Genomic DNA, 144179 nt, shown 5'->3' on the forward strand with positions numbered 1-144179 from the left:
TATTGTAGGCCAAACACCAACGCTCGGGGGGCTCGAACTCACACCTCATGTGGAGCCTAAAGAAGAAGAAAAAAACTCATACACTCCTCCCCGCCAACACAAGCATGTCATCCAAACTGAGATCTCAAGGAGGACAAAGCTTGGGGTCAAACATGAATGGCCATCTCCTATGATTCCCAAGCTACATGGCATGGCCAATTTAAATGGTGAGTCTGATCTCTCTATACTCAATTTTAAAAAGAGGAAAAGATTTGAGTGTTGAGAGAAGAATAATACTTGAGCAGCCAAATGGCTTCACCCAATTTGCCCGAATAACGTTCTCTTGTGTTATTCTTTTGTACATTTTCTCCAGTACCCTTCTCCTCATTTTCTCTTTCTTTCCTGTCTCTTTCTAGCTCTTTCTGTCCTATCCTCTGCTTTGCCAGAAAAGGCTATGTTTATATATATTATATGTGAAAAAGGGCAATGGAAGTTCTTTGCCCGAATGGGCTTGTCATATTTATATTATATATATATATATATAGTATATTATATTATAATTTTGAGAAAAGACAACAAAGAAAATATAAAAAATTAAAAATCTGGCTTGCTTTTAATTTGTTTTAATTTGCCCGAAAAGGGCTCTCTCTCCTCTTGCTTTTAAAAATCTGGGTACCCTTTTTCACCTTGCCCGAGTGGGCATTTCTGTTGCCCGACTAAGGGCTTTCTTTTTGTTGTCTTGGTTCACCCAAAAAGGCTTTGTCTTTTTGTTCTTTATGTTTTACTGTTTTAGTAGCCTGGCAAGTCTTTCTTTTTATTTGTTTTTATTTCCTCTTGCCCGAAATGGCTGTGTTTTTATTTCTTACTTTCTTGCTGGGGGGCTTTATTCCTCTATTTCTTTGTTTCTTTTCGGGTTAGATGATGTACAGAAAAATAACAAAAAATATAAAGAGTTGGACAGTTTGTGAGTAGTCATTTTCACCTTTCTTTCCATTTTTCTCTTATCCAATGGATGTATTTAGCCCGAACCCAAGAGTTGAAATTAGAAAACCATCCAGTGGCTATACCCAAATTCGTGGAAAGAAGAGCTTCATAAACAGCCAAAATTATGGCTTTCCTGCTGAAAAGCATGTCAGTTTGTTTCTCAATGGCTATTGCAAATGGAGTATGAATATCTTGCCCGACTAGCCTATCTTACCCAAGGAGTGGTTGCCCGATGAAGCTGTAACCTTGCTCGACAGACATGTCATTTTCTCCGTTGGTTTTTATATCATCGTCGTTGCCCGATGGATTGCTAGAAGTTGCAGCCAATCCTGCTTTATTTGTCCTCAAATCATTGGAAGACTTTTACCACCTAGAAGGGCCCAGATGGGCTCAGTTATTCATCAAAGGCTTCTTCAGTACAAGTCTATAAAGCTCTTCAGTTCACGTTCACAAAGACAACGTTGTCCTAACGTGGGAATGATAGCGAGGTATGCCAGATGCAACAATGGTTGGTCCAAGTTTGACACAGGATCAAGAAATCAGTAGATTGTAAGAAGTGCAATCGTTTTTCTCATAATACCCCTTGTGGAACACTACAAGTACACATGGAGGATCTTCCGTAAAAAGAAAAGGGATCAGACATTGAAAGTGGTTTGTCTGCTGAGGTTTATAGTCGCCGACAAATATCTGTTGTTGGTGATAATGTGCCTCCATCGTTTACTTCATCTGCTGGGCTTCCCATCTGAGATTCTTAGTGAGGTACAACAAGAAGTTTTCTCGGCTCCAACTCCAATTCAAGATCAGTCTTAGCCAATTGTTTTTCAAAATACAGATATAGCAGCCATTGCTAAAACTGGTTCCATGAAGACCTTGGAGTATTTACTTCCAGGATTTAGCCATCCCCATTACGGCGTTCCCATCAATTTCTCTATCAAGGTTGGAGAGTCGGAAAACACACGGTTTGATGGTCGTGAGCGAGGGAAGTACACCAGAGACCAGATCCTACAACTTAGAGAGATGGTTGTGCTCCCTGATGAAATTGTAAAAGTGAAACAAGAAGTTAAAGCTGATGAAGATCAGAGCTGGGGTCGTACAAAAACCAACCCGCCAACTTAATCTCCAACTCTATCTCTAGCCCAAAATCGATTATTCGGAGCCCGACAGTCGAGAGTGACATGGCATTTCTGCACCAGTCCCTGTCTTTAGAGAAGAACAATCTTGGAATACTCTTCGGGAGAATAAAGGGTCTGGTAATCGGTTTGGGTACAGACAGCAAGATGTAAATTAGGCTTAATTGGTGAGGACAGAACCAAGGGGGAAGGCTTGCTCTTATTTTAATCAAAACTGAGGTGCCATGGTCAGCTAAATGGGGTACTCTATTTGATAAGGACCACGTGGAAGACTGTGAAAAGGATTCTGAAAAAGCTGACTTTGAAGGAGTTTTAAAGCATTACGTCGGCTGATATTTTAAAGGGGTACTGCCTTATTCTTTTTTTTTTAATTTCTTTCTTCCTCTCTCTCTCCCTTTCCTTTTCCCTTTCTTTCTCTTTTGTTTCTTCCGTCCCCTTTTTGCCCGAAAGGGCACTCCTCTCTTTCTCCATTTTTCTTGTTTTTATTGTATCTCTCTTTCTTCTATTTTGCCCAAAAGGGCTCTATATTTATCAATATTATATGTCTTTTTATTATACTATATGTAGAGGAAAGAAAAGTCACTCAAGGTGGCTGTCACTATCTTTCCTTTTCTTTCTCTCATTTCCCTTTCTTTTCCTTTCTTCCTTTCTCTTTCCTTCACTTTGCCCGAAAGGGCACCTCCCTCTTTCTTCATTTTTCTTTTTTATTATTTCTCTTCTCTCTCTCTCTCTCTCTCTCTCTCTCTTTCTTCTTGTCTCCTTGTTTCTCTTTCTTCCATTTTGCCCGAAATGGGCTATATATATATGTATTATATTATATTATATTATATTACATATGAAAAGGGGCAAAAAGAAAAAGAACAATAAAAATAATAGTTGCCCAAGTTTATTTATCTCATATCCCTCTTTTCTAGTTTGCCCGACTTCGGGCATTTTTCTGGTTTATCATCTCTGTAATGAATAAAGGTGCTCCCATGTTTTTTAGTATCAACAAGAAGGAACACAAGCCAGACAACCTTTTTTCCAATGCTAGTTACATTGCCAATTGCCTTGCTCATCTTGCCAAGTTTATCAACGACAGAAGGACCAAAGAGGTAGACGTGCCTCTTCCTTTCTAGCAGCACTGGAGCCACCAAGGCTTTTGGGAAGTCATAGCAAACAAAGTTACCATTTGTGATCAAGTGTTCTTCATGCTCAAATGTCTCTTATGCCTGCTATATCATCAATCTTCTGGAGGAGCTTATTGGAGTTGTAAGTTTCACAAACTTTGCTCAAATTTGTAAAACTTGGGAGGCACTGTTTGCACTCAAAATATACCCGTTTTTACTTATTTGGGCAATTTGGGTAAAATGTGGCATTTGGAGGATTAATGAGCAAGAAGACTAACTTTGAAGATATTTAGCTATCAAGTGGAGGGGTTTGACACTATAATATTGTTTCTCCCATTTGTTTGGGTGGTGGAGGTTTGTCAAGCCTTTGTTTAATCAACAAATTGCATACTTGTAAATGGGTTGGTAGGCAACATACGGATGTAGATGTAGAGAACATGTGAAAGAAGCCAACTTACTTTTTTTTAAATGTTAGTTTATTACAAGTGAGAAGACATGTGATGAAAGCATGTGGTAGAAATGCAAGTTCCCCTTTTAATATTATTTCTCCATGCAAGTTGGCAAGTGAAATACAAACTGCCCAAGTTTCTTTCGGGCAGATGCAGTGTCTTCAGCAGGGGTTTCCTCCAGATCTCTATATAAATGAGCACAAGCACAAGGATTATGGACACTTAATCAAACAAACAAATACAAGCACAAACTCTGCTCAAAGCCAGATTTGCCTTCAAAAGAAGCTGTAGTCAGCCCAAGCCTTTATCCCTTTCGGGATCAGCCCTCACAAAAGCCATCTTTTGTCTAGTTTATTAGCTCTGCTGCTCACTTGCAGTATCGATTTCCTTTGTAGTTTTCATGTACAACTCATCTTCAGTCATTTAATTTACAAGCAATCTACAATATTAGTCATTCACTTTCCTTTGTCATTTACATATTGTTCTATCTCTCCATATAAGTAAAGTCCTTATTTTTAAGGCAAAGAAAGAACCTTGATTTGAGCAACTCCCACTTAAATGGCACAATCTCTTGATTTGAAGTCAAAAGGCACAATCTCAGTCATTCAAATCTCGTCTACTAACGCCATCTAGTAGTGGCACGCCCGCACCCACCAATCTCGTATGTGAAGTAAATTCTGGCTTGTCCGCAAGGCACCATGGCGGATTTAGGGAGCAAACACCCCACAACCTTTTATCTTAGCTTCTTCGCTTCATTTGTTCAGTTACAAAATTCTGATCTCCGTACATCGATCAACCTCCTCTCCCAATTCGAGCACTGCTTCTCTATTCTTTCTAATGCTTCGTCTTCGTTTCAGATCAGCTTGCTCTGACTCAGCCACTCCCGTTGGTTCAGAACCACCACCACCACCGTTGCGTACCAGAAGGACGGAGGAGATACGTTTTTTATTGAAGAAAGCATTTCATGGACGCCCCTCAGTGTATTCGATAAGGTTTCTCAAGCTCTCTACAACGCCGGCCTCGGCTAACTGTCTCTGGTTCAAGTGCCAAGTTCAATCCTAACCCTAATTTTTTCTTTCATCTCTCAATTTTCTCCATCCGAGCAATGAAAAATTGAACTATGTTTTCAGATTATTGATCCCAATTTGTGAAATCGCTTCAAAGTTTGAATTTTTTATTATGTGTTTTTGGGATTTTAGGCTGCTAGCATATGGTCTATACTTTCAGGGAAGGATTGTTGCAGCTGAAACTGAATCATCACGTTCAGGGATGGATGTTGTTTTGATCAGGGATTCCCCTCATTGGGTTTTCATTGCAGTTTGGATTTACAGCAAATGCAATTCCGGTTCCTAAAGCTCAAAGAGAAGGTCTGCAAAGGTACGTTTACAGCTATATATGTTGTGTTCGTTTCGAGTATGTGATTGGGCTTTTGTCTTTCTTCCATTTCAGTCATCCGTTTTCCTTTCAATTTTCACGAATAAGAAAATTTAGATGTTAAATTTTTCAGTGCACAGGTTCATATGTAATCCCTCCTATCTGTAATGGAAGTTTGTAGGGTTTATGCTTCAGTTTATAGTGATGGAAATAAAGTTGTTGCGATGAACACCTCTCTCACTCTCTGAAGCCAGAACGGAGTGAAACGGTAATTCTCCGCGCCTTCTCCTTTTCCATTGAAGAGTTTGAATACTTACTTTTCCTACATTTTTCTCATTGAATTTTCTTCAAGTGTATTTATTCAAATGGGTTTGACACATTTACCAGACACATGGAATTAGAAAGAAGACTAAACTTTGGACTGTGTGGCACAATAGCCAATAGACAAAAGGGAATAGATTGGATTAGTTGGATTCATTTTTTACTACCTCACTGCAGAGATTATCACTTCCCTCCCCAACTTTTTACTGATCTATGTCCACTTCGTCTAATTTTTTAAATGCCTTAATCTCTTGAATGCTTCTTCTTTGCTTTTTCGTCCATTTTCGGTTTTTAACACATTTTGTAATTGTGAAACAGGTATTGGATTGATTTTAGCGAGTGGGTTTTTTTGTTAACGTGGATCAGATTCGGACCTTTGTGTCGATCGAAGTCATTGCTGGTGGGTTAGCCGAGGTATGATTGCTAGCTTTCTGTCTTGGTGCAATTCAAAATGTTTTCAGTTGTTATATAGACTTAAGATTTAGTAAGTACTTGCCGAAAGTCATGGGATTTCGAAATATCAATGTCTTGGTTGCTTATTAGCTTAAACATCTAATCTAAGAACCAAGGTAGTCTTTTTTTCATTGCCTCACTACATACAATGTGTTGATGATTTAGACAACAGAGTTGTGTGACAGGATCTGTGCGTGCAACCTCATTGGTTAGGCAGGCCTTGGTGTTTGCTGTTTTGGGGAATGTTTAATCCATTGCCAGTGGTGCACTACTTTGTGATACCATGGATGAGCAGGAAAGTAAATACAAGAGTTTGATTGCATAATTACACGGAAAAATAAGTTTATATAATTTTAACTATTCTGAAGTGAATCTTCTACTGGTCCGGTTCAATGTTGTCCCAGTTTACATGGGACAATGCAACACTTATATGACACTTTTCTTATTGGCTGTATATGGATCATCGTTGACTTATGGATTAATATGCTTATGCATATGTATACACATGTTTTGATTCCTGTTAAACTTTGTTTGTATTATTTTTGTGTTTGGCTTTGATAGTAGCTTTGAAAACATTCATATTTATCCATAGGACCTTGAGGGAGGGTGATCCAATTTTCAGAGAAGAACTAAGTTTTTCTCAGAGAGGACGAATTCTGCAGCTTTTTAATTTCAAAGACAATTCTAGCCCCATTGGTGAATTTCAAATGCCTTAATCTCTTGAATTCTTTCACCTCTTTGGCATGTCAATTGTCATTATTAGCTATTAGATGAAGGACTTGAAATTATGACGTTCATTTTGAACTCAAAATTGAAGAAAATCAAACACATTTGTAACTTCTACACATGTTATATTATGCAACATATACATGCAAATATATTCTAACCCTTGCACTATGTTGTTGCCCGTACAAAAAAAGAAAAAAGACTAATGTGTTGCTTGTTGGAAATTATATATTATAATTAATATTATAATATTTAATTTTTGTATGAATGAAAAATAAGAGTCATGTGTCATAGTTGAATTCAAATTCATAAGTTGTATCTGTTCGTTGAAACTTTAGACAACAGTCATATTGTTTCAAAAAGGGTGGCTTGAGTTCTATATAAAATCAAGCATCCACCTGTCTAATAGAATGAAGAGAAGAGTTTTTTCCAATGTCTTAGTAGAAATCCGAGTCGTGTCTTGAGAGTACAAAATATATGAAGTTCGCCAGAGTCCGAAGATTGAAGTGCTTTGACTTCGGATTATAGATTGTTGAATCCTGGGAGACGGACGCCTACCGAACTACAAGCACAAGAGTAGGGGCGAAATTCTGTCTTTAGATTGTTGGAGCAATATTAGAAAATATGAAAATCATAAAGAAAATCACAACATCAATAGTAAATATGAAAATCATAAAAACAACTAGAGATAAAGTTAGAAAAACTGACAAACTTTGAAGATTGAGACTTGCATAAATGCAATGTTTGATGCAGTTAATCCCTATTTGGCAGATGCGTGAAGGCTTCAAGGACATAGTGAATTATCTCAGAGTTTTAAGTGAGTTAATATGACCTTTGAGTTGTACAGGATAGTTCCGTATAAATGGAAACTATGTCTAATGGAAACCACAATACTGGGTTTGCCATAAATCGGGAATGGTCCAGACTAAAAGCCAAGTCCTTTGAGAACAATAAGACACCAAAAGTGTGGGGGTCTTTTCTAAATTTGCAGAAAGACGTTATGTTGCTTATTTAGTAAGCAATGGCAACCAATGCGTGTGTTTTATCAATGGTTACTCATGGTAAGAAAGCTTTTGTGATAACAAAAGAAGATACTGTATTCAAATTAAATCTTTGAACTCATTTTAGATGAGTTATTATCGTCTTGAAAAGACTATGACTGGATTAAAAGTGTGGGGGTTTTTATGAAAGAAATGACAAGACACTAAAAGTGTGGGAGCATTTTGCAAAATGCATTAGACCCAATATGGCTTTATAATAAGCAAGCGTGGGCTTGGATATTCTCATGTTAGTCATGTATGAAACCAAAGCCAATTCCCTTGAGAAGAATTACACACTGGAAGTTTGGGAATACCTTGCAATGATAAGAGTTTTGATTTCTCTTGTTACTAGTCATAGCGAGGAAGAGTCAAATTTCTTAACCATTGTGGCTTTGGAAAAGTGGTTTCTTATTGGAAATCAACTAGGCTAGGATTGGGTTTTAGTGCTTAATATCACCATGTTGTAGTATGGTCAGTTTACGCACACACTGAAAAGATGTGTCGGTTAAAGCCACATGAATTGCAGGTGTAATGGATTAATACCAGTTAATGAAAGAGTTCCTTTTACAGAAAGGAGATGTGCCGAAATAGAGAAGTTTGGCATTTGAAATATGCCAAATGCCATTGGATTTTTCTAATAAAAGGAATGTAATGGTTTGTTTGATTCTAATCAGACACATCCATGAAGGTTTTCTTTATGAAAAAATAGAATAAAAATGTTGATTTGAATCGGTATATCTCACAAGCGATGCGTAGTTTGCATTCTAAATGCAGACACGTTGTGAAAAGAGCAAACTTTGTATGGATCATTTGGTCCAAATGAATGAGCGGGTTTCAGAAGTTGTGTCTCTCTTCCATTGGTATAGATATAAGTGTAACCGCTCGTCTGAATAAGTTATCAACTGCTTGGAGACACCATTCACCAAACTGGTAATCTATAACCATAGTGGGTCAGTTGGCAAGTTGTATATATCAAGGTGAATTTGATATGTGAGTGGTTTCATGGTGATCTACAAGTGTCATGGAAAATTGCCAATTGTGAAATGAATCTTGTGTTATTCTCACATGATTAATTCAACGTAATGATATGAGGAGCTGTGTTATTACGAGACAAAAATCTCTGCGGTATGTATTTCGAATATGCAAAAGAGGCTTTGCCCCGTGTGTGTGTGATTTCATGTGAAGTATGGTTTTTGTGTTCGCAAAGCACTTAAATTAAGAAACTTAGATTCGTTTCTTTTTGACAATCAGTTTTAGATATATTGATTTAGTAGATGAATGAATTGCCATTTGCTTTGATTAAAAAGCTACACTGTTGCTTACATTTGATGGGTTTTGCATACTGTTGAATATACGTATCTCTTACAATAGTTTGGATTGGTGTTTTAACATAGTTTTGAATGGTAATTTCGCCATAATACATTCATTTGGACAATGGATCATGTTGTTTTGCATGTCAAACGGTTTGGAACTCAATAACTGTTAAGGTTTTATCATTTCCGAAATGAAAATGTCATAAAGCATGATGATATATTGAAAAACTATAGTGTTGAACTGTATTTGGTCTGTGTACATATTCATCTTGTATACGCATGGGGAGTTGTTGCTTTAATCTAACAGTTCCTTTTTATTTTTTGCGTGCCCTTATTTTCTGGGAACGAATTACCTGTTTCAAAGCCTCATGTGTGCAACACTAAGACAACTGAAATGGGATGAGAATGGTGTGAAATTAGTATGACAGTTAGATGCATACCTTGATTTGTTGCATTCATATGTGTGGAGTCCGGAAATGAATCATTGGGTGTTCTGTAAAATATATATGGTATATGTAGAACTCCATCACAATTGACCAGTTGGAGATTCTAGATAAAAGAGAAATCGATGAGACCGCGGCTTGACGGTTCTATATTCATTTGAGTCAAGAATTTTGGGGCATTTAGAACCAAGTGGCCGTTAATATGCAACTAATTGACAAATGAATAGTTTCTGTAAGGTGGTGGAACTAAAAGGTGGAATCTGCCATATGAGATTCCAAGGAAAAAGCATGCCATTTGAAGTGCTGCTTTTGGCAGTGAAAGAGTACGACCTTTCCAACTAGTATATGATGCAACACTTAACTTTCTGGAAGATTTCTTGAGAAGCATTTAGTTTATGTGTTTTGCTTCTTTGCCGAGGAGAGTGATGCATTTGCCATGTCAGTCATGGAGAAAATGAATATTATTGAGTGTTATTCAAAATGATCTCAATATAGAGAAATAATCTTGAAAATGTGGGGGTCTTTCACAAAGGAAAAGACAACACTAAAAATCTGCGGGGCATTTCGCATAATTGTATTAGACATGCATGATGATACTTATTAAGTAAGCATATAAATGGACATGGACATTGGGTCATGTATGTTAGTCATAGTGTGGAAAGGATGAAAGCCAAGAAGTGCTTTTTCCATAATGGCTAGTGAGGCATGAAGGCCTAAGAAGATAGATATGTAAGGTCTATCTTAGTTGTTCCTTACTTCTTAAAGTGGAAAATGTGATCGATTTAATGATAGCATTACAAGAAACTACAATTATGAAAGAATTGTGGGGGTTGGTTAAAAGTAATTTGCTGATTGAACGACATTTAAGATGTCATTTCCTGTAATGAGTAATTGTTTAAGGTATGGTAAGGTTAGAGACCTTCTTACAACTACCTTAAATGTGGGGGAGTATGCCCAAGTATTAGCAAATTACTAACTAAAGTCCCAACATGTACGGTTGAGGACTTGACGTTGTAAATCAACTACTCTTGTATGAAATATAATTTCATAAGATGGATTGTATACACCATTAAAAATAGTCAACCTAGTAGTGGATCCAATTATTAAAGGTTAGACTAGAGAGTAAGTTGATCATCGAGAGGAATGAGGCTAAAGCCAACATAACTAATGAATCAGCCGAGCGGAAACCTAATTTAGTTGATTGGAGATCCCATGGTCTAAGTTCAATAGGCAAACTGGTTGGGCATGATTCAAAGAAGTTAACACACTATATACCTCATTCCTATGATGGAAGAAGTGTGTTGTCTGCAGAAGTTTTAGGGTGTATATTTATACTTAATGACGGTGATATCTTATAAATAAGAGGAATAGAGCAGACTATTCTTAATCATTGGTCACCTATGTGAGAGTAGAAGTGGATCGCTTCTATGAGTATGAGATGGCTAAATTCTCTAAAGCTTTCATGAATCCGGGATTTGTTCAAGACCAAAATGAACACAATCGTATGAACCGGAATATATTAGGATTAGTGATGTGTGTTGCTTATTGTCTCGGTTTACTACTGCGGTGAACAGTTCAAGATTCTATATTCATTGCGTCTCCAAGTAAATCCGATAAGTATTCACTAGGGTAGGTTCAAGTCCAAAAGACACATCTCCCGATGCATCTCTTGTCCGCCTGTACTCTCAAATTCTTCCTAATTTTTCATTCATGTGGGGGATTGTTGGAAATTATATATTATAATTAATATTATAATATTTAATTTTTGTATGAATGAAAAATAAGAGTCATGTGTCATAGTTGAATTCAAATTCATAAGTTGTATCTGTTCGTTGAAACTTTAGACAACAGTCATATTGTTTCAAAAAGGGTGGCTTGAGTTCTATATAAACTCAAGCATCCCACCTGTCTAATAGAATGAAGAGAAGAGTTTTTTCCAATGTCTTAGTAGAAATCTGAGTCGTGTCTTGAGAGTACAGAATATATGAAGTTCGCCAGAGTTCGAAGATTGAAGTGCTTTGACTTCGGATTATAGATTGTTGAATCCTGGGAGACGGACGCCTACCGAACTACAAGCACAAGAGTATGGGCGAAATTCTGTCTTTAGGACATTGCATTTATGCAAGCCTCAATCTTCAAAGTTTGTCAGTTTTCCTAACTTTATCTCTAGTTGTTTTTATGATTTTCATATTTACTATTGATGTTGTGATTTTCTTTATGATTTTCATATTTTCTAGGGAACTTTAATGAAAAGCACCCGGTACTGTTCACTTTAACGAAAAACCACATTTTTACACTAAAAAGTCAATCCTGGTACTATTCACTTTACCCTTTATTTTGTCCTTATCATTAAAACTCAAAGTTTTCAAGCCATTTTCATTAGTTTTCCTTATTTTCTAATATTGCTCCAACATTGCTCACTATAGTTTAATTAAATTGATGATACACATTTGAGGACATGATTTTTAAGGATAGTATCACTTTCATATGTTAGTTAACTGTCACAATAATTTTTTCCCTTATGTGCTCATTTCCTTTGTCAAATAAATTATTGTGTTTATTTATTTATTTATTTTTATGTAGGAATACAAAAAGTTTTCAACTGGAGTTCAACATATCAAGTATGGAGAGAAATGATAGGAGCAATATAGCACAAGTTGTCATCTTCTTAAATAAACTGTTCTCAATGTTAGGATGTCTTTTTCCTCCGTTTGGGGTTTTGTCCTACCTGGTACGAACAATGTTTCAATTCTATCAAATATTCTCCCTCAACTTCTGTAAACTTTGAATTGCTCTCTGTATTATGTGACATGATGATCGCTTTTCTTTAATGTTTCTAATGTCTCATAAAGAAAGAAGATAATGAAATACAAACAAGTGAAGCAATTCAGGCAGATAAATATGTTTAAAATGTGAGTCGTGCGCAGCACACCGTGATTAAAAAAAGGCATTTCGCAATTATTTTGTGTCAAGGCCTTGAAATTGTATAATTGTACAAGATTATTGTGTTACCGTACGAGGCCTCGACATTACAGGGCCTTGAAATTCTCTCTTTCCCTTTTGGTTTTTGACAGATTGTATTAGATTTATTGTTGTTCGTTTGATGAAGTTCTCGATTCAAGAGCATATATATTTTCAATTTCTACTATTTGGCGTTTGTTGAGTTTTAAGTCTGAGTTGTGATATTTGTGTGTTTCTAAATTTCTTTCAATAGCTTACTTTTAGTTTGCTTTTGTTTGTATATATTTCTTCCGAGCAATTTTTCGAGTTGCATTCATACGAGCTATACGAAAATGATAGTTATTTGAGAAAATTTGGAGAGAAGAGCGTCTTCAATTATTAGTACAACATCTACTATCGTAAAGTAAGCTGACATATTTGAGCTTTCTATTTTTTCCTATTATAGGCTGCATAATGAAAGGGACTGACTGCCTTTGTTGCTAATATTTATGGTGTCGGTGTTGTGGTGTAAACAAAAAAAAATATTTAATTTTCTCTACCAAATACTATGATGAATCCTATGTCAAATGATGTATATAGTTTTGAGATATGTAAAAGATCTATTGTGGTACATATCTGTATTTGACTATTTTGCCTGGTAGGTAACTGTGATCTTCATGCTTATTGTTTTGTGTGGGTTGTTAGAAAATACTCCAAACAGTGAGCAAGTTTTATTCGATATTGAATTTGTTAAAAGAAGAGAACGCATTTTTCTCAATAGAATGCAAATTTCATTCAACTTGGAGAAATACTATTTGACCATTCAGACTTAATTAGTTTGTTTGTAACTTAAAACAACAGTGACACTATTAATATCTAAACCAAATGAACAATGAGCAATGACTTTTTGAGTAATCTGAGGGCTCAGATTACACATTTTAGTTCATCTTTTGGCAATGAGCAATACAGTCCTGCAAGTGACCCCTTTACCACAATAGTGGAAAGGTGCTGACCCCTTGCATGAAGGCATGAGTTCGAATTTCGTTGGTGATTAATATAACAAAATCTATCATTTGACCAAAAAAAAAAAAAAGAGCAATACAATTCGAGGCAGAAACAATGAGAGTTGCTGCACGCACTTCATTTGCGATTTAGGGGAAAGAATCTAATCCCCTTTTGAGAGAGTCTCTCGATTTTGATTACATTTTAAGTTTTTCCCTAAATAGTTGGACGAGGCCATCTTCTTTGGCAATGACATCCTATCTATTTTTAGTCATCACTTAAGAAATATAAGAATATTTAAAGGAAAACATTTTTGGGGCACGTAGCGCCTGTGATGTAAAAATGCCTCTCGCATGCACGTGATCGCGCGCAGAGAGGCTAGTAAAACAATAAAATAATGAAAACTAATCATTACGTACTCTTAGAAAATCTAAAACCCTATGGTTTTGAATAGAATAAAATAATAAAGTCAATTATTATTTCTAGGATCTAGTAATCGTACGGATTTTGAATTGATTAAAATAATTTTAAAATAACATTTTATTCTTTGACTGACCTGTGTTTGATATATTGAGTTAGCCATAACAATTAAAAATAAAAAAAATTACTCAAACAATTAGTATTTTTAAGTTTAAAGAACTAAAACTCCCTATCCTAAAGCCCACCTTAACCTTGTTAGTAACTCCATCATTGGCTGTGCGGATCAGCGGCTTCTCCAATTATGTTAAGTGTAAGATTTAAGTACGAGAGTTTGGGACCTTAATCAATCATTGTCTGTGCGGAACAGCGACTCTTGAGAAAGTTAGGTGTAAGATTTTATCTGAAAAGCAGTTAGGTACCAATGCCCTTAATTTATAGACTGTTGTGTGGACCAACGGCTTCTTCATTAAGGTAGGTTTAAGATTTAAGTATGAGAGTTTGGTACGTCAATTCATTAAACAAGAAAATTATTGTTCAATTATGAAAGTGGATGCCCACATTAGTTTGTTAGTATCTGAAGATTTCAAAAAGGCTAAAGTAATAGCTTGTCATTATATGAAATTTTCAAAAAGAGCGATAACTTCACTTTTGATTTTTATCACGGATGTGACTCTACATAAAAAGCACTTTGTGTGTAATTACAACACACGACTGAAATAAAAGAAGTAAAAACAATAATATCAGTATCTCTCTTTTCTTCTTTCCTACAATCTTTTGTGTTATAGTTATGAAACTGAATAGTGTGATATATTGCATCCGCTTCTCTCCCGTCCCTCGTGAAGGCTATCTCACTAACTTTTCTATTTATAACAAAAATTACATACAGAGTTTTACAAAGGATTTTCCCTTTCGGAAAGCTCCTTGAAAAGCTTAAGATTTTATAAACATACCTTAAAAACACTCTCCAAAGACACGTAACAGGAGAAGAACTAATTTATCAATTACATTATTTGTGAAATTGAACTATATATGCAGCAGGTTGGTAAAGAAAAGCACATGCCTAAGGACGCGTTTACTAATTCGTAATCAGATTGAAGGGAATTGAATTGAGGATGAATCAGATTGAGGAGGAATTGGATTGAATAGGAGTTAGAATTAGATTCTTATTAAAAATGTTTACTAAAACTTTATGGAATCGGAGTAAGAATGACATTTATCTATATAAACTGTTTACTAGTTCACATGAATACGAATATAAACTAATATGATTACTAAAATACCCTTGTTATATTAAATTATTTTTATATGCCGATTAAAAGAAAGTCAAATGATATAAAATAAAATTAAAAAGCAAACTAACCAATTACCAAACCCCAACCTAATTGTTCCTCTCCTTCTCCGCCTTTCTCATCTTTCAACAATTTGAAATTAAAGGTGGGTTTGTGGCCGATGGGCAGTGGTGGTGGTGGCGATGATGTTGAAAGATTAGTTTACAGGGCTGTGATTTCATGTTGGCTTGGTGTGGAGGCTTGGTTTTTGACATTTTGTTCATAAAATACCTAATAAAATTGCAGCAAGGTTCTTCTTGGTTTGTGGTTTGATCTACATTTGTAATTTAATTGTTGTGGAAGATAATGGTGGCTGGGTTTATGTCCTGGGAAAGGCAATGGATGTGCGACGGTGGTGAGGGAGAGGGAGAGGGATAACACTATGGACGAGAGCTTGGGTTTCTTTGGAATTTCCACTTTTATGCGAGGGCACAATGGGTAAGAAAAATGGATTCCTCGCCCCCTCAATTGTCACATCCTGGCCCGAGGCCTCACCACATCCCGGGCTCTACTTCGCCGTAGCACGATATTGTCCGCTTTGGGCCCCGACCATGCCCTCACGGTTTTGTTTCTGGGAACTCACACAAGAACTTCTCAGTGGGTCACCCATCATGGGATTGCTCTCGCACGAACTAGCTTAACTTCGGAGTTCTAATGGAACCCGAAGCCAGTGAGCTCTCAAAAGGCCTCGCGCTAGGTAGAGATGAGAATATACATATAAGGCTTACATGATCCACTCCCATGAGAGATGTGGGATGTCATAATCCATCCCCCTTAAGGGCCCGACGTCCTCGTCGGCACACTTCCGGCCAAGGATTGGCTCTGATACCAAATTGTCACATCTCGGCCTGGGCCCCCACCACATCCCGGACTCGACTCTGCCGTAGCACGATATTGTCCACTTTGGGCCTTTACCACGCCCTCACGATTTTGTTTCTGGGAACTTACACGAGAACTTCCCAATGTGTCACCTATCATGGGATTGCTCTCGTGCGAACTCGTTTAACTTCAGAGTTCCGATAGAACCCGAATCCAGTGAGCTCCCAAAAGGTCTTGTGCTAGGTAGAGATGAGAATATACATATAAGGCTTACATGATCCACTCCCCTGGGCGATGTGGGATGTCACATCAATCCTCCGGAATCCAAATACCATCCCATAGTTAGGAGTCCAATTGCTCCAAATTTCGGAATTGGATTCCAAAATTTGTGTGGGACCCACAAATTTTTTATTCCCTCAGATTTGGTAAACACCGGAGTATTCCGTAATTAGAATTCAATTCTGTTTCTTGATGCCGATTATCCTTACGTAAACGTGCCCTAAGTGCCTAACACACACACACTCCCTGTAATGGTAGGAGAGAAAAGGTCAGAGATTGATTTATAAAAGAGAAAACTTTATTTTAATCCTTAAAAAAGATGAGTTTTAAATTATAACCTTATGTAAGATTAAAATCTAATTTTAATCTATGATACATTTAATCATCTCATTTATTAATTACATTTTGATGTTTTAATTTTTTTTTCTTTCCTATTTTAAATGTATTAATTACATTTAATTTTCATTTTCATTTCAGTCATCATAATAAATTTTGATGTCTCCATTTAGGTAAACTAATTTTTTTATATAATATATTCGAATACAATTTGTATAATCTTTCATTTAGATACATTAATTCATTTGATATATTTCAGTATATCCATCGATACAAATATATAGGTACATTAATTCAATATAATGCATTTCGGTACATAAATTTTGATACACTAATTCAATATAATATATTTTAGTACATACATTTCGGTATTGATATTTAAGTACAGTAATTCAATATAATACATTTTGGTACATACATTTAGGTTCATTATAATATATGTAGGTACAAACATTTCGGTACAGTCATTTATGTACACATATATTTACATATTTATGTGTCACTAATTTCTTTTAATATTTTCTCGTTTATGTTCATTTATAATTGAAAGAACTAATATGTGCATATCAATAAAATTAAAATTTTAATGTGAAGACATTAAATAACAAAAATAGAATATAAATCTTAATAAAAGTACAGAGATTAAATTAAATATGTAATCTAGCATCAAGGTTTTTTTTTTTTTTTTTTTAATTCTAATATTTTGCAAGGACTAATGTTCAAAAACCCCTTCCCCTTATAAAATTAGGCACAGAGATTGTGACATATGCCCTAGCTTCCAATTAGCTAGTATAAATAAAGAACTTTTGTGATTGATTAGTCACCACATTTTCAAGCCAAGCAACCACATAATCCCTCTAATGGAGCAGAGCAAACACCGGAGAGTGATACTCTTCCCCTTGCCTTTTCCTGCATCACATATAAACCCAATGCTGCAACTGGCCAACATTCTACACACCAAAGGCTTCTCCATAACCATTATCCACACCAACTTCAACTCTCATAACTTCAACCCATCAGCCCATCCACACTTCACGTTTATCTCAATCCCTGACGGCTTATCTGAATCCGAGGCGGCCACCAATAACATTCTCCATCTTTTTTCTCTTCTGAATGTCAAATGTGTTGAACAGTTCCGCGAATGCTTGGCTAGCTTGTTATCTGCTGACGCTAACTCAGAGGAGCCTATTGCTTGCTTAATTTCTGATAAACATTCTATAATATACTATTTATTTTTATTATTGTCTAGGTAACAATTTTTGATATTTTCTTTATCTTTATGGTCCGAATTTTTTTTATCCATATATGTAGTTACATAATATAATTTCTACATTCTGTGTTCACCTTCTACCACCAGCAAATTTTGAAGAGGTGTTCATCAATATTTTTGAATATATTGATATACTTTTCAAAATTGTTAGGCCACAGAAGCTACTATACTTGGTCATAGGTGAGAAAGTTTGAATTTTGTTTTTGATCTTGTAGTGTTTAATAAATTCATGAGACTTTTATACGTTGTTTGCTTTCCCTAATCAATTGCAGTACAGTTGAGATATGTGTTATTATATATGTGTTGCACTTAATGATATAAACTAGAAATATTGCATGTAATGGTATAAGTTCTAATTTTTGTTGTAGATGGAGAAGCTAAGAAGACAATTTGAATTGGAAAGCAAACAAGTCCTACAAAAGCAGCAGTCCGAAGTATCATATTCTAATATAATAAAATCAAATAATTAAATAAATAAAATTTAAAAAACACTAATTTAATTATTTCGGTTCGGTTTGGTTCGGTTTCTAGACCACCAAAACCGAACTGAACCAAAAGAGTTCGGTTCGGTTCGGTTTTTTCAATTCGGTTCGATTTTTTCGTTCGGTTCGGTTTTTTCGATTTCGGTTCGGTTCGGTTTTCGGTTTTTTGAACCCACCCCTAATTGCCAAAGGAGATGGCCTCGTCCAACTATTTAGGGAAAAACTTCAAATGTAATCGAAATCGAGAGACTCCCTCAAAAGGGGATTAGATTCTTTCCCCTAAATCACAAATGAAGTGCGTGCAGCAACTCTCATTGTTTCTGCCTCGGACTGTATTGCTCTTTTTTTTTTTTGTCAAATGATAGATTTTGTTAGATTAGTCACCAACAGAATTCAAACTCATGCCTTCATGCAATGGGTCAACACCTTTCCACCATTTTGGTAAAGGGACCACTTGCAGGACACCAAAAGATGAACTAAAATGTGTAATCTGAGCGCTCAGATTACTCAAAAAGTCATTGCTCATTGTTCATTTGGTTTAGATATTAATAGTGTCACTGTTGTTTTAAGTTACAAACAAACTAATTAAGTCTGAGTGGTCAAATAGTATTTCTCCAAGTTGAATGAAATTTGCATTCTATTGAGAAAAATGCGTTCTCTTCTTCTTTTAACAAATTCAATATCGAATAAAACTTGCTCACTGTTTGGAGTATTTTCTAACAACCCACACAAAACAATAAGCATGAAGATCACAGTTACCTACCAGGCAAAATAGTCAAATACAGATATGTACCACAATAGATCTTTTACATATCTCAAAACCATATACATCATTTGACATAGGATTCATCATAGTATTTGGTAGAGAAAATTAATTTTTTTTTTTGTTTACACCACAACACCGACACCATAAATATTAGCAACAAAGGCAGTCAATCCCTTTCATTATGCAGCCTATAATAGGAAAAAATAGAAAGCTCAAATATGTCTGCTTACTTTACAATAGTAGATGTTGTACTAATAATTTAGGACGCTCTTCTCTCCAAATTTTCTCAAATAACTATCATTTTCGTATAGCTCGTATGAATGCAACTCGAAAAATTGCTCGGAAGAAATATATACAAACAAAAGCAAACTAAAAGTAAGCTATTGAAAGAAATTTAGAAACACACAAACATCACAACAACTCAGACTTAAAACTCAACAAACGCCAAATAGTAGAAACTGAATATATATATATGCTCTTGAATCGAGAACTTCATCAAACGAACAACAATCAATCTAATACAATCTGTCAAAAACCAAAAGGGAAAGAGAGAATTTCAAGGCCCTGTAATGTCGAGGCCTCGTACGGTAACACAATAATCTTGTACAATTATACAATTTCAAGGCCTTGACACAAAATAATTGCGAAATGCTTTTTTTTAATCATGGCATGCTGCACGCGACTCACATTTTAAACATATGTATCTGCGTGAATTGCTTCACTTGTTTTGTATTTCATTATTTTCTTTCTTTATGAGACATATTAGAAACATTAAAGAAAAGCGATCATCATGTCACGTAATACAGAGAGCAATTCAAAGTTTACAGAAGTTGAGGGAGAATATTTGATAGAATTGAAACATTGTTCATACCAGGTAGGACAAAACCCCAAACGGAGGAAAAAGACATCCTAACATTGAGAACAATTTATTTAAGAAGATGACAACTTTGGCTATATTGCTCCTATCATTTCTCTCCATACTTGATATGTTGAACTCCAGTTGAAAACTTTTTGTATTCCTACAAAAAAATAAATAAACACAATAATTTATTTGACAAAGGAAATGAGCACATAAGGGAAAAAATTACTGTAACAGTTAACTAACATATGAAAGTGATACTATCCTTAAAAATCATGTCCTCAAATGTGTATCATCAATTTAATTAAACTATAGTGAGCAACACATTAGTCTTTTTTCATTTTTTGTACGGGCAACAACATAGTGCAAGGGTTAGAATATATTTGCATGTATATGTTGCATAATATAACATGTGTAGAAGTTACAAATGTGTTTGTGTTTCTTCAATTTTGAGTTCAAAATGAACGTCATAATTTCAAGTCCTTCATCTAATAGCTAATAATGACAATTGACATGCCAAAGAGGTGAAAGAATTCAAGAGATTAAGGCATTGGAAATGCACCAATGGGGCTGGAATTGTCTTTGAAATTAAAAAGCTGTAGAATTCGTCCTCTCTGAGAAAAACTTAGTTCTTCTCTGAAAATTGGATCACCCTCCCTCAAGGTCCTATGGATAAATATGAATGTTTTCAAAGCTACTATCAATGCCAACCACAAAAATAATACAAACAAAGTTTAACAGGAATCAAAACATATGTATACATCTACATAAGCATATTAATCCATAAGTCAACGATGATCCATATACAGCCGATAAGAAAAGTGTCATAAAGTGTTGCATTGTCCCATGTAAACTGGGACAACATTGAACCGGACCAGTAGAAGATTCACTTCAGAATAGTTAAAATTATATAAACTTATTTTTCCGTGTAATTATGCAATCAAACTCTTGTATTTACTTTCCTGCTCATCCATGGTATCACAAAGTAGTGCACCACTGGCAATGGATTAAACATTGCCCAAAACAGCAAACACCAAGGCCTGTCTAACCAATGAGGTTGCACGCACAGATCCTGTCACACGACTCTGTTGTCTAAATCATCAACACATTGTATGTAGTGAGGCAGTGAAAAAAAGACTACCTTGGTTCTTAGATTAGATGTTTAAGCTAATAAGCAACCAAGACATCGATATTTCGAAATCCCATGACTTTCGGCAAGTACTTACTAAATCTTAAGTCCATATAACAACTGAAAACATTTTGAATTGCACCAAGACAGAAAGCTAGCAACCATACCTCGGCTAACTAACCAGCAATGACTTCGATTGACACAAAGGTCCGAATCTGATCCACGTTAACAAAAAAACCCACTCGCTAAAATCAATCCAATACCTGTTTCACAATTACAAACTGTGTTAAAAACCGAAAATGGACGAAAAAGCAAAGAAGAAGCATTCAAGAGATTAAGGCATTTAAAAAATTAGACGAAGTGGACATAGATCAGAAAAAAGTTGGGGAGGGAAGTGATAATCTCTGCAGTGAGGCAGTAAAAAATGAATCCAACTAATCCAATCTATTCCTTTTTGTCTACTGGCTATTGTGCCACACGGTCCCAAAGTTTAGTCTTCTTTCTAATTCCATGTGTCTGGTAAATGTGTCAAACCCATTTGAATAAATACACTTGAAGAAAATTCAATGAGAAAAACGTAGGAAAAGTAAGTATTCAAACTCTTCAATGGAAAAGGAGAAGGCGCGGAGAATTACCGTTTCACTCCGTTCTGGCTTCAGAGAGTGAGAGAGGTCTTCATCGCAACAACTTTATTTCCATCACTATAAACCAAAGCATAAACCCTACAAACTTCCATTACAGATAGGAGGGATTACATATGAACCTGTGCACTGAAAAATTTAACATCTAAATTTTCTTATTCGTGAAAATTGAAAGGAAAACGGATGACTGAAATGGAAGAAAGACAAAAGCCCGATCACATACTCGAAAGGAACACGACATATATAGCTGTAAACGTACCTTTGCAGACCTTCTCTTTGAGCTTTAGGAACCGGAATTGCATTTACTGTAAATCCAAACTGTAATGAAAACCCAATGAGGGGAATCCCTGATCAAAACAACATCCATCCCTGAACGTGATGATTCAGTTTCAGCTGCAACAATCCTTCCCTGAAAGTATAGACCCTATGCTAGCAGCCTAAAATCCCAAAAACACATAATAAAAAATTCAAAATTTGAAGCGATTTCACAAATTGGGATCAATAATCTGAAAACATAGTTCAATTTTTTATTGCTTGGATGGAGAAAATTGAGAAATTAAAGAAAAAAAGTTAGGTTTAGGATTGAACTTGGCACTTGAACCAGAGACAGTTAGCCGAGGCCGGCGTTGTAAAGAGCTTGAGAAACCTTATCGAATACACTGAGGGGCGTCCACGAAATGCTTTCTTCATTGAAAAACGTATCTCCTCCGTCCTTCCGGTACGCAACGGTGGTGGTGGTTTCGAACCAGCGGGAGTGGCTGAGTCAGAGCAAGCTGATCCGAAAGACGAAGCATTAGAAAGAATAGAGAAGTAGTGCTCGAATTGGGAGAGGAGGTTGATCGATGTACGGAGATCAAAATTTTGTAACTGAACAAATGAAGTGGAGAAGTTATGATAAAAGGTTGTGGGGGGTTTGAAAACTGAACGGAAACTGCTACGCAGAAAACTGAACGTCCTGGTGGTTTTTCAATACATATTTCTGTGTGGTTATTGTTTTTTTACCAGTTTATCCTCATTTTTTGAAATTTTTTGGGTTTGGTTGTGAATACAAAAAAGGGACTTTCTTGGCATTTTGAAATGCTTCACCTATTTGGCCTTCTCCCTTTATATATACTAGCCTCTCCGCATGCACTAACGTGCGTGCGAGAGACATTTTTGCATCACGGACGCTACGTGCCCCTAAAGGTGTATTGTGTTATTTTTTTCCATTGTAATTGTCAAGATATATTTTAAATGTATTGTGCAAAGAGGAACTTTTTTTTTTATCATGCAAGTCCTAAAAAGTTGTCATGTTTTTCGTTTTCACTTTGCGTAAAGTAATGATTTAAATGTTATTCATGTAATTGTCAAACAACATGGGATTTTGGATGCAAGTTCCTACCTAAAGTTCATGAACAATAGTAAGTAGATGTGAATAAAAAAAGAGTATATGAAAACATTAAGTACTTAAATACTGATGTGGCTGCCAAATGTCTGCCATGTGGCAAATAAAAATAATTTTTTAATTTTTTTTAATAAACCTGTCTGCCACTTTTTTTTTTTCTCTCTCTCTCTCTTTCTTCTTCTTCTTCTTCTGGGTTTTTTTTTTTCTTCTTCTTCTTCTTCTTCCTCCTCCTCCTCCTTCTTCTTCTTCCTTCTTCTTCTGGGTTGCAAGGGATTCGATCAATTTTTTTTTTGTTTTTTTTCTTCTTCTTCTTCCTCCTCCTCCTCTTTCTTCTTCTCTTCTTCTTCTTCCTCCTTCTGGTTCGGTCCCTTCTTTTTTTTTTCTTTTTCTTCTTCTTCTTCTCTTCCTCCTCTTTCTTCTTCTCTTCTGGGTTCGGTCCCTTTCTTTTTTTTCTTTTTTCTTCTTCTTCTTCTTTTTCTTCTTCCTCCTGCTCGTCTTTCTTCTTCTCTTCCTCCTCTTTCTTCTTCTCTTCTAGGTTCGGTCCCTTTCTTCTTCTTTTTTCTTCTTCTTCTTCTTCTTCTTCCTCCTCCTCCTCTTTCTTCTTCTCTTCTTCTTCTTCCTGCTTCTTCTTCTGGGTTCGGTCCCTTTCTTCTTCTTTTTTTTTCCTTCCAATTTCAGGTTTTTTAAAAAAAAATATTTTATTTGCCACGTGGCAGACATTTGGTAGCCACATGGCATATATGTGGCAGCTACGTCAGCATTTAATAGATCCATGGATGGAAAATGTAACGGTTGTATGAAATTGAAATAAAATAGTACTTGAGGTATGAAAGTGAAATGTTTTAAAGATGTTGTATAAGATTGCAAATAGACCTCAAACCTGAGGGGTTACTATGTAATTTACCCTAAATTTTAACATATCCAACACAATCATAACATAAATATTCCAACTAGACTTAAAGATAATGAAAATAAACATTTAAAGTTCAACTAGAATTATAACATAAAGTTTTTTTTTAATATTTTGGGTTTAAAGTTTGACTGTAAATAAATTTCTTTTTAGACGATGATGATGGAGTACGACCTTATTCATTCCTCTCTCTCTCTCTCTCTCTCTCTCTCTCTCTCTCTCTCTCTCTCTCTCTATATATATATATATATATATACATGTATTCTTCTTCATCATCATCTATCTATATATATAAAGGGAGAAGACCAGTTTGGTGAAGCATTCAGAAATGCCAAGAATGCCCTCACTTCGTACACAAAAAACCAAAAAATAATTGTCTAAAAAATAGGGTTAAAAACGTAATAATTCTGAATTCTCAACGACATTAATTTACAACCATTGGATAAGATACTCACACTTTAAGTTCATTTTCAGCCTTTAGATCAATTATTCCACAACTGCTAGAAAGACAGAAACCATGTATCGCACGATCAAAGCAGCAACTGCTGCGGTTGACAGACCCGACATGGAACCGCCATTTATCACACGTTCTTGATCCCCACAGAGCATACAAAAGGGAAAATTGGATGATTTTCTCAAACTCATTTTTGTCTTTCGTACAATACACCCTCCTCCACGCCTTTTATGTATGATTTCTTCATCTGAAACTGGCAATCCTGAAAATAAATGTTAGGATTTACACAAATCGGTTAGTATTATCCCTCTTTATTCAATATCCTTTTTTTTGTCCCATCGTCTGCACACTGTTTTTTCTATCTATTCATTCTGTGGTATTTTTCTAGCTATTCATTTTGTGGCCTTAGGTACCTTCCATCACTCTCTCTCTCTCAAACATTGCACTGAGGAAGAATGCGCACTCATTCTTTTAGACTAAAAACCCAGAAATCCTAACTTTCAAGGACGATCCAGTAAGCATTTTCTCTAATACTCACTCTCATATTTTCTGTGCTTTCCTTGGTTTTTTGCTTTTGTTCAAGTTTTTTTATGGGTTTTAAGTTTATTGTAGTCAATTTCGGGTTTTGTGGAGTCGGAAAATCGAAGATTAAGAAGCAGAGAAGGAGATCAGTGAAGAAAAAAAGAGAGAAAGTAAAAGGAAAAAATGTGAGTTATTTTTTATTATTCTCTTTTTCCAAAAAGCAATTTTTGGATATTTTATCATTATTGTTTGGTTGCTAGGAAATTGGGTTACTGAGTAGCAAATAAATTTGATTGTTTTGTGGTTTTTGAGTAGTTGCAGGAAGTAAATTTAATTATATTGTGTCTACTGGAAGGTTGGAAGAACTGATATGCTTATGTATATGTATACATATGTTCTGATTCCTGTTAAACTTTGTATTATTTTTGTGTTTGTCATTGGCAGGTAGCTTTGAAAACATTAGATAAATTGGATAATTTTCTCGAACAATATTATCCTTATCTTGGCCAGATTTTTGAAATGGGTTTTCGCTAGAGATTTTCACTTTCTGCTTCAATCTAGGTACTCTATGCTTAATTGAATTGTTCATCACGACCTTATTTTCATATATATAGTAATTTGGAGTATTTAACTCGATTGCCATTTGAACTATTCGAAATTATTTATATTTACCAGATTTTTTAAATGGGTTTTGGACCAATTTGTAGAAACCTCTCTGTTTTGTGTAATGTACTACTACGATTAGTAGTTTGTTTTTGGGTGGTGAATTTATAAGATTTGGAATCTTTATGGAAGAACAAGGAAAGAAAATCTGCAAAAAAGACAAGATTAGTCAAATTCTCCCACCGTTTCATTTTAAAGATGTTTACAGCTTTAGGAACCTACTTTTCATCCTGAGTTTTCATCCCACCAGAGATTGGCGGCTTCAGCTTCATTGTAGCTGAGACTGGTGGCCCGTTGGTGTCGGGTACGGTTTATTGATACGTAGGAGTTTTACAGGTAGGTTGGTTTTTGTATACCTCTGTGTCGAAAGAATTATGTGTATGTTGTTTGCTGCATATGAATTGATTTCATTGCATTTCAGGCTTCATAACTTGAATCAACTTGGTGAGTTTTATGCTCTTCGTTCGATTATAGTATATTCTTTTACAATGACTTTAAGTATTTACATAGACAGTTTTGCAATCTGATTTTTTTTTTTTTAAGTTTTTGCTAAAGATGCACGATTCAATGTGGATGTGGCCTTACAATTTTTTTATTAGAATATGATATATTTTAATTGTTCTCTTATTGAGTAAAGTTTTGGACGGTTTGGCAATGTGTAATTGAAGTTCTGTTTGTCATTGTATCGATGTTGCAGTTTGCTTACTTGCCAAAGCTTTTAACATGTTTCGGGAGTGATACACATGGAGAATACCAGTGGTTACACATTCCAGGTTTGAGCATTCGCTTGCTGTCTATTTGCCATACATGACGATAAAGAAAGCCAACAAAATTTTCAAGTCATGTTCGCTGATTAGGATTGGATTAGTCTTGGGTTAAGTAGAATTTGATTGAAGAGGCTAGCATTAAGTATTTGTGGATTAATTTTCCCATCGTTAGATTTTTTTGTATGTAGAGAAAGGTTTCTGGCTCTTATATACCTAACTATTAGCCATTTATTCGTATTATTGCTTTGTTCCAAATAAGTAATGCTTTCAATGCCATTTACAGATAATAAACAATTAAATTACAAGCATCTATTTGCATTTTTGGACATATATTATGCACTGAATTTACTATGTCATTTTGGTTTTGGCTTTTACTTTGCCTTACTAAATTACATTAATTTTAGAGCATATTAAGCAACTTTTACCTATCACAATAGTTACGTAAATAGATGAAGACCTATCCAGAAAAACGCACATTTTGACATAAAACCGTGAACATCATTAAGGTATCTTATCCATGAATATTTATTCTATCTATATCCTCATGAACTTAGTTTATCTTTTCCACTTTCTTCATAACACTACATTAGGGGAGCCTCATGTTCCTTATTATCATTAAAAACATATGTGTGATACATGTAATGATCCTTATTATCAATAAGACTTAGATCTTATCCAACAATTATACATTCAAATTCCAGCCAAAAATTGGAATCCCCAATCTAACCAACTCAACATACAGGTCTACAAAAATAGAACAAATTATAGTTTTAATCAACTCATCTTTAACAGATTTTGGTAAAATAAAGTGTTCAAAGAGAATCCAATATGTAGTGAGCTGTATTTTGTGGTATTGTGAGGATAAGATGATATATATGCCTCCGTTTTTTCTCAACAGGAAACTGAGATTGTATGATGCTGTTGAAGATGCCAACATAAATGCAAAGAAAGAAGAGGGACAAATAAAGAATAGAGGGTAAATACATTAGCTCCCTTCGATTCTGTTAGTTGGTACTTTTCTCCTATTTTTCATTTTTTTTTATGGACGAATACATATTCATCATTCCTATATACAATCAGAATAACTATGTATTTCGTGTATTACCATTCTCTTTGCCTGAAATCTTATTTGGATGGTCCTGCTTATGTACGAAGTTCTTTCTTATATGATGAATGATTTCCTAGCCTATTTTGTGTTTCATTGCACTTTAGCGTTAGGTGTAAGAAAACACACAACTTTTTTTTTCTTTCCACCTCAAGTGACAAATTTGTGAACAACCATTAATTGAAAAAAAAAAAAGGCCATTTTCATGGCCTGACCTCAAATGAATTTGTATTAAATTAAAAGCCAAAATTTGCACACCACTTAAATTGGCACAAATTCAGCATTTGTACTTGGCTCCAAGAACCTACTTTGGCCTAATTTTTTAGAAATACCCCGTGTTTTTACATACGCAAAACATCTTAAAGCAAAACCATTTTTAGGGGCGCGTACCAAACATCTTAACAATAGATAAGATCCCAATATATTTTAACTATCACAATAGTTAGGTAAATAGATGAAGACCTATACACGAAATGTAGTATACAAAGAAGTCTTGCTTCATTCCAGCTAATTATGGTGATTCCTAATGGGTAACAACTTTATTAACGATAACCTTTCAATATGCATTTCTCACTTATGAATTAACTCTTTTTATTTGATTTTTAATTTTCTCACAATTGTTTGTAGATTGGCAATGAAAATTTGAAGCGTCAATCAGGAACAAATGGGTGGAAATTGCAGCATTGATGTCAATTTTCTTTTCAAAATAAACAATGACATATAGACTTTATGGGTATTGTGAATAACGTAAATATTGTGAATAACGAGAGTTTGGGACCTTAATCAATCATTGCCTGTGCGGAACAGCGGCTCTTGAGAAAGTTAGGTGTAAGATTTTATTTGAAAAGCAGTTAGGTACCAATGCCCTTAATTTATTTATATACTGTTGTGTGTACCAACGGCTTCTACATTAAGGTAGGTTTAAGATTTAAGTTTGAGAGTTTGGTACGTCAATTCATTAAACAAGAAAATTATTTTTCAATTATGAAAGTGGATGCCCACATTAGTTTGTTAGTATCTGAATATTTCAAAAAGGCTACAGTAATAGCTTTTCATTATATGAAATTTTCAAAAAGAGCGATCACTCCACTTTTTGATTTTTATCACGGATGTGACTCCACGTAAAAAGCATTTTGTGTGTAATTACAACACACGATTGAAATAAAAGAAGTAAAAACAATAATATCAGTATCCCTCTTTTCTTCTTTCCTGCAATCTTTTGTGTTATAGTTATGAAATTAAATAGTGTGATATCTTGCATCCGCTTCTCTCCCGTCCCTCGCGAAGGCTATCTCACTAACTTTTCTATTTATAACAAAAATTACATACAGAGTTTTACAAAGGATTTTCCCTTTCGGAAAGCTCCTTGAAAAGCTTAAGATTTTATAAACATACCTTAAAAACACTCTCCAAAGACACATAACAGGAGAAGAACTAATTTATCAGTTACATTATTTGTGAAATTGAACTATATATGCAGCAGGTTGGTAGAGAAAAGCACAAGCCTTAGGACGCGTTTACTAATCCGTAATCAGATTGAAGGGAATTGAATTGAGGATGAATCAGATTGAGGAGGAATTGGATTGAAGATGAGTTAGAATCAGATTCTTATTAAAAATGTTTACTAAAACTTTCTGGAATCGGAGTAAGAATGACATTTATCTATATAAACTGTTTACTAGTTCACATGAATCGGAATATAAACTAATATGATTACTAAAATACCCTTGTTATATTAAATTATTTTTATATGCCGATTAAAAGAAAGTCAAATGATATAAAATAAAATTAAAAAGCAAACTAACCAATTACCAAACCCCAGCCTAATTGTTCCTCTCCTTCTCCGCCTTTCTCATCTTTCAACAGTTTGAAATTGAAGGTGGGTTTGTGGCCGATGGGCAGTGGTGGTGGTGGCGATGATGTTGAAGGATTAGTTTACAGGGCTGTGATTTCATGTTGGCTTGGTGTGGAGGCTTGGTTTTTGACATTTTGTTCATAAAATACCTAATAAAATTGCAGCAAGGTTCTTCTTGGTTTTTGGTTTGATCTACATTTGTAATTTAATTGTTGTGGAAGATGATGGTGGCCGAGTTTATGTCCTGGGAAAGGCAATGGATGTGCGACGGTGGTGAGGGAGAAGGAGAGGGATAACACTATGGACGAGAGCTTGGGTTTCTTTGGAATTTCCACTTTTATGCGAGGGCACAATGCGTAAGAAAAATGGATTCCTCGCCCCCTCAATTGTCACATCCCAGCCCGAGGCCTCACCACATCCCGGACTCGACTTCGCCGTTGCACAATATTGTCCGTTTTGGGCCCCGACCATGCCCTCACGGTTTTGTTTCTAGGAACTCACACGAGAACTTCCCAGTGGGTCACCCATCATGGGATTGCTCTCGCACGAACTAGCTTAACTTCGAAGTTCTAATGGAACCCGAAGCCAGTGAACTCTCATAAGGCCTCGCGTTAGGTAGAGATGAGAATATACATATAAGGCTTACATGATCCACTCCCCTGAGAGATGTGGGATGTCACAATCCACCCCCCTTAAGAGCCTGACGTTCTCGTCGGCACACTTCCGGCCAAGGATTGGCTCTGATACCAAATTGTCACATCCCGGCCTGGGCCCCTACCACATCTCGGACTCGACTCTGCCGTAGCACGATATTGTCCACTTTGGGCCTTTACCACGCCCTCACGGTTTTGTTTCTGGGAACTCACACGAGAACTTCCCAATGGGTCACCTATCATGGGATTGCTCTCGTGCGAACTCGTTTAACTTCAGAGTTCCGATAGAACCCGAAGCCAGTGAGCTCCCAAAAGGTCTCGTGCTAGGTAGAAATGAGAATATACATATAAAGCTTACATGATCCACTCCCCTGGGCGATGTGGGATGTCACATCATTCCTCTGGAATCCAAATACCATCCCATAGTTAGGAGTCCAATTGCTCCAAATTTCGGAATTGGATTCCAAAATTTGTGTGGGACCCACTAATTGTTTATTCCCTTAGATTTGGTAAACACCGGAGTATTCCGTAATTAGAATTCAATTCTGTTTCTTGATGCCGATTATCCTTACGTAAACGTGCTCTAAGTGCCTAACACACACACACACTCCCTGTAATGGTAGGAGAGAAAAGGTCAGAGATTGATTTATAAAATAGAAAACTTTATTTTAATCCTTAAAAAAGATGAGTTTTAAATTATAACCTTATATAAGATTAAAATCTAATTTTAATCTATGATACATTTAATCATCTCATTTATTAATTACATTTTGATGTTTTATTTCTTTTCTTTTTTTCCTATTTTAAATGTATTAATTACATTTAATTTTCATTTTCATTTCAGTCATCATAATATATTTTGATGTCTCCATTTAGGTAAACTAATTTTTTATATAATATATTCGAATACAATTTGTATAATCTTTCATTTAGATACATTAATTCATTTGATATATTTCAGTATATCCATCGATACAAATATATAGGTTAATTCAATATAATGCATTTCGGTACGTAAATTTTGGTACACTAATTCAATATAATATATTTTAGTACATACATTTTGGTATTGATATTTAAGTACAGTAATTCAATATAATACATTTTGGTACATACATTTAGGTTCATTATATTATATGTAGGTACAAACATTTAGGTACAGTCATTTATGTACACATATATTTACATATTTATGTGTCACTAATTTCTTTTAATATTTTCTCGTTTATGTTCATTTATAATTGAAAGAACTAATATGTGCATATCAATAAAATTAAAATTTTAATGTGAAGACATTAAATAACAAAAATAGAATATAAATCTTAATAAAAGTACAGAGATTAAATTAAATATGTAATCTAGCATCAAGGTTTTTTTTTTTTTTATTCTAATATTTTGCAAGGACTAATGTTCAAAAACCCCTTCCCCTTATAAAATTAGGCACAGAGATTGTGACATATGCCCTAGCTTCCAATTAGCTAGTATAAATAAAGAACTTTTGTGATTGATTAGTCACAACATTTTCAAGCCAAGCAACCACATAATCCCTCTAATGGAGCAGAGCAAACACCGGAGAGTGATACTCTTCCCCTTGCCTTTTCCTGCATCACATATAAACCCAATGCTGCAACTGGCCAACATTCTACACACCAAAGGCTTCTCCATAACCATTATCCACACCAACTTCAACTCTCATAACTTCAACCCATCAGCCCATCCACACTTCACGTTTATCTCAATCCCTGACGGCTTATCTGAATCCGAGGCGGCCACCAATAACATTCTCCATCTTTTTTCTCTTCTGAATGTCAAATGTGTTGAACAGTTCCGCGAATGCTTGGCTAGCTTGTTATCTGCTGACGCTAACTCAGAGGAGCCTATTGCTTGCTTAATTTCTGATGCTATCTTTCACTTCACACAACCTGTTGCTGAGAGCCTCAAGCTCCCAAGGCTTGCACTAGAGACCATGGGTGCCACTTGCACTGCTGTTTATTATGCATTTCCTCTTCTGCGTGAAAGGGGTTACCTTCCCATACAAGGTACAACCCTACAAGCAATTTCATTCTTAACATTGCATATCACTCAATTCGAAAAATTTATGTGTAGCACGGTCACGTGATATTACTAATTCATGTATACTAATGTTGTCTAATGTGACAACTAATATTTAGTTAATTGTTTTCCAAATAGATTATCGACTAGAAGAGCTGGTAAAGGAGCTTCCACCTCTCAAAGTCAAAGACCTTCCGGTGGTTAAAGGGTGCGATGCCGATAAATATTTTGAGTTCATTGTTTACTTGTTAAGTATAACTCAGGCCTCAGATGGACTGATTTTCAATACTTTTGAAGACTTTGAAGAAACTCCACTGGCCAAAATACGCCACGAATATCTACCCAATACTCCAATTTTCCCAATAGGCCCATTTCACAAGTATTCCCCTTCCTCTTCTTCAAATAGCCTATTGTCACAAGACCAAAGTTGCATTTCATGGCTAAACACTCAAGCACCAAAGTCAGTTGTTTATGTGAGTTTTGGGACAGTTGCCAAAATGGAAGAAGCTCAATTTTTGGAGATAGCTTGGGGACTATGCAATAGCAACCAACCCTTCTTGTGGGTGGTTCGACCTGATTTAGTCCATGGATCAAATTGCCTCGAACATTTACTTGGTGGGTTTGTCGAGACTTTGAACGGGAGGGGACACATTGTGAAATGGGCGCCACAAAATGAAGTGTTGGCCCATCCGGCAGTTGGAGCCTTTTGGACCCACAATGGTTGGAATTCTACATTCGAGAGTGTTTGTGAGGGGGTCCCCATGATTTGTACGCCAAGTTTCGCCGATCAAATGGTTCTTGCAAGATATGCGAGTGAAGTTTGGAAGGTCGGGTTGCAGATTGAAGATGGGATTGAGAGAGGTGTGATTGAAAAAGCAATTAGGAAAGTAATGGTGGAGAAGGAAGGGGAAGAGATGAGAGACAGAGCCTTGAAGCTAATGGAGAAGGCAAATCTTTGCCTCAAGCAAGGTGGCTCCTCAAACCAATCTTTGGATGGGTTGGTTAAACACATTTTATCATTCAAACCATTTGGTGTTCCACAAGAATAACATATATAACCTCCCCTTGCTCCGCTCCCAACCGTAGTTGATTCCGACTGCCGTTTTGAGAGACGGACGGTGTTTTCCCGACGTACATCGTCGTTTTCTTGGTGTGTATTGCCAATTTTCTGGTTTTCTTTCTTTCCATCCTTTTTTTCTCCCTATCTTCCAAATCCTGATATCAAGTTTGGCTCCCCTTCGCTGCAAACCCATCCCCCCCCCCCCCCTCTCATGCTTCCCCATATTCATCTCCTCACCCAGCCATAAATTAGACCTGGAAGTGCTTCACCTACTTGACTCTCTAGATCCACACCTCATAGCCCCTTGCCGTACCTGTTTACCGGAAAATTTGGGCGAGGTGTGGTACGATTCGCATCATAACGAGGGTGTTTTACACACCCCCTTTTGCCCTGCCCCTGTTCGTTTGCTTGTCTGGTTTCATGGATCTCTGTGCAGGTGTGGCTATGAAAGGTTGGGATCTCCGTGGTTCAATTTGTTTCGGCATTTCAAGATCTGATTTACGGTTTGGGTGTGTTTTTGGGTATGGGTTCGCGTGGTGCTACACGGCTTTTGCAGGACTCAACTTGGCGTTGTCTCCGCGGCTGCAGTTCCTGTCGGTGCGGCTACAGTCGCTGGTAGCTGTTTGTTGTTGGAGATTAGGGTCCTTTTTTTGTCTGTTGTTGAGTCTTTGCTTGTGTGAGCCTCTTGATATTTTGAGACTTTGAGTTACTGCTCTGCTTTGGCTTGGACATTTTTTTTGTGTGTGTAATTTTCTCTCTTTTTAATGAAATATTAGCATATGAGAGTTGAATATCAGAGTGCGCAACGAATAAAACTACAAAATAATAGAAATATTATTAAACAAACGAGAATGCCAGAATGACTACAAAACCCTAAAATGCTACATTGTGACTAACTTATTTCTGAATAACAAGCATGCTATTTATAATAAACTAATCCTAATCCTAAAAGGTAAGAAACCGAAACCCTAATACTAACGGGTTAAGCCCAGAAAACCAAACATTCAAATAAACCAAAATACAAATATTTTCCAACACCCCCTGTCAAACTCATAGCGGTACACAACATGAGTTTGCTAACAAGCAGATGTGGATGTAAGCCTCCAAATTCCAATGTCGATGCCGATGTCGATAACGATACCAATACCAACTTCCAAACAAACAATAAAAAAATCCAATCAAACAGACCATATATTTCTTTTTGCCCGTGTGGGCCTTCAAACAAAGAACCAACATTTTTTGTCTTTATTCTTTTCTACCTTTTTTTTCTCCTTTTATTTTTTTAATTTTTTTAATTTTTTAAATCCCCCTCTTTTTTCTTATTCCTTTTTCTTTCTCCTTCTTCCTCTTTTTTTCTTCTGTTTCCTTTTTTTTTTTTCTCCCTTTCCTTCTTTCCTCCTGCTGGGCCTTTTTTCAATTCATGCAGCAGCCAAGTCGAGCAAAAGGAAAGGGATTGCAGCAAACAAAACAACTCCAGTGCAAAGTCAAAATGCAGGACTTTATACCGGTTGCGACAGATTCGAATCGTAGAAGTCGATGTGGGTACGACCCGAGTCAAAGTGCAGATCAAGCTATGAGATGTAGGTTCGTGAAGGGTGCAGATGCTCCAGATGCGGTTTAGACTACCAACAATTAATATCGAAATCTAAAAAGAAATAAACTGATACGAGCAAACAGAAGTAGATTAAATCCCGAAGGATCAAACTTACTATGATACCAAGTTGAATATCAGAGTGCGCAACGAACAAGACTACAAAATAATAGAAATATTATTAAACAAACGAGAATGCCGGAATGACTACAAAACCCTAAGAGACTACATTGTGACTAACTTATTTCTCAACTGAATAACAAGCATGTTATTTATAATAAACTAACCATAATCCTAAAAGGTAAGAAACCGAAACCCTAATGCTAACGGGCTAAGCCCATAAAACCAAACATTCAAATAAACCAAAATACAAATATTTTCCAACAATGGGCACACACAAAGTGTGTGAGAATTTTTTTTATTTTTTGTTTTTGAAATAGAAAGAGAGGAAGAGAGTGATAGAGAATGTGGAGGTGTGAATTTTTTTATTTTTATTAGAGATATATTAGGATCACATGTAAGTGATGTTTTGAAGAAAAAAAAACAGTAAAATTGTTGCCTCATATTTCTTATTCATATTTTTTTTTAATTAGATGGTTAAATTGATAATTTTATAGAATTTTAGTTGACAATAAGTGTTTTATTAATTAATATAGATTTGTTTTTTGGCCAAAAAAAGAATAACATATGTTGGGGAAATCCAAGTAGACAGAGCCCAGCTCAATAAGCAAAAAAAAGTGTGCACTCTAACAAACTATGAATATATATGGGATACTTTGGATGCGGTCCCTAGCTATCAATATTCTTTGATTGAAACCTTGTTAGTTTTTAGTTTTTGATTGAGGTCCCTAACATTAATGTAATAATGTAAGTTACTATATTTTTTAAATTAAAAATTAAAAATTGAAAATTGTAATTGTTTATATTAATGAGATTTTAAACAAAACCCATAATTTATGGGATTAAAAATAATAAAATATAAATTATACTCTCTATTATATTGTGTGTGTGTATACATATATGTATGGGTACATTAACCAAAATTAACAAAAAAAGTTATTGTACCAAAATATGGATACATTCTCAAAATCAATGAAAACGAATGTACCCATATAAGTTTAAACATGGATTAAAAAATTTGAATGGATTTTATATTAAAAAAGGGTACATTTTACGTATAACAAATTGATATATATGAGAATGGGTACATTGATGATTAAAAAAATTGAAAAATTATATGAATGGGTACATTTAAGATTAAAAAATTGAGAATCTTTATATATATATATATATATAACTAATAGGTACAAACTTAATTTAATTTAATTTTTTATTATTTTGAAAATGTTTGAATTGAAAATTAATTAGAAGTTTAATAGAGGTGTGAGTATTAAACCCTAAATTAATTACTAATTTTTATATTAAAAAATTATATAATAAACATGTAAATTCATTATCACATTAATGTTAGGGACTTGAATCAAAATTTGAGAACTAATAAGGTCTTAGTCAATGAACAGTAAGAACTAGGGACCGGATACTAATTTTTCCATTTATTTTTTATTTTTGAAAAGCAATAGTTGTAATAAATTAAATTGTTATTTGTTAAAATGTGAAGAAAATTGGTAGGGATCCAACGAACATCACAATGCATTATCAGAATTACATTATGCAAATAGGATCAAGATTTCGTCCACCGTCTTATCTGCGAGTCTAAAAGTCGTGAGCCCGTGATTATGAAAAGAAAAAAAATCAACATCAGTGATCCATTCAGTCTGAAAAAGTTTTATGAGTTGCGTGAGTAAATTTGAGACGGCTGCTCTAGTTTATATAAAAATTTGTCCTAGGTTCGTTTTTTAAAGGATAATACCAACATTCATATGCTATGAAAGGGCATATAAACCCTATGCTGGAACTGGCCAACATTCTCCATTCCAAGGGCTTCTCCGTAGCCATCATCCACACCAACTTCAACTCCCTCAATCCTTCAACCCGAAACCCACACTTCAGCTACCATTCAATCCCTGTTGACTTGACAGAAACCGAGGCCTCCATCAAGGATCTCACCGTTGTTCTTTCTATTCTAAATGCTAAATGTGTTGAGCCTTTCAGAGAATGTTTGGCCGGGTTGTTATCCGATGGCGTTCATTCGGGGAACCCCATTGCATCCTTGATCTCCGACCCTTTCTTTGACTTCACTCGATCGGTTGCGGAGAGCTTTGAACTGCCGACGATCATGTTAAAGACTGGGGGTGCCGCTTCCTTGGCTGTTTATGCTGCATTTCCACTACTCAAGGAAAAGGGTTACCTACCAATATCAGGTAAAATCTCAAGCCAACAAAACCTGTTATTACATGTGTTTTAATTTCATCATTGCACATCTAAATAATATGAGTAGAATGAGGACACTATACCGAGACTAATGTCTCGTTTAGAATTCTTTCTATAAGTAATATTGTTGTTTTTTATTCGTAAGAGATTATAAAATGCTTTTGTTATAAACATGTCAAAAATTTTATTAAAAACTCAAGTGCTTCTTGGCAAAAACTTCGAAGTGATTCTTCTTCTTCTTTAGAAATAACTACAGATCCAAAAATGTTTTGGTAACTACAAAACACTTTTTAACTTGACGGATAGGGGGACTAAATATTTATTCAAAATCTTTTCCATCTAACGTGTATTATACAACGGAATGCATAGGCTCACAGCCTCACAAGCTAAGCAAGACGGTCGTTCTTAGAAATTCAAATGGAGCAGAGCAAAGCCCGGAGAGTGATACTCTCCCACTGCCAGTCCAAGGGCACATAAACCCTATGCTAGAACTGGCCAACATTCTACACACCAAAGGCTTCTCTATAACCATTATCCACACCCGCTTCAACTCTCTCAACCCTTCAACCCTAAACCTACACTTCACCAACCATACAATCCCTGTCGACCTGTCCAAAACCGAGGCCTCCACAAAGAATTTCCCACTTCTTCGTTCTACCCTAAATGCTAAATGTGTCGAACCTTTCAGAGAATGCTTGGCCGTGTTGTTATCCGATGATGTTACTTCGGAGGAGCCTGTCGCTTGCTTGATCTCCGACACTTTCTTTGATTTCACTCGATCAGTTGCCGATATCTTTAAGCTTCCGAGGATCATGTTTAAGGACCGGGGGTGCACTTCCTTCGCTGTTTATGCGGCATTTCCACCGCTCAAGGAAAAGGGTTACGTACCAATACCAGGTACAATCTCAAGCCAACAAAACCCTATTATCAAATGTGTTTTTATCTGATCATTGTTACTAATCCACGTAATATGAGTACACTGAAAACACCATACTGACATTTTCTTTGTGTAAGTAGCATTTCTGTTCGTAAAAGAAAATGCAATTTGTACTTTTATTATAAACATGTCACAAAATTTTATTAAAGAGAAATTAGGTTTTCATCCTTCATTTTGTTACTCAATTGATTAAAATCCTATACCTTTTCAAATTTTTATCAAGGTCCTTGGGTATTAATAACATCATTAATTATTTCAATAATAAAATATTTTTTTATTTATAGATATATTCATTTAATGTTAAAAATGTTACAATTAGTATATTTATATTTATGACTAAATTTTTTATCATATATTTTTAGTTTTGGTTTGTACCCATTTTTAATTTGTAATTCTTTTTTAACTTGTACCAATTTTCTTTTCAATTTTAATTTGTACCCATATATTAATTTCTTTTTGTGCCCATATTTTTTAAAGTTTATTTGTATTTGTACCCATATTTTTTTTATTTGTACTTTTTATTTTGCTAAATGTACCCATGCTAATTATATGTACCCATTCATGTAAAACTTTTTAATCTTAAAATGTACTCATTTTTAAATATACCAATTTGTTATATGTAAAATGTACCTTTTTTTTATATATAAAATCTATTCAGTTTTTTTCTAATCCATTTTTAAACTTATATGGGTACATTCTTTTTTCTTTGATTTTAAAATGTATTCATGTCAAGTTTAATCGAAGAAATTTACTAATGTTATTAAGCCTAATATCTTCTCTTTTTTTTTTGTGATTTTGAAGAATGTACCCATGTTTTGATACAATAATTTTTTTGGTTAATTTTGATGAATGTACCCATGTTTATACACACACACACACAATAGTATGTTTATATTTTAAATTTTTTAATCCCACAAATTATGGTTTTTTTATATTTAAAATCTCATTTATATAAACAACTAAAATTTCTAATTTTTAATTCAAAAAATATAGTAACGTACATAGAAATAAATTATCACATTCATTTCAGGGACCTCGATCAAAAATTAAAAACCAATAAGGTTTTAATCAAAGAATATTCATAACTAAAGACCGCATCCAAAATCTCCCTTTAAAAACCCAAGTGCTTTTTGGAACAAAAACTTCATAGTGATTCTTCTTCTTCTTTAGAAATCACTCTATAGATCCAATCATATTTTTGTTTACCAGAAAACACTTTTAACTATTTTAAAACGTCCTCAAATTGGTACATAAACAACTTATGCCAATTTGGATTAAGCTAAATAGCCAGGTTAGCATGTTTATCCCTTGCTCTCCCTCCTAATATATTAGCATTAGTTTTAGAATATCCATTATCTTGTTAAAAGGAAAACTATGTATGTATTTACTAGAAAACTTATATTTGACAATAACAAGATTCTCGACTAGAAGAGCCAGTGATGGAGCTTCCACTTATCTAAGTTAAAGACCTACCCATGATAGCCAATTGCGACCTTGAGGATTTCAATCAACTGATAACCAACATAGCAAATGAAACCAAGGCTTCTTATGGACTCATTTTCAATACTTTTGAAGATCTTGAAGGACATGCACTTGCCACAATTCGCCAAGAATACTTACCCAATATTCCAATTTTCTCACTGGGTCCATCCCACAAGTGTTGCCCTATAACCTCTTCTTCTTCAAGTAGTTTATTAGCACAAGACCAAAGTTGCATTTCATGGCTAAACACTCAAGCGCCAAAATCCGTTGCCTATGTTAGCTTTGGGAGCGTTGCCAAGATAGATCAAGCTCAATTTTTGGAGATTGCTTGGGGTTTGGCCAATAGTGGCCAACCCTTTTTGTGGGTGGTTCGACCCTGATTAGTTCAAGAGTCGAACTGGATTGCAACGTTACCTGATGGGTTTCTAGAAGCATTGAACAAAAGGGTAAATGTTGTGAAATGGGCTCCACAAAGAGAAGTATTGGCCCACCCAGCAGTTGGAGCCTTTTGGAGTCACTGTGATTGGAATTCTACGTTAGAGAGTATTTGTGAAGGAGTGCCTATGATTTGTATGCCATGTTTCAGTGATCAAATGGTTAATGCAAGATACATGAGCGATGTTTGGAGGGTAGGGTTGCAGTTGGAGCATGGGATTGAGAGAGGTGAGGTTGAAAGAACAATTAGAAGACTAATGGTGGAGGAAGAAGGGGAAGAGATCCAAGACAGAGCCTTAAAGTTGATGGAGGAGGCAAATCTTTGCCTCAAAGAAGATGGCTCTTCATACCAATCTTTAGTTGGCTTGGTTCAACAAGTTTTTTTACATTTTTTTAATAAAGTTGATTGATTGAACGTGAAAAGAGACGTATGGCAGCCAATTGTGTTAAAGATATCATAAATTTAAAATTGCTCCAAACTTGTAATATCTTTACACTTGAGGTCCTAAATTTAATTATAATACTTATAATATTGCTTGTATCATACAAAAACATATTTTCATGATGTATAGGTAAAATATCTGCCAAATATTGCTAATTGTATTATCCATCTTTACAGACATGAAAATATTTCTCTTGTCCATATAGGCAACGTCATATTCAAATTTGTCATTTTCATGTTGGAAAAACTTGTTTTAGACATTATAACTTATCAAGTCAATTGATAAGATAAAATGACATCACATCGTCAGTTCATTTCTACGTAAGTTTGCTACAAGCACATCGACATGCATGTAATCGACGTACCGATGATATAGATAATATGGATTCCCAACTTTTCAATATTTTCTTCATTGCATGAGTTCAAAGGCATGCTCCTGATTTGGATCCAGAAACGCACTAAGTCCATCTGCATTTCCAGATCAATCTTGGATTTAATTTGGTGGATTTCCTTTGGGGAAAAGGTGCAAAAAGGGTTTGCAGATATCTGAAAAAACTAAATATTGTAATCAGACCAGGGGATGAGAGTTAAAATAAAATCTTGAGTGGAACTTGATGGATGGGGGGACTAAATGTTTCTTCAAAAGCTTTCCATCTAACATGTAGTGTATATACGAAATTCATAAGCTCACAAACTAAGTAACAGTCGTTCTTAGAATTTCAAATGGAGCAAAGCAAGGGCCGGAGAGTGATACTCTTCTCACTGCCATTCCAAGGGTACATAAGCCCTATGCTAGAACTGGCCAACATTCTAAACACCAAAGGCTTCTCCATAACCATTATATATCCACACCCGATTCAACTCTCTCAACCTTCAACCCTAAACCCACACTTCGCCTACCGTTCAATCCTTGTCGACTTATCCGAATCCAAGGCCTCCACAAAGAATCCCACTTCTTCGTTCTACCCGAAATGCTAAATGTGTCGAGCCTTTCAAAGAATGTGTTTGGGTTAATATTTGAACTTTGGGGCGAAGGAACAGAAGCCTAACAAGAACCAAGAAGGCATGACTTTGCCCGAAGGCCCAACATCAAACCCATTCGCCCAGCCCAAGGCAAAATGATGATTCCACATTTAATGCAAAGACTAGTGGCTTGAAAGAAGTGACACTTGATGGAAATCAACCTACTCTCAACTCAAAAGCACTTTCTGGATGGCAGAGTACGTAAATTACTGATGAGTCACTACCCCTAAGTTGTTTTCGGGCAGGAACCAAGCTACAAGCAGTTAGGCTAATTCGCCTATAAAAGGAGGAAGAGGGCCCAGAGACAAGGACACTCAACCAATCAAACAAACAAATACACAAACTCTGCTCAAGCCAGATTTGCATACGAAGCTGTAGTCAGCCCCCAACCTCAATCATTTTCAGGATCAGCCCTCACAAAAGCCATCTTTTGTCTAGTTTAATAGCTCTGCTGCTCACCAAGTAGTATTGATTTCTCTTGTAACTTTATTTATCATCCATTCTCCTTTGAAACCCTCAAACCCCTGTAGTGGCAAAGAAAAGAAACGGTGAAAGGTCCAGCCTTACCCGACAAGGTTCAATCTTGCCTAATTCCCTTTATTTTGTCTTTTACTTAATAGATCTAGTGTTGTAATGAATTCCATAGTATGTATTCAAATCATTTTAGGTCTTTTAATGATCCAAAGTTCAGCTTACTCTCGGATCTGGTTTTAATTAAAGGGTTTCACTATCTTAAGAGTGGATCCACTTAATGCCGTGATTAGACCTGAACCTTTGCCCCTTTACCATACAAGATATACAAAAGTCCTTGATCTCAAGGCATAGAAAAGAACCTAATGTGGACTTAACCCATCAACGACAATCCTTAGATAATGAGAAGTTAGAGTAACTTGGGGCACAAGTAATTGACTTAAATCCACTTATTTCACATCTGCCATATTGAGATGGCAGTGGCACGTCTCAGCACTTAAGTTAGTTTTGACTGTGAGCCTCACGACCTATATCTAAGGCCCGACAAAGACACCTTTCAGAATTAACCCTGTCCTTTTCTTGCAGCCTGACGAACAAAGCAAGAACCCGACAGTCAACCAAAGTGCCAACTCCACGGAGAGCTGTGTGCTCGAGCCAGGAATGATCACAGACGATATTCCTGCCCGAACAGAATGCTTGGCCGGATTTTTATCTAAGATATTAATTAGGAGGAGCCGGTCTCTTGCTTGATCTCCGACACTATCTTTGACTTCACTCGATCGGTTGCGGATATTTAAGCTTCTGAGGATCACATTAAGGACCGGGGGTGCCGCTTCCTTCACGGTGCCCCATTTCCACTTCTCAAGTAAAAGGGTTACATCCAATACAAGGTATAGTCTCAAAGCAACAAAACCCTATCATCAAATGTTTCCCTTTTATCTAATCCATAATTGTACAATCTTATAATTTCACAAGTCATAACGTAAGTGAACAATGCTGCTTATAAAATCTTATGGAAGAGCCGAAGAAGTAATATAAACAAGTCGAAATTTCAATTAAAATTAAATGCTTTTTGAAATAACACTTTGAAGCGCTTCTTCTTATTCTTCTTAAAAAGTCGCTTCTAGACCCAAAAAACGCTTTTGATTATCATAAAACACTTTTTGGCTCTAGAAAACCTTAATAACTTCTACAATATAGGTTATGCCAGTTGGATAAGAAAGTGTTTTTGCACCATGCTCAAATTTGAATCCCCACATTTAAAAATTGGAAGTTCGGGTATTTAACCTGGAGTATCCGGGAAAAAGCAGAATATTTGATAGAAGAATAGGAGATCCTTTTGAACAACTTGTTATAATAGGAAAGCCTTATATCTTGAAATTAATTCATCAAGTTGATGATAAAATACATGGACGTTCCAGTGGACACCATGCACTTGCTACACAACAACCCCTTATTAGAGGAAGGGTCAAGTAAAGGGGACAACGGATAGGAGAAATGGAAGTTCGGGCTCTAGAGGGATTTGGTGTAAGTATGTATCGTCTTTTTTTTTCTTAACAAAAGAAAAAGGAGAAAACCACTTGCTAGAAGACTTACATTTTGCTTTTTGAGTATGTGTCGTCTTTTTTTTTTTTTTTGCCTGGCCGTTGGATTCTACATTGGAGGGAGCATTAGTGAGAGCGAAATATAAGAGCAAGTCCACCAGAGGGCTTTTTGCCCAGCACCCAGCCGAAAAAATAGGCCAACCCCCAGTGAATCCCCTCCAGCTGACCCAATTGACTGGCACCCAGCTCATGCCAGTCTCTAGCCCAGTCCAAAATTGACTGAGGTGTGGCCCGGTCCATCTGACGCCAGCGTGGCGTCAGACGGCATTTTAAATTTTTTTTGCACCAGGCGCATGCAGTTGACGCGCGAGTGGCTGATAGGTTGGGCCCGCGGTGCAGGCGCACTGACTTCTCACCAGGGAGGCGACGTGGCACGCTATGTGTCGTTGGATTTCCAACGGCTAGTTTTTCTAGACCGTTGGATTTCCAATGGTAAAAAAAATTTAAATTTTACTTTTAAACTAGACCGTCCGATCACAAATCAACGGTCCACGTTAATTCCCCCAAAAATAAATAAAAAATTAAAAAAAAGGCCCAACGGTAAGATTTATTACCGTTGGCCACGTGGCAGCTCCTTGGCTCTTGGATTTGAAAAATTTTCAAATCCAACGGTCGAGATTAATTAACTACATTAAAATTATTAAAAAATACAGAAAAAATTAAAAAAAAAACAGAAAATTTTTCAAAAAGTTATATTTTTTTTTCTTTAAATACCTAACCCTCATCTTCCACCTTTACACCACATTTCAATATTTTTTACACTTTCTATACTATCTACATTTCAATATTTTCTATACTATCTACATTTCAATACCTAACCCTCATCTTCCACCTTTACACCACATGGCAACCAAGATCCTAGCACCACATATCCTAACTCGAGAGACTTTGTATAATTTTTATGTAATTTCTTATTTTTTTAGAATTTTATTTAATTTCTTATGTAATTTTTATGTTTTTTCTTTTTTTAGGTTTGAACTTTGTTTAATTTCTTATGTAATTTTTATGTTATTTCTTATTTATTTTTAAAACTTTATTTATTTTTATTTAATTTATTATGCAATTTTAATGTAATTATTTATTTATTTTTGTACTTTATTTAAACACATGAAATAAGATTACATAAACTCACCAATTAAACTTAAAAACAAAACACACGACATAGAATTACATAAACTTAAAAAAAAATACAATTTATTCTTCAACCACAAGCCTCATTTTAATTATCTTCGTCTTCATACAATCCCAACTGGTGCTCAATCAAGTCATTTTGGCGGGTTATGTGCCAGTATGGCTCTTGCACATCAGTGTACCGCTGAACGATCAATTCATTGTAACGTCCATCGCGTTCCAACGGCTCGTGTTACACTGGATCTTCGGTCCGGTCAGGAGCACAGTAGATACGTGTTCTTGAGTTGTTCATCGGATCCGGCTCATATTCATCGACGGCATCATAATCATACTCATCTTCAACAATCATGTTGTGGAGAATAATACACGTCATCATGATGGATCGAAGAGCCTCGACATCAAACATTCTAGCTGCAACCTTGATAATTGCCCAACACGTCATCGTGATTGGTTGAAAATTTTATCGAAATCTGGGCTAAATTATTGTAAACCGGAAGTGACACGTGGCGTGTTGGGATTGGTCGAAAATATTATCGGAAATCTATCCACAAAATAGTACGTTCGGATAATGACACGTGGTATGACATGATTGGTTGAAAATCTTATCGAAATCTTGGCTAAATTATTGTAAAACAGAAGTGACACGTGACGTGTCGGGATTGGTTGAAAATCTTAGTAGAAATCTATTCACAAAATAGTACGTTCAGATAATGACACGTGGCGTGACAAGATTCGTTAAAAATCATATCCGAAATTAAAACTATTTTATTTTTTTATTCTTTTAGAAAAAAATTAAAAATATTTTAAATGGGCTGAGTGCCAGCGCATTTTATAGGGGTAGAGATCGTTTGTGCTAGCGCATTTTTTCACTAGGTGCCAGCGCATTTTTTTAGGGGTGGAGATGCATTGGCCTATTATTGTTCATTGGAGTCTGTTATTGTTCACTAGAGTGGATAAATAGGCTGAGTACTGGCACAAAGTCCTTAAGAGTGGAATTGCTCTAAAAGTGATGTTTGGAAGGTTGGAGGTTGGGGGTACAGTTGGAGCAGGGGATTGGGGATTGAAAGATGTGAGGTTGAAGGGACGGTTAGAAAAGTAATGGTGGAGAAAGAAGGAGAAAAGATGAAAGATAAAGCCTGAAGTTGATGGAGAAGACAAACCTTAATTGAAAGATCAATGAAACTACTGAGAAACTACACATATATAATCATAAGTAGTAATCGTAATTGTAATGAATGTGGAAAGAGACATATAGCAGTCGCTTAGCATTTGCACTTGAAGAGAAAGAAAACTAAAAATTAAAAAAATTGCTGCAAAATTGCAAATCAATTGATTAAGAGCATATGCTCTTGTACTCGAATTCTTATGTTCCATTTCCCCTTAATCAAAATTTTGCTTGTATAAGAAACAAAAAACGTAATACGCAAACAAACCAAAACTGATGCAAAGCTCACCCTCCTTCCATTGAAGGGAAACAAACAATCCTGTGATAGTACGACGTCATTTTAAGAGGAAATAAAACCATTCCATAAGATGGACGACAAACACGAAACTCCATGTATTCTATTTTGGCCTTGTTCCAGACGGTGACATCTGGATGTGAGATATGATTCTCGCTTGATGAGGTAGCCCTGTCTAACGGAGGTGGATTGTCTGCTCTCCCATTTTTGTACTCTTCCTATCTATTTCTATTTGTGTGATCACGGTTAAGCCACATCAATATTTTATATTCCTATTATTTTTTGTTTTATTATTTCTATAAAAAATTAATATAAAATGTTGACGTAACTTAACCGTGACCATACATCACAAGAGGGGATGGGTAGAGTATGGAAATGGGAGGGCAGACAATTCACCTTCCTATCTAACCAACATGTGGGTTCAGAAGAAAACGACTTCCCTCGACCCATCAATCATAGAAGGTTGCGTGAGTAAATTCGCAGCTCAACTTACTTATACGTCAATACAAAGCTATTCTCTTATTAATGTAGAACTCATTTTCAATAGGGAGTTTTAACGAAAAGTCCGCGATACTGTTCACTTTAACGAAAAACCATATTTTTATACTAAAAAGTCAATCCTTATACTATTCACTTTACCCATTATTTTGTCCTTATCGTTAAAACTCAAAGTTTTCAAACTATTTTAATCAGTTTTCCATTTTCAATATGTTCACTACGTATGAAATGCCCTTTTCAATTTATTTATAAGGCCATGCAAAGTCTTTTCTCTTAATTTACTTATAAGCTCATGCAAGGTCCATTTTCTCATCAATATGGAACTCATTCTCAACACGCCCTCACACACATGTGAATGAGTTTGTTGAGAATAAGTATCACATTGATGAGATAATGGATCTTGCATAAACTAAATCTATTTAGTTGATTTGATTTATATTTTTAATTTTGATCAATTTAGTCTTTGTGTTTCACTCAGTTAATCAATTTAGGATAAATTACACTGTACCACCTCAGGTTTGGGATCTATTACAATCACATACAACATCTTCAAAACATTTCACTTGCATACCTCACCTACTATTTTATTTCAATATAGTACCTCCATTAAATTTTTCATCCATTGATCCGTTAAGAGCTAACGTGGCTGCCAAATTTATGTCACGTGACAAAAAAAAATAATTTTTTATTCATTTAAAAATAATTAATTAAAAAAAAACCATAACCCATCTTCTTCCCCCAGACCCCCCTCCCTGCAACCTAAACCCCTATCCCACCCCACCCTCACCTCCCCCGCAACCCCCCCCCAACCCTACCCCACCCCCACCTCCCTCACAACCCCCCCAACCTTGCCTCACCCAAAACCCCCAAATCAAAAGGGGAAATTGAATTCCCGAGACGAAATGAGGGAGTTGGGGTTTTGGGAAGGGCAAAGCAAAGGGACTGAGAGAGAGAGAGAGAGAGAGAGAGAAAAAAAAAAAGATAAGTGGATTGAGAAGGAGAAAGCAGCTACAAGACCCAACCCGCCTTCTTCTCCTTGTCTCCGTGGGGGGGGGGGTTGCGGGGGAGGTAAGGATGGGGTGGGGTGGGGGTGGGATAAGGGGTTTAGGTTGCAAGGAAAGAGGGGGTGTCAGGGAAGAAAATGGGTTAGGGTTTTTTTTTATTATTTATTTTTTTAACTTTTCATTAATTAATTAATTTTAAATGAATAAAAAATTATTTTTTTACCACGTGGCACAAATTTGGCTGCCACATGACACAACTGTGACATTGAATTGGAGGGGTCACATTGTCAAATGGGCACCTCAGAAGGAGGTGCTCGCCCATCCAGCAATTGGAGCGTTTTGGACTCATAACGGCTGGAACTCGACACTAGAGAGTGTTTGTGAGGGGGTCCCTATGATTTGTATGCCATGTTTTACTGATCAAATGGTGAATGCAAGATTTGCAAGTGATGGTTGGAAGGTAGGGTTACAGTTAGAGAATGGGATGGAGAGAGGTGAGATTGAAAGAACAATTAGAAAGCTAGGGGTGGAAAAAGAAGGGGAAGAGATCAGAGAAAGAGCCTTGAAGTTAAAGGAGAAAGCTAATCTTTGCTTCAAACAAGGTGGCTCGTCGTACCAATCCTTGGATGGCTTGGTTAAACACATTTGATCGTTAGAATCAGTTGTCTTTCAATCTCAGAGTCATTAATGGAGAGAATTTATCTTGTAACTGGTTCAATGTCATTTTGTATGACATGATGAGAAAAATAAATAAATAAAAATTGATAAAATCAAGAATAACTAGAATCTCTGCAAGGAAACCCTGACTCGGCCTTCGGAGTTGTATGCTAAAAATCAGAGTACACATAACAAACGGATGAACAAACAGATTACAAAACTAGAATATTATGGAAAACGAAAGAATACTCCAAATTCGCCGAAATGGTTACATAACTCGAATGGACAACATTCTGAGTGACTTGTTATTGTATGGGGTTACAAAATATGATATATATATATATATATATATATATATATAATATAACCCTAATAAGCAAGGAAATGAAACCCTAATACTAATGAGTTAGGCCCAAAAAACCAACCATTAAAATAAATCGAATTACTAATATTTTCCAATAAACCCTAATACTCATGGTGGTACACGTCATAAGTTTGCCAATAAACAGATGCGGATGCAAGCTCCGTTAGGCGGACAAGACACAACAAGCTCTGTTAGGCGGACACGACAAGGCAAGACAAGCGAGCAAATAAGTGAACGAACAAACAAGCATGCGAGCAACGAACAACCAAGTAAGCAATTTCCATACTACCAACTCCAATCCTTGCGGGCATCTTCTTCAACCGTCGAAGAAGCGGGTGGATGCAATTCAACAAATGCGGCCTTAGGTGGTGGTTCTTTTAACCCTTTCCGAGCTATCCAAGGACATTGGTTTTTCCAATGCCCTTGTTCTTTGCAGTAGCTACATTGATTATGAGCAATATTTTTACCATGCTACTGGTTTTGAGGTCTAAATGACGTTGCCAAAGCCGATGGGTTCACCAAAGAAAGACTATGCAATTGTACCCGAACTTCTTCGACTTGCAATTCATGAAGCACAGAATCAACGGAGGGAAGTGGAGTCCGGTGTAGGATAGAGCTACAGAGAGTCTCAAACTCACTTCGAAGAGGCATTAGAAATTGAACAAGGCGTTGTTCTTCTCTATGTTTACAATAGAGCTCAACATTGCCAAGTCCGTCAGGTTCTGTCAGTGCAAGCTGGTCCCAAAGACAGGTCATGTCATTATAAAAATCTTAGATACTTTTATCACTTTGCTGGTTGGCATGAATCTCCATCTCTAACTGATAACGCTTAGCAAAATTTGACTTGGTATACAACTTTGCTAAGTGATCCCAAACCTCTTTAGATGTTGAGAACTTGGCAAGTTGCATTCCAATCTTCAAATCAACAGAGATATTAATCCAAGTAATAATCTTTGAATTGTTCATCTCCCAAATAGCAAGCAGGTCAACATGTTTTTCATCTTTGGGGTTATTCGGAGTGGAAACCGTTCCAGATACATAGCCTCACAAACCTTTTCCAATCAAGAAATTCTTCATGACATATGCCAAATACACATAATTATTACCATTCAATCTCACACCAATCGCTTGCAATGAGTTATCCTTAGTTGTCATATTCCGTGAACCAAAAAAAAAAAAAACAAAGACAAGGTGCACAATACCGACAATAGTTTGGTGTAGGTTGTAGACTGATGCAAGCAAATTTGATTATGGGTAGCAGGTTACGGGTTGGGTTCACGGTGGAGTAGCGGAAGTTGGTGGTAGGGTGAAAGTTGGTGGTTCAAGCAGCAGCGATAACGGACGGTGCAAGACAAACGAATCAAACTGAACAAACAAGCTATCAGATGAACAAATAATCTACGAGACAGGTCCTCACGAACCTGCTCTTGATACCAAGTTGAATAGTATACCGGCAAAACACTGTTTATTGATTTTTAAACTAACTAATACAAGCATTACTATATATAGTGAAAACTAAAGCAAAATCCTAATCCTTAAAGGATATAATTAATGATGCAATCTTATTACTAATTTATTTATATATTGTGAAAGAGATTACATTTCTCAATTTCTAACTTCCAATGCATGACTTTGCTAGCTGTTATTCCTAGTAGTACAAGTCAACCTACAAAATACGCATGCATTTATAAAACTAGCTAGGGTTTGGTTAATTTGGTTTGACTCTCGTAGTCTCACGGCAACTATGTTTAATTAGATTAATGAATTTAATTAATATGGATATTTACCAAATTGATCCGGGTATTTTCTAATGTGAAAAATAATGATTGTAAAGATAAACTTACATGTTGAATTGAGTTTGTGAGGGTAGTTGTGACATCACACATCGTCCAGGGGAGTGATCCTTAAATGTATATTCTCATCCCTACCTAGCACGAGGCTTTTTGGGAGCTCACTGGCTTCGGGTTCCGTAGGACTTCGAAGTTAAGCGAGAAGGAGGCCAAAGCCCTTCCATGATGGGTGACCCACTGGGAAGTTGCTCATGAGTTCCCAATAACAAAACCGTGAGGGAATGGTAAGCCCAAAGCGAACAATATTGTGCTACAGTGGTGGAACGGACCCGGGATGTGGTGGACCCGGGCCGGGATGTGACAAATGGTATCAGAGCCAATCCTTAGCCGGAAGTGTGTCGACAAGGACGTCGGGCCCCTAAGGGAGGTGGATTGTGACATCCCACATCGCCCAGGAGAGTAATCCTTAAATGTATATTCTCATCCCTACCTAGCACGAGGTCTTTTGGAAGCTCATTGGCTTCAAGTTCCGTAGGAACTCCGAAGTTAAGCGAGAAGGAGTCCAGAGCACTTCCAGGATGGGTGACCCACTGGGAAATTACTCGTAAGTTCCTAAAAACAAAACCGTGAGGGAATGGTAAGCCCAAAGCGGACAATATTGCACTTCCAGGATGGGTGACCCACTGGGAAATTACTCGTAAGTTCCTAAAAACAAAACCGTGAGGGAATGGTAAGCCCAAAGCGGACAATATTGTGCTACGGTGGTGGAACGGGCCCGGGATATGGTGGACCCGGGCCAGGATGTGACAGTAGTTTAGATAATAAATTACGATTTAAAAAGATATTAATAATTTAATTAAAAATAATACATATCTAAAAAGTATGTTCTGTGCCGAAAAAAAGTTATATAGGCTTCAAATAAAATTTCCCATGCATAAAAAAAAGATGTGACTATTTAATAAGGAGCAGGTATGCATTTTTTCACCTAAGATTCCCCGAAAGATCAAATCGATTGGTGAGTGGAACCTGTCCATATCCGAAAGTTAACCTAATTTATATAAATGTGGTGGCGTAACTTAGTCTCCATAATAATTCAGGTACTGTATTGATTTCTTCGACTCCACTTAAACTGAACAAGTTTGGTTCTCATGCTTAATTGGGACAATCTTCTAGAAGACTGCTTGGACCATCATTCTCACGTACAAGTTGTGCAGGTGAGTTGATTATTGCCGTTTGATAAATGCTAAGAAGACTATTTTATAAGTGAGACTTTTTGTTAACTTACAATTTAACGTCAATTTTCATGTCAACATTATAAAATATTGTGCAAAAAACATGTGGTGACAAAGAGTCCATAAAGAGTTTCACTTTTAAGATAATACATATCTAAAACATTTCTCTTGCCTTTTTTATTTTATGAATCTCATACGCATGAACAATTAGAATCAATTTCAAAATTAATCCTAGCCACACCAAATTAGGTAATTCTATGAAAACTCACATTTCAATGATCCAAACAAAAGTGTTGAACATTACTAGACATCGAATATTACTATATCTTAATGTTTGCTCAAATTAATTACTCAAAACAGTATGAAACAACCAGTTTGTTGAAAATTGAAATACCAACTCCATGAAGTATCAAGTAGGTGTGCAAGCATGTGGTCTAATATCTTAGTGAATAGAGTTAGATTTTTTTCTATATGCGTGCCAAGTTCGAAGCCCCCATCTCCTTAATTATTGTAAGAGAAATGTTAAGGAGACTCTATCAAAAGTAGGACTCTCCATAGACTCTCTGCAACCTCATGTTTATTACACAATATTTTATAATGTTGGCACGAAAATTAACATTAAAACATGAGGTAAAAAATTCCATGTGCGACGTCTATGCTTCTTTAAAGGTGGAATGTTTTGAAGAAATCTCACTCGCGATCAATTTTATTAATTAACTTTAAATCTATCCATTGAGAGAGTTGATTACTTAGGTAAAAAATTGCGCTAGAGCGTTGATTTTAGGTTATAAGTATCAAATTGTGTATACAAACTCGAATTCTATCCAATGGTTGATAGACACCCTAAAACAATCAACCATAGTGATAAGTTCAATCAAAGGTAAAGAAAATTGAAGAAATGAGATTTTGTCATCGAGTCGATTCTTTAAGCAAATCCACATAATAATGATCGTATTATACCTTAAAATTGAAACCGTAAAAAAAAGTGATTCTTTACATGAATATCAATCATTCCCATAAATGATATCAAAGTTAAATAATATTGATTGTGGCTGAGATTTTCTCAAAACCCAAGTTCTTTTACAAAGAAAAAACATTGTGCATAGAGAGAATCTCAAATTGTCAATTTGTACATGTAATTGTAAAATCAAAATTATTGGTTGGTGCATGCTCTAACCTCTAAGTAATGGGATTTAGCATTATCGATATTTAAATCCTTGGCTCTAAGTAATGGGATTTAGCGTCGAGCCGTTAACAACACTGTTAGAGCGAGGCTCACAATAGCTTCATTCATCTGCCCACAAGACGATGCTCTGATACGGCCACAAAAAAACTCTCACAGAGGATAGGTCTTTATTTTTTCTTTATGGCAGCACAGACACATGCTTTGTCCGTTGTACACCAGGTTTTTTCATGTTTTACACCCCATTGCAAGCGTATGAATCCAAATTTATAACATACAACGAACATAAAATCACTTTCTTATTACCTTTTTTTTTTTTTTTGTAACTTATAAACCTAGTTATGGTGAAAAATATACGACCACCATATCAAAATAAAAGCAATATGAATGCAGACGGCAGCATACCACTGCCAAAGTTATACTCAAATCTTCTTAAGAAACTCAATGACATAGGTGTTGAAAGCGGAGCAGATGACGCGGAAACCTTTGAATCCAGATCCCTTAGCCAAGGCCTCAAACTCCTTCTCCGTCCGCTCTTTTCCTCCGGGGTAGTGAGCTAACATGATCACGTCGATATGGACAACTCCCTTGGTGGCAAGGCTGCTGTCTGGAGCTACTGGAAGAATGCACTCAGCAAGAATCACCTTCCCATTGTCAGGGACCGCGGTATAACAGTTCTTCAAAAATTTCAAGCAATGATCGTCACTCCAGTCGTGACATATAAACTGTAAGGTTGAATACATGATTTGAGAGTAGTTCCAAATTATTATGCAACTAAGCTCTTATAAGAAATTGATATTAGCACTACAAAATAGTCATCGACTCTCTTTTTGATAAATAATGACTAACCTTCATGAAAATTGCATCTCCCTTTGGAACACTTACAAACATGTCTCCTCCAACATGCTCCACACCTACATCCAACATCCATAGATCTCATATTCATTAGGGAAAATGATAAATAGTACAAACATAAGCAATATTAGAGGAGGAGAAATCGAACTTGAGAAAGATCGAGGTAAAGGTGAATGCTTTTAAGTTATTGAACTACAAGCATTATCAAAAATGAAGAATATACCAGGATATTGGGGAGCATCTTCTATGACATGAGGCAGGTCGAAGTTAATACCCTTAATCGAGGGGTACTTAGAAACGATCATGTTAGTAATAGCGCCAGTGCCACCGCCAACATCTACGATGGATGTGAGGCCCTCAAAGCCCTTGTAGGTCTCTAGAAGTTTTTTCATGGTAATGGTAGAGTGGGCAGCCATTCCTCTGTTGAAGACCTTGTTGAATCTAGGGTCAGTGCCATAGTACTCAAAAGCAGTCATTCCATAGGCCTTGTTGAATGGAATTCCTCCTTCAAGAACTGCGTCTTTCAAGTGGTACCTGCACAAACCCAAAACAAGCATACATGTCACTCTCACAACCAAAAGCATATACTATGTGTAAAATAACGAAACTACACGTCGTTTGATCAGTCATATGGGCATGGCTCATATGTGACCTACGCCAAGCCACCTATCACATGTTTCAATGCCCGCATAACTCACAAGCATCAAATAATAAGGGATTGTTGACATAATTATTGTATTGATGTGGATTACGTTATTTAGCAAAGCAGTATCCTCTTATATTCGCGTATACAGTTTTGTTCCGACTTTCTTATGAAAATGATGGAGGAGGGGATTTAAATCACCTCTAACAAATTGACCTAACTCACATTCGAGCTTTATAAAAGAATAGAATAATTAAAGTGTTAAACAATGGAGTCATACAAAGGAAAAATGTTAAGATGTAATTAGAATATCCTACATTTTTTTTCTAACTTGTTTAAATTAAACATATGTTCCTTTACAAAATTCGATTGAGATGTTTTGGTCAATTGCCAACTAAGCATTTTTTTAATTTTTTAATATATATCTACTTAAACTAGCTAACAACTAATTTCCTACAATTTAAGAATTTTAAAGTCGTGGCTTTATTAGAATTATTAATTTAACTAATTTCTCAATGTCACTAAAAAAAGAGAAACCTTTTATTTTTGTTATTATATTTAATTAGCCTCTTCTTCTATTTAAAAAATTCATTAATAATTTTAGAAAAATAACTTCATTAATTTGTTAAAATTTTAGAAAGTTATAAAATAATATATTTAAAACTTATAGTACATTTTGCAAATAAACATATTGATTTTTTATGTTTAGATTCTAAATATACTAAGGAACAAAATGTACCATAAAAGCAAATATATCTATATTATAGGTAATCAAACGTATCAATATAATCAATCGTACTTCTGATAAACTTGTAAAAAAAATTTCGACAAAAAAAAAAAACTTGTAAAAAAAATGTTTAATTAAAATTTTAAAATAAATAAATATTTAATCACCAAAATTGAAAAACGAGACTTTTTTATCAAACACCTCAAAGATTAACAAAAACAGAAACGTTTGACATTGAAACACTATGGTATGGTTGGTGAAGTGATGGTTTCCACTCCTAATTTGGTAAGTGGCAATCCTAAAACAAGTGGCCCAGTCATCATCAAACCGTTGTTCGGATCTTGTTCGAGTACGACGCATATGTCGTCCATTTACTAATCTTACCTGAAGATCGAAGAAAGAAAGAAAAATATGTCGTCTGTCAACAAGTTTGGCATCGTCCTCTCGAGTCTTCTGCCTTTCATTAAGATTGGACCAACTACTATTCTAAAATGTTAAGGTTGAATAGCACCGATAATAATACTCACTATTTTATTAGAAGAATTTAAATTTTTAAATCTTGTCTAAAATAAATATAAATTTCAAAACTTAAATTAATAATAAAATAATGAGCAACAGCAAGTCAAATTAAACGGCTTCACAGAAGAATCTTTCGAAAACTGTGACAAGAATGATCTATTTCCAGTGTTGTAGAAATTTTTTATTGTGACAGGAACAAGTGGTACATCACGTGATGAGAAATTTTATTTTTTAAGTTATTAACTTTTTAACACATATATCCTATCATTTATATAATAACACGTAATGTACCATCTCGTGTGCCGATTACACTGAAAAATCTCTCGTCCCCAACAACCAAATTGGGGAGAAATTTTTAATTGTGACGGGAACACAGATGATACATCACGTGTTTTTATGTAAGTGGTGAAAAATTTTGCTTTTTAAGTTATTAACTTTTTAACACATATATTCTACTATTTGTATAGCGACACTTGGTGTACCACATCGTGTACCAATCACATTGAAAAATCTCTTCAAATTGGGCAAAAGTAATACGAACAAAGAAGAAAATAGTTGAGAAAGAGAAACGTTAAGTAGAATGTTTTAACCGTGGAATTACTTACGGAATCTTCGTCATATTATTTTTTGACATAATATTTTATAATATTGATATAAAAAATATCAAAAAATATGAGAGAACGAAGAGTCTATGAAGACTCTCTTTAGCCTTTCCCAAAAAGAAATGTTAAGCACACTCTCCACGGACTCTCTGACAACTTATGTTTTTGGCATAAATTTTATAATATTGGTACGAAAAATGAATACAAATTGAGGTGGTAAAGAGTTTATAGAAAATCTCACTTTGATAGAATCTCTGTGTCATATCTCTTAGTAAAAAGGATAATATTGGGTTGATAAGCTTTTTAGACAAAATTTATAATTGATTTGATGTGTCACCAGTAAAAATAAACATGTTAATCAAGATATCAATAAACACATTATATAGTTTGTTAAGTGAGAAATGTTAAGGCAACTCTCATTGGACTCTTTGTCACCTTATGTTTTTTACAAAATATTTTTATAATGCTGACAGAAAAATTAATGTTAACTGTAAAATGGCAAAGAGTACATGGAAAGTGTCACTTTGAGAGAGTCATTTTAGCATTTCTCTAATAAAATATGTATTAAATAGATAGTATCTATAACATTACTCTACTCTACTAATAAAGGTAATGGTAGGAAGATTAAATTTTTAAACTAAATATTGTAAATTAAATGATATAATTGTGATGATTGAATTATTATTTAAATATTGATTACCGTTATTTGTTATTGATAATATATAATTTAATTTGCAAATTTAGTTTAACAAATTAGTCTCCTTAATAACCCCCTAAAAATATATAGATTACAATCACATACTCAAGGCCCAACTCACAGTAAGTAACATTTTTATGAATTTATTCTGATCAACCTATTTAAAACCCATTATTAATGTTTGTTTACGATCAAATTAGGATGATAAATTAAGAAGAATGGTAATTACCAGCTCTCCATAAAGACCTTGTCCTGACTCATGAGGCAGAGAGGAGCAATGGAAACACCATCCTCGTTCTTTGTCAAGAACTTGCAGACGGGGCCGAGGCCGTACAGCTGCTCGACATTGCCGTCGCGAAGCGTGCGGAGGGAGGAAGTGAGGATGGAGTAGCTGGCCAGGAGGCGCAGCATGCGGTCCAGCATGACGGGGGCGTCAGGGTTCTTGGTCGGCAGCTGCGAAGCTAAGTCCGCCGGAGAAACGAAAGCGCCAGGCCCTGCTCTCGCCATGATCTCGAGGAGGTCGAGCTCAAGGGCTGCCTTGAGCACCATGGGGAGAACAGAGGCGCTGGCTAGCTGCATGGCGAAGAGGTTTGCTTCTTCGTCGGAGACTTGGGTTGGAGTCATCTGAGTCTCTACGGTCGAACCCATTTTTTGGATTTGGTGTTGGAGGGGAGAGAGAGAGGAGGAGAAGGAGGAATGAGGGTAGAAGAAGAGATGGATGTACTAACTGGCAATATATAGGGATTTGTTTGCTCACCCAGCACCTTTGATGTGGTACCAAGGTGTCGACCACCATGCAGGACCCCACATGCCTCCCACATGCCTCCCACATGCCTCCCACAGGTCTTACCTTTTAAGGACTGGTTTAAAAAAAAAAAACTACTTATGTTGTACTGTGCTTGACAATACGATACGAAATTAACAGATGTTTGGATCGACACGATAACGAATCGAGTCGTTATCGGGTAACCTGATAAACACCTGTTAAGATAACGGGTTGGTTCGGGTATACACGTGGGTAACACGATACACAATAAGCAGAATATTAATTTAATAATTTTATAACCCTAAAAAATACTATAATTATATATATATATATAATAATTATATATACTATACTAATTATACCCCCAAAATATTAACTATAATAATTGTAGGGCAAAAGACTGTTTACTACCCTCATGTTTCGTGGTTTTCAACATTTAGTACATCAAATTTTTTTCATCCCAGAGTCATACCTAAAGTGTTAATTTTGGGACAGTTTCATACATCCGTTAGTCAAACTGTTAGTTCTCCCGTTAAGTGATGACGTGGCGCCCATGTGGACAATAATTGGGCGCCGCGTGTCATTAAAAATATTAAAAATATTTATAATAAAAAAAAAAAAAAACCATAATTCCCTTCTTCTTCCCTGCAACCCGCACCCTCCCCAGCTTTTTCTTTCTTATGTTCTTCTTCTTCTTTCTTCTTCTTTTTCTTCTTTCTTCTTCTTCTTCTTCTTTCTTATCTTCAGGATTTAAAAATTTAAAAAAATAATAATAATTCTACCCATCCCGACCCCCCCTCCCTCCTTCTCCCTCCCTTATCTTCAAGATTTAAAAATTTAAAACAAAAAAAATAAAAAATCTGGGCAAACCCATCCCGACCCCCTCCCTCCTTCTCCCTCCCTTCTCTTCCCTGCACCCATCTTCCCCGCACACCCACCCATTCCCCTCCTTCTCCCTCCCTTCTCTCCTCTGCAGTCCACACGAAGCTCTCTCACCCTCCCTCCAATCCCTAACCCTAACATTGATCTGGTATAAAAATTTTAAAATCTGGAATTGCAGGTCGTCGGACTTGATGGGTCCTCAAGGAGCCTTCGATCTCCGCCATAACCACCGTGTCGACGACGCTCGACCTCCTCCCAGTGGCTTCGGAGGGAGGGGTGGGAGGGCTCCGTGTGGATTGTAGAGGAGAGAAGGGAGGGAGAAGGAGGGGAATGGGTGGGTGTGCGGGGATGATGGGTGCAGGGAAGAGAAGGGAGGGAGAAGGAGGGAGGGTGTCGGGATGGGTGAAAGCCCAGATTTTTTTTTTTTTTTAAATTTTTAAATCCTGAAGATAAGAAAGAAGAAGAAGAAGAAGAATAGAAGAAAGAAAAGGAAAAAAAAAACCGAATCTGGGAAGAAGAAGAAGAAAAATCTGGGGAGGGTGCGGGTTGCAGGGAAGAAGAAGGGGATTATGGTTTTTTTTTTTTTTAATATAAATATTTTTTAATGACACGTCACTACTAGAAAATCTAATTTTGCCGACGAATTTTGAGCCAACAAAACTTATTTTGTCGGCAAAAAAGTTTTTACCCGACAATTTTTTTGGTTTGTTGGCTAAATACGAGCACCAAGGTTAAGGTTTTGGTAAGAACTTCTCACGACGACTTAAGGTTATGGCCAACAAATATTTTGTCGGCGAAGATATTGTTAGCCGACAAATTTGATTTTTATTGGGTAAGAATTTGGTGGGAGTTTTCCCGCCTTCTTGAAAATGATTTTTTTTTAAGTGGCGCGTTTTCTTTAATTAAGTGGGCAACAAAAAAATTATTTTGCCGTTTAGATTTTTTTTTGAACAATTGCCGGTTAGAATTAAAATTGGTAATCTTCAAATTCCTAAACCTAATTAATCAAAAAATTAGCGCCGGGCTTCTCCCTCGTTTCTCACATATCTGTTGCTGCCTCGTCTCTCTCGCTCTGTCGTCTTCCGTTCGTGGACTCGAATCTGCGCTCCTATTCTACAAAGTCTTCGATGCCACCTCCTACTCCAACTCTGAAATTACCTTGCAGTCATCACCCTCTAGGCTCTAGATTGGTTTCTCATCCCGATCATCTGGTTAAACACGAAAACCCCAAATCTCCACAAATACCGAATTGTTTCTCTCGCAGCCCACTCCTTTAGCCTCGATCTGCTCCGGCTCACTCTCCTTCGGCCCGTCTATTCAATTCCCAATCACAAACCCGCAACGCGCCAAAGGTATAGCGGTTTAGTTATTTTCTTTTTATTTAATATAATTTTTAATTAACTAGATGCCATTTTGTGTGATATTGGTTTGATATTGATTTCCAATCCATTTACATTTTGAAGGTGCCTTGAATGATTTCTTGTTTTGTGTTTGGTTCTTGTAATGGTTTAATTTGGGTATGTTTGAAAGATTTTTATGGTGCAGGGTCAATGCTTGGTTCTTGTAATTTTTCAAAAGTACCTGTTGAAGGGAATTGAATAGGTTGTCAAACAAGGTTAGAAAATGGCTTCATATTTTTTATTTGCTCGGGTTTGTTAACTGTGATGTTAACGGTAATTTTCATTTGGTGATATGTGTGTTTTCTGAAGTGAGTTAGAGCAAAGAAACCTTCCCAAGTTGTCCAAGAAGCAAGTCTTTTTGGCACCTTGCTTCACATTCAGCAGGTGACCATGTAAATATTACTATGCTAGTATCATTTGGTTATGAACAGTGCAGTTGTTTAAATTTATTGTATGTTGCATTTTAGGATCTTGTCCTGAAGTGCAATTGGACTTGGATTCAATGTCAACACAGAAAATGCGAGACTTGTACATGGAGTTCTTATGCTGAAAACAGTTTTTGTATGGCATCAGTCATCTCTTAATCTTAATTATGTTACATTGACACTACATGTTTTATTGAACTAATCCTCTTTGTTAGATTTTTCATGTTTGTGTAAACTCTAATAAAGCTCTGTAGTTTGTGGTTTAATCAGATGTTTGATATACCTCGATTGGATGAAAATAACTGAGTGCTTTAGTCAGCTATTACATAAGAGGCTAAAGGAGAACCTCTCCGTACTTGAGGGCTGCTAATTAATCCAAGATTTGAACTGCTACTAATTATTATTTTGTAACTTATTGTACCTCCTTTCATTCATTTTGATTTGCATCTTATTAAGGGACTAAAGAAAACCTCTTAATTGGCAGGTGGTTTGAAATGTTCATTACAAGGTTGGATGAACCATTGTCCTGGCCTCTAAGAATCTATGTATGATAAATGTCCGATGCTTAATCAAACTCACTATATGCTTGATACTAATATGATGTTAAGTTTTCATTTTTTATTGTACTACTGTGGTGTTATTGCAGCTCTGCCCCATTTTTTACTATGGTGCTATATCGTCCAAGGTTTAAGGTTGCAATTGATGCTCTTCAGTAAGCCACCTCTTGCATGATGACAAATGCTCACATTTCTGATATTAGCATTAAACGAGAAATATATAATTGCACTCGTAATATAATCTTTTTAAATGTTTGAGTTTGCATATGTGGGGTTATTGAACTTTTGAAGGTAATTTGATCTAAAGCTAGGAATGCTCATTTTCTTGTGTTGTGGAAATAAAGACTCTAATTTTAGAAGTTAGACTCTGAGAAGCTTCCAGTATATTTTTTACGATCTCTATCATTATATCTATCTAGAGGAATGATATTTAGCACATTTGAGAGCTTCTAATCATTATTTCAATCTAACCGTTTACGAAAACTATGACTACCTCAACAGAATCATGGCTAGTCGATGCAGGGAGTTCAAGTTTGAGTTACATGAGAGTTTGGGTCGCCTGAGGAGCCATTAGCCAATCCTACTGCAGAGATGGACGAGAGACCAGGACAAGGGGAGCTTTTGTATGAACAGTTCAGTCCATGACTTTTGATATTTTTTATTTGGTTCATGTGTAACATTCCTTCAATTGTTTTATGATTTCAGTAACGATACTTTTGTATTACACTCTAGATGTACATTCAACATTTATCAATCAGTAAAATATTGTTTCTTAACAATTGTCTATTGTATTTTGATATGCATATGTAAGAGCTGAGCATCAAAGCATTTTTTTTTATAAATTAAATGTCTTCTTGACAAAACCAATTTGTCGGCAGAGAGAAGGTTGTGCCGACGAAATATTCATGGCGACAAACACATTTTGTAGGCTAAAAAGTATTATTCGTCGGCTAAAAAGGCCTATACCGATGAATTATTTGTCGGAAAAGATGGAAATGCCGACAAATAAGATATTGACGGGAAAAGTTGAATCTTAGCCGATGAAATACCAAAATTCGTCGGCAAAACTCTTAGGCGACATGCTTTTCGTGACAAAATTGCCGACAAATTTTTTCCTCGGGAAAGACACTTTGCCTACAAATTTTGACTTTTGCCAACAAACTACTTTTGTCGGTAAAGTCAAATTTTCTAGTAGTGCGTGGCGCCCAATCATTGTCCACATGGGCGCCACGTCATCATTTAACGGGAGAACTAACAGTTTGACTAACGGATGTATGAAACTGTCCCAAAATTAACACTTTAGGTATGACTTTGGGATGAAAAAAATTTGATGTACTAAATGTTGAAAACCACGAAACATGAGGGTAGTAAACAGTCTTTTTCCCATAATTATATATATATATATATAATTTTAAATTAAATTTTATACCCCTAAAAAGTATAATAATTATACGAACATAATAAATAGATTTAAATCTACTTAATAAATAAATAAATATATATATATATATATATATATATATATATATATATATATATATATATATATACCATTGAACTTGATGGGATACGAATTATACGAAACTAATTTCAACGATCCAACCGTCAAACTTGTTTGTATATGCTTCGAGATTGCATCATTAAAAAATTGCAAAAAAAAAACATTCAGAGATCAAGTAACCAAACAAAACTTTTCACAGGTTATAAAACGAAAAATCATGATTTAACTGTTATTTTAACTCGGATTTTGATGATTTTTTACAGCTACACTCCTTGACCTTATATGAATACAATGAATGAATTCGATCTTCAATTTAAAATATTTACACTAGTGGATATCTTATGTTATACTTAATGAAAGTATGAATAAACTCTTAAGTGTTAGTGAATCTATTGTTTTGATGGGATACGCATTCTATGAAACTAGTTTCAACGATCCAACCGTCAAACATGTTTGTATATACTTCGAGATCACATATGCCAAAAATTGCAAAAAAAAAAAAACATTCAGAGATTAAGTAACCAAACGAAAAATCACGATTTAATGGTTATTTTAACTCTGATTTTGATGATTTTTTACAACTACACTCCTTGACCCTATATGAATACAATGAATGAATTCGATCTTCAATTTAAAATATTTACACTAGTGGATACCACAAAATCTTATGTTATACTTAATGAAAGTATAAATAAACTCTTAAATGTTAGTGAATCTATTGTTTTGATGGGATACGCATTCTACAAAACTAGTTTCAATTATCCAACCGTCAAACATGTTTGTATATACTTCGAGATCGCATACGCCAAAAATTACAAAAAACAAACATTCAGAGATCAAGTAAAGGGACAAAACTTTTTTACGGTTATAAAAAGAAAAATCACGATTTAACGGTTATTTTAACTCCGATTTTGATGATTTTTTACAGCTACACTCCTTGACCCTATATGAATATGATGAATAAATTTGATCTTCAATTTAAAATATTTACACTAGTGGATACCACAAAATCTTGTTATACTTAATGAAAGTAGGAATAAACTCCTAAGTGTTAGTGAATCTATTGTTTTTATGGGATACACATTCTACAAAACTAGTTTCAACGATCCAACCGTTAAACATGTTTGTATAAACTTTGAGATCGCATACGCCAAAAATTGTAAAAAACAAACATATAGAGATCAAGTAACGGGACAAAACCTTTCGACGGTTATAAAAAGAAAAATCACGATTTAACGGTTATTTTAACTCCGATTTTGATGATTCTTTACAACTACACTCCTTGATCCTATATGAATACAATGAATGAATTCGATCTTCAATTTAAAATATTTACACTAGTGGATACTAACAAATAGATGGTAAGTATAACATTACTCGTATGTAAACACCATTGTCTTATGCAGTCTAAGTTGTTGGATGGAGAAGCTTAAGATAACTTCAAATTATTGTTGACAGATAATATTGTCATTTTTTATCATGATAATTATCTATTAACAATTTATTGGAATTATCTTGGCATTTTCCTATGTAAGATATTTGAAAAAAAAAGAAGTCAAGGAGCCTGTGAGTTGGCTTTTATTCCATAATCCGGATCAAACCCAAACAAGGAGCCACATTAAGGGCTATCCTAGGCTGTAGCCTAGGTAGCTTTTGTTAGAAAATAAAATTCTACATGTAATTTTTATTGATTTTCGAATGTAGTTCATCATATATTTAGTAACTGATTCAAATTCTTTCGGTTTAATTATATAATACAGTTTACAAACTATCTTTTTTTCTCACATCTTTTTTCTCATCGCTTCTTATACATGTACAAGTTTGAATTTGTTTGAATAACGAAAGTTCTTGGCTCATCTTGTGAAAAATTTCTTAAGCTAGCTGATATTGTAAAAAATATTGTATCAAGTTTCTTTGTTTATAAAGATTTAAATCTTTAAGCTAGCCCACCCGGTGAAAAATTTATAGCTCCGCCCATTGATCACACCAAATGAAAATTCACATTTCAATGATCCAGTGAAAAGGTTGAACATTTCTTGACATCAAATATTACTATATATTAATGTCAATGGGTGCATTTTTATATTAAGAGAAAGATAAAAAAAGATAACGTGAGAGGAAATGATGAAAATAGATGAAAAAAATGATGAGAGAGAATCCTAATTCATTATGCATTGGCTGTGGTTTGAGAAATCGAGGGGGATCACGTCACCGATCACGTCTCATCTAATATTTTGAACATGCAGACGGGCGATCAGATGCAGCTATGGGAACCTAGTCTCTTTTTTTTGGAAGAAAGTTATCTTCTCCAGACACATATAATACAAAAATATTATTATGTATGACTTCTATTTTTTAAAGTGCAATGTTTTGAAAAACCATACACTCGCCAACAATTTTATTAACTTTAATCTTTTTCGTTGAGGGTTGATTACTTAAGTAAAAAAAATAGCATTTTGGATCTTTGACTTTAGGTTATAAGTATCAGATAGTGAATTCAAACTCGAATACTACCCAATTGTTGAAATTCAAACAAAGCTAAAGAAAATTGAAGAAATGAGGTTTTTTCATCGATTCTTTAATCATATTCACATAATAATTATCATATCATACCTTAAAATTGAAACCGTAAAAGCTGATTCTTTACATGAATATCAACCATGGGTCTTGAAATGTCCAAACAATGTCCTTTCTTGGAGTCCCGAGTCCAAAACTTCTTATAATACTCAGTGTAGGTGTAGCCTCTATATATGGCTACATATCCATTCTCTGTGAGAATTTTTGCTGGGCTTATCAGAGCATCGTCTTCAGGGCAGAAGAATGAAGCTACTGAAAGCCTTGCTCTATCAATATGGGTAACGGCTCGATGCCACACACTTTGTAAATCCCATTACTTAGGGCATGCATCATCCAATAATTTTGAATTTACAATTACATTGTAAGCACAACGTTTTTTCTTTTGAACGAACCTACGTTTTGAGAAAATCTCACTCACGATCAATTTAATTTACATTTTGATCTCTATTGACAGGTAAGCTTGGGTGATGAGAAATACATAAGGTCCTGAATATTTTGTGTTCGTGGCAGCACTTACACGTGATCAGTCTACTGTACACCAGATTTCTCATGTTTTAGACCCCATTGGATGGGTATGAATCCAAATTTATGACATACAAGCAACATAAAATCACTTTATTATAACTATTTTTTCGTAACATATGAAAATCTACTTATGGTGAAAATTCCAGATGCGATCACCATATCAGAAACCAAACAATATGGATGGAGATAGCAGCATACCACTGGCAAAGTTATACTCAATTCTTCTTAAGAAACTCAATGACATAGGTGTTGAAAGCGGAGCGGATGACTCGGAAGCCTTGGTATCCAGATCCCTTAGCCAAGGCCTCAAACTCCTTTTCCGTCCTCTCTTTTCCGCCGGGGTTGTGAGCTAACAAGATCACGTCGATATGGACAACTCCCTTGATGGCAAGGCTGCTGTCCGGAGCTACTGGAAGACAGCACATTCAGCAAGAATCACCTTCCCATTGTCGGGTAGCGCGGTATAGCAGTTCTTCAAAATTTCAAATAATACTCGTCACTCCATTCGTGACATATCCACTGTGAGATTGCATACGCAATTTGATAGTAGTTCCAAATATATTAAGAAACTAAGCTTAAGTGTTGAGAATGAGTCACACATTGATAGGAGGAGGGATCTTACACGGGCTTATAAAGGGTTGGGCTACTTCCTATATTGCCAATTGGTTTTATGGTAGAACCTCAACTTTTTTCATGTTATTAGAGCATGTTGTCCCACGGCTAAAGCCTAATAGCCACACACGGCCCACATCACGCTGATGTGTTGTCCACGTGTTAGACTTAAAAATTCGCCACACGTGAGGGGGCGTGTTGAGAATGAGTCTCACATTAATGGGAGGAGGGACATGCGGCCCACGTCATGCCAATGTGTTGTTTACGTGTTAGACTTGAAAATTCACCACATGTGAGAGGACGTGTTGAGAATAAGTCTCACATTAATGGGAGGAGAGACATGACACAGACTTATAAGAGTTTAGACTACTCTCTATATTGCCAATTGATATTATGGTAGAACCTCAACTTTCTTCAATAAGAAATTGATATTACTACAAAATAGTCATCGACTCTCTTTTTGATACATAATAACTCACCTTCACGAAAATTGCATCTCCCTTTAGAACACTTACAAACATGTCTCCTCCAACATGCTCATGTCTCCTCCAACATGCTCTTCACCTATATCAAACATCCATAGATCTCATATTCATCAGGAAAAAGGATAAATAGTACAAACATAAGCAATATTAGAGGAGGAGAAATCAAAGTTGAGAAAGATCGAGGTAAAGGTGAATGTTTTTTTAAGTAATTGTACTACAAACATTATTAGAATTGAAGAACATACCAGAATATTAGGGAGCATCTTCTATGATATGAGGCAAATCGAAATTAATACCCTTAATCGAGGGGTACTTAGAAATGATCATGTTAACGACAGCGTGGGTGCCACCGCCAACATCAACAATGGATGTGAGGCCCTCAAAGCCTTTGGAGATCTCAAAAGTTTCTTCATGGTAAGGGTAGAGTGGTTAGCCATTCCCCGGTTGAAGGCCTTGATGAATCTAGGGTCAGTACCATGGTACTCGAAAGCAGTCATTCCATAGGCCTTGTTGAATAGAATTCCTCCTTCAAGAACTGCAGCTTTCGAGTGGTACATGCATAAACCCAAAACAAGCACACATGTCAGTCTCACAACCAAAGCATACACTATGTGTAAAATGATGAACGACACGTCCTTTGAACAGTCATATGGTCATGGCTCATATGTGACCCGCTTAACTCACAAGCATCAAATGCTATGGAAAGGGATCCTCCCGGATCCCTTCCTCCTAATCCACCAAATCAGAGAATTTGTGCCGTTGAAAATTGATCCAACGGTTGAAGTTATTATAACTTTTAAAGTAGACCTCTGTTTGTAATTGTTTGATCAATTTTCAACGGCATGGATTCTCTGATTTGATGGATTAGGAGGAAGGGATCCGAAGAAGATCCATTTCCAAATGCTATGGGCTTGTTAAAATAATTATTTTATTCATGTGGATTATGTCATTTAGCAAAGTAGTTTCCTTTCTTACACTACAATTTCATTTCTGGCGTTTTTATGAAAATGATGGAGGAAGGGATTTAAATTTCGCCTCTAGCAAATTTACCTAACTCATATCGGCGCCTTATGGAAGAATAGAATAGTTAAAACATAGAGTTAAAGTTCTAAAAAGCGTTAAACGCTAATCAGGCGAGGTCTGGGTGGGCTAAACGAGTGCATTAACATGTCTAAATGCAATTTCTTAATTTTCAAACTTTTTGAGATTAATTGAGAATGATGACTAACTGCTTAGTGTCAAGTCGCATATGAGGCAATGAGAATTTTTAGAACATTCGAAAAATATTATAAGAAAGAAACTTTTTCATAGTGAAACACTGGTGTGGTTGGTGAGGTGGTACTAGCTAAGGGTGGGCACGGGCCGGGCCGGGCTCAATTTTGAAGGGACCGGACCGGACCGAACCTGGGTTCAAAGGAAACGGGCCGAGCCGGGTCGAGAATTAAATTGTCTAATATAGGAACCGAACCTTACCTGGCCCGATTGATACGGGCCGGTTCAGGCCGGGTCCACAGGTCCCTTTTCTTTTTTTTTTTTTTTTTGAAAAAAATAAATAAAATTTGAAGAGATTGCAAAACAACATTAAAGGGTCCTTGATCTAAAAGTGGCTTGTTTACATCAATTGCAATGAAGAAGATCCCCTTATTCCTGCAATGAGGAAGATCCCCTTACATCAATTATGAGTTAAAACTCAAACTCTTTAAGATAAATTTATCATGTAACTGAAGGACATAGGTAATATATTTGCAGTCCTATATACAAGGTTTGAAAATGTACAAATATCAAGTCAAGCTTATGGCTGCGACTCGTTAAGAGTCTGACTCTCGAGCACAAGTAACAATCTGCAGTAGCAAACCAGTTTAATGTGTAATTCATCTGCTACACATTAAGTTAATTAATCTGTGCTTGGGTGTGTGAGTGTCACCCTTCAAATTGATGCAGTATGAGAAAACTAGCTAGGTTTTGTCAATGTTCAAGCTAACAGGACAGCTGCTCCACCAATGGATTAGATGTTATTTTTTGCAGAGGAAATGAAAGGGAAGGACAATAAGCATATCAGAATCAGAGCTTTGAAAATCGCTTTGTAGTGTAATGAGCATATCAGAGCTTTTTAGTGGGAATAATACCATAACCAAAATCTTAAAAAAAGCAAAATGCCAATCGTTCTCTGAAACCCACAAAAATCCATAAGTTTACAGAGACTAAGAAAAATCAAAGAAAGAAGAAGACCCACTGCTAGAACGAGCATTTCAGAGCTCCATAGTAAGTGGGATTTCATATAGCAAGCACATTGAGGCCTATCAGAGGCCTAAACCTGAACAAACAGTACGAAGAAGATGGAGAGAGATACCCACCAGAAGAGAGAGAAACTCAAAACCCAGCAAAGCAAAACAAAACCCAGAATGCAAAATCGCAGAGCGATTAGGGTTTTCTGCTTGCAAGCTATGACTTTTGGGGTCATTTGGAAATAAGAGTATAGCTATATATCTATATCCTACACTGCCTAAATGGTGGCAACAGATCAATCATCAATCCACAATGCAATTCAAATTTTAAGAAAACCCGAAATGGTGGCAACAAGATTCAATCATCAATCTACAAATTCTAAATTAAAACCCCTAAAATCCCTACACCAGATACTCACAATTTCACATTAACAATAAAACCTAATTCAAAATTACCAAAATTTTAGAGGGATGATGGTTGGTAGTGGTACTGGACCACTGGTGGTAGCAGTGTTCCTCGATGGTGGTGTGGTCGCGACGGCGGAGGTGGTGCCGTTGTGTTGGTCGTGACGGCGCTGTGAGAGTCTGAGAGTTAGAGCTCGATGGTGGTTGGGTCGCGACGGCGGAGGTGATGGTGTTGTGTTGGTCCCGACGGCGGTAAGCAGTGAGCACTGTGAGTGTGAGTGAGAGTCTGAGAGTTGGAGTCGATGGAAGGGACATGGAGAGTTTGAGAGTCCGAGAGACTGAGGGTGATTCTGGAACTCGGGAGGCGGAATTGGCTAGGGTTGAAACTAACGATTGGGATTGGATTGAGAGATGATATCTTAAATCTCGTTCGTCCATTGTAATACAAACGAGCCGGTCTGAGTACCTGCGGTTCTTATATTTTTGGAACCGGCCCGAACCTAAAACTTCAAAGGTCCGCCCCGCCCTGTCCCGTTCTGTTTTTACAAAATTAAGACTCGGCCCGTATCCGTCCCGAACCTTGATTACCCGTCCCAACCCGCGATTCCTGTACCCGTTTGCCCACCCCTAGTACCAGCTTTCCACTCATTTTGGTTATGCGGCAATCCTAAAATAGGTGAGCGGTCATCACCAATCCATTATTACGAATCTTGTTCGAGTACGACGTATATGTCGTCTATTTATTATCCTACCTGAAGATCAAAGAAAGAAATATATGTCGACTGTTTATATCCCAATCACTCTAAATAGTCAAAAAGTTAGGCATCGTCCTCTCGAGTCTTCTGCCTTCCGTTAAAACTGAACTAATCATACTGCAAAGTATTTTAGCTCAATCACCTTAAAATGACGATAACAGTCACCACTTTATTACCATTAAATTTCTAAATCTGTTTAATCATAAATATAAATCTCAAAATTTAAACACAAACACACCCACTCAAATTAAACAGCTTCACCGAAGAATCATTCAGAATTTTTAAAACTCGGACAAGAATGATCAATTTCCAATCATGTCCGTCCCCACGACCAAATTGGCCAAAAGTAATGTGAACAAAAGAGACCATGTTAGTAAAGGATAATGCTAGGTAAATTAATTTTTGTGTAATGCTAGAAAAACTAAATATTCAAATTCAATTTAGTAAATTAAATGACATAGAAGTTGATAATTGAATTATCAGTTAAGTGTTAATTAATGTGCGGATAATGTTAGAGAGACTAAATTTGTAAAGAAAATTTACAAACTAGATGATGTATCATCAATATGAATGAACACATTTACCAACGCTTGAGTAATTTAGTTTACAAAATTTTGTCTAAAAATTTAGTCTCTCTATCATTACCCTTAATGTGTTTATTTTTTATTAGTAACACATCATTTAATTTATAAATTTAGTCTATCTAGTATTACTCTTAATTTTTAGACTAATTTTTTAAAGAAATATGAACAAATTTAATGATAACTTACAAATCCAAACTTTCTTATCAAAAATTGCTTCGAGAGATATTTGTTGATTTTTCTCTCGAATTTGTATGGAGCTGTCAATTTCTTTATAAACTAAATTTAGCCAATTACTCCCCCTAAACTTTTATAATTAACAAATTTTTCGTCTGAACTTTAATTTTATAATTGCAAAAAATATTTTTATCCCTAATGTAGACAACATAATTGTTTTTTTTTTCTTCTTCTCTTCCGCTAATTCACTCCGCACACTTTTTGTTTGAATTTTAAAATTTAGGAGAAAATTTTCAATTATAAAAGTTCAGGGAGTAATCGGCTAAAGTTAAAACTTAGGGGGTAATTTGGTCAATTCTAAAAATTTAAGGAAGTAATCAGCAATAAAAAATTGACAGCTCTTTACAAGTTCAGGAAAAAGATCAACCAACACCTCTTTCTTCAATACATGTCATACTCAATGGGCTATAAGTAACGCGAAAGCATTTCACATCATTCGACTATGATATATTGTTCGGTTGGATTTGGAGTGGTAGGTTGGATCTGTATACATCACTTCGAGCATAAGGATTACCTAGTAAAGTAAGAAGAAATACAAGAAGAAGTAAAACTCTTCAATCCAACATGACAAGGGAGAATTGGAAAAAAAAATAGTGAATTGCTCCTCTGAAGTCCTTGTAGCCGGTGATAGAGCATAATTTACAATAAGGTCTTCCTTCTTTATTTATTTCTCTTAATTTCTGGTGTTTGAAAAGATTTAAGTTCAAACTTTTTGTCCATAGTTATTGATCCGGCAAAACAAGTTATGTAATTCAAGCAATTGTGAAATGAAACAAAGAGGCTGGAATGGCATTGGACAAATACACGTGATATTTATAAAAGAGTAATTTGCGTAGAACGCGTTTATCGTTATTGTGATATTTCAATTCAATAATGCAAAACATCTTTAAAATTTTACACATAACATTAAAAAATGTCGTACCCAGTGCACAAGGCTCCCGCTTGGTTCTTTATATACTATCTACCTTTTCGAGCTTTACGAAAATGGACAAGGATTGTATGCCCTTCTTGTTCCCGTGCCCTCCCATGCCCTCATGTTTTGTGTGGTCATGGTTAAGCCACGTCAACATTTTATATTGTTTTTTTTATAAAGATAATAAAACAAAAATGAATAGTAATATAAAATGTTGACGTGGCTTAACCGTGAACACACAAACAGGAGGGCATGGAAGGGTACGAGAACAAGGAGGGCAGACAATCCTTGTCCATTTTCGTAAAGCTCGAAAAGGTAGATAGTATATAAAGAACCATATATTTTCGTCAAGCTCAATAAGGTAGATAGCACATACTAATTGAGATGATGTCATTGTCATGGTATGTGTCATCCTGGCTAATAGATCTATGAAGGAAAATTTAGTATGAACTCGTATAACTTCTATACTCAGCTTAACTTTAAACATGAAATATCTTTATTATTATATTGCATAATTACCATCAAGTATAAAATAAAATTAATAATAAAAAAATTATCAATAAACTCATTCTCAATAATTAAACCCTAATCATTATGTAATCTTTCTCTTATGTTCTATCGTGGAAAAAATCATAAGACGCTCTCATAGAGAAAAACAAGTTTTTTTTTACGGATGAACGGTAATTTTAAAGTTTTGAATCCTCCAACTTTTATCATTGCCGTCATCATACTACCACCACCATCATCCACCAACCCTACCACCACCGTCATCATCTCCAACATTACTTGTCACATCCATGAAACCTACTTGTACTTCTGCTACTACTGTTGCCAAAACAACAAACAGCGGCTGATCAAGATCAACGGCAAGACAGAAGAAGAGGAGGAGGGAAGAGAGATGGCACAGGTTTTCACTAGTACTGCTATCTCTTATATATGATATCAAAACCCTACTTATTGTATGAGTAGTGTTTCTCGGACAAAAGGGGGTTATCCAACTCTTTGGCTCAAGGGGATCAAGCGTATCGGTCCTATTAACTACATTGCAGAAGATGAAGATTGGTACAGAGGAAGGGAAAGAATTGGTAGAGAGAAACAAAAGAGATTGTATTGATTAATTAGAGAAAATGTATACAAAATGAACTTAAGGAAATGATAGCTATACAATTCCTTATATAACCATATAACCTAATTACAATAATACCCTTCTAACTATACTAACCAATCTTATCCTTATGACAACCTACCAACACATTTCAACTAACTATATTCTTCATTACTAAGTAACCATGTCATCACTAATGACTATGGTTAATACTCCCCCCTCAAACTGAACTTGGTGTAGCCAAGTGAAGGTTGAACGAGCTAGAACGTTGAAACTGATTTGGAACTGCAAGACCAAGATGTCTGCAATGCTTCAAGAACACTGCAGAAAACCCCAAACAAATGAATATCATCGGGTGCCAATTACCACCTTTCCCCTTGAAAATTGCGCCACAAGAAAACTCTTCTTCTCTCCACACCCAACTTCTTCTTCTTTGTCGATCACTCCTGCAACGGCTGTTGTATAATGCAAGAAACTATACTTCGATCCACCGATCTTCGAAGTCGAGTGATATAACAACTGTTGGGAATAACAATCTTATCATGGGATCTTGTCATATTTCCCACGATTGCAAGATCAGAAACAACATCATATAATACATTGTTGGCAGGCCATGTTGTGGTGGAAGATTATGCTCACACTGCAGGGGCTGTTGTCGTTCATCAATTCTGCCATGTTGGCTATTTCTCATTTATCGGTGGTGGTTCTGTGATGGCACAGGATGTTCCAAAGTACATGATGGTTGCGGGAGAAAGAGCTGTGCTTTGTGGTCTTGGTCTGAACATACCCAACAAATTTTCGACTATGAACTGAGAAGCCATAGTTGACATTGCCAAGAAACTAAATCTATCAAGGAGAATAACACTCCAAGAAACTAAATCAACCAAGGAGAATGACACTCCAAAACACAACACAAATCTCACACTTCTACTAAAGATACCAAATAAGGAGACTGACACTCCATGAACATAACTTTCTTCCAAGATTCACAGAAAAATACCCAAGGAGAATAAAACTCCAAATCATACTGCAACTTAGGAGAATGAAACTCCAAGATTCATAGAAAGAATGACACTTTCTTCTTTAAATCGACAAGCCAAAGAGAATGATACTAGCAGGAAAGATACAAGAAAAAAAAAAAACTAATACTTGCAGAGATCAACACATCAAGATTCTACCAAAAAAGCTCCAAATCTTCACTTCAATTAAATCTCAAAAGTACATCAAAGGCCACAGCTTCAAGAAATAAGCAACAAACAAAACCAGTAAACGAATTCACCTGATTTACCAAAATCGCACCACCAAATCTCCAAACAACCATACAGCGCCGTTTCAGATCACCAAACACCCAATCTTCAAGCAGCACCCAAACCAGCGGAAGTCTTCACCAGATCATTAGAATCGTAGAAACTCCCACACGTTGTTGATGCAGAAAGAATAACACTTTCTTGTACCCACACGTTCTTGATGCAGAAAGAATGACACTTTCTTGACTACAAAACTTCGTATTTCAACACATCACCATATCCAATACAATATATGCAGATGAACACAAACACCCAAATCAACACATATATCCCAGATCAATCAGAAATATCCCACTTTAACATCTTGAGAATTTAGCAACCCAGAAATCAAAAATTGACTATAATCTTCGAATTAAAGGAATAACAACACCTGAAACAATCACGGAGACACTGAGCAACCCAGAAGAATCCAACACTCTGATTTCGCACCTCTGCAACAACCCTTGAAGACGATAACAGCGGAAAAATCAGGATCGAAAGACTCCGCTCAAATTCTCAAACTTTTATCGAATCCATGGCGCCACGAGGAACAGAGCTCGCCCACGAAGCCTTCGCAGGCGTCCCTCTAGGGTTAGTGGAGAAGGTGTTGGAATTTCTTGCTCAGGAGAGCGATTTCTTCAAGAATGAGACGACGGAGAAGGAGGTCACATCGATCGCGCAAGCCTTGAGAGAGAGGGAGGTCTCAACGAAAATTTATGATCTCTGATCACAACCCAGAACAAAAATTTACCCAGAAACTACAAAACGAACTGAACGATTGCAGAAGCACCAAAGAAATTAACGAAATCTCTAACAGAGTAAAAATAGAAATAGATGAAACTAATGAGAAGTGTAACCACCAGAATCCATGGCGTGAGCCTGGTGGCTCTGATACCATATTAACTACGTTGCAGAAGATGAAGATTGGTACAAAGGAATGGAAAGAATTGGTAGAGAGAAACAAAAGAGATTGTATTGATTGATTAGAGAAAATGTATACAAAATGAACTTAAGGAAATGATAGCTATACAATCCCTTATATAGCTATATAACTTAATTACAATAATACCCTTTTAACTATACTAACCAATCTTATCCTTATGACAACCTACCAACACATTTCAACTAACTATATTCTTCATTACTAAGTAACCATGTCATCATTAATGACTATGGTTAATAGGTCCAACCATTTACTACATCAACCTAGCAAATCCACGCGTACATTGCTTTTTCTAAATTTTTGGCTACCAGCTATTTCACTTTTAGTTATCCCTTTTAATTAAGTAATGAAAGTTTTTTTCTTTAATTAACATGTTCAGATGTTACTCATACCTAATTAGTAGCTAGTCTTGTTGTGTAGCTGTAAACATGTGAGAGCATAATAATTATTGCACTTCGTTCCATTTTGTTTGCATACTGTTGAGTGTTGATAATTAAGAAAACTCTAATAAACCCTAAATCCTAACCCTTAAAGGATATAGAAAATTCTAATATCATTGTCCCACAAGAAAACCATAAAAAAAAAAAAACTAATAACTAATTTTCCAACACTTTCTCCCTCCCTTTCCTCCTCCTTTTTTTTTTCTTTGAGAAATGTAAAAGAGACTAAATGTGTAGATTAAATTTTGTAAATTAAGTGACATGAAAGTTGATGATTGAACTATTACTTAAGTATTGATTAACGTATTTATTTCTTATTGGTGGGTAACACATCATTTAGTTTGCAAGTTTAATCCCTAACATTACTCTTTTTCTTTTTTCTTTTTTTTCTTTCCTCCTTTTTTTCCCCTTTTTTTTTTTTTTTTTTTTTTTTTTTCTTTTCCTTTCGTGGCCTTTTCTTTTCCGTTTACAAGTGCAGCATCAAAGCAACTCCAGTGCAAAACCAGCGGGGTGCAAAGGGTGCAGATGTAGTGCGGGAAATAGTGTGGTGATGCAGCTGGTGAAGTGCATATCAGAGCGGCGACGATGCGGAAGTTCATCAGATTGCAATGGTGGTAGAACGAATTTGGGTACAAGCAGACGGAGAGAGTGGAGGGTGAGGACAAACTCGATCCGAGTTTGTGGTTCTTGGGTTGAGCAGCAGTGGTGGGGCAGCGAATGCAGGCGACAGGCAAATTGATACCAAACAAAAGAAGCAGATTAAATCTAGAAGGATTAAAACCAAGCTGACACCAAGTTGAAAATTTGAGTAGACATAACTAACAGACAAATAAACGACTACAAAGCTAGGATGTTAATGAAAATGAAAAAGGGGTGTGATATCCCACACCCCTTTTACTCCTTACACACCTTTTTAATTTTCAACCGTTAGATCGGATGAATTGAAGAATATCAAAGGACAAAAATCAACAAGGAGTGTGTGAGAAGTAAAAAAAGGTGTGTGGATAGCACATCTTAATGAAAAAATACTACAAATTTCTTTGAGACAGTTATATAAAAAACTAACATAACTCTAGTAGACAAGGAAACGAAATCTTAATGCTAAAATGATAAGTCCAATAAAAAAACATTAAAATACCTAAAACTAATATTTTCCAACAACATTTACATAAATTAGTGCAACATGTACTACAAATTGGTCTGCTTCAAATTAGAACTAGCAAAGCATGTGCATCGTTAAAGTTAACATTGACCCTGCCTCAGTTTAACGATTACCAAGAATAGTTCAAAGTATGGTATCTTTTTTGGTTTTGTTTTTTGGTGAACACAAATTTTATAAACAAAACATGTGCAAAATGCAAAGTATCAACAAAAGCAACAACGAAAAGCTACCCATAGCACTTAAACTAAGCTGATTACATAAAATAATTGACTTTTTCTAATATACATCATCATACATTTTACTAAAAAACAAAAACAAAGAAAAAAAAAAATTAGCTAAGTGAACATTCATACGAGTACTTGAGACACCAACTTTATAAATATTAACTGATGTGACAATATTCAATTATTTCTTGTCTAGTCGCGCTATAAAATTATTTAGTCTTACATAAGAAATTTTTGCATCAATTGACTGAACAAAGCGATGTGATATTAGGTTGGTGTCGCTTAATTATTAATATTACAAATTTTACGGTTTATTTTGTCACAATTCGATTCAGTTTAGCGGTTTTACGATTTTTATGCCCACTTCTAAGTATAATAAGCACGTTGGTAAAGACAAGCAAAAGCCTCATAAACACACTCTCTCTAATATAGGAACAAAGGGCTAGAGAGATTTATAAAATTCGTGCAAAATGTCAAATTTGATATCACACGTGATCTATGAATTTAAACCCTCTCACTTGTATATATTTTGAAGGAAATTCTACTTTCGATTTAAGTCGAAAGCAGTGTTGTAGGGACAAATATATTATATGAGAGATGATTTAACACACTATTTTTGGCCCTTTACTCTCTCTCTCTCTCTCTTTATTTCTGACAATCAAATTGAATAAATCAAGCAAATATATGTTTGACATAATCAAACAATGGTGTGTAGAGAAAAATAAAAAGGTGTGTATCTTTTGTTTTTTACAAAATAGAATAATCTCAACTACTACAGAGAGAGGAAATCGAACACGAGACCTCAAATGCAAGAATAATAATGCTTTTAACAAACTAAACTACACAATACTTGAGTACTTGCTAGAGAGTACCCCAAATACTTACCCTTTGAAGTGGCCCAATGTAAGTAAGACACTTGCTAAAGCTTAAGTTTTATAAATCTTGTAACCAAACAAAGCCAATGTTCTAAAAATCGACCTAGCCAGCTACCTAAGCGCACGGTGGTGAGATTCCGTGGCGATTTTGGGCAAAACGTCAACAAAATCGAGGAGGGTTTAGGTGGTACTAGGTGGTGCAAGGCGGAACCAAAAACTCTGCGAACCCAGAAACCCAGAAGCTTTGTGCAAACCCAAAAACCTAGAAGTTGTGCGCAAACCCAAAGGCTCTCATCTTAGACTTGAAACCCAGAAGCTCTGTGCATCCTCCAAACCCAAAAGCTTCGTACTCCCCATTCATCGATCGCCAGATCAAAAAAAAGACCCAACAATTTATGAAGCCGAAACAGATAGACCCAAATAAAAAGATTCATAACCCAACAATAAAAAATTCAGATAACAATAATTTCGAACCCAATTTTACAAATTTACATAGAAGTAAAGGGGAATTTTCCTGAGAAAATACTTTTTTTTCTTCTCAAACCCAGATCTCAGATTCGATATTTACGAAAAGAACTAATGCACTGCAATTTTTTGTGGGGCTAGCTAGACTATAAGTAGCAGGGTAGAAAAGTCAAAGAAGCAGTTTTTTTAATTTCAAAGAAGCAGTTTTTTTACTTTCTATTTTTTATATTTTAGTTTTAGTATATAGAAGTGAATATGTGATGATATATAGGCTTTAAGCTGATGGGCCCAAATTATTATTAAAGCTCATATTTGATGTACTATTATGCTTTGCATGCTTGCATGCAATCTATATGTCTTATTTTCCCCAATAAACTCAATAGGGTCACTACACTTTATTTACATTTTCTCAATACATTACAACTACAAGTATAGGTTTTTTTAAGTGTAATAGACACTTATTGATATGATATTTTATAAATTACTTAAATCCATCTAGTCTGCTTAGTCCCCTCCTGGCCGTCTAGGTGATAAGTTCTAGTTCACCGTCCGATTAGCACCTAGCGTCTTTTAGAATCTTGAACAAAACTAATGACTCATCCAAACATCCCCATCTTCCTCCCCAGGACCCCAGCGATTTTGTTTTCTGACCATGGCTTGAAGATCGTGATTATGACCACAAACAACATCAGATTTGAGTAAATCAAGGGCGTCCATCGGGGGGGCTGCAAAAAGATAAGATCGGCGGGCAACGACAACGTACATTGCGGGATGTTGTCGATTCGCAGTCGCCGGAGAAATTAGAATCGGAGGTGGTCGCTGGAAAATAAAAGGAATTAGGGTTGTGGTAGTCGGAGAGAAACGGTCAGAGTGGACAGAGAACTGAGGGGTTGACAGTGATGAAGAAGAAGGGTGTTTGTGTGTGAGCATATCTGATGTTTGGGACATGACAGGTGTAAAAATTTAATTGGGCACTTCAAAGAGTCATTTTTTTTTTGTACTCCCGGTGAATATCCAAGTATGGTGATACTAGGGAAACTAAATTTGTAGACTGAATTTTGTAAACTAAATAACGTTAATTTGTTGATGATTAATTTATTACTTAAACGTTGATAAGCATGCTTATTTTTATTGGTGACACATCATTTAATTTACAAATTTAGTATTCAAATTTAGTCTCTCTAGTATTACCCTTTTCTAAGAGAGTTCTCCTCGTAATATTAAATATTGAGTGCTACTAAACCTATCCCATTATTCTATTTCCCACTCACCTTTTAATAAAAATGTCAATGACGTATACATCCTTTTATAAGAAGACTTTTAGACCCCTATTTATATAAGGAAAACTAATGAAAAGGGCTTGAAAACTTTGAGTTTTAATGATAAGGACAAAATAAAGGGTAAAGTGAATAGTACCAGGATTGACTTTTTAGTGTAAAAATATGGTTTTTCGTTAAAGTGAACAGTACCGGGTGCTTTTCGTTAAAGTTCCCATTTATATATGGCTAGCTGACATGTACATGCCGCACCACCATCAGCTACCATAACCGCTTCAATGGAGAAATTTATGGACACCCACGGTCATCCACATAGATTGGCACCAAAATATTATTGGGTTTTAGGGTTTAGGTTGGATGAGATTCATTGAAAACCTAGATGAGGATGGGGTTGGGGGCCGGCTAGAGAAATGATTATAGGTTGGCTATTTAGTTGGAGAAGGATTTGGTTATGGCGTGGAAGGGGGGACAGGTTTCAATGGGTTAGTGGTCTGAGGCATGGTATATCGTGAATGCCCTATCAAAATTTGCAGGCGTAGATGAGGGAAGCTTCAGACAATAGTTTATCATTTCATGGGTTTTGGTGGCTGGGTTTTTGAGTGGATGAGAGGCAAGGATCAGGAGAGAGTATGGTGGTGGATAGGGGAGACAGATATTGATTGTTGAGAGTGTGAAGTTTCAGATTCTCATTAAATGTTAGGTAAACTTTACAAGGCTTTATACACCGAGAGGTCTACATAATATAGGGGTCCTGTAGCAGCTATACAATTAAATGATAACAACTCATCCTAACTGCCTTGTGATGAAATCGCATCCTGACTACCCTTGTCTACACTCTCCCGCAAACTTGACGCCGGAGAAGGGACAAGTTTGGAACACAAGGACTGAAAACGCGTCTTCGACAAGCCTTTCGTAAAAAGATTAGATAGTTGTGAAACGGAAGGAACAAAGTGAACACGGTGAGTCCCTGAAGCAACACGTTCTCGGACGAAATGATAATCCAAATCAATGTGCTTCGTGCAAGCATGAAAGACTGGATTAACAACCATATATGTGGCACTCAAATTGTCACAATGCATCAGTACTAGCTCAAAGACTAGTACACGAAGCTCATGCAAAAGACCCATTATCCAAATAGAATCAGCACGTGCAAAGGCAAGAGCCTAATACTACGCTTTAGCACTAGATCGAGAGACCGTCCATTGTTTGACACTTTCAAAAAATTATCCTTGTATGAAATCCATGGATAAGATAATAAAAGAATGATAAAATGTAAAAAGAGTATCCAACAAGTGCAAAATTTAAAAACACATATATGCCATATAACCATAGTGAAGAGTATTGTAGGATGACACATATACAACAAGCAAAGTTCTAAAAGACGCTAGGGGCTAGTTGGGCGGTAAGTTGGAGCCTAGCGCCTAGGCGGACAAGGCGGATTTGAGTAAATTATTTTATATTATTAATATTTTGGTGAATTTGATAATATGAGATGAAAGTTTAAGGAACTATAAGTTTGTAGTACTTACTAAATATTTTCAAAGATTATAAATATATAGTGAACTTAAAAGAAAAGTCAAAATATGTAGTGTAAATTTGTAGTATGTTGAAAACATTTTTTTAAGTAGGATAATATGCAACAGAAAAGGAAGGTGGGGCGCACCACATGAATATTTAATATATGTTTATGTTAGTTGCATTTCCCAATTCCATTGGAATCAATTTAAAAAACAATTAAACAAAAAGGTTGGGTGGTCTGATGTCTTGTGAATGTGAAGAGAGATAAACTTATTTCTCTTTCTTCTTCCTCTCGTTGAAAGTGGTTTGAAATGCAAAACCAGAACCCATAAAGAGAACTAGCTGATGCGCAAAAAATATCTGAAACGCCCAGACCACCACCTAGGCTATCCAATCACCCGCCTAGGCAGCCTCGACGCTCGCTTAATCTCTTTGCTGATTTTTCTTCCGACTATGTTAATCGCGATGGGTGGCCACCGTGGAACGCCTAGACGGCCGCCTAGGCTGATTTTTAGAACACTGCCTCCGCATGGAATTTTTTCTTTGATAGTTGACGTGGTGTCAATTTGGGACCAAGACCACAATTTGGACAATGATTAAATAGATGAACAAACAAAATCTCCAACAACGTACTCAATACGTCTGGTCACACTTTTTCTAAACCTAATTGGATAAATAGTCCCTAAGATCATAAGGTATTTGAAAGGTAGCTCCTGTGGTATAAAAAAAATTCGGATTTAAACCTTTGTGTTCTAAGTCTGTTAGGATTTATACTCAAAATTGAAACTTCCGTCATTCCTCCATTAGTATCATGCACGTGGGTGTCACATGTGAGTATAAAATGGTCATTTCATCCCCCGATTCATACCATCCATCAAATCCCTCATCATTCCCTTTACTCACTTTGTAATCACGTTTAGATCATTCACCTTCACTCCCTTCCTCTTCCTCCTCTTCTCAGCCACAAAGGGTTGAACCCACGGCCTCCAAAAGCTACTCCAAACCCCCAAATTTTATCCCAAATCCAAAGAAGCCCTGAAATCCCAATTCGGTTTCATGGAATCGGGGTGGCCCGTTGGTCAAACAGCAGTTTGTGAAGAAATCTGAGGTGCCCCGTTATCGTATGTACCAACACAACCACCGCCATTGAGAAGAAAATGCGTCTTGCATAGCGGTTTGGGATATCCATGCAGCTCACAGAAGAAGAGAATCGCAATTCTCAAGCTGAAAAGTAACTGGAATTTGTTCTTCTGGGTCAATTTTTAGGGTTAGAGTTTTTTTTTTTTTTCGATTTCTGCTAAGAAGAGTAAAATGGACAAGGAATGCAAAGCCCTTACTGATCTATGATACATGAATGAGATCAAAATCCCCCAATCATGGCACTTATGAGTAGTGTTAATATTAGTTCATGATAATTATAATAGATTATAATTTTAATAATTGGATTGCAAATTATTTAGTGAATTGAAGGATACTCGGAGATTTGAGCTATTGGGTTTTTGTTTTGTTTAAAAGACTCGGATTGAACTTCTGAAATTAGTTGGGTGAAGAATTTGATAAAAATATGTTTTTCTCTCTCTTAATTTTCAAACTTTGTATTTGATTGAGGATCATCTTAAGGGAAGGAGGGATGAATTACTATTTTATAATTGATGATATATATAAATAATAAATTGAGTTCCCTAATTTTTCAGTTATAGGTGAGGAAAGCAGTGAGCCTGCAACATCATGCACCAGTTCAACTGAAGGTCGAAGGTTGCGTTCTCGTGGCAAAAAGCAAAACCGGGGATGAAATGACCATCTTATCCTCACATGTGACACTCACATGCATGAAACTAACGAAAGAACGACGGAAGTTTCAATTTTGGGTATAAATCCTAACAGACTTAGACCACAAGAGTTTAAATCCGATTTTTTTTTACCACAAAGGTTACCTTCTGAATAACTTATGACCACGAGGACTATTTATCCGATTAGGCCCTTTTTCTATAGAATTCTACATTAAAAACCGCCTACTTCATATAAAACCAAAAAAAGTTGGTCCATATAAAAAATATTAACACGTTGCAGCTATTACCTCCACATGGAATTTTTGCTTTGATAATTGAATGTGTCAATTTGGATGTAACAAAATTGATTAGAGCAGTGTGTTTCACTTTTTATACAAGTTCAAATTTCTCTGTCCAAAGTTTAGACAAATTTAGCGTGATTATCCTATGGTTTGTGATGTGGTGATTTGCATAGTCATTTCCTTGTTTAAAAGCCTTGTCTCTAAGAGCAATTTCACCCCAATATTTAACACGTTGCAGCTATTACCTCCACATGGAATTTTTGCTTTGATAATTGAAGGTGTCAATTTGGGTGTAACAAAATTGATTAGAGCAGTGTGTTTCACTTTTTATACAAGTTCAAATTTCTTTGTCAAAAGTTTAGACAAATTTAGTATGATTATCCTATGGTTTATGATGTGGTGATTTGCATAGTCATTTCCTTGTTTAAAAGCCTTGTCTCTAAGAGCAATTTCACCCCAATATTTAACACGTTGCAGCTGTTACCTCCACATGGAATTTTTTCTTTGATAATTGAAGGTGTCAATTTAGGGTTAACAAAATTGATTAGAGCAATGTGTTTCACTTTTTATACAAGTTCAAATTTCTTTGTCTAAAGTTTAGACAAATTTAGTGTGATTATCCTATGGTTTGTGATGTGGTGATTTTCATAGTCATTTCCTTGTTTAAAAGCCTTGTCTCTAAGAGCAATTTCACCCATGGTTTGTGATGGGGAGAGCAAGAGGCGAACCAAGACCTCCCTCAACCTGGTTCTTCCCGGCCGACCCGACCCGGTTTTCTTGCCCTTCTCCAATGATTTTTCATCAATTTTCAGGCAAACCATGTCAAAAAACCACCTGGGAAACACTCAATGACCTTCACTCTACCTATTCCACCCCAAAAATTGATGAAAATGGCTTTGAAATTTTGAAAACCGCACTGGTACGTGTAGGGGTTCTTGGTGTCGATCCTCCCATTTCTGAAACAATTTCCTTCAATCACCACCACCTATAACATCCTCTTGAGCCCAAGAACAAAGCCCAAACAACTGTAAGGGCAACGGAGCACCAGAGGTGATGGATATAAGCCACCCATTCTTAGGGTTTCCAGCGGGTTTAGTCAAATTGGAGCTTATCCCAGAAAAATTGGCCTTGGTCACAGGTATGAAACTTGCTCTACTCATTGAGATTTACATTTCTATGAATTTTGGTAATTTTTTGAAATAGTTGAATTTTCAGACGAGTCGAGACGGCCGACCGTCACTGGCGGTGCGTGGCAGTGGGCCGACGAAGCTATTTTAAACTAAATTAGATGTCTTGATTTTCGATTTGATATCAGCTTGCTGTGATTTGATTGTTTGAACCTATTTTCATTATAATACGCTGCTTGACCATTATTTGAATCGATGATTCGACGGTTAGATCATCATCAAACTTTAATACGTTATAGAACGTAATATTTGATGACATTAGGAGCTGACGGATCGGGAATCTAACGTACGGATCTTCCCGAAATTGGATTTCTAGGTTTGTAAAATAAAATGTTGACCGCCACTTGAATTCGTGATTGGTGGAGATCCAACCGTTGGATCGTAATGAAGTTTTAGTCTGTTGTTCTAGAAGCATAATGTGGACTTTGTGAAGTTACGGATCAGAAATCTGATAAGTAGATCTTTCAGTTTAGATTTCTAGGGTTGTGGACCCTACTTTCGACCCTGATCGACGGTTGACTTTTTAGTCTACTAGCCTGAGTTCTTCTAGCGTGTCGCTAATCTTAGAGTGTTGTTGAGATTCCATGGAGCTTATTGGGCCCGGTGTGATGACGTGTCCACCTCATTTGATGATTGTCTTGATTTACGTACTAGTGGCATCATATTGTGCTATACTTGGTTATTAAATGTGATTTCTATTGAATTGTTATTTTTATTTTTAGCCATTGATTTATATGATTTGATTGTGAATGGAAATATTTATGAAATTTGATTGACGAACATACTTGAAATGTGGTTGATTTGCATGATTGGCATGATGTGATGAAATGTGAGGGCTAGAAGTGGACCGTTAACCCATTGTCATGGGGTTTGTTGCTTCGACACTTGTTTCCTTATTTCACTTTTTGTTTCGTTCAGCCCTTCTAAATTGAGTATTTGGTTCTTGTATTGTTTCTTTGAGCCATTGCTATATTCCTTGGACTTCCGCTCGATTCTGTTGAGTGATCCAGAACTGCGTATCCGCTGGGGTTTTGTTGAGTGGTTCGGTTCTCTGCTCCATCTGGATTTTGTTAAGTGGTCCAGAATCCCTCGTGATCCGCGATTCCGTTGAGTGGTCCGGTTTCCTGCTCCGTTTGGATTTCTTTGAGTGGTCTGGAATCCCTCGTAATCTGTGATTCCGTTGAGTGGTCCGAAATCGTATCTAGCTTATATTTCATTGCATTGTTCCATATCCATTGTACTCCTCGATTCCGTTGAGTGGTCTGGAATCGTATCCACTCGGATTCCGTTGAGAGGTCCATAATCCCTTTTATTCTGCGATTTCATTGAGTGGTTCGAAATCGTATTTTGGTTTGGATTCCGTTGAATGGTCTAGAATCCCCTTTGGTGTCTTGGTTCCGTTGAGTGGTCTGAAACCCGATGTTGATGGGTTTCATTAAGTGGTCCGAAATTGCATTATGTGACTCATTGGTTCATTGGATTTGATTTATTGAGACAGCTTCTTGAATGTAGGCTTCAACCGAACCGTGTTGCTCTAGCCCTGCATTTCGTTGTATTGTATGTGTTATTGATTGGTGTGAGTATTGCATGTTGTTAGATGTAGTTGTTATGATTATGATTAGACTCGTTGACCAACGTGGCTAGAGATTATTATTACGCTTCGTCGATTGTTCCTTGAAATGTTGTATGCGCCGAATTGTATATTGTTGAGTAATGGTGAATTATGTAATGAATGTCCGAGTATAGTGAATGGTGAACTACGAATGGCTTGATCCTGTTTAGGGTACGTAGGCAGTCTAACGAGGAGGTTAGATGCAGCCAAAAAGCATATGAAAAATTACTACGCAATTCGAGGCATGTGTTATGCTTGGTACATATCCCAGAGGCGGGGTATGTTAGATATACGGATATTTGGTGACGTCACGTGTCAATTTTGGACGTAGTTCAGGATCAGGGCATGACAACTTTTAGTGGTATTAGAGCTTAGGTAGTAGGTCCAGGTACCTATACCTTTGGATGTTGAAAATTGTTTCATGGAATTGATACGGGAAATTTTGAGGACGAAATTTTTTTTTAAAGGGGGAAGAATGTGAAATCCCATTCTTAGATTTCACTATTATGATCTACGTATTTGTATTATTGAGATTTTACATTATTTTATAGGAATTTATATTAATTTATTTGAATTTAGATTTTAATTAAAATAGTTACAAAGTTTGAAGTTTGGAAATTAATTATTTAAAATTCATAGACCGTTTAAGGTCACACTTTATATTTTCGAATAGACCTTGATCTCACGAACGCGTAGGCACAAACCGTTCGTGAAGAAACAGAGTTATAACGAAAGAGCTATTAACGTTTAAAATTAGGGACATTTTTGTAATTTTGGTCTCATCTAGAAGACTCCAGATTTTCTGGAGTCTGAGATGTGCCACATGTGTGGCTGAGATGAAAGGAAAAGAAGAGAAATGAGAAAGACGGTTGTGATGGAAGGGAAAGAAGGGAAATGAGGGAAAGGAGAAGGGAATGGACCAATCAGAAAATGAAGAAATGAGGGAAATGAGGAGGGAGAGAAGGAAGGGAACTCGAACCTCCCTCGACCCGACCCGGTTTTCTTGCCTTTCTCTGACAGTTTTTCATCGATTGTTCAGGCAAACCATGTCAAACAACCACCTGGAAACACTCTATGACCTTCCCTCTACCTATTCCACCAAAAAATTGATGAAAATGGCTTTGAAATTGTGAAAACCGCACCGGTGGGTGCGGGGGTTCTTGGCGTCGATCCTCCAATTTCTGAAACAATTTTCTTCGATCACCACCACCTATAGCATCCTCTTGAGCCCAGGAACAAATCCCAAACAACTGTAGGGGTGGCGGAGCACCAAAGGTAACGGATCGAAGCCACCCATTCTTAGGGTTTCCAACGATTTCTTGGATGATTGTGGTAGCTAATCGGTGGTGTTTGTCTAATCATTGTGAGTCTTTAGGGTTCCTTATCTTGGTTTGTCTAATCATTGTGAGTCTTTAGGGTTCCTTATCTTGGTTTTCTCGTTATGCTTTGCTTACTGACTACTTGTTGGTCTTTCTACTGTTTTGGTTGTATGGTTCTTGATGCTGGTTTTGGCTGTTGAGTGATGCTTCAAGTTCTATGCTTTTTTATTTTTGTCTTGCTGCCTTGGGGGTGGTTGTTTGCAACTTTAATTATAACTGGCGTTACTTGGGGTGTAGGAATTGGTTAACTTTCGTTTAGGGCTACTGGTCGTGGAGACGTTTGGCCTTCCCTATCCTCTTTTTATGTTCTCTCATTGGCTATAGGTTGGTGTTTTAAGATGTTTTAGACTTTGGGTTAACGCATACGGCTGCCACTTCCAGTAATTGGCTAAGTTTTGGTATTATGACCTATAGTGTAGGTTCTTCGATTTCCTTTTTATTGTTTTTCTTTATTTTTTTGGTGTGCTTTGATGGTTGGTTTCCCCCTAAATGTCTCTATATATTCTAGTTTCGGTGGTACCTCCCCTTCCTATCAAACTTCTGCTTTCTTATCCCTCATTTCTTGGTTCTCTTAGAATGTCTAACCCTCAATTGGTTGATTTTTCCTCTAGCAATCCTCGTAGACCTAGAATTTGCTCTGAGAGCTACATCCATAGTTGGGAGAATCCATTTCCTGTTCCTCAACCTGGTCAAGAATCGGTTATGGTTGAAAAGGTTATGAGCACTTTTACCATGGAGCGTGGTGTGACTCGTGTAAACACCCACTTATGGTCTTCCATCAATGTTGAGCATATGTTTTCTAGGGTTTTCAGGGGGAAGATGTTCGGTCAACCTTTTGTTGCCCGTTTGATCAAGTAGAAGTTGGGGCTCTTATGGAAGAATAAGGTGAAGAACACCTAATTCTTAGAACATTTCGAAAGGAAATAGTTTGTGCTTGAATTCATGGATGAGGATGATTTGAAATTCATCATAAGAAATCGACCATGGTACGTTCGTGGTCAAATTTTCCACTTGGAACAGTAGACAACAAACTTCAAGGACACGGACGTCATTACCAAGCTGGTTGTCTGGGCTCATCTACCTCGAGTCCCTGTTCAATACAAAAAGAAGAATATTATCAAAGATATTACTCAGCCTATAGGTCGTGTGATCAAAGTGGATGAGGTAACTTTCGGTTTAAATGGCCTGTTTGTCAAAGTTTTTTTAAAAGTTGACTTACGCTTCCCTCTAAAGCGTGTCCTCATTGTTAACCATGAGGTTGACTACCCAATCCTTATTAGTTATAAAAAGATATTTGAAGTGTGTTTTTACTGTGGGAGAATGAGGCTTGAGGGGCATGTGTGCTCTGAAGTTAAAGCAGATGATGGTTGCTTCATGATTGACAAAGTTTTTTAGGATGAACCGCCCGTTTATCCGGAGGACGTGGTTGTAGATGATGATGTTAAGGCGAGTTTGCAAAAGAATGTGATGCTCTATTTTCCTAATGCTACAATTGTCGAGGAGGATTACAATGAGGTTGAAGAATTTGGACAACGTGTGGAGGACATGGGCCCTGATGAGGATGGTTGGACTACGGTTGTTCCAAGATGGAAGAAAAAAATGGACAAGAGAAAAATGGGTGACAACTCTAGAGATGATAGGTCATATAGAGAAGTGGTTGCTAGCCCTAAGCCAAAATGGGTAGCAAAGGCACATATCGTGCAGGACTGGAGAAAGGCTGGAAAATCAAAGGAGAAGCATTAACATGTAAGTGAAAGCAAGAAGGGTTACCGGGGCAATGCAAATCATAGTTCTCAAAATGATCTGAATTTCATAACTAATTGGAATATGTCTGATTTACATTTGTTTGATGATTTGGTTGTGTTATTTTTTCTTCTTGAGTATTATTACAATAATGATCTTAGGCTAGGCAAGGTGAATTTCCTTGATGCTATATGTATTTTGATAAAAATAAAAAATAAAAAAAATCAGGATGTAATGATGTCAAACGTGGGGAGAGTTGAGTCTGAAGCTAGGGAGAACTTGAGAAGTTTTGTTGCTGCCATGCTTGCGGCTGAGGCGGCTTCCGTGAGTGCTAGGCCAACTGTTGGAATGATGAGTCCAAGAAAACGTGTCTGCGAGGTGGATATTGATGAGGCTGGTCCATCCACTTATCTTGAGGAGTTAGATTGATGAAGGGAATTGTTTGGAATTGTAGGGGAATGGGAAGACCTGATTTTACCAATAATTTTAATTTCTTAATAGCTTGGTTAAGCTAGATTTCTTTTGTTTTATCAAAACTAAGACTGTTGTAGACAAGGCCCCTGTTGGTTGTTTTAGAAGGTTTTTTTATCAATCTTTTGGTTTTAACCTTGAGGGGAGATCTGGGGCATCTTTATTTGTTGGAATGCTAATGCTCTTAATCTAAATGTGGTTGTTGCTTCTCCTAGTTATATTCATGCTTTAGTTAAAGATGCGTGTGAAAATATTGAGTACTATGCTACTTTTGTCTATGTCTATCCTCAGAAATATCTCCAAGACAGTTTGAGGAATGAGTTTTTATCATTAAACCCTATTGATAAGACCTGGATGTTGCTTGGAGACTTTAATAATATTACTTGCATTCAGGAAAAATGGGTGGGAATCAAAGTGTTAGTACTCATATGACAAAATTTGTGAATTTTTTAAACAATGATGGGCTTATTTCTTTACAAGCTTCGGGTGTTCCTTTCACTTGGACTAATAAGCACAAGGATGACTCGCTTATTTTTTAGAGATTAGATAGGGTTGTTGCCAATTCCTATTGGCTTGAATTGCACCAAAACTGCTTTCTCCACAACTATCCTATCCTGGGGTCTGACCATAGTCCTTTGTTTCTAGATACCGTTGGTACTCAAGTTAGTCGAAGTTGGAAGTGCTTCAAATTTGAAGCCATGTGGAATCTTCATCCTGAGTTTAAACAGTTTCTAAAGGCGTGGAAATGCGGGGAGGGGCTTCTCCCTCTTTCATTTTAAGGGTTGCTTAGGTACCTTCCCTTTTCTTGTTAAAAAATTGGAATCGTACGGTTTTTGGGTATGTTAGGGAGAAAAAGGATAAAATTTTGAGTGAGCTGGACCGTGTCCAGAAGGAAATTATGTCTCTCAATTATAATATAAACCCTACTAACAATTTCCATGAGAAAGTTCACTTAGAGGCTCAAATCAATGAAAAACATGCTCACGTCCTTAAGAAGGAGGAACTGATATGGGCGCAAAAAGCCCAGTCTAACTGGTTAAAGCATGGAGATAAAAATACAAGATTTTTCCAATTATGTGCTACGATTAGAAGAAAGCAAAATGAAATCAATAAAATCAGAGATGGTAATGGCATTTGGTGGTATAGAGGTGAGGGCTTTGAGCAAGTTTTTGTGTAGGAATTCAAAATACGATTCACCAATTGATCTAATACTATTGCTGATCGCACCAACTTGATCACTCTGGTAATAAAACCTTGCATTTCAAATTATCAAAATATCATGTTAACTGATGTACCTTCAAATGAAGAGATTTGGAATGCTGTTAAAAGCATTGGAGGTCTTAAAGCCCCAGGGTCAGATGACATCCATGCAAGTTTCTTTCAGGAATGTTGGGATGAGGTGGGACCTTCATTGTGCAATATGGTGAAAGACATTTTTGTAAATAATACAAGTCTCAAGTTAATCAACCATACAAATATTGCCCTAATTCCAAAAGTGGAGAATCCAGAAACCGTCAATAACTATCGCCCAATTAGCCTTTGTAATGTTAGTTACAAAATTATAATGAAAGTCATGATTACTAGGTTAAAGCCCATTCTTCAGGTGTGTATTTCGCCCAACCAAGGTGTTTTTGCCCGGGGTAGGTCAATATAGGATAATATTCTTATTGCTCATGAATTGTTCTTAAGTTTTAATAGGAAGAAAGGCAGAACCGGGGAGCTTGCTATCAAACTAGATTTGTTGAAAGCGTGTGATTTTCTAAACTGGGACTACATCAAATGTGTGTTGGAAAGGTTTGGGTTTTGTCATAAGTGGATAAATCTAGTTAAGGAATGTATATCTTCTGCCTCATTCTCCATTAATATTAATGCTGAGTCTCATGGATATTTCTGTGCAAGTAGAGATATTTGGAAAGGCGACCAATTATCCCCTTACATTTTCATTTTTTGTATGGAACCCTTGATTAGGAAGTTGAATAAGTTAGCGTATACCCCAAAATCCCATATTGGCCTAGTCTCCTCCATTTTTTGCTACAAAGTATATAATCTAGTCTTTGCAGATAATTGTCTTCTGTCACATCCCCGGCCCGGGCCCCCATCACATCTCGGGCTCGACTTCGCCATAGCACGATATTGTTCGCTTTGGGCCCCGACCACACTATCACGGTTTTGTTTCTGGGAACTCACACGAGAACTTCCCAGTGGGTCACCCATCATGGGATTGCTCTCGCAGGAACTCGCTTAACTTCGGAGTTCTGATAGAACTCGAAGCCAGTAAGGTCCCAAAAAGCCTCGTGCTAGGTAGAGATGGGAATATACATATAAGGCTTACATGATCTTCATCCCTGGGAGATGTGGGATCTTACAATCCACCCCCCTTAGGGGCCCGACGTCCTCGTCGACGCAATTCCAGCCAGGGATTGGCTCTGATACCAAATTGTCGTATCTCAGACACGACTCCACCGTAGCACAATATTATCCGCTTTAGGCCCCGACCACGCCCTCACGGTTTTGTTTCTGGGAACTCACACGAGAACTTCCCAGTGGGTCACCTATCCTAGGAATACTTTCCCGCGAACTCACTTAACTTTGGAGTTCCAATGGAACCCGAAGCTAATGAGCTCCCAAAAGGTCTCGTGCTAGGTAGAGATGGGAATATATATATAAGGCTTATAGGATCCTCACCTTTGGGCGATGTAGGATCTTACAATCCACCCCCTTAGGGGCCCGACGTCCTAGTCGGCACACATCCATCCAAGGATTGGCTCTAATACCAAATTGTCATATCCCAGCCCGGGCCCCTACACACATCCCGGGCTCGGCTCCATCGTAGCACGATATTGTCCGCTTTGGGCCCCAACCACGCCCTCAGGGTTTTGTTTCTGGGAACTCACACGAGAACTTCTTAGTGGGCCACCCATTCTGAAATTGCTCTCGCCCGAACTCGTTTAACTTCGAAGTTCCGATGGAACCCGAAGCCAATGAGCTCTCAAAAGGCCTCGTGCTATATGGAGGTGGGCATGTACATATAAGGCACATCACCCCTTTTCCGTTGGTCGATGTGGGATGTTACAGTCTTATCTTTGCCAGGGCATCTCCCAAGGGTGCCAAGAAGGTCTTAGAAGTTTTATATTGTTTTGCAAATGCTTCGGGTCAACAAATAAATTTCAACAAATCTTCTTTATATTTTTCTTCTAATACAACTAACCAGATAAGAAGTGAAATTGTTAACATTCTTCAGATACAACATAAGACCACCATTGGAAAATATCTCGGTATACACAACATTGTGTTCTGGAATGACCCTTTAAATGGAAATGAGTTGATCAGGAGGTTCAAGCAGAACTTGCAAGTTGGAAAGCTCACACCCTTTCAAAGGCAGGAAGACTTACTATCGCCCAATTAAACCTTTCAGGTATGCCTAAACATGTAATGTCTAGTTTTAAATGCCCTTATAAACTAACAAGCCAATTAAATAGGGAATGTAGACAGTTTTTCTGGGGCAATAGTCATAAGTGTAACCTTGTGAGTTGGAAGAAAATTTGTAGACCAAATAGTGCGGGTGGTTTAGGCATCAGGAACCTAGACCATTTCAATAAGGTGTGTCTCGCTAAACTAGGTTGGAGAGTGCTTTTCGATAAGGATAATTGGTGGGCTAATATAGTCAGGAGAAAATACCTTAGACATGATGGGTTTCTAGAGACTAAAGCTAAACAAAACCACTCGCTTGCCTGGAAAGGAATCCTGGGGTCTAAAGACATTATCAGAAAGGGTATGAGGTGGGTGGTGGCAAGGACATCTTGTTCTGGACTCACAACTAGGTTTTTCCTCACCCTCTCTTCCATCTCATCCCAGAGAATCAAAGACATCAAATCCAATGGGGAATCAAGGTTACTGAGTTTATTGTTGATGGGCACTGGGATAAGAATAGGTTAAATCAGGTAATAGACAATTATGCAACTAATAAAATCTGTAATATTCATATTCCTATTCATTCCTCTGATGATGTAGTTGTTTGGGGGCCTAGTAATAATGGTAAGTTTTCAGTAAAATCTGCGACTTGACTTCAAATGGAGGATCTTGGCCCTTCCCTAGCTCAAAACCTTATTAATAGAGTTTGGAAGCAAGTCTTGCCTCCCAAACTAAAGTTATTTGCCTGGAGTCTCATTAAAGGTAAACTGCAAACTAGAAAGAAGCTAAGTAGGTTCATTCCTAATATAAATACTCAGTGCCCCATGTGCAATGACCAAGAGGAAGATATTGATCACATGTTCCTCCACTGTCAGTATGCTAAGCAGGTTTGGAGTTGTTCCACTGATTTGTCGTTATCAAATTTTGATATCAATGTCAGGATAAGTGAATGGCTTGTGAACCTCTCTCACCATTTGAATGTTGTAAGCAATTTAAGCAAAGCTCTTTCTATTTGCGAGCAAATTTGGAATGATAGGAATGGAAGCATTTTCATAAACAAAAAGTTTGTCCATAGTAGAGCTTTTCTTCGTGCTATGGCTACGGTTAATGACTACTTCAAGGACAATGTTTAAAGCCGGGAAAATACACAGGTGACAAGTGAAAATAATTTGATTAAGTGGAATTGTCCAACATGCCCATACGTTAAAATAAATTTCGACGGGTCAGTGTCAAATTCTTTGGCTACAAAAGGTTTCATTATCAGGAACTGGAATAGTAAGCCTATTCTTGGTGGTGCTATGAGTTTTGGGTCTTCCACCGTCAACGTTGTTGAGGCCATGGCTTTACATGAAGCCCTAATCTAGGCTAGGAGGAGAAACATGACATATGTGTTTGTGGAGGGAGACTCAAAGCTTATCATTGATGTTGTTCGTGGAGCTTGTGAAGCGCAGTGGAACTTGAGGTCTATCATTAAAGATATCAGGTGGTGTGCCTCGTTTTTCCAAGATATCAAGTGGGGGCATGTTTTTAGGGAAGTGAATTTTGTTGCAGACGCTATGATGTCTAATGGGCTGAAAATGGATAATCTTGGGATCTGAGATGCTTGTCTTCCTGTCGAAGCAAACTTAGCCCTTTTGTTTTATTGTGTGAGGGGCTTCTCTTTTTAATGTATTTTCCTTTTCCCATAAAAAAATATCTGTAAATATATTTATCTCAAGAAAAAATCCACCATGGGATGAGCTAGCAAGCTCCTTGGCTTGGGGCAACAAAGATTGAAGAAGGAATACATTAATGTTGTTTCCCCTATTCGTTCTTAGATAGAAAAAGTCCATCTTACTTATAGGAAGAGGCTTATGCTACTAACATGATATGAAACCAATTTTCAAAGAAGAGGAAAGTGCAAGTTCAGTAAAAATCGAACCCGATTCTCTAGGAAGCATGACTAATATCCGTTGACACAAAGTTAGTTTGGCTACTGCACAAGAGATCAGGGCAGGAAAAGGGTTTAACAGGCACGGGTGTCTGTCTTTACCCATAGTCGCTGTCAATGGCGTCGACCTATGAGACTCAGACAGTAGAATAGAGTTCTACATAAACAATAGATAGAATTTCAAGAGGGAGAATATGGCATCGACGCTGTTGTTAGTGAGGCGTGCGGATATGGACTGGTTGGGTTTGTACAGTAGGGTTGATTTTTAAATTTTTTTTTCTTTTTTTTTTCCTGCTATTTCAACTAATGCTGATGTGGCAAAATGTTAGTGGTTATTTTAAGTCCTTAAATGTAATTTTGTAAGAGGAGATATTTGTCATTGGCATTTAGATTTTAAAGTGGGTATAGTGATAAGACAATGGGGTGGCTTAACACAACTCCTTTTTTTATTTTTTTACTTTTTTTTGTCAAGGCTTAACACAACTCTAATTTTATGTTTAATTTCATATATGATTTTTAACCAATCTCGTCATGCCACATGTCATTATCTGGAGTACTAATTTTGTGGTTAGATTTTCAATTAGATTGTTAACAAATTCTATAGCGCCATGTATCATGATTCTATAATTTTTAGTTTTTTTAATATTTTCTAACCTAATTAATATGGATTGTTGGATTTTTTTTTCTTTTTGCAATCTAATAACCCATATTGTGCCACGTGAGCCCAATAATAAAAAGATAATTTTTTTTTTTTTTTTTTTTTTTTTAAATATGGACAATATGATACATAGCCGTTGGCACGTTGCAAATCTAACGGCAATTGGGGTGAGTGCGCCAATGTGGCCTCAACGCTTGGGTTTTGGGCAACTGACCACCATTAGTGCATGTGAAGCGCACGTGCATGATGCAAAAAATTATATAATGTGGTTGACGTCAGCCTGATGTCGTATAGACTCAGGCGCAAACACGGACAATTCTTACTCTATTGCGTGGTCAAGAATGGATGGGCGCACGAATAGCCCGACTTTTTGGACTAGGGTGGAGAGGGTGTTTTGTGTTTTGGGGGATTCAATTGCCAATTCCCTTGGCAATTGGAACGGGGTAGAGCTCTAAAGGATAATGCAACTGGGTAAGAAACTATTATTTTAGTATTTGCTTATACTTAGCTCACATATCCTTTCAATTGCTTTTACTTTGCTCACACACACATTCCTTTTTCTCATATTTCTATTTAACTTTATCTCTTGATTTCTAAGACTCACTCTAATTCTAGAATAAAACTCAAAATTTAGCTTCTAAATCCATCTCAACTCACTCAAACCTTTGAGCCAAAATTGAGTTTTGCGTTAAAACTTATTTTAGGAGCAAATTTAACACAAGAAACCGGTCAGAGTCAAAATTCCTGGTCCATTGTGTGCGTAGATGTGCTGAGAAAAAGAGAGAGCGTGCTAGTGGACGTGCTAAAAGCAGGGCAACACGCCAAAAGCAAGGAAAAGAGGACAACTTTAAGGGGAAGTGGGGCCCAACCTGATGGGGTTGTCGGCCACCCATATGCAATCTCATCTCATTTATTTCTATCTGATGGCATAGATTATTGAACCATTGGATCACCAACAATCCAGATTCAAAAATATATAATTTTAAATTTTAAATTTATAAATACATTAAATCCAACGAGTGAGACGGAATATGATAAAATCTAACGGTCCAAAATTAAATCAACGGCTAGGTGCAATGCCTTGTTTCGACGATTTAGTGATTTTTTTAATATTTATCGGAATCTAAATTTTTTTAGGTTAAAATGTTTACAAAATTAAATTATGATAGTGTAATAACCCGTCCATAATTTTACAACTTTATAAATTTTAAAAGTGTGAATTGACAAAAATGCCCTAGAGGTGAGATTATTGACTTCCATTGACCATTATTTTATGACTCGTATGAGCCATTGTTTTACTGTATTCTCGAAGTACTTGATGGTACGAACGCATAAGCACAGGCAAAATCGAAATCGAAATTACGTTGGAGGTTTTACAGAACTACAAATCTAAATAATACTTATGTAAAAATTACTATTTATTATTTCTCATAATTATTATATTATTATATTATTATTTTAACAATTATTAGTGAGATATTTTATTATTTTAATAATTTATTTTTGGCCCGTGGGGCCCACACATCACAAACTCACCACTCATTCTCTGTCGCGTGTTCCTCTTTCCCTCACTTCATCTATCTCGCTCTCCCTTAGCTGTCATTCTCTTAGAGCATCTCCAGCGGGAGAGGTTGCTCGGGGGCCAGGCCTCCAAACAGTAACAAATTGCTGGGGGGATGACCTCCAGCGTTAGGAAACCCGAGCAACAGGAGAGGCCCGAGGAGTAGGCCCGTCGAGGATTGCCAACCCGAGAGCCCAAGGGCTGCGTCAGGCCCATGCGTGTCACGCGCACGTGGGCGCGCGTCTTCCGACAAAAAAACAGGCCTGGGGCCCGCGACGCTCAGTTTAATTGTTACCGTTGGGGAAGCCACGTGGCTTCCCCATGTTCGTTCGATTGAAACGGTCATATTTTATAGACCGTTGGATTTCCAACGGTAAAAAACATTTAAAAATATCATTTAATTTCATCTGTTTGATCTAAGATCAACGGTCCACGTTATTAGGCTTTGTAAATTAAAAAAAAACAGTTTAAAAAACTAAAATGTTACCGTTGTGACACGTGGCACAATCTGGAGTGTTGGAATTAAAATTTTTTTAAATCCAACGGCTGAGATTAATTAGGTGAATAAAAATTTAAAAAAATGTAAAGAATTCTTAAAAATCCAAAAAAAAATTATGAAAAATTATAAAAAAATTTTGATTTTACTTTTCTATAAATACCTTCTTATCATCTTCTACCCTACACCACAATTTCATATTTTCTCAACTACTTTCAACCACATTCCTATCTTTCTCTCAAAGTTTCAATCCAATTTTTTTCCAACAAAATGACTACTCAAATAGCACGATTGGGCCTGCATATATGAGCCACAGCTTGGACGACTCGACGGGATTGTGAGGCTCCTGCCATTCTTGATTCGTCATCTCTCCGTCTACGCTCGTCATCCTCTTCCATCTCATTTTGGGCCCAATCCCCAACATTGATCATTCCTTCTGATTGGTTAAACAATTCTTCCTCTTCTTGATCGATTTCCCACATCATCTTTGAAGAAGAAGAAGAAGACATTGTAAGAAGGAAGCAAAAACTATGAATAATGATAGAGATTTTGGTGAAGAATGAAGCAAAAACTATGAATAATGATAGGGATTTTGGCGAAGAAGGAAGCAGAAACTATGAATAATGATAGAGATCTTGAGAAAATTGGTGTGAGATTTATGAGGATGGATGGTGGATTATATGGAGGATTCAGAAAGGATTAGGTTGTAGATAATGCCACATGGCATGCCGTCATTCGTTAAAAATCTGGTGGAAATCTATCCTCAAAGATTATAATCGGATTGTGACACATGGCACGACGTGATTGGTTAAAAATCTTATCAGAAATCCATCACCAATAATTGTCTTTTCAGATAATGACACGTGGCGCAACGAGAACGATTAAAAATCTTATCCGAAATAACAAATAAAATTCTTTTGAATTATTTTATAAATACAAAAATACAAAAATTTTATTGCTATTGGCTTTTCAGATAATGACACGTGGCGCAACGAGAACGATTAAAAATCTTATCCAAAATTACAAATAAAATTATAATGTATTATTTTATAAATAAAAAAATACTAATATTTTATTGCCAATTGCCAGGGCTATTCAGTGCAGGGGTGGAGATGCAAAAGACAATTGCCAGGGGAATGCACTATTCATTAAGGACAGTTACTTTTCACTAGGTGGATTAAATAGTGAATAGCCTGGGAGGAGGGCTCCTACACTGGAGTTGCTCTTAGACACCCTCATATCATTTCCGTGGAAGAACTGAGACCACCAGCTCTCAAACTCCTGCGAAAGTTAAAGACATCCAAGCCACCAACTCCTACTCTCTTTCCTTGTCCAAACACTAAAACTAGAAATTAAGCTTGTTGTGCTTAGTGGCCATTGTCACTGTTCATAATAACATCTGACAAATCCTTCACGATTCAGGCTAAGGTAAACCTAAAAATCGATGTCAATCATTTTAGATCACTATTTTGTATATGATTCTTGCCATATTTGAGAGAAATGTTGAAGTTTTGATGCATATCAATTCAGGGTAAACTCTCCCTTGTTTTCAGGTGAGAACTCGACTGCTTCGAGCCGTTTCCAGCCAACTCCGTTCACGGCTGGGCCTTGAATGGGTAATTCGAATCCTTATCTCCCTAACTTCATTTTGATTTTTAATTTTTTAGTTTTAGTTGAGTTTTGAACCTGTTATAGCTATTTAAAGTTTTCCAGTAATCCTCTACAATTTTGGCCTTCTTCTTCGTTTTGCTCCGAAGGGTTCAACTTGCAAGCCCAAACGAGTCAACCCGACCCGATAGGAAAAAAATAGATCCAAACCTGGATCCGACCCGGGCCCAAACTCGGGGATCTGACCCGTCTGACCCAACCCACTCCCAAAACCGAATTTGGAATATTCCCTGTGTTGATTTTTTCGAAATTTTCTCGAAAGCCTTCCTAGGCTAATTTTGACGCCCCGAGTCCGTTTTTGACATCCATTTAGTGAAATTCCGAAGTTTTAACGTAGTTGACTGGCTCGGCGGCTCAGTTGACTTTTTGGGTTAACTTTTCATTTACTTTCTACTAAAATTACCCAGGACCATTTTTAGTGTATTTCAACGCTCTGATTCCAAATCTGCACTCTGTTTTCCCAATTTTATCTTTTTAGTTGAGTTTTACTAATGGGACCCAATATTATACTTAGGTGTGATTACCATCGTAGACTCTGGCTTTCCTAGTTCGAATATCTTCGACCTCACAAGTATCTATGAGTGGGTCTTTTCTTTTATATAGTGTGTGTGTGTGTGTATATATATATATATGATGCCATAATTAAATTAACGTTTATAAGAAATGTCGTATTGATGAGAATTAGAAAATTATTATAAATCCCACTGGATGCACAAGTATGTGTACTATTATGGGATGCTTTAATTATATTTACGACATTTCTGTGGCATGACCATATTCACGTTATCTACTCATCATGTGCTACACTGGTGTTTGTACTCGCCCGGGCCAGGGCCAGGCTTTACGTGTATGTTTACATCGCACCATACACTCACTTTGGATCCATTGTAGGTGCAAATCATATCCTATATTGCTATAGGCAATAGGACTCATATGTGATGCACATAACGCCAGTCTTCATGTGATTGTAGTACTAAAGCATAAATTATTATTACACCTAGTCATGTTCATGTCAGAATATCTCTGCATGAACTCGTGTGTCAGCATATGTCAATGAGCACTCGAAATGATATGTTTATTTCTATGAGATATTGTGATTACTGTAAGTTATATACTTATTTACGAATTATTGTGAAGTATTGCATATTTGAGGTATTGATGGCTATGGTAAGTATTTTCATACTAAACGTAGTATGTTGTATTTGGAAACTATACTTATTTTACAGTGAAGGATTATAAGTTTTCAAAAAGGTTTTTACAAAGTTTTATTTTTAGGCCCACTCACTCTTATTTTTCACCCATCTAGGATTTAGTGGCAGTGTTCGTGTTGACGAGGATTTTTGGCAAACGCTGATATCGTAGATTACTCCTGATGGTATAGTTCTTATTCTAATTTTGCTGGACTTTACTTGTGCTCTGACATCATGTGTGAAATGGGTTCATGTCCACTCACAAGTGCACTCTTATATTTAGGCACTTTTAGGGTCAAATTTATTCACATTTTCCACATCACTACACTTTATGGTTTCGTCACTTTCCTGGTGTCCGCCAGTATAGCTCGATTTGGAGTCTAAGTGGACATCCCAGGTCGGGGTGTGTCAGATAGTCTACATACTTTTTTATTTTTTTTAAAAAAACCTAAATTTATTCTCTAATAATTTCGAACTAAAAATTTAATCCAGAAAGATTGGAGGAGAAAAGCTATTTTTGAGTTAAAACCTAAATATTATGGCTGAAAATTTTTAGATTTTAACCCTAAAAATGTGTGGATAATCGGGTGGGCACTTGGAACCGAAACACGAACCAAATCGAACCACACCGAACAGTTTGGTTTTGCAGTTTTGAAACCGAACCGCAGTGTAGGAAAATGATTTGGTTTCGATTTTAGCTTTTGAAAACTTCACCGAAACCAAACCGCACCACAAATATAAAAAGAACCTTTAATTGAATAACCATATTAGATGTTCTGTTTTAATTAGGTGTTTGTTACATTCCATACATTTAATTAGTTGTTTCCTGCTCAGTGTTGCTCTCGGTCTCATTTGGCATTGGGGACAAAACATTTTTTATAATACTAGGGACAAAACATTTTTCATAATACTGGGGACAAAACATTTTCATTATATTGGTTCCTGTGTATGCATGTAAATCAGATTCAGATATGTATGTTTTTTGTCTTCAATTGCTTTGTTTGGGCGATTATTACTTTTCTTAGGCGCCGATGACGGGTAAGGTACTGAAGGCTTCAGTATTGGTTTTTCTAGGTGATGAATGTGAAATGGATATTGACTAGGGTACCTTAATTTGTAAAAATTGGTTTATTTTGGTTGACAATATTTTGTTACAAAATGATAGAAATATATCAATTTGTTTCATTGTTATTTACTCAAACTCTATTTGATTTGGTTAGGCCTTTTCTAATACTTGCAGACTTTGCCTCGGGGGGGAGGGGGGGTGACGACAGTCTAATTAGTATTTAGCAGTAACACTTTGTTTATTGTCTCTACATAAAAATAAGGGTAAATTACATAGTAACCCCTTAGGTTTTAGATCTATTACAACCTCATACAACATCTTTAAAACATTTCACTTTCATACCTCACGTACTATTTTATTTCAAAATAATATCTCCGTTATATTTTCCATCATTGGTCTGTTAAATGATGATGTAGCTACCACATTTATGATGATGTGGCTACCACAGTTATGCTGATGTGGCTGCCACGTGGCAAAAAAATAATTTTTTATACATTAAAAATAGGGTAAATTACATGGTAGGCCTTCAGGTTTGAGGTCTATTACAACCCCATATAACACTTTTAAAACATTTTAGTTTCATACTTCACGTACTATTTTATTTCAAAATAATAGCTCCATTAGATTTTTCATTCATTAGTCTGTTAAATGCTAACGTGGTTGCCACATTTTTGCTGATGTGGCTGCCACGTGGCAAAAAAAATAATTTTTTATACATTAAAAATATTATAATATTAACCCTATTAAAAAAAAACAAAAAAACAAAACCATATTCTTCCTTGAGCCATCTCCTTCCCTGCAACCCAAACACCCCATCCCCCACCCTACCTCACCCAAAACCCAGTTGTTCACCTCCCCTTCCCATCCAAAAAACCCACCACAAACTTCTCACACTTATCCTTGTTTGCACAAGCAACAACTTACAAATTAACACCGTCGGATAGAAAATTAGAAGGGCATCTCGTCATCCAAAACCGCCCATTACTAAGTAACATCCACACTCGGCTCACCTAATTTTCTACAATCTACAATACATCAGTGCTTGTTTGTTCCCAGACCTTCCTAGTTGGTCCATTTTATTCCGCCTCCACCATCTTCTCCCTCAGCAGAGCTCTGCCGCGCCTTTTGACCAAATTGAGATTTGGGTCGACCTTATCGGCGCCTTCAACCCAACTGGCGAGCTTGGTCCTCCGTGCCCTTGGAAGTCGGGACTCCAATAATGTCCTTCAATTCATCATATTTGACGAGCTCGCCGAGCTTGGAGACCACGAATGCGGCGGTGGAGTCGGTGTCGAGGCCGAGGACTATTTCGGATTTGACGTACTCGACGGCCTTGTCGGCAGCGAGCTCCTTGAGGCATTGTGGGGGGGGGGGGGAGGAGGGATAGGGAGGAGGAAGCCATTGGAGAGGTGGAGGGAGAAGTGGGTCGAGGGAAGAGAGGGCAAGGGTTGCAGAGATGTGAGGGGGAAGGAAGGGACCTGGGTATGGGCTTTTTTTATTTTTTTTATTTTTTTTTATAATAGAGTTAATATTATAATATTTTTAATGTAAAAACTTTTTTTTGCCACGTGGTAGCCATGTCAGCATAAATGTGGCAGCCACGTTAGCATTTAACAGACCAATGGATAAAAAATCTAACGGATTTATTATTTTGAAATAAAATAGTACTTAAGGTATGAAAGTGAAATGTTTTAAAGATGTTGTATGGGGTTGTAATAGACCTTAAACCTAAAGGGTTACTATGTAATTTACCCTTATAAATATTATAATATTAACCCTATTTAAAATTTAAAAAAAAAAAAGAAAAACACAAACCCAGAAATCCTTCCCCGCAACCCCACATCCCACCCCCACCCCCTTACCCATCTCTTCCTTCTTGTCTGTCCATCCCCTCCAACCCTTTATCCATCCCTTCCACCCCTTCATCCCCTCCACCCGCGCACCCCTCAGCGCGGGTCCCACCAAAACAGTGGCGAAGAAGGAACTGGAGGGCAAGCCCTCAAGTGAAGAAGAAGATGTGAGAGTGAGAGAAATGAAGGGAGGAAGAAAGAGGAGAGGCGTGTGAGAGTGAGAGAGCGCTCGACTGCGGAAAAAGAACATGCAGGGGTGTACTGTCCATCGTCGTCCTCTCCACTTCACTATTCTCTCCGACCCTGACCATATTCGCCGTCCGCAAGACCTAATTCCGGAACTTCGTCCTCAATTGCAACGTCGCTTACTTCCTCACCGGTCTTCTGCACTACCTCGTCTTCTTCCTAGCAACATCCTCTTTTCCGGCAACCACCTCGCCACACTCTTTGTCTTCCTTACTTGCCGCTACGTCACCTTGCACAGCGCATGCGCCACTAGGTTGCTAGCCTTTGCCAGAACGTCACCAACGGATTGGTTTGGTGGGTTTGAGTTTCTTTTATTGAGGTGGTGATGGCTGCCATTTCTGTTAGCATTTTGTGGATTTCAGATCTCTGGGAGAAATTGGAAAAGAAAATTGGATAGGAGAAAAATCAAGAAGAAGAGGAAGCACGGTGTGGGACTGGCGATTGCAAAAGAAAACTAGTTGAAAAAAGCCAAAGGGAGGGGAGAAGATGAATGGCGTGGATTGGGGAGGGTTTCAATGGGGATGAACCGCGGTCTGAGCGGTGGATTTTGTAAATAGGGGTTGCAAAGAGGTGAGGGGGAAGGAAGGGGAAATGGGTTCGGGTGTTTATTTTATTTTATTTATTTTATTTATTTATTTTTAAATAGGGTTAATATTATAATGGGGGTAAGGTCTCGGGTTCGAGACTTGGGAGCAGTCTCTCCATAAATGGGAGTAAGGCTAGCCGATATTCACCTCTCCCAGACCCTGCGTAAAGCGGGAGCCTTGTGCACTGGGTACGACCTTTTAATGTATACAAAATTATTTTTTTTTACCACGTGACAGTCACATCGGTACAAATGTGGCAGTCATGTCAGCATTTAACAGTCCAATAGATGAAAAATCTAACGGATGTATTATTTTGAAATAAAATAGTATGTGGGGTATAAAAGTGAAATGTTTTAAAGATGTTGTATGGAGTTGTAATAGACCTCAAATTTAAAAGGTTATTATGTAATTTATCCTAAAAATAAATATAAAATATTAATGTAACATAATCGTAACTATTCAAGTAAGAGAAGGAGGAGAGATTCGTCCTCCTCGCCTTATAAGCAGTGAGAAAGATATAAGTGAGTAACTACTGAGGAGAAACGAAGAGAGTGACAAACTTACAACTATGGAGGAAAGGAAGGGCAGGAGATTGGTACTATTCCCACTGCCCTTGCAAGGCCATATAAACCCTATGCTAGAGCTGGCCAATATTCTGCACTTGAAAGGCTTCTCCATAACCATCATACACACCCACTTCAACTCCCTCAACCCTTCAACCTATCCACATTTCACCTTCCACTCCATCCCCGACGGCTTATCCGAATCCGAGGCAGCCACGAAGGATCTTGTTCTCCTTCTTTCTCTACTGAATGCTAAATGTATTGAGCCTTTTAGGGAGTGTTTGGTTAGGTTGTTATCGGATGCATCGGACGAGCCAGTTGCTTGCTTGATCTCTGATGTTATCCATTTCTTCACTGAATCTGTTGCTGACAGCCTTAAGATCCCAAGGATTGTGTTGAGGACGGGGGGTGCTTCTTCTTTTGCTGTTTTTGCTGCCTTTTCGCTTCTGAGGGAAAAGGGGTACCTCCCTCTTCAAGGTTTGGTTTTCTTGCTTTTCTTTCTTTCTTGGTAATTGGTTGGTAAGATGCAGATTTAATGGTAAATTTGTACCATCTTAAAATTGCCTCAGGCCTAAGGTTGATATGGTAGAACCTGACGCGGCCAAGTTAACTAGAAACAGTGTGAGCGCTCTTCTTTGCATCAAGTTTGAACCCTCTTTCCACACTAGTAAAAACTGATCTAGTAAAACCCATGAGTCCGACAAAAAATTTCATGATTATATGCTATTAGCCTTTTACATGTTGCTTGAACTAATCGGTTAGACCAGTTATTCATGACAGTGTACATACTCACTTGCACCCAAACTCAATGTATCTCCTTGTAGATTAGAGTAGTTTAAAACATTGCGCCTTGTCAAAAGAAATCTAATTATATATAACTTATTTACCATCACAGTAGGACAAATAATTTTCCCTTTCAACTGTGTTCTTCACAAATAATCCCCTCAAATCTACCGTTCATGGGCAAAACCACTTAAAGCCCTGTTTTGAAGGAAAATAACTAGTGAACTCAATTGTTATTGCACCCACTTGTTATAATATAAGTCAAGGATGCTTCTGTAGTTTGAATCTTTAAATGTTTCTCACTAACATTATCATATCGAACAAACTAATTAAGTATTTTTAATTTGTCTTAAGAGTCTCGACTAGAAGAGCCGGTGATAGAGTTTCCACCTATCAAAGTCAAAGACCTTCCATTGATCAACAGATGCATCACAGAGGAATATAGCAAACTAGTATCTGGCCTGTCAAACGGAGCCAAAGCTTCATGTGGAGTTATCTTCAACACTTTTGAAGACCTTGAAGAACATGCACTGGCCAGAATAAACCAAGAACTCCCCAACATTCCAGTTTTCCCAATAGGCCCGTTTCACAAGTTTTACCCTACATCTTCTTCAAGTGATTTATTCTCAATAGACCGCAGTTGCATTTCGTGGCTGGACACTCAAGCACCAAAATCTGTTGTCTATGTTAGTTTTGGGAGCATTGCTGCAATGAAGGAAGCTGAATTTTCAGAGATAGCTTGGGGGCTAGCCAACAGCAATCAGCCCTTCTTGTGGGTGGTTCGGCCCGGGTTAGTCCAAACATCAGAGCCGTTTCCGAGCGGGTTTCTCGAGACTTTGAATGGGAGGGGTCACATTGTCAAATGGGCACCTCAGAAGGAGGTGCTCGCCCATCCAGCAATTGGAGCGTTTTGGACTCATAACGGCTGGAACTCGACACTGGAGAGTGTTTGTGAGGGGGTCCCTATGATTTGTATGCCATGTTTTACTGATCAAATGGTGAATGCAAGATTTGCAAGTGATGGTTGGAAGGTAGGGTTACAGTTAGAGAATGGGATGGAGAGAGGTGAGATTGAAAGAACAATTAGAAAGCTAGTGGTGGAAAAAGAAGGGGAAGAGATCAGAGAAAGAGCCTTGAAGCTAAAGGAGAAAGCTAATCTTTGCTTCAAACAAGGTGGCTCGTCGTACCAATCCTTGGATGGCTTGGTTAAACACATTTTATCGTTAGAATCAGTTGTCTTTCAATCTCAGAATCATTAATGGAGAGAGTTTATCTTGTAACTGGTTCAATGTCATTTTGTATCACATGATGAGAAAAATAAATAAATAAACAGAGATAAAATCAAGGATAACTAGAATCTCTGCAAGGAAACCCTGACTCGGCCTTCGGAGTTGTATGCTAACAATCAGAGTACACATAACAAACGGATGAACAAACAGAATACAAAACTAGAATATTATGGAAAAAGAAAGAATACTCCAAATTCGCCGAAATGGTTACATAACTCGAATGGACAACATTCTGAGTGACTTGTTATTGTCTGGGGTTACAAAATATGATATACATATATATATATATATATATATATATATATATATATATATATATAACCCTAATAAGCAAGGAAATGAAACCCTAATACTAATGGGTTAGGCCCAAAAAACCAAACATTAAAATAAATCGAATTACTAATATTTTTCAACACTCCCGTTAAACTCAAAACGATACACAACATGAGTTCGCCAACAAACAGATATGGATGCAAATTCCATTATGCTAACTTTAGATGCTAATTCTCATACGAAAGCCAGTGCAACTACAAGATTCTAACGCCAATACCAATGCAAGATTCCAACGTCGGTGCTAGTGCAAAATTCTAATGCCAGTACCAGTGCAAGTATCATTGCCAATTCCAATACCAGTGCAAACTTCCCTATAGCCAAGTGCGAACTACCGAACAAAAGAAAACGTTTGTTCACCATGTACAGAACGTAGTGATCAACAATCCACATTCGAACAATCATTGTGTTAGAAAAGCAACAACAAACTTCAAACAATTCAAGCAAATGAGCAACCAAATCATTCAAACAAACTAACAGCCCGTGTGCGGGCCTTAAAAGACTTAAAAAAAACGCCAACCTTGTCTCCTTGCCGGTGTGGGTCTCAAAACCTCAAAAACAAACAACTATTTTTCTATTTTCATTTTGTCTTTTTCCTCCTTTCTTCCTCCCTTTCCTCCTCCTTTTTTTTTCTTTGAGAAATGTAAAAAAGACTAAATGTGTAGATTAAATTTTGTAAATTAAGTGACATGAAAGTTAATGATTAGATTATTACTTAAGTGTTGATTAATGTGTTTATTTCTTATTGGTGGATAACACATCATTTAGTTTGCAAGTTTAATCCTTAGCATTACTCCTTTTCTTTTTTCTTTTTTTTCTTTCCTCCTTTTTTTCCCTCTTTTTTTTTTTTCTGTTTTTTTTTTTCCTTTCGTTGCCTTTTCTTTTCTGTTTACAAGTGCAGCATCAAAGCAACTCCAGTGCAAAACGAGCGGTGTGCAAAGGGTGCAGATGTAGTGCGGGAAATAGTGTGGTGATGCAGCTGGTGAAGTGCATATCAGAGCGGCGACGATGCGGAAGTTCCTCAGATTGCAATGGTGGTAGAACGAATTTGGGTACAAGCAGACGGAGAGAGTGCAGAGGGTGAGGACAAACTCGATCCGAGTTTGTGGTTCTTGGGTTGAGCAGCAGTGGTGGTGGGGCAGCGAATGCAGGCGACAGGCAAATTGATACCAAACAAAAGAAGTAGATTAAATCTCGAAGGATTAAAACCACGCTGACACCAAGTTGAAAATTTGAGTAGACATAACTAACAGACAAATAAACGACTACAAAGCTAGGATGTTATAGAAAATGAAAAAATACTACAAATTCGTTGAGACAGTTGTATAAAAAACTAACATGACTCTAATAGATAAAAAAAAACATATTAAAAATGAATTTAACTATATTTAGGAATAATAGTGTTAGAATGTAGGTGGAGAAATAAGACAATAGGGTGGATCGAGCAGCAATATAAATATTAAAGTCCTATTTTACCCTCATAAAACTAACAACACAGGGTGGATCGACTACCCCTCTTTTGTTGAAATTGAACCTGATGTAATTACATAAAATGTTGAACCTTTTTGTCGCTTCATGCATCTCTGTCTCTCTCCCACCGCAGATACAATCTCATTGCTACTCGTAGTGGTTGGAGGGAATTACTTGCCAATCGGTTATTTTGAAATAAGCTAAAATATATATTGGCAGTTGAAAATATTTCAAATTGGTATTTGGGTTGGAGTTTGAATCCATGAATATCATGATATACGGTGAGTAGTGTTGGTGGTGGGGAGGAGTGCTGGGGTTGTCTAAGGCTTTCCTTTTCCTAGTCCTTTTACTTTTTGGTGGGTATTTATAGTGTTAAAAACGTTTGTGGGTGAACTCAGATGCGTTGTGTGTGTGTGTATATATATGATGCCATAATTAAATTAACGTTTATAAGAAATGTTGTATTGATGAGAATTAGAAAATTATTATAAATCCTACTAGATGCACAAGTATGTATACTATTATGGGATGCTTTAATTATATTTACGACATTTCTGTGGCATGACCATATTCACGTTACCTACTCATCATGTGCTACACTGGTGTTTGTACTCGCCCGGGCCAGGGTCAGGCTTCACGTGTATGTTTACATCGCACCATACGCTCACTTTGGTTTCATTGTAGGTGCCAGTTCTATCCTATATTGCTATAGGCAATAGGACTCATATGTGATGAGCATAACGCCAGTCTTCATGTGATTGTAGTACTAAAGCATAAATTATTATTACACCTAGTCATGTTCATGTTAGAATATCTCTGCATGAACTCGTGTGTCAGCATATGTCGATGAGCACTCGATATGATATGTTTATTTCTATGAGATATTGTGATTACTGTAAGTTATATACTTATTTACGAATTATTGTGAAGTATTGCATATTTGAGGTATTGATGGCTATGGTAAGTATTTTCATACTAAACGTAGTATGTTGTATTTGGAAACTATACTTATTTTACAGTGAAGGGTTTTAAGTTTTCAAAAAGGTTTTTACAAAGCTTTATTTTTAGGCCCACTCACTCTTGTTTTTCACCCTTCTAGGATTTAGTGGCAATGTTTGTGTCGACGAGGATTTTTGGCAAACATTGATATCGTAGATTACTCCTGATGGTATAGTTCTTATTCTAATTTTACTGTACTTTACTTGTGCTCTGACATCATGTGTGAAATGGGTTCATGTCCACTCACAAGCGCACTCTTATATTTAGACACTTTTAGGGTCAAATTTATTCACATTTTCTACATCACTATACTTTATGGCTTCGTCATTTTCCTGGTGTCCGCTTGTCACATCCCGGCCCGGGGCGGATCACTTTCCGGGCCCGTTCCACCACCGTAGCACGATATTGTCCGCTTTGGGCCCCAACCACGTCCTCACAGTTTTGTTTCTGGGAACTCACGAGCAACTTCCCAGTGGGTCACGTGACGTAATCAGCATGCCCTCCTTCGGGACGGGGTGTGTCAGTGCCAATATAGCTCGATTTCGAACTAAAAATTTAATCCAGAAAGATTGGAGGAGAAAAGCTATTTTTGAGTTAAAACCTAAATATTCTGGCTGAAAAATTTTAGATTTTAACCCTAAAAATGTGTGGATAATCGGGTGGGCACTTGGAACCGAAAACTGAAACCGAAACACGAACCAAATCGAACCGCACCGAACAGTTTGGTTTTGCAGTTTTGAAACCGAACCGCAATGTAGGAAAATGATTTGGTTTCGATTTTAGCTTTTGAAAACTTCACCGAAACCAAACCGCACCACAAATATAAAAATAACCTTTAATTGAATAACCATATTAGATGTTATGTTTTAATTAGGTGTTTGTTACATTCCATACATTTAATTAGTTGTTTCCTGCTCAGTGTTGCTCTCGGCCTCATTTGGCATTGGGGACAAAACATTTTTTATAATACTAGGGACAAAACATTTTTCATAATACTGGGGACAAAACATTTTCATTATATTGGTTCCTGTGTATGCATGTAAATCAGATTCAGTTATGTATGTTTTTTGTCTTCAATTGCTTGTTTGGGCGATTATTACTTTTCTTAGGCGCCGATGACGGGTAAGGTACTGAAGGCTTCAATATTGGTTTTTCTAGGTGATGAATGTGAAATGGATATTGACTAGGGTACCTTAATTTGTAAAAATTAGTTTATTTTGGTTGACAATATTTTGTTACAAAATGATAGAAATATATCAATTTGTTTCATTGTTATTTACTCAAACTCTATTTGATTTGGTTAGGCCTTTTCTAATACTTGCAGACTTTGCTTCGGGGGGGGGAGGGGGGGGTGACGGCAGTCTAATTAGTATTTAGCAGTAACACCTCTCTCTTAGGGTTTGTATGCTTTGTTTAATATTTTTTGTGAGAAGGAGGGGAGAGAGTGAGAGAGGGGGTCAAAGAGAATTTTTTTTTCATTTTGTACGTAAATGGTTTGAAAAAAACTATTTGAAACCGCACTGAATCAAATCAAACGATTTGGTTTCAAAACCGTATTAAATCAAACTGTAAAAATTTACAATTTTAATTTTGATTTCATTCAAAACCGTATCGAATCGAACCGTGCCCACCCCTAATGAATATTGCTTCCCATAAACAGAACCGTTCCATTTCAATGGTGGCAATTCCAACTTGCCTCGAGTCAGAGTCGATGCAATGTCGAATGGATTTTTTAACTACCAATTATTTTTGGTGGGCTCAAAAGGAACTAACCCAATTTATTCATGGACAAGAGCACTGGGCTGCCGTTCTTGAAATTATTATTATTTTATTTTTCAAAAAAAAAAAAAGGGCGTTTCAGGAAGTCAATGGAAGCTTGTAGAACTCTCTGTTTTCTCTCTTTTCTGGATAAGTATGGAACTTTCCGTAATTCTCAAAGAACCACGAAAACGCCTGAATCTTCTTTGGAAACCTATAAATACACCCGGTCCGCACCGAGCCTCATCAGATAAAGATCATCCAAAGTATCTCAAACTAATCGCTCACTAAAATACTTCTAACTTTATACCCGGCAAAAACCCAGCACACATGGCTCTCAGTCTCTTTGGAAACGGCCGACGAAGCAACGTTTTCGACCCCTTCTCTCTCGACATCTGGGACCCGTTCGAGGGCTTCAGCACTCTGGCCAACATCCCCTCTTCCGCCCGGGAAACAACCGCCATCGCCAACACCCGCATCGACTGGAAGGAGACCCCGGAGGCCCACATCTTCAAGGCGGACCTCCCGGGGATCAAAAAGGAGGAGGTGAAAGTGGAGGTGGAGGACGGGAGGGTCCTGCAGATCAGCGGCGAGAGGAGCCGAGAGCAGGAGGATAAGAACGACAAGTGGCACAGGGTGGAGAGGAGCAGTGGCAAGTTCGTAAGGAGGTTCAGGCTGCCGGAGAACGCGAAGATTGATCAGGTGAAGGCGGCGATGGAGAATGGGGTGCTGACTGTGACTGTGCCCAAAGAGGAGGAGAAGAAGCCTGAGGTGAAGGCCATTGACATCTCCGGCTAAACTAGAGTCGCATAACCGCGGCTACTTTTGGGCTTAATTTAAATGTTGTAATGTTAAATAATCACGGTTTGTTGTGGTTTTAATTTCTGTTTTTCGCATTTCCGAGTCTGTGTGTGCGTGAGATGAGTGATTTGGTGCGTCAGTTTTCATGTATGGTTTCTTGTTCTTAAAAATTATAAACCTTCACAAAGGTTGAGTGCTTTCTTATTTTGAAAGACTGAGTCCTGAATCTTCTTCCAATACAAACTTTTAAATATTAAATAATTTTTGTTTATACTCTGATTATTTTAATAAATGAAAACTAACGAAAAATTAGTTTTAATAAAAAGTTAAAATGGAGGTGTAAGTTAATAGTATTAGGAGTAGATTTTGAAAGTAAAAATATCTTTAATATTAAAAATGAACAGAAGTTTAAAGACATGAGAGAGTGTGAATTGTTTTACTGAAAATACTGGCAGAGGCCAATTTCCTTCCTTACGCCATTTCAATTAAATAATTTTTGTTTATACGTTGATTATTTTAATAAATGAAAATTTACAAAAAATTAGTTTTAATAAAAAAGATAAAATGAAGGTGTAACGAAAAATTAGTTTTAATAAAAAAGATAAAATGAAGTTGTAAGTTAATAGTATTAGAAGTAAGTTTTTAAAGTAAAAATATCTTTAACGTTAAAAATGATAGGAAGTTTAAAGGTGTGAATTGTTTTACTAAAAACTAGCCTCTCCGCACGCACTAACGTGCGTGCGAGAGGCATTTTTGCATCACGGGCGCTACGCGCCCCTAAAAGTGTATTGTGTTATTCTTTTTCATTGTAATTGTCAAGATATATTTTAATTGTATTGTGCAAAGATGAACTTTTTCTTTATCAGGCATGTCCTAAAATGTTGTCAAGTTTTTGGTTTTCACTTTGCGTAAAGTAATGATTTAAATGTTATTCATGCAATTGTCAAACAACATGAGATATTTGGATGCAAGTTCCTATCTAAAGTTCATGAACAATGGTAAGTAGATGTAAATAAAAAAAGAGTAGATAAAAGCATTAAGTAGCTCTTCTCTGTATTGATATTAATATGCAAGTTATTGTTATTGCATATATTTTTTCCCCATGTTATCTTTTCTTTTGTCAAAAAAAAATATTGCGTTCTCTTTCTTTTTTGGGTTTGTGTAGGAATACGAAGAAAAAAAAATAAAGTGGATTTTATCAAATCAAGAATGGACACAACTGATAGGAGCAATAATTTAGTTTTACATAATGAATATCTAGTTAATGCTTGACTTCACGAATAAAGACATTCTTGATTTCACGAATAATGAATATCTAGTTGTCAAGTTTTTCGTCCTTCCGCCATGCTTGCCATCCGTTTGCTTGCACTTGATGCTTTAGATTTTCATGGTTAATCTGCAAGCAATGATGATAAATTAAGAAGTCTAATTGATTAAGATGTGAATAATGCATTATAATGCACAATCCCAAATATAAAGATTGTAAGCAATTTAACCTAAATACCTTTAACTTCGATAATTTTCCCATAACAATACTTTTACTCCAGTTACTTTTAGAATACTGAAAGATAAATAAATTGTCAAGTTTGAAGTAACTAATTGTAATCATGTTTACAAAATTAAATAGTAAGAAATGTTACCTTAATCTTGTACTTCAACCTTTGTACTTTGAGACGGGTGTGATGCTTGTAAAACTGATAGAAAAATGCAATTTTATTTCTATTTGAAAATTGAATGCAATTTGAATTGATAGTATACATTCATATGAAAATAAGAGAAGAGTTACCGTATTTAGAAAAGTTGTTTGATCACTATTAATCTTTTTCCTTCACCCATAAATTGTTTTTTAAATTTTTTTTAAATTTGATAATTAATTTGTAGAATGATATGGAGAATGCAATTAAACGTAAATAGGTAAGAAATGGTGTTGTACCTAATTTTTTGGACTTTATTCCAAATGCGTATGATGTGAGGAGTTGTTGAAGGTTTTAATTCTTCTACCGCCTTTTTCATACGCCACCTATATATTAAAAGTATATATAATGTTAGATTTCTTATAACAAATTTAATAAAGAATTTAGAATACATACTGCTCATGCTTCTTTTTTTTCCAGTCTTTGAGAATCAGTTGGCTTAGATCAATAGTTTTTACTCCGACGGATATCTCCCAACCAGGTGTAAAAATAGAAACACGTCTATTTGGAATCCTAAGAATAAAAACAAATAATTTTGTTAATTAGCATGTATAGTATAGTAAGTGATTACTGAAGAAAAGAAAAAAGGTCATTGAGGTCAGAACTCAGAGAAACCATTAGCGCAATGCGATAACCCTCTCGACAAAAATCCTTATTATTTGCCCTTTGCTCTGCCCGCCACCATCATCACACCAGATTAGTACCCTTATATTCTTTCTCTCTCTCTTCCCCTCCCCCCCCCCCCCCAATAACCCTATCGGCAAAAATCCTTATTATTTGCCCTCTGCTCTGCCCGCCACCATCATCATACCAGATTGTCCACAGAGGCTGAGGCTTTTGTAAGTACCCTTACTCTCTCCCTTTCTCAATTTTGGCTTAAATTCATGAATTGTAAAAGAGGGCCGAAATTGGTCCGCATGCACCGCCTGCACTGAACACAAATAATGGAAAAAGCCCCCCTTGCACGCACAAAAAATGGGATATGTCAATGAATGTTCAACCTCTGCCCATCCCCTCCATCAAGGTCAGTAGGTCAGAAGTTGATTTAAAATGTGGAATCGATCAGAGAACCTAAACTGCAGCCGAAATCATATCCTTTATAAACAAATAAATTGAACATTTCCAGAAACCTAATTGGATGAACAAATAACTTTTATTGAATTTACAAAAGTTGAAGAGAACGAAAACTGAAAAGATGAATCACTAACCCAATTAAATTTTTCGATTTCCGGACATGCCTTTGTTCTGAAAGCTCAAATGTTTTACTAATTTCTGACACTGAGTTTGTCGATCCTTTTTTGTTTGGAATGAACTGAAACCGCACAGCAAACTCCTGAAAACCAAAATTAGCCTCCTTCCAATTACTCATCTCTAAATACTGGTGGTATGCAGGTGGTTAGTATTCAACCTCCCACCAAACTCAGAGCGTGGAAATCTTTGGGGGAGAAAACTGCCCACTACTGCTTAGCAGTTTGAGAGGTATGCGGGTTGTTTTTTTTTTTTTTTTTAATTTTCTGTTTTCCTTTCCAATATTTTTTGGATTTGCTTTATTTTTATTTTTATATTTTCTATCTACTGTAACCTTTTTTATACTTCTTTTTTACATATATGGTAAAGATATCTTTTTTCTTTAATCATGGTCGTGCAAGAGGCATTTTTTTTAATTACGGGCACTATGCAGTTTTAATTATATATTGCGTCAGTTGTTTTCATGCAATAGTGAAACAACACTTACGTGTGAGAGGATTAAAACAGCATTAGGAGGCATTATGTGTTTATTTATCTATCGACGTTCTTATTCGTTGAGAGCTGATTGATGAATTTCGTGTATTTGCAAGGGGCGTTTTCTTAATTGCGCATGCGAATTTTTTTTGCTTTTATTATAACATGTTTCTATTTTCCTATAGAAGATGAAAGTTTATTACATTAGTTTCCAAAATCTTTATTAGTAGATCGCCTAATCATGTTTTTATTCTAGAAAAATGGGTGTCACAATTTTGTTTTTGTTTTTTGTTTTTACAATCAAACCCGAGCCTTTTTCTATTAAAAGTGCAAATGGAGGTTGTTTTCTTAATGTGTATATGCCAACCCTATTTTATTTGGCATAGATATTGTACCTTAATTTAAAATTGAATACATAATGTAGTAATAAGCTTGTTTTAATTTGTGCAAAACATGTATATCTATCGTATTTTAAAGCACTGTAAAAGGTGTTCATTTTTATAACCTTCCAATCAAAAATACAATCCCATGCATGAAAAAAACAAACAGATAAGATACAGTTTATTTACTTGATAAAACAAATAATTACACCCGAACTTGAAGCTGTTCTAGTTCATATTCCTAAAAAGAAAGTAATCAAATCCTTTGCAGCCTGAATGAGCCATTAACCTGTAAATTTAAGAGGATCCATTATGTACAGAACAAAAGGAAATAGAGGAAGATTATTAGAGAAGAAGAATCAATGCCAAATAAAATTATGCCAAATCATAGAATACTAACTGCACTCTTGAGTATGATAAACTACATTCCCCTGAATCGTACACTAATTAATAGCCAAGCAACTCTTCTTCCGCTATTTCTCTTCCTTCTTCCATATTTCCTCTGTGAAACAAACTTCAAAACTGTTTACACAAATAAAAAAGGTTCAAACTTTTTATTTCCAAATAAACCAAAAATGAACATTTCTACTAAATTAATTAAAATTAATTCATCGATAGGAGGAAAAAATAATTAAACGAAATTATCCAAAATAATGAAACTATTTGTCGCCCTTCTTCTGTATTTATCTTGTGAAACCACCAACTCATATATTGAAAACGCATCATTCACTGGGGGTTCACCAATCAGCCTATATATTTGATCAAATCTGGAGTTAATGATAAAAAGGGAGATTAAAATAAATCAAACATCAAAATAACATACCTGAGAGTGAAGACAATTTAGTTTTTTGCGGGAAAAGAATAAAACCAATTGCAACTGCAAATTGCAGTTTCAAATTTGAATGCCAGTTTTTTTTTTTTCAATGTGTTAAAATTATAACCGCTCAGTTTAGGAGGATAATTATCTCTTATTTTTCAAAACAGGAGGATAATTTTCCAACTTTTCCTCCCTGTTCGTCTTCAAATGCCCTGCGATCAATTGCATAAAATGCGAACAAAATCACATTACATTCATAAGAAAAATATAAATTAAGCAATAGATTCTGGAACGTTTACGATAATACCTATATGAATTATTGTCCAATATTTTAGAATGAAATGTAGAGATAAAATTCAGAAATTGAAGAAACTTGGTGTACCTGTAAAAAGGTGGATGGAGATTGAATTGCGTTGTCCTCATTCTCCCTCGTAAAACCATCGCAGACTTTGCAAAAGAGAAACTAAATAGATAAACTAAAACTAAAGAAAGAGAGAGCAAGGAATTTACTCTCTTCTAATAACTGTAAACTTGCAATAAAAAGGTAAACTCTCTTCCGATAACCGTGTCTATTCCACGTTATGAACTCCATCTTCTCCAGTTTGTTTTTTCTCCTTGTACGTGTGTACGTGGAGTTCTTAACCGTATAACTGAGTTTAAGAGGATAATTATTCTATTTTTCTATTTTTTTAATTTATTTATTCCTTCAACATAGTTGTTTTGTTTTTACCAGTTTGTCCTCATTTTACGATTTTTCTGAATTTGGATTATGAAGAAAACAAAGGGGCTTTCTTGGTATTTTTGAATGTTTCACCAAACTGGCCTTCTCCCTTTATATATATAGATATATATAGATACTGGCAGAGGCCAATTTCCTTCCTTACGCCATTTCAACTAGACAAAAAAGCCTCATCAAATATTTCTAGTTTACTTTTCCTAGGCATTTGCCGAAGTCTTTTGGAGGGAGTTTTGCCTACGTGGTACACAAATTGGACTTGTCTTAACATTTCTAGGCTAAAACACAAAAGTTCGTCGTTTACACATCTCCGCTTAACTTTATGATTTTATTCTCTTATTTTTTAATTCAAATGCTAGAAATGTCTAAAGTGTGTAAGAAGAGGAGAACGAAAAGTCTTTAGTGACCTATTGTTGTGAGTCATCCTCACTAATCCAACGAAATGGGAGCTTGGCCAAAGGGAAGAGAAGGATAAGCACATAATGCGTATATTGTGAGGTTTAGCTAATTCTTTTACTTTTATCTACATGAACAATATGTATAATTGAGCAATATATGCAATATATAAAGCAAGAAAAAAATTTAGAGTTCATGCATAATTTGTAAAATTATTAGAGAGACAGGTCAAAGGCTTGCTTTCAACAACATCGATAATGTTCTCATTTTGTTAATGATCACCTCTACAATATGTGGGATTTTATTACAAAAAATCTTGGTGTTAGTTGGAGTGAGATTATAATATTTAAACATTCTTTTCTCATTGATAAGATTAATGTAGGACATTTTAACATAATTGGTGAATGTTTTCATACTGTTAGGACATAAATGTTTTCATGTTGTCAGGACATAAAATATCAATTTCATGTTTTAAAATAGGAGGCGAATTTTCTTTCCTCCTAATCTTTCTCTTATTTCCTCGTCTTTTATTTGAACGGTCACGGTTAAGTCACGTCAACATCTTATATTAATTTTTTTTTATAGAAACAATAAGATAAAAAAATAATGTATGAGAGGAGGAGAGGAAAGGAGATGAGAATAAGAAGGGAGAGAATCCTACTCTTTTAAAATAACCTTGATGGGAACAATAAAAGCTTTTTCAATGTTTGTGTAGAAAATCCTTCTGTTCCTTAGCGCAAAACGTGTTGTAGTATGAATTCAGTGAGAGAAGAAAGAGAGATCAGCCAGAGGAAAGAGAATGGAGAGAATGGCCTGAGGAATTATATAGACCCAAACAGAGTAGTTAGGCTCCTTTTTTGGATCCAACAGAGAAAACCCAAATTTTTTAAGTACCAATTATGTTTTGGGCCGAAAAGGAGCTAATCCGAAAAAAAAAGCACTTTCAAGAAGTTGATGGAATTGGAATCTGACGGAACTCTCTGTTATTTACTTTTTCTTTTTTCTTTTTTCTCTTTCTTCTGGATAATTGCAGAAGTCTCTGCAACTCTCGGAGAAATCTTCTATGCCATCCTATATATATACATATATACAGCCCAACCTGATTAGATAGAATCGTCTAAAGCAACCAAAGCAAAAATACCTCACTCAAATCCTACAAATTTGATACCCAGCAGAAACCCAGCATCCAATGGCTCTCAGTCTCTTTGGCAACGGCCGACGAAGCAGCGACTTCGACCCCTTCTCTCTCGACATCTGGGACCCGTTTGAGGGCTTGGGCACTCTGGCCAACTTCCCCTCCTCCGCCCGTGAAACCACCGCCATAGCCAACACCCGCATCGACTGGAAGGAGACCCCGGAGGCCCACATCTTCAAGGCGGACCTCCCGGGGATCAAAAAGGAGGAGGTGAAAGTGGAGGTGGAGGACGGGAGGGTCCTGCAGATCAGCGGCGAGAGGAGCAGGGAGCAGGAGGATAAGAACGACAAGTGGCACAGGGTGGAGAGGAGCAGCGGCAAGTTCGTAAGGAGGTTCAGGCTGCCGGAGAACGCGAAGATTGATCAGGTGAAGGCGGCGATGGAGAATGGGGTGCTGACTGTGACTGTGCCGAAAGAGGAGGAGAAGAAGCCCGAGGTCAAGGCCATTGAAATCTCCGGCTAAACTAAACTCGCATATGTTAAACCTCGGCTACTTTTGGGCTTAATGTCGTGATTAAGTTAAATAATCATGGTTTGTTTTTTGTTGTGGTGTTAGTTACTGGGTTTTGTATTTCCGAGTTTGTGTGTGTCAAACTTAATGTATGGGTTCTTCCTCTAAAATATTATATACCTTTATCAAAATTGTGTACATTTTAAATTTGTATTTTTTTTTGGAAACTTGATCTTCTTTGGAAACTTGACTGAAAAACGAGAAGAATGAATTAGGAGAAGCAGCGCCCACGGGTTTTGAATGGGAAGATCGAAAAAATACAAAAAATAAAAATAAAGACACCTCAACCTTCACCTCCTCCTTCCTCAGCCCCGGCACGTCCGCCTTGAACACGTGCGCCGTCGGCGTCTCCTTCCAGTCGATGTGCGCGTGGGCGAACGACTCCGTTTCGGACCGGGACGACAGGTCCGAGAGTGAGCGGAACGGGTGGTGGACCTGGTGGTCCCACAGGTCGAGTGAAAACGGGTCGAACACGCCCGATCGGCGCCCGAATGGGTTCGGAATCAGCGACATCGTTCGAGAATCTTCTGATCAATCAGGCAATTTGGAATTTGACTTTTCGGATAAGGAGCGGTTTCGAATTTGGGCGAATTTTACAAGTCAGTGATTAGATTTCTAGAGAGTTCGATTACGCGGCACGTTCTCCGCTTTCATCGCACGAAACATACGGGCCGTTACATATTGGCAACTTTGTAAATATTACGATGTAACAAGTATTCATCAAGGCCCAATGGCCCAAGCCCATGCCCACATCTCATTTTTATTGAAAGTATGACGTGCAACATTAATATCTCATTTCATTTTGGGTAAAAGATGTTAGGGCCCAGAAAAATTCAGTAAGAAGCCTAATTGTTCTTGGAAGCCTAATCACTATATATAGTAGCAAATTAAGCTCAAATTCATGCGTAGAGTCCAAAACGAAGGATATGCAAATTCACAATCATGCCACGCCTAAATAAATTATAATTCATAATTCGAACATTCGAACATTCAAAAAATTACAAAACTACGCGTATTTATTATGTTAGGATCTATCAAAACAAGCTTATAATATTAATACATTAAAATTTGAATTCAAATCACGTCAAGCTACTCTTCACCCTACATTATTAAGTTGGCCCATGTCACATAATGGGGCTTGCCAAAAGAGTTGTCGTGTGGACGATTATAAAAGTTCTTTGGGTTTATGTGGAAGTCAAGCTTGTGGATATTTTGGGCTGCTTGGGAGCACCAAACTTCCAGTCCCACAACTTTAGTTTCACGTGTTAAAGCTGTGAGAGATAATTCCCCATCGATTTCTTTACAAACCAACTAAAATACTTCAAACCTGACCAAATTCAAAAACCTAATTTGCCTTGATTTATGCGTTGACAGAGTATGTTCTTGAGATGTGCACCTCGTTGTAACGTGTTGGAAGAACCTTACCATTTTAAGACAGAAAAGAAATCAAAGAAGAAAATAGAGGAGGAGTATAGCCAAAAATGAAACTTTGGTGTGGGACTTGGTGCAAGAAAGAAGGAATTCTGGGCAAAATGGTTAACCTAGCCTTCACGAGGCTTCTAACTCTCTACAATAGTACCCCAAAGAGGCATGATGTACCTACAACAATGGAAAAGAGAAGGGAAGACTTAACAAAACAAGAAGTGACAAACCTAAGGGATTCTCCAGTTAGGATTTTGAGGAATTCCCCCGTCGATCAATTGAAGCCTTCAACACGCTTGAATGGGGGATGGACCAAGCAGGCCAAGCAATCTCTATGTGCTGCAAACCCTAATTCATGAGCTTTAGCCTTTCCTTCATTATGACCTTTGCCATCATGCCTCCTTTACCCTTCAAAATTACCCATATTAGAAACCCTAATTAGGCACTTCAAAACCAACGATCTCTCACGCTAAACTAGGGGACTTTTAGCTCCCACATCACACATTACTCATGCAAGTTATAATTTGTTGTTATAGTTATTCAGTCATTGCTAATAGGGGTTGTTGGTTTATCTGGAATATCTCCTAAGACATACTTTTCTATTGAGGTGTCTCAAGGCCTGGAGTCGGAAACAAACCAGGGGAGTTAAGCGTCCCAAAGCCCAAGTTCTGCTTGATCAAAAAACGTCCCTAAAAATCATATGTAGGTACTTCAAATTTAGTTTTGTGAGTTCTCTTGGAGATGCTCTTATCTACCTACTAAATATCAAAACTACATAACAAATAATAATTGTAAGATTCGCTCAGTTTTTTGTTTAGTGATACTCTTTGTAAAACTATGTACAAAATAAAAAAAATCACGAATTCACAATTCTTAATCGCTACTATCGCTGTGTTCCGAATCATATTCAACTTCGAGTGCAGCGACTTTCGAAGCACTAATTCTCCATGAAGCGGATCGAATTTTGTAGGGCAATTTGGAATGTGCACCAGTGACCATGGCACCACATTTGCCTTCCTCTTCTTCTTTCTTTAAGTCACCGGGAGGCAAGAAGCAGTCCATGGACAAACCCTTTATGTTAAAATCAACTTCCTCGATTTCCCAAGCCTCCTCCATTCGCGTCCTTGAATGACCTTCCGTGCTGTCACCTAACCTAAACAACGATACACATGTCTTGCCCCCGTGCGCAATGCTGATGCCTTCAACATTCCGGTAGTCTTGGATGTAGGACTCCATTGTGGTCTCCCAAAAGATGCTGTGGTCGTTGCCGGCGGATTTGATTCGGAGGAGATGGGAGTCCTCTAGTTGGACAAGGAGGCCGGTTTTTTGGCTGAAGTAGCCCCAAACTGTGTGCCTTATTATCTCAACGTTGGAGCTGCTTCTTGCTTTTAGGGTTGAGGGTTCGGCTTCTAGTTTTAGTATGAAGCAGTCTTCGTCCTTGATTGCTTTCTCTCCAATGCAAACTGAGTTGCTGAATAAGTTAGCTGTTGACCTTGGATCAAGACCCTGTTTAGTAGAAAAAAATAGTGTGATTAATTTGTGTATTAAGGTATTTAGTTGTCCTTTTTATTTTTATATTTTTAAAGAAAATGACTTTTGAAAACAAGCAAAGATAAAAAAGGGCTATATAGTTAGGTAAAGATTGGCAAGCGACGTGCAGTTTTGGCCCACATGTGGGCTATAGAATTATGCTATGGACTAATTGGATGGGGACGGACCAACTTAGAAGTCAGTCTTCTCAAAAGCAAAGTCAAAAAAAACCAAACTAGAGTGTGGAATCCATAAAGTACACAAATCACCATTAGAATTAGTGAAAAGTAGAATTAGTGAAAAAAGTCCCCAAAAACACGCTTTTGCTAGACCTAATGAATTACCTAAAGAATCAGATCTTATAGATTTTGAGATTCACATGCATTAACGATTGATTATAATTTAATTAAGTTTGATAGAAGTTTTTATTTGTAATTCATAATCGTTGATACAATAGCAGACTCAAATATAACAATGATCTACAATTAAGTTATGGAAGCCTGAGTGGTAATTTATTTTGTTCAAATGGTGAAAATAAAAGAATAACCAATTTTATTTATAAAAAAAAAAAACTACTCGGAAAGGGAGAGGTGGGAGTAGGGATGGGCAACGGTTATGGCGGGCGGGTAACTGCAGTTATTTAATCATAACCGTTTATTCTCATACCCACATAACCGTTTACTCGTTGGGTAATTGTCTAAACAGTTATACTCATACTCATAACCATTTATAAACGGTTAACCATACTCATAACCGTGTACCCATTTAACCGTAACCGTTTAGTACCTGTTTACCCATTTATCATTTTTAAATCCGTTTATCTTTTCTTTTTTACCATTTACTCATTTTTCAGTCGTCTTCGTATTTTTTTAACAACTTGAAAATTAAAAAAGAAAAATTTGTCATAATTTTATTTTTTTAACAATTAAACACCGTTATAGGTACATTCATTATACATTTCCGCATTTTAATTTTTTAAATCTGTATACCATTCCAATAATTGAAATAATAGTTTATAGATGATATTTTTAATTGTTAGCAATGAAGGTAATATAAAATTTGCCAAGTATTATTGGGTTACGAAAATTGTTAAAAGACAGTATTCTTGGGTTATTTGACTCAGAATGTAAAATATTAACATAATATATATAATGGACCATGAAATTTAAAGTGGTTAAGGAAAACTATATTATATTAGCTATAAAAATCATGCACTATAGTCAATAGCATTAATCTAAATTTTGTCCGATAAGGAACATGATTTGTGTTAATTTTACATATATAAAATAAATGGGTAAATGGTTATCCATTTATAACCGCGATTAATACTCATAACCGCCCATTTAAATTTCACAGGTAAACGGTTATATCTATAACTGTAACCGTGAAATTTAAATGGGCGGGTAACCGCGGTTACCCATAACCGATGGCTATTTGCTCATCCCTAGATGGGAGGGGTTAGTACCTGGAGGAGACGCCGGAGAGGACGAGGCGGGCCACGAGAGGCATGAGAGTGGTGCCATGGCGTTTGGCGCCAAGCCACCTTTCCATCACTCCCTGCACTGATCTTGCAACCAGACACCACCAATTCCAAGCACCAAAGCTCTGGTCTTTTCTGCCACAGCACAAACCCACCCATCTCGCCGCCGCCGCCAACTGATCTCAACAAGCTCTTAACCTTCAACTTGTTCTTACCACCATTCAAGCTCCTCTCTCCAGTACAAAACTCTGATGCCGCCATCTTCACCTTCCCCATTGCGTACATGCTGTCTACTGAATTCAAAGCCTTCTCTCCTCCCACTGCCGCTATGTATTGCTTCATTAAGTACTTAGCCATCGAAGATTCCTACAAATCATAAAACACAAAAATAATTAAGGAACTTCATATGTGACCAAAATTATTTATATGCAACAAAACTTCGTGTGACTTGTCATAATCCTGTCTTACTAGTTATAACATAAGGTGTTCATGTTGTCAGACTAAGAATCTGAATCATTAATAGTATTCGTTATTTTCTGAAAGTGTGATCCAAATTTCGGTCTAGCAACATAAGCATTAATAATTAGGTATAAGTGACTTACAATGGGTTGATCTTTCATGGCGTGGCTAATGGGTTGCTGGTCGATGGGAATTGGTAATGGAATCAGAGGGGCTCCAATGACTCCAAGCAAGAGCTGGACTTCGGTGTTTTTGCTTCCAAAAACCGCGTTGGCTGATTGTGATCGGTCGTTGTTTGAGGGTTTCATCCACGACTTCATGTTGTGCCATGAAATGGTGGCGTTCTTGTGATTGCCTGAAACACACATCTCTTCCGGGATTGGGACCTCGAGGACGGTTTCAAGGCCGTCTTCGCGGTCCAGATTGGGACAAAGCTTCCTCATGACGATGACAAGAAAGAGCAGAGCAGATTAAGTGGCAAAAGAGAGTTTAGGAGGAGGGAGGAGGGTGTGGGATTGGATAATATTATATGGGATGGGACTATTGGGTTATTGGTGGAGAGAGCTATTCCATGTAGGACAAGGAATACTAAAGAGGAATTAAGGTGGTTGTGAGTTGAGTCTAGGATTCAAAGGGTCCTGTATGGAGGGGTCTTTGCACTCTGCAGCTGTTAAACATTACCAACCGACCAATGGCTCTCACTCTAACGTGGTTTGCTTTGTCTATATCGTGTTTGCACGCTCATTCTCTCTCTCTCTCTCTCTCTCTGAAACTTGGTTTGTTCTGATTTTATAATTGATATAGATAGGCATCCAATGGAGTAAACTTCTCATCTAAACTCAAAAAGTGTTGAAATAAAAAATGGGTTAAAAGGAAAGTAGTGTTAAAGCCATTAAAGGTAGAGTTAGTCATGTGTGTGACCTTAATTTCAACTACCAACCAGGTTTAATTTTTTTGGAGTTGGATTAGGACGACTTTTCGACGGTTAAAGTCAGTAAATTTATAAAAATTTAATTAAAGCAATAAGTGTTTTTTTGTCAAGGATTTTAGGAATGGAGAAAAGGAAACAATGAAATCATGGAACTTGGGAATGGAATAAGAACCTACTTGATCCAATTTATGATTTTGAGGAATAGAGAATAAGAACTTAGTAGATACAATTCCTGACTTTGATTAGAATATCGTTATATAAAAAATTTACGGATTCTGCAGTCATATTTACATGCAATTTTTTAAGACAAGCAATATTGGGAAAGAGAGAATCGAATATAAGATCTCAAACATAAAAGTAAAGATGGTTCTAATCATTTGAACTATAAGTCCCTTCTGAATCCATATATTTTTAATTTTTAATTTTTCTTTTGACAAATAACAAGATAATCTATACTAAATTTATCTAAACTACGAAAGAAAAACTCAAACAGGGAACCATATATTTTTATATTCCCCTATACGATAGTAAACGAGCAAAAATGGGACGTGAATGATTCACAATACACCCAAAAAGAAAAAAGATAAAGCAAAAGGGGTATATAGCTCCAATGACAAAGGGGACTGCAAGCATGTGTTGTCCCCATACATATTAACTGTGGCATACACTTCGCTGCTTTATCATTGGATGCTGCTGCCGGGGCATGCGACCGACATTTTGATTGAGTCGACACTCGATCCACACCCAATCCAACTTTGTCTCTCAATTCCAATATTTTTGCTGCTGCTGTTGCTGCTGCACTGCATTAGCTCTATCTGTACGTGATTAATTGTTTTATTTTGTGTTTTTAGTTAATTAGTGCTTTGTTTCCCTAATTAAGCGATTTGTCTTTTGCAAGACAAGAAACTGGAAGATACAAAGCTCCTGGATTAAAACCCTAAATTAATTGACACGCGTTGCTAATGGCTGCTCTCAATCATGTCCAGCACGTTCCTATGAAATCTTGAAAATATTGTTTTTTTGTTTTTTTTTGTTGTTTATTTATTTGGATTAACTTTTATGATCGACTGGAGCGGCAACGAGGTAGCAAAGTATTGTTGTTACAGACATGCTTAGGGAGATGAGAAAACTAATCCACCAAAGATCTGCAACGCTGTCTTGCATTCTTTTTAGTGATATGCATAACTAACCAACAATAAAAAAAAAATTAAAAAACAAAGCATGAGGCATCTCTAAGAGATTATATTAGATGAGTTCATTATCTGACCTAAATGAATATTCCTTCTTATATATTTTCTATTTAATTATCCATATTATTATTTTTTTAATGCAATCATTTTGACAAGTCATACAATGAGTTAACAATACTTTAATATCAAATTTGGCATTAGAAGTATTTATTTATTTATTTTTAATTCAAACGATAGTTCTACAATTCTAAGATAGACTAAGAAAATGAAGGGTGTAACTTTGAACCCATAGTGTGGTTTTTATTTCTCACTTCCCCACTTGCTACTAGGGGTACTTCTACTATCAAGTTATTGAGCCATTTGATTATTATTTTTTTCCTGTTAGAGCAAGTCCACCCATGGACATTGCTCAAGGGACATGGGAGAGGAAAGGGCCTAAGGCCCTGTGAACTTGCTCCAGCCTTGAAGAGCCCGAGCTGTTGAGAAGGCCCGAGCTCCAGGCCTGTCAACTCTTCACAGCCCGAGAGCCTGAGTGGGTGTGACGCCAGCGCTGGGGTCAGCCTGGCGTCTGCCCCTTTTTTTATTTTTTTTCTGTCAGGCGCGTGCACCCCACTTGCGCATGGGGGCGCGTCGCCCAACAACTTTTCAAAAAAATCAGGCGACTTTTCAGTCGGTCTCAGTTACCGTTGGGAGCCACGTGGCTTCCCACGGTCCGTTTGATATCAATGGCTCTTTAATTTGGACCGTTGGATCTCAACAGTAAAAAAAAAAATCTTATTTAATATCAACCGTTCGATCTGAGATCAACGGTCGATATTAATATGCTTTCTAAATAAATAAAAAAAAGTTTTAAAATTAAGAAAAGTTACCATTGTGACACGTGGCACAATCTTGAGTGTTGAAATTCAATTTTTTTTAAATCCAATGGCAGAGATTAATTATTTGAATAAAAAAAATTTAAAATTGTAAAAAATCCGAAAAAAAATATCTGAATTTTTTTAAAAAAAAATGTTTCTACTTTTCTATAAATACCTTCTCATTATCATCTACTTTATACCACAATTTCATATTTTCTCAACTATTTTCAATCACATTCCTATCTTTCTCTCAAAGTTTCAATCCAATTTTTTTCAACAAAATGACTACTGATGCAGGTACGAATTGGATGCTTGTTAAAGATGCTGCATTGTGTACTAGCTGGGTTGAAGTTACTCATAGTTCGCGTACGGGTAATGAGATGCAATTGCGAGAAATGTGGAGTCTTATTCATACCAATTATCTTGAAAAAAATGGGTGGGAGTAGAACCAAAGAATCTATGTCTAGTCGTTGGAAATTACTTGCCAATCGTTTAGTATTTGGAGAGACGCATTGGCACAAGCTAGTAGTAATATTCGAAGTGGGGAAAATTACACGAATCAGGTAACAATATATTATTTATTTGTTTGTACTATACCCAAATTTACATTGTAATTATTTGTTTGTATTATTTATTTGTTACATACTTTAATTATAATTATTTGTTTGTATTATTTATTTGTTACATACTTTGATTATAATTTTTTGTTTGTATTATTTATTTGTTTCCTACTTTAATTATAATTATTTGTTTGTATTATGTTACCTACTTTAATTATAATTATTTGTTTGTATTATTTATTTGTTACATACTTTGATTATAATTTTTTGTTTGTATTATTTATTTGTTACCTATTTTGATTATAAGTATTTCTTCTCCCCCATTGTGTAGCTAATTCAAGCACAAGCTTGGTATGGTGCCAAAACCAAAACAAAAAATAAATCATTCAATCGGTGGGAATGTTGGAATATTGTCAAAGATTGTCCTAAATTCAGAGTTGTGCATGTCGGTCCAGAAATTGTCATGAACATCACCCCGCTATACTCTACACTTGATAATGGCTCGCATGAAGATGATGCAGAAGAAGTGCCTGAAACGCCCCTCCCTGAACAAGCGTCGGGTTCGACCCGTTATCCAATTAGGCCTCAAGGCAAGAAGGCTTCAAAGAGAAAAGGAAGTGCTTTCAAGCATGATTATGCAAAGTACATGGAAGAACTTACTCGCCATAGTGAATTGACTTTGGCGTGGGAAATGGCGAAATTTGAGGCTGATAAGGCTAGATAGGAGGCAAAAGCTGCAGTTGTTGAGAGAGAATTTCAAGCTAATCAGAGAGAAAGAGAGCTCCTTAGGCAAGAAAGGGAACTTGTTAGAGAAGAAAGAATGGCTCAACGAGATCGTGAGATTATGAACACGCCTTTAGAAGGGAAGTCTCCAAATTCTAAATATTTTTAGAAGTCGGAGAAAGAGGATGTGGTGCGTAGGAGGCGTGCAAGAGAAGCGAGAGCAAGAGGAGATGGTCCTAGCATCACAAATTGGTTAAGTGATGATGAATAGAGTACTTTTTGTAATTAGAGCCCATAGTTTTCCAATCACCTTGGGTTGTAATTTATTATTTATTTAAAGTGAGAGTAAATTTATTTAATATGGTAATATATTTATACTATAAAAGAATCTTTATTCAAATGACATAAACACACCAAATAAAAAACTCACGAAATGAACATCAAATAAAACGTACCAAATAAAATTACATAAACGCACCAAATAATAAAAACCTCACTAAAATAAAACACACCACATAAAATTACATAAACATACCAAATAATAAAAACCTCACTAAATAAACTAAAATAAAACACACCAAATAAAATTACATAAACATACCAAATAATAAAAAACACACTAAATGAACTTAATTATCTTCAGCTTGTTTCAATGCCCACTGGTGCTCTATCAAGTCATTTTGTCTGGCATTGTGCATGTAGGGCCTTTGAAATGAAGTATATCGTTGAATGACCCCTTCGTTGTAACGTCCATCCCTTTCTAATGGCTCATGTTGCACGAGCTCATCGGTGGCGTCATGAGCACAATATATACGTGTTCTTAAATTGTTCATCGTATCTGGCTCATATTCATCAACGGCTTCATAATCGTACTCATCTTCCACATTCATGTTATGAAGAATGATGCACGTCATCATGATGGATCGAAGCGACTCTACATCAAACAATCTGGCAGCACTTCTGACGATCGCCCAGCGAGTTTGAAGGATACCGAAACAACGCTCTACATCCTTCCTGCACCCCTCTTGACACCTTGCAAAGTGTTTTTCCTTTGCACTTCGCGGACGTGGCACTATTTTGACAAATGTTGACCACTGTGGGTAAATACCGTCAGCTAGGTAGTATGGCCCGTCGTACATATGTCCGTTGACCTCATACGTGACTTTTGGTACCTTTCCTTGTAGGACATCGTTGAACACTGGGGATTGGGCAAGGACGTTCAGGGCAAGGACGTTCAGGTCATTTTGAACTCCCGGAACCCTGAAAAAAGGCGTGTCAAATTCATGTACCAAAGGATGGCACCGCCTCCAAAATGATACTTTTTGCTCATTTTTATGTCTCTATAAGCGTCTTGCCATGCACTTGGACAGTTTTTCCACGTCTAATGCATACAATCAATGCTCCCAATCATCCCAGGAAAGCCTCGCATCTCGGCCTTCTTCAGAAGCATTTCCAAGTCCATGTGAGTAGGTTTCCAGAGGTATTATGTGGTGTAGATAGATTCGATTGCTCCGCAAAACCTCATCAGGGACTCAAGAATGGTTGACTTCCCCATCCTTACTATCTCATCCACTTGGTCTGCAGATGCTCCGTACGCAAGCATCCGCAGCGCAGCAGTAATTTTTTGCTCGGGAATGAGACCCATAACACCACAAGCATCCTTCTTTTGCTGAAAATAAGAATCATGGTTGCAAACAGCAATCATGATTTTGTTGAACAAATGTCGTTCCATTCTAAAACGACGTCTGAAGTACGTATCAGGAAATGCACTATTATGGACAAAATAATCGTCCAACAGCTCCACACCTCGTTGTTGCCTCATTCTATCCAGGTTTCCGGAATGGGCGGGCCTGCATATTTGAGCCACAGCTTGGACGACTCGACGGGAATGTGAGTCTCTGGCCATTCTTGATTCGTCATCTCTCCTTCTCCGCTCCTCATCCTCTTCCTTCTCATTTTGGGCTATATGGAGATTGAACTGTGAACACGAAATTTTTCTGAAACGAAAGCGACAAGAACAACGTGCACAAAATAATATTTGTATTTGATGATTTTGGGTTACAATCTCTCTCTATTTTGATCCTCTGATTCGATCTCCGTAAGGTGTTGATTTATGGATATTTTGTTGATCCAAGGGCCGTGGAGGCTTGATTTTGGATGAACTGTTGGAAGTTTCTTCAAGGGCCGTGGGCTTGATCTTTGAAGGTGGATTTGAGCGAATCTTCAAGGAGCCATTGGGGCTTGATCTTGAGGATGAGTGTTTCTTCAAGGGCCGTTGAGGCTTGATCTTGAATAACGGTGATGAGCGGATCTTCAAGGGCTTTTGGGCTTGATCTTGAAGAACGGTGGCTTGTTGATCCAAGGGGCCGTTGGGGCTTGATCTTGGAAGAACGATGAACGAAGAACGAATAACACTTTCTTCAAGGGCCGTCGGGACTTGATCTTGAGTTGGTGATTGTTGATCCAAGGGCCGTCGGGGCTTGATCTTGGAAGAACGATGAACGAAGAACAAAGAACACTTTCTTCAAGGGCCGTCGGGGCTTGATCTTGAGTTGGTGATTGTTGATCCAAGGGCCGTCGGGGCTTGATCTTGGAAGAACGATGAACGAAGAACGAAGAGAGCTTTCTTGATTCTTCGGGAACCTGGATGCTTGAGAGCTTCGGAGTTTCAGAGCTTCAGAGCTTCAAGAATTTTGCCTAATAATTTTGGTTCCCTTAAATGAATGAATTAGCCTTCTATTTATAGAAATTTCCAAGGCCTAATTTTGAATATAATATTCCAGATGAAATAAGTCGTTTCTGTCAGGTGTTGACACGTGTCCTGTTTGATGACTTTTCCGATGATTCTCGATTTTTTGTTTAGACACACGCTACGTGTAAAATTTATGTAATACATGAGCGCTGAAACTTTGATTTATCGGTCAACATTTATTTACCGAAATTTCGATGTCTACATGAACATTCCTTCAAATTGGTTAAACAATTCTTCATCTTCTTGATCGATTTCCCACATCATGCTTGAAGAAGAAGACATTGTAAATAGAAACTATGAATAATGATACAGATTTTGATTTGGTGAAAAAGGAAGCAGAAAATATGAATAATGATAGAGATTTTGAGAAAATTGGTGTGAGATTTCAAAGAATGGATGATGGATTATGTGGAGGATTCTGAAATGATTAGGTTGTAGATAGTGCCACGTGGCATGCCGTCATTCGTTAAAAATCTCATCGAAATCCATCCTAAAAGATTCTGAAAAGATAACGACACGTGGCACGACAGCATTGGATAAAAATCTTATCGAAGTCCATCACCAATAATTATCTTTTCGGATAATGACACGTGGCGCAACGAGAACGATTTAAAATATGATCGAAATCTATCCTCAAAGATTATGAAAAGATAACGACACGTGGCACGATGACATTGGATAAAAATCTTATCAAAATCTATGACCAATAATAGTCATTTTGGGTAAATGACACGTGACGCAACGAGAACGATTTAAAATATCTTATCCGAAATTACAAATAAATTTATTTAGTATTATTATGTAAAAAAAAATTAATAATATTTTATTGCCTATTGACAGGGATATTCAAGTACAAGGGTTGAGATGCAAAAGGCAGTTACCGTTCATTAAAGCAGTTACTGTTCACAAGTTGGATTGAATAGTGTATTGCCTGGGGGGAAGGCTCCAAGGATGGAGTTGCTCTTAGTAAAAGCAAATTGATATGTAAGAAAAACGAAAGGAGAACGAAGAAAATTTTGAAGGAAAATTTCAATGATTTAGACGTGGATTGTTATAGAAAACAAAGAAAAAAAAAAGCCTAAGGTTTACTTTCATGCTGGACCACGTGATGAGGTGAGAAATAAAGAATTAACTTGGCTGCTGAAAATTCAGCAACCAAGTCTTGTTCGAGAAATAAAGACCAATCTCTAAATAACACTAATTAATGGGCAGTATTTAGATATTATCATGACTAATCTGTTATCAAAATGAACACCCTAACCCTCTTCAGGAACCTGTATCTGACTGTATATACACCATTAAACTCTCATTTAACTTTCCTCTTTCATTTTTTCTAACTAATTGATTGGTGAAAAGTCTTTGAAAAACACCACCTCGATAAGTTTCTTCGTACACTGATAATGCAGCTGTCAGTGTTTGCTTTTCTGTATCCAAGTTGTTATCGAGCTTGGACAACGGGGCAATCTAATACAGGACCTATAGCGAGTGAGCAACTTTTATTATATATGTGTCTCATCGTCATAATATTTCGTGTCAATAATAAAATAACAGTTTGTGTTGTAATATTAAGTATACGTCACGATAACTGGTATACTATGTCATGAATGTTTTTGCTCTAGAGTGCACTTACGATTAACCCCTTAAACTAGGCACTCGATGCAACTTAAAGAGCATAGCAGGCGTCACCAGCAGTGCAGAGCATCATAATAACAAACAAATAATTACTTCAATTGTTTTCTTTTCCAATTTTTGGCGTTAGGAAATTATGATTGATTCGTCCACTTAAAAATAAAAAAACAAAGAGAACAAAACTGAATGATGGAAAAATAATATTAAATTATATATCAATCGTAAGAAATCCCTACCCTGATAATAAGAGTTGGTGGTTTTTTTGGAGTGAGTTCCCACCAGCACGAGCTGTGTCTGTGGCCTATTAAGATTGTGATCGCCAATCACGGCACCTTCCACGCAGCAACTCGTGCATGGACCTAAACCCTGACTTCCCCCCAACAACTGACATGTTGAATTTGGTTGCAACTTCATGGCGTGTCTGATTCAACTTGGTAAGTCATGAATGAGAAGACTTGAGAATAAACGAGAAAAAGAATGGGAATATGATCGACTGTACTCCTCTAATCGATCTATGGAATTCACATATATTTATGTATACGTGCTAGTTAGTACAGACAAGCAAACACTCTTAACAGCTTGAGCTACAGCTTCTTAAATGGTCTCGAAAACTTTAAGCAATGATATCTCATGAGACATGCTGAGTTTCTGCACTAGTATCCTTACCAACTTTTTGTCAAACTCTTTACCAAATTTCATGGTCATTGATAGAAACATCTAAGCAGTAACCATTCGGCTTGAATGTCAAACAATATTTTATATACGTTTGACATTGCCGATGGTCAGTCCCAATGGCCAATTGCAAGAACACTACTCAGTCTCAGCACATACATTGCTTGCAGAGTCGATGCAACACAATATCCAAATTTGAGTAGAAATGCCCCTGGATTCCCTGTTATCAGTCAAACCTTCACCCAGTTCCAATAACTTACCTCCAAGAGTTAAAACTCATACCTTGTAGGATAAGAAATCTCCAACTCGTTTTTTATGATCGAGAATGTTCTATTTAATCCATGCTACCCAAAAAGAAAACCGGATTGGATGCAGACTCCAAATACAGCCCATGATAGGAGATAAACTTCGGTATGATTGCCTTGCGAGGGCAACTCTCGTACCAACGAGATCATCATGGGGTAAGATGAGACCAAATGCAAGGAGTCTCTTGCTTTTATAAGAGCTTCCCTTCGGATGACCTAATCCAAAAGCCCCTCTACAGAGTCTTACCTGCTTATGCAACAACATAGTGAAGCATCTGCCACGAATCTTTACATATAATTGGTTATGTTTATCTAATAAAGCATCTTGAGTTGCTAGAAGAAACTACTCTGGTGATGCAAATTCAATTCAAGTTTAAACTTTTAATAATGGAAATATAAATTACACGACCTGCTGAAGCTAAGGCTACTAATATATCAACAAGAAGTAGACAGAGAGAAACAGCTAACTCCAACATAGTTTTTGGAGGCACAGGTACAAGGAAGGTACCGCTGAGTGCTTGTTTGCTACCTCTATCATCACCGAAGTAAAATGGGCTACCCTCTATACGAGTTTTTCATGAGGGCACATTGAAGTGAAACAGCCACGAGATGACAAATGCAAAGACCATACAAGCTAGCAAGAAGTTCAGGAAGCGGTGACCCTGCCAGAAGTTTCGGCTCTCTGCTGTCTGCACAGGGGCACCTCCTGCTGTTGTTGCCAGTGCGGCTTCATCATGCCACTGCTCCGCCAACTCAGCTTCACTCAAACCAGAAACATTACGTGCAGTTGATCCACAGATCTCACAGGTTCTGCAATCATATATATTTAGTACGAAAATTGAGCAATAATAACAGACATGAGGATGGAAAGGATACCCCAAGGAAGCATGTGAAACGCTACTCTTTTGTTTGGTTACAGGTTAGGCAATCTGAACTAAAAATATGATATTGGAAAGAAAATATTTCTTATTCCGAAGGCATAACTGAAGATAGAAGCAGGTGTAAAGAACACCTGTCATTCAGCATCCCTCCTGGGAGCTCTAAGAAACTTTTTAGTTAGGGAACAGTTATTAGCGTGAAATGCCATTCCCTGTATTCATATAAGAAGGTTTAGATTAGAAGTTGTCACAAATCTCATGCCACAGCTGGAAACCTGATGTCCAGTTTTTCGGAAGTACAATGGATTTATAAATGAATACATCAAATGGAACCACTTCACTTCTAACTACAGTGTGGTAAAAAGCACACACATCTCCTTGCTCTATGCTTGGGTTAGAGTTACAAAACCTGCGTGTAAGACCTGGGATCTTACCTTAAACAAATAACCTACACGTTCGATTTCCTATGGAAACAAAAAAAAACCTATTTGCATAAACGCACAAACATTTTAATCCAATCACAAGGGAAAGATACTACTAGCCGGGACCAAATCAAGGTAAAGATACAACTAAGATTTTTTCGATAATGGTTTTAGGATGTGAGAAAAGTTTGACAAGTTGAACCGAATAAGATTTTTACTTTTACATGAAACTTTAAAATCTTTCTCTTTTCAGGTAAGTACTTGTTTTTACCGTCTCAGTCAGATTGACATTGACTTCTGCCATATTTCCGTTTTCAAAACATACCAAGCATAAAGAATCTATGAGGTTACCAGAATTCAGTAAGCAATGCACCTCACGGCTCTGCTGAAAAGCTTGTCAACTTATAGCAAGGCCTTAACGGATGAAAGGAACAAAGTTTTAAACGAGAAAGCAGACGGAACTACACCAGCAATTTCTATTTCAGTTATTTTCCTACCTTTTTTCCTTTAACACAAGTACAAGGACTGGAGGCAATTTAAAGGTTTTTGTCTAATGGGAGTAGGAAAGGTAGAAACCTTCAGAAACCTTCGAAGTTCAAACATTACAAAACACTGAGAGTAGCTTAAGGAGAACAAGGGAATATAAGCATGTGTTACTTATAAGCAACGGGCAATGTAAACCTGAGCGAAGTAATGATATTCATTCTATAACAGCTTGTGCTCTGACGATGCACAAAGGTGTTATTGAGATGATTGTTGTTTATACATATTCAATCTTCTAATGGATTCAAACAAAATCATATAAACCTAGAGACCAAAATGCAGATTCTTTTCCACTTAACTTGTGGTGCTTCTGAAAAGACAAACCCACTTCAGTTGGTAATCACTCACTCTTCATAAGACGGCTTCTTACAACAATTTGAGCCATCAGGTCGGAAAATCCATAGAGTGGATCCATATCAGGAGAAGGAAACTGGGTAAAAGCACTTAATTATTTCCAAAACATCCATCATGAAGATAAATGTATGTGGAAAAACACATGCTCAATACAGGTTTACTGAGTCAAAGTGTTTCAGTTAACATATCATATCAGAAGAATGTGCAAACAAACCAAATTATTTGACTTTAACAAAGCACACACCACCAACCGGCTTTGCAGTGATTCAGTTAACATATCATATCAGAAGAATGTGCAAACAAACCAAATTATTTGACTTTAACAAAGCACACGCCACCAACCGGCTTTGTCCAAGCGGAAAGGCGGAAAAATCATCGGAAAGGAATGAGAGAAATGGAAAGTGCAGGCATTCCAACAAGGCAAGAATGGGAGAAGAATCATGTGCACGGTTGGAATTCCATGCAAGGCTGCCCGTGCGTTCAACTTTAGTTATGTGCTCTTGGTTTACACTAATATGCATTTTCTTTAAAGCAGCACACAAACTTATTCTAATTTGAGCTTGCACTATAATGTGCAGACGTGAGTTAGGCGGGTTGGTCAGATGAGTGTGCTCGCCTCTATCACATTCATTTCCCCGTAAATTAGCGTAGATTAGAATATCGCTTTTATTATTATGTTTATCTCACTAGGTATAACATATAACATTTTTTCCCGCATTATCCCCAAATTACATTTCACAGTTTCACAATCCTCAGAAGAACAACATAACAATTTAACCTAGCATTTCAACGAATCAATGCAAACACACATAAAAGTAAAAACTTTTAACAGCGAGGTAATTACCAAAACACAGAAAGATTTAACCTTTAGATGTAAAAACAAAACTTACTTGTTACCCTTGATCTTGAACCAAGCCTCAGCACACTGCTTGTGGGCAGCAGCCAAATCAGCCTTACAAGAACACCCCAGCTCAATAGGAATCCCAGATTCCTGATTCGTTGCATCCATGCTCAGATGACAAATCCTGCAATCCCTCTCCACTTTCGCCACGTGCATCTTCACCTCCTCCAGATCCACCTCTACCGAACTCTCCGACACACAGGATTCCCTCTCCACAATCTCAGACCCTGACTCACTGGAGCATCTCCCCTCCTGGCCCTCCGACCCCTCGGAGCCGGAGTCACAGTAGCTATTTCGACCCGTGGCGGCGCTGCGCCGTCCCACTTCCTCCTCCTCCACATCAACAACCACGTGGGATTTGTCTGCGGCTGCCATTTGCAAAACCCAGAGAGAGACTCTTCATGTAATGGCTCTGGGCGGCCGTGATCATCAACGCCCACAGATGTTGAAGAAGCTCTCAACCCAGTAGGCAGTCGGTTTCTTAGATTTTCAGCAACTGGGTCCTGTCGCGGTAGGTAACCCCTCCCTCTCTCTCCCAACCCCCTCTCCGCACTCTCAGTGTCAGTAAGCAAGGAAATATCTTTTATATAGAATAATGGAGGAAAACAAGCAGAGAGTAAAAATATGTTTGCAGTGAGCAGGTGAAACATAATAACCAATAAAGCTTCCTAATTTGTGTCCCCAAAACAGAGGACTTTTGACCCCGGCTCTGCTTTTTCTGGTTAAATGAACAGGATTAGTGTGTTGTTTGGTTTAGTGATCAATGATCATAAACAATGAACAATGTGCCCCCACATTGCATATTTAACTTTGCCTTTTGGGTTTAACAAGTAATGAGGGAGATTAGTTTCTCTGTTTATTTGTTAATCTCTCTGCTTAGTTGACAAGAAAACGAGAAGGTCTCTTCTCAGAATAACAATTTATATGAGAGACCGCGCATCTGCTATCATCACAGCGTATTATTAGGAAGAATTCGCTCTGGAACATAGTGTTCATAATTTAAAGATCAACAGATCTAAACCTTATAAGTTGAATTTGACAGTTCTTATTAATTCATTTTGTTGGTTCAGGGCACACAAACTAACAATTCTAATTTTTTTTTACACATTAATTAACAGTAAAGATTTGTTGATCTTTAAGATCCGAACATTAATGTTCATAGTGGATCCAATTCCGTATAATTGTACGAAATTGAGCGGAAACCTTTTTTTCTTAATTAGAAAAGAAGTGATTGAGGTGACTTTAGAAACTGTTGAGCAGAGCACACAGGAATTGTTTGCATGAAAAGCAGATTTCATTTTGTTTTCTTGACTCGAAGTGCTTTTCTTTGGACATGGATGGACCCATCTATCCTAATCCATTTAATTTATGTATTTGAATCGTTGAAATTTGATCTAACAACTACAAATATAAATTTAATTTAAAAAATATAGATACATGACTTTAGTGGATAAGGATACATGAATCCGAAAAGGATCCATGTCCCTTTTCTTTAATCTGCTTCGGCTTCACTTGCGTAACTGGCACGAAGACCCCAGTCTTTTGTTTTCTGAGGACAGGGTCCACTTTAACTTGTGAAAGACAGACATGCCCCTGCATTTTCTGATGTACAACATAGGTTGCGTGAAGGGTGGTTTTGACTTTTCAAAACATTAATCGATTAAAAAAACATAGGTGACGTGAGCACTGTAACGCATGGAACAGCTGTTCCATCATCATAATTGTTTAGGGTAAGTTGAAAATTTTCGTTTTAACCTCATGTTTGGCAAAATCCTAAATTAAGCTTTTGGTTAAAATTAAAATATGGGTGCCGTAAGTGCGGGCCTGACAAAGCAGATCAATTGTTAGGTGTGAGGTTTTATCATAAAAATCTTCAGTACTAATTAAAGAGTAATTAGAGTATTTAAGGTCTAATACGATCGCGTGATATTTCAACAATTTGTAGATCATTTTTAGCAAAAGCATGAAATAATGGGTTTTGGTATAACATAGGGTGTGAGAGCTGCTCAAATTAGACCACGATACCTAGTTTCTCTTCCAATGCATCAGTGCCATCTTCTGAAATGGAGGATATGGGTAAAGCAACTGTTTTGAGTCCAAGATCGACCTATCAAGGGGCCAAATACCCAATTGTTTTGGCACCATTTTTCTTGGGTCATATAGATCAGGCCAGGTCCTAAGCCCGAAATCTTTTCTTTAGGGGAGATGGTTTTCTGCACACTCATTTTCTTCTTCATACGCCTCTTATTTATAATCTTTGAATTAAACAAATCAAAGGAGAAACAAAGGACATAAAAAAAATATGAGCGTACAGAAGAAAAAAGTGCGGAAATCAGTTTCCTTGTTTATTGTTTACAAAAGTAATGATTTTGATAGTTCATATAGATTTTTCTTCACTCTCGTTTTAACTTCTAGCTCTCCCACCCTCAATGTGAACAAGCTACAAAATAATCGATTTGGAGTGCCAGAAGCTAAAATTGGAGTGCCAAAGTTTTGCCAATCAAGTTTTTGGATTTGAGATAAAATTGCACTTCTAGGAAAGCATTAACTAGTCAACAGCTTCTTTGCTCATGACAAAAGGGGTAGAGAAGTACCTACATATATATCTTGATGTAATGCCCAAATAAAACGCCTCTTGAACGAGATGAGTCAAAAGTGAAAAGCCTTGTAAATGAAACTGGAGATTTAACTTAATCTGCAGTAAACTAACCCGTTTGTATATATATTCTCCCGCTAAAACTGAAGCACCCCGAAGACTGAGGAAGACCAGCCATGAGTTCTAGCTCAATCCCTCAACTTCAGTTGGCATTGCAAAAGTTTGTCTAGGCACCTGGGTTGATAGCACTTCGGTCATCATTCCCATCAACTTGTTTCTTCCTTCCTCAAAGCGCACATGGTCATTCATCGGATTGTTTGCTGGCACTCCCATTTGCAAGGTAGTGGCAGCCACTTGAACGACTCTCTGGCTTGCTACGTTCTCTGGCATACTCATTGCGCTACTCTCAAGGCTACTCTTAATCCATGCAATCTTGTTCAAATCCGTAGCAATGGAGATTAATTCGTGGCTGGAGAAAGGGGGAGGCTCGTCATATTCAACAAACTCAGGCCCCAACAACGAGCTTTGAGAATGCCCCTCAACTCGATCACAGCAACCATGGCTACAGTGCTCAGGAACCATAGGCTCATTACATGCACCTTCAAGGAAGCCAAAATCTAGTTTAGTTGTTGGGACCAAAGGGCCATGACTTGGGACTGTCCTTGAAAAAGCTGAAGCATTTGCTGGATCACTTGGACCGTTATAAACACTAAAAGCACTAACACAAGCCACTGGACGACAAAGGGTGGACTGGAGAGTCAGATGGTCTCTTGATTCGGCACGAAGAGTAGAATGCTCTTTTGACTCAGCAGCGCAACAACCCTCCTTTGCTTGACCTTCACGAGTCTTGAATGAACTGGTATTCCCAACTGACAAGGTTTCTTCTGAGGATGCCTTTTTTCTGTCAAAGGTGTCATCTTCCATCATTTCCCCAGGTCCCGGATAAAACCTTCCTTTATCAAAGCACCTGCGCTTAAGTGTAGAATTCCAATGATTCTTGATTGCGTTATCTGTTCTACCTGGAAGAAGCTTTGCAATTACTGCCCATTTGTTCCCATGGATAGCATGGGCTGAAACTATTATACGATCTTCTTCCTCTGCATTAATTATAAAGTTCCAATTGAGAAAACTTCAGCAAAAGCAATGAAGCAAATAATTATGCAACTTTGGATAGAAAAGTATGCCGCAATTTACTCAGCATATTTCTCAAAATGTAATGACAACAAAAGCTATCCATGCAAGGACAAGATTACGAAGTTCGCAAGCAGATTACTTCCCGCTATATTTGATTCACTAACCTGAACCAACGGCAACACTTTAGCAAAAAGAGAACCAGCATGATACTAAATCTTAATGCAATTCCAAACAACAAAAACCGAGGTTTGCCCACGGACATCACGATCCCTGGGGGCCAAATAAAATAGATGAACCACCCAATTAAAATGATTTGATGCACCAGCCCTACATATACACAATATCCTTTAAAATCTATCACCAAATTGTGACCAAAACTTCATATATGTTCTTCCATCATGGTGTTACAAATCATTCCGAATTCATTCCTTAAACATTGTCCAAAAGTAGCGTATAAAGAAGAATCAAGAGAGCCGACAATACAAATACATACGAAATCACAAATTACCAAACAGATAGATCACGACAAAAACGAGATATGTTAACACTATGGAAACAGCGTACGCAACTGAAAACCACGCTGAGAAAAAGACCGTGCTAATTGGAGCATTTATGCTACACACTGTACAGTCCAAACACACTACCAGTTCCAATTTCAACAAAATTCGAACAAATTTGCACCACGCTAGACTAACCGCGTAACTGTCAAGGTTCCATCTTTAATCTTGAACTCATATTCGACACTAACCAAATGCTCGGCTCCTCGATCAACACACTAGGCTTACGACATACAAACATCAAATCCCACTCCTTTTGCGTGCTACTTAGGACCATCTCGAATGCTCATAATTTTTCGCCAAATGACATATTACATCGTTGATTAAACAAACAAAAAACCGAGAATTCGTTCACCGAAAAAACAAGAAACCAAGACGACACTTCCGACATTTGTAACAAACACGACACCAACTAACAAGAGTTGGCAAACATCTTCAAATTCGAAAACCGAACATTCACAAACTAATAATTCCACTCGATTAAGCACATCAGCACATCCTAATCGAAATTCAGTCGCTTTCAAAATCCAAACATGACAAAAGCAATCCAAACATGACAACAGCAATCCAAACGCACAAAAACATCAAACAGAAAATGGCGGATTAAATTACCAGAAAAGGGTTTGCGCTTGACGCAGGGGTCGAGCTGATTACACCACCTTAGCCGGCACGACTTTCCAGACCTCCCGGGAATTCCGCGGGCTATCAGGCTCCAATTCCTCGCCCCGAAGTTGCTCACGAGCCGGGTCAGCACCGCGTCCTCCTCCGGCGACCACGGTCCCCTCACCTTCCCGCTGGGCACCGCGCCCTCGTTCAACTCAGCCGCGTCGCCGAGTTCAATCAACTCGGCCTCCGTGCCAGGGACGTCGTCGGCTTCTTTAGAGACGCCGTCGTTTGGGACCGTCATTGTTCGTTGGTTTGGTTGGGTGTTTCGGTTTGTTTGTATGTTTGTTTGTTTTGATGAGTACCTACCCAGCAGAGCAAACCTCTGCCTTTTTAACTGCAAATAGGAAAGCGATTAATGTGGGGCCCTGGCTTTTTGCGACCGTTTCGGATTCCGGTTTTGCACGGCAGTTTTTTTTAAATGACCAACGTGTCCCTCGTGTTGCGATACGTCGTCGTTTTAGTTTTGAAAGTGGAGTCTCCGTGTTGACGTTGTTTGGACTTTGGCTATGAAGGGAGGGAAACGGAATCCGTGAATCCAGCTCATGAATTCGGCAAATTACATTCACGTTCCGTCACCAAGACGACGGCTTGGCTTTTGTCGTAAAACGTAAACGCTCTCTGAAATTTTGGATAATTGCCCTTTTTCGAGCGACATTGTTCGAGGAGTCTCGAGTCATTTTCGAGAGAACCTCGAGCAATGTTGCATATTTTGTATTTTTCGTAACTAAAGCTATTTTTTCATCTTTAAGCTGTAACTAAATTACTTTAACTCTAAAATGTCAAGGTAAATATCGTTGTATCGAAAAAAACGTTTTGCAAACTACTCGACAATTTAATCACGATCAATTCTGTTGAAAAATGAGAACCACCGTCCACTTGTTTCTTATTTTTCTTGTAAAGTCCACACAGGGTCAAGGTGTGCTAAATCATGGTATTGGTGTTGTTTTGTCAAGAAAGGAAGCACAAACGATTTTTTCAAGCTACCTGAGCATGAATTAGAAAACTCCGTTGTTGAAAAGTGGAAAGTTAGATAAGGGCGTTGTTGAAAAGATACAAGTGTTGGTTGAATACAAACCATTTTTCAGGCATTTCAAAACAAGAGCATAAGAACAATAAAAACATGAAATTGATATCATATCTTTTCTTAATACATTTGATGTCATCTATACTAAGGGATTGGAAAGTGAGCTAAATCTGGCAATGAGCTAACTATAGTAATTTAGTTCTAATTTGTAGTTTACATGCATCAAACCTAATATTTTTCACAATTGATATTATACCGGACATAGATCATCTCTGGATCCATGCGTCCTAATCCTAGGGGTCTACCAATCTGGACCATTAAAATTTGATTCAATAGCTACAAACAGGGATCTACTTTAAAAGTTATAAAAGCTTTAATCGTTTGATCAAATTTCAATGTCTCCGAATTGATGGATCCCTAGGATTCGGGTGCTTGGATCCGGAGAGGATCCATGTCCATATTATACCTACCGTTGACAAATGTTTTGGGCCTTACTTACCCTCATCATTAAGTCTGTCCAAAACCTGATTAAAGTTGTTTGAAATGGCACATGTGGGACCAGCTCATTTCTTTGTGTTTGTGATACAAAGTAATATTAAGGAAATTAGAGAATTGACCCATGAATTTTGACTCAAGTTGTAGCTTTGGTCTATATGACTAAAAACTCATTAGTATTAGGCCCCGTTTGGGATTGAGGTGATTTTAAAAAAAGTCATTGTGAAAAAAAGCTGAGGGTCATTTTTGTGTTTGGTAAACTGAAAAAAAAAGGGCTTATTTTGGAAGCTGCTGTGAGAATAAGCTGAAAATCAAAGGAAAAGCTGAAGCTGCTATTTGCTGCTTTGAAAAAAAGCCAGTTTTTTCAAAGCACACGGAGCTATAGTGCTCCTTTAATGAAAAGACACACTATCATCCTGATTTTTTTTCCAAAAGCATTTTCACAAAAAAGTTTACCAAACACTCTAATGGCTTTATTTCACAGCCGCTTATTCTCACAGCACAGCCGCTTATTCTCACAGCAGCTTTTTTTCAAAGCACAGCAATACCAAACCAGCCCTTATTCTTGAACTTGCCTCAACATGGTGTAATAATTATTTTAACTGTTTTAAAAATTTCCGCTTAAGCACTAGGTGGTTAGCTACCATCTCAATTAATGCCTAGACGTTTGAAAATTTAGAAATGACGCCTAGAC

At 36.9% G+C, this 144179-nt stretch overlaps 10 protein-coding genes, 7 long non-coding RNA genes and 4 pseudogenes across 35 annotated transcripts; 12 read left to right on the forward strand and 9 right to left on the reverse strand.

The window, feature by feature from the left end:
- Nucleotides 1-4305: 4305 nt before the first annotated feature.
- Nucleotides 4306-13040, forward strand: LOC126627960 (uncharacterized). Of its 8 annotated transcripts, none has more exons than XR_007625190.1 (5): nt 4306-5028; nt 5159-5293; nt 5665-5760; nt 11905-11977; nt 12728-13040. It is a non-coding gene; the product is annotated as an uncharacterized LOC126627960 (long non-coding RNA). The 8 variants fall into 8 exon arrangements; XR_007625192.1 differs by lacking the exons at nt 11905-11977; nt 12728-13040 and adding an exon at nt 5985-6324 and having other exon boundaries at nt 4309-4701; nt 4851-5028; XR_007625189.1 differs by lacking the exon at nt 12728-13040 and having other exon boundaries at nt 4307-5028; nt 11905-12161.
- Nucleotides 13041-19660: 6620 nt separating this feature from the next.
- On the reverse strand, nt 19661-22768 carry LOC126629582 (uncharacterized). Of its 10 annotated transcripts, XR_007625795.1 has the most exons (5): nt 21852-22731; nt 21587-21721; nt 21119-21214; nt 20385-20488; nt 19661-19982 (listed from the first exon to the last, which is right to left on the reverse strand). It is a non-coding gene; the product is annotated as an uncharacterized LOC126629582 (long non-coding RNA). The 10 variants fall into 10 exon arrangements; XR_007625789.1 differs by having other exon boundaries at nt 20385-21214; nt 21852-22768; XR_007625788.1 differs by lacking the exon at nt 20385-20488 and having other exon boundaries at nt 21852-22679.
- Nucleotides 22769-24309: 1541 nt separating this feature from the next.
- Nucleotides 24310-28320, forward strand: LOC126629583 (uncharacterized). Of its 2 annotated transcripts, XR_007625797.1 has the most exons (7): nt 24310-24634; nt 24729-24854; nt 24953-25047; nt 25307-25861; nt 26223-26298; nt 27191-27927; nt 28025-28320. It is a non-coding gene; the product is annotated as an uncharacterized LOC126629583 (long non-coding RNA). The 2 variants fall into 2 exon arrangements; XR_007625796.1 differs by having other exon boundaries at nt 24318-24634; nt 25307-26298; nt 27191-27268; nt 28025-28313.
- A 2794-nt stretch (nt 28321-31114) lies between these two features.
- LOC126629568 (UDP-glycosyltransferase 76B1-like) lies at nt 31115-33810 on the forward strand. The gene is made up of 2 exons (XM_050299649.1): nt 31115-31944; nt 32096-33810. Exons 1-2 carry the CDS (start codon nt 31458-31460, stop codon nt 33004-33006), a joined length of 1398 nt encoding a protein of 465 aa, XP_050155606.1. The 5' UTR covers nt 31115-31457; the 3' UTR covers nt 33007-33810.
- A 2546-nt stretch (nt 33811-36356) lies between these two features.
- Nucleotides 36357-38541, forward strand: LOC126629575 (UDP-glycosyltransferase 76E4-like; annotated as a pseudogene).
- An 805-nt stretch (nt 38542-39346) lies between these two features.
- LOC126630256 (UDP-glycosyltransferase 76B1-like) lies at nt 39347-48114 on the forward strand (annotated as a pseudogene).
- A 4820-nt stretch (nt 48115-52934) lies between these two features.
- On the reverse strand, nt 52935-57399 carry LOC126629573 (caffeic acid 3-O-methyltransferase-like). The gene is made up of 4 exons (XM_050299653.1): nt 56925-57399; nt 53731-54041; nt 53502-53566; nt 52935-53377 (listed from the first exon to the last, which is right to left on the reverse strand). Exons 1-4 carry the CDS (start codon nt 57341-57343, stop codon nt 53075-53077), a joined length of 1098 nt encoding a protein of 365 aa, XP_050155610.1. The 5' UTR covers nt 57344-57399; the 3' UTR covers nt 52935-53074.
- An 8144-nt stretch (nt 57400-65543) lies between these two features.
- LOC126630257 (caffeic acid 3-O-methyltransferase-like) lies at nt 65544-69383 on the reverse strand (annotated as a pseudogene).
- Nucleotides 69384-86610: 17227 nt separating this feature from the next.
- On the forward strand, nt 86611-89517 carry LOC126629584 (uncharacterized). The gene is made up of 2 exons (XR_007625798.1): nt 86611-87069; nt 89057-89517. It is a non-coding gene; the product is annotated as an uncharacterized LOC126629584 (long non-coding RNA).
- A 4017-nt stretch (nt 89518-93534) lies between these two features.
- LOC126630258 (uncharacterized) lies at nt 93535-94308 on the forward strand (annotated as a pseudogene).
- A 9859-nt stretch (nt 94309-104167) lies between these two features.
- LOC126629569 (UDP-glycosyltransferase 76F1-like) lies at nt 104168-106633 on the forward strand. The gene is made up of 2 exons (XM_050299650.1): nt 104168-105002; nt 105663-106633. The coding sequence occupies exons 1-2, from the start codon at nt 104531-104533 to the stop codon at nt 106565-106567; spliced, it is 1377 nt and encodes a 458-aa protein (XP_050155607.1). The 5' UTR covers nt 104168-104530; the 3' UTR covers nt 106568-106633.
- A 4697-nt stretch (nt 106634-111330) lies between these two features.
- Nucleotides 111331-112161, forward strand: LOC126629579 (18.2 kDa class I heat shock protein-like). The gene has a single exon (XM_050299659.1). The coding sequence runs from the start codon at nt 111485-111487 to the stop codon at nt 111950-111952; it is 468 nt and encodes a 155-aa protein (XP_050155616.1). The 5' UTR covers nt 111331-111484; the 3' UTR covers nt 111953-112161.
- A 667-nt stretch (nt 112162-112828) lies between these two features.
- Nucleotides 112829-114161, reverse strand: LOC126630259 (uncharacterized; the record flags this gene model as incomplete). Its single annotated transcript, XM_050300356.1, has 6 exons — nt 112829-113351; nt 113460-113516; nt 113596-113649; nt 113742-113781; nt 113889-113975; nt 114046-114161. Coding segments are annotated over 6 exons (435 nt in total), but the record flags the coding sequence as incomplete, so codon positions are not given.
- A 73-nt stretch (nt 114162-114234) lies between these two features.
- Nucleotides 114235-115283, forward strand: LOC126629587 (uncharacterized). Its single transcript, XR_007625803.1, has 2 exons — nt 114235-114488; nt 115042-115283. It is a non-coding gene; the product is annotated as an uncharacterized LOC126629587 (long non-coding RNA).
- A 557-nt stretch (nt 115284-115840) lies between these two features.
- On the reverse strand, nt 115841-117197 carry LOC126629585 (uncharacterized). Of its 2 annotated transcripts, XR_007625800.1 has the most exons (3): nt 116575-117197; nt 116152-116273; nt 115841-116040 (listed from the first exon to the last, which is right to left on the reverse strand). It is a non-coding gene; the product is annotated as an uncharacterized LOC126629585 (long non-coding RNA). The 2 variants fall into 2 exon arrangements; XR_007625799.1 differs by having other exon boundaries at nt 115841-116273.
- A 1514-nt stretch (nt 117198-118711) lies between these two features.
- LOC126629580 (16.9 kDa class I heat shock protein 2-like) lies at nt 118712-119536 on the forward strand. The gene has a single exon (XM_050299660.1). The coding sequence runs from the start codon at nt 118890-118892 to the stop codon at nt 119355-119357; it is 468 nt and encodes a 155-aa protein (XP_050155617.1). The 5' UTR covers nt 118712-118889; the 3' UTR covers nt 119358-119536.
- LOC126629581 (18.0 kDa class I heat shock protein-like) lies at nt 119286-120048 on the reverse strand. The gene has a single exon (XM_050299662.1). The coding sequence runs from the start codon at nt 119916-119918 to the stop codon at nt 119490-119492; it is 429 nt and encodes a 142-aa protein (XP_050155619.1). The 5' UTR covers nt 119919-120048; the 3' UTR covers nt 119286-119489.
- Nucleotides 120049-121574: 1526 nt separating this feature from the next.
- LOC126629571 (uncharacterized) lies at nt 121575-125056 on the reverse strand. Its single transcript, XM_050299651.1, has 3 exons — nt 124440-125056; nt 123823-124203; nt 121575-122333 (listed from the first exon to the last, which is right to left on the reverse strand). The coding sequence occupies exons 1-3, from the start codon at nt 124737-124739 to the stop codon at nt 121701-121703; spliced, it is 1314 nt and encodes a 437-aa protein (XP_050155608.1). The 5' UTR covers nt 124740-125056; the 3' UTR covers nt 121575-121700.
- Nucleotides 125057-125937: 881 nt separating this feature from the next.
- LOC126629588 (uncharacterized) lies at nt 125938-128235 on the forward strand. Its single transcript, XR_007625804.1, has 3 exons — nt 125938-126044; nt 127572-127837; nt 128166-128235. It is a non-coding gene; the product is annotated as an uncharacterized LOC126629588 (long non-coding RNA).
- Nucleotides 128236-134276: 6041 nt separating this feature from the next.
- On the reverse strand, nt 134277-137777 carry LOC126629577 (uncharacterized). The gene is made up of 2 exons (XM_050299657.1): nt 137003-137777; nt 134277-134725 (listed from the first exon to the last, which is right to left on the reverse strand). Exons 1-2 carry the CDS (start codon nt 137386-137388, stop codon nt 134491-134493), a joined length of 621 nt encoding a protein of 206 aa, XP_050155614.1. The 5' UTR covers nt 137389-137777; the 3' UTR covers nt 134277-134490.
- A 1560-nt stretch (nt 137778-139337) lies between these two features.
- Nucleotides 139338-142277, reverse strand: LOC126629572 (transcription factor MYB1-like). The gene is made up of 2 exons (XM_050299652.1): nt 141913-142277; nt 139338-140706 (listed from the first exon to the last, which is right to left on the reverse strand). The coding sequence occupies exons 1-2, from the start codon at nt 142205-142207 to the stop codon at nt 139793-139795; spliced, it is 1209 nt and encodes a 402-aa protein (XP_050155609.1). The 5' UTR covers nt 142208-142277; the 3' UTR covers nt 139338-139792.
- Nucleotides 142278-144179: the final 1902 nt, after the last annotated feature.

Source organism: Malus sylvestris, chromosome 7 (genome assembly GCF_916048215.2).
Source record: "Malus sylvestris chromosome 7, drMalSylv7.2, whole genome shotgun sequence".
NCBI classification, from domain to species: domain Eukaryota; kingdom Viridiplantae; phylum Streptophyta; class Magnoliopsida; order Rosales; family Rosaceae; genus Malus; species Malus sylvestris.

Bases quoted from the DNA above. Each gene is read 5' to 3' on its own strand.
- LOC126629577 (XM_050299657.1), bottom strand. From the start codon at position 137,388: ATGGCAGCCGCAGACAAATCCCACGTGGTTGTTGATGTGGAGGAGGAG. The intron at 134,726-137,002 runs GTAAGTTTTGTT...ATATGATTGCAG, and splicing joins TTCAAGATCAAGGGTAACAA to AACCTGTGAGATCTGTGGAT.
- LOC126629579 (XM_050299659.1), top strand. From the start codon at position 111,485: ATGGCTCTCAGTCTCTTTGGAAACGGCCGACGAAGCAACGTTTTCGAC.
- LOC126629571 (XM_050299651.1), bottom strand. From the start codon at position 124,739: ATGAGGAAGCTTTGTCCCAATCTGGACCGCGAAGACGGCCTTGAAACC. The intron at 124,204-124,439 runs GTAAGTCACTTA...TATGATTTGTAG, and splicing joins CCATGAAAGATCAACCCATT to GAATCTTCGATGGCTAAGTA. The intron at 122,334-123,822 runs GTACTAACCCCT...TCTACTAAACAG, and splicing joins CTCTCCGGCGTCTCCTCCAG to GGTCTTGATCCAAGGTCAAC.
- LOC126629580 (XM_050299660.1), top strand. From the start codon at position 118,890: ATGGCTCTCAGTCTCTTTGGCAACGGCCGACGAAGCAGCGACTTCGAC.
- LOC126629573 (XM_050299653.1), bottom strand. From the start codon at position 57,343: ATGGGTTCGACCGTAGAGACTCAGATGACTCCAACCCAAGTCTCCGAC. The intron at 54,042-56,924 runs GTAATTACCATT...GGGTTTGTGCAG, and splicing joins AAGGTCTTTATGGAGAGCTG to GTACCACTTGAAAGACGCAG. The intron at 53,567-53,730 runs GTATATTCTTCA...TGTTGGATGTAG, and splicing joins AGATGCTCCCCAATATCCTG to GTGTGGAGCATGTTGGAGGA.
- LOC126629569 (XM_050299650.1), top strand. From the start codon at position 104,531: ATGGAGGAAAGGAAGGGCAGGAGATTGGTACTATTCCCACTGCCCTTG. The intron at 105,003-105,662 runs GTTTGGTTTTCT...ATTTGTCTTAAG, and splicing joins GGGGTACCTCCCTCTTCAAG to AGTCTCGACTAGAAGAGCCG.
- LOC126629568 (XM_050299649.1), top strand. From the start codon at position 31,458: ATGGAGCAGAGCAAACACCGGAGAGTGATACTCTTCCCCTTGCCTTTT. The intron at 31,945-32,095 runs GTACAACCCTAC...TTTTCCAAATAG, and splicing joins GGGTTACCTTCCCATACAAG to ATTATCGACTAGAAGAGCTG.
- LOC126629572 (XM_050299652.1), bottom strand. From the start codon at position 142,207: ATGACGGTCCCAAACGACGGCGTCTCTAAAGAAGCCGACGACGTCCCT. The intron at 140,707-141,912 runs GTAATTTAATCC...TAATTAATGCAG, and splicing joins CAAGCGCAAACCCTTTTCTG to AGGAAGAAGATCGTATAATA.
- LOC126629581 (XM_050299662.1), bottom strand. From the start codon at position 119,918: ATGTCGCTGATTCCGAACCCATTCGGGCGCCGATCGGGCGTGTTCGAC.